At 31.6% G+C, this 141,589-nt stretch overlaps 16 protein-coding genes across 37 annotated transcripts; 11 read left to right on the top strand and 5 right to left on the bottom strand.

Moving 5' to 3' along the window:
• The first annotated feature begins 1,216 nt into the window (after positions 1-1,216).
• LOC137832030 (Intron maturase, type II family protein) lies at positions 1,217-4,807 on the top strand. Of its 2 annotated transcripts, XR_011084504.2 has the most exons (3): positions 1,220-3,501; positions 4,385-4,532; positions 4,614-4,807. XR_011084504.2 is itself a non-coding variant. In XM_068639996.2 (2 exons), the coding sequence occupies exon 1, from the start codon at positions 1,360-1,362 to the stop codon at positions 3,493-3,495; it is 2,136 nt and encodes a 711-aa protein (XP_068496097.2). In that variant the 5' UTR covers positions 1,217-1,359; the 3' UTR covers positions 3,496-3,501; positions 4,385-4,807. The 2 variants fall into 2 exon arrangements, 1 of the variants encoding a protein (XP_068496097.2); XM_068639996.2 differs by having other exon boundaries at positions 1,217-3,501; positions 4,385-4,807.
• Positions 4,808-6,752: 1,945 nt separating this feature from the next.
• Positions 6,753-14,435, bottom strand: LOC137832029 (uncharacterized). Of its 3 annotated transcripts, none has more exons than XM_068639994.2 (12): positions 13,932-14,435; positions 13,426-13,680; positions 12,078-12,282; positions 11,763-11,853; positions 11,493-11,638; positions 10,674-10,917; positions 9,516-9,620; positions 9,189-9,371; positions 8,406-8,610; positions 7,628-8,120; positions 7,212-7,291; positions 6,753-7,113 (listed from the first exon to the last, which is right to left on the bottom strand). In XM_068639994.2, exons 2-12 carry the CDS (start codon positions 13,652-13,654, stop codon positions 7,109-7,111), a joined length of 1,986 nt encoding a protein of 661 aa, XP_068496095.2. In that variant the 5' UTR covers positions 13,655-13,680; positions 13,932-14,435; the 3' UTR covers positions 6,753-7,108. The 3 variants fall into 3 exon arrangements, with proteins under 3 accessions (XP_068496095.2, XP_068496096.2, XP_090159413.1); XM_068639995.2 differs by having other exon boundaries at positions 14,058-14,353; XM_090303287.1 differs by having other exon boundaries at positions 14,168-14,294.
• Positions 14,436-23,081: 8,646 nt separating this feature from the next.
• On the bottom strand, positions 23,082-24,100 carry LOC137832028 (Plant self-incompatibility protein S1 family). The gene has a single exon (XM_068639992.2). It carries the CDS (start codon positions 23,879-23,881, stop codon positions 23,450-23,452), a length of 432 nt encoding a protein of 143 aa, XP_068496093.1. The 5' UTR covers positions 23,882-24,100; the 3' UTR covers positions 23,082-23,449.
• Positions 24,101-33,825: 9,725 nt separating this feature from the next.
• LOC137832027 (homeobox-leucine zipper protein ATHB-14) lies at positions 33,826-40,091 on the bottom strand. Its single transcript, XM_068639991.2, has 18 exons — positions 39,099-40,091; positions 38,740-38,899; positions 38,536-38,651; positions 38,351-38,441; positions 38,151-38,246; positions 37,950-38,063; positions 37,784-37,867; positions 37,224-37,379; positions 37,068-37,142; positions 36,878-36,984; positions 36,510-36,699; positions 36,213-36,401; positions 36,049-36,129; positions 35,805-35,939; positions 35,178-35,503; positions 34,800-34,914; positions 34,482-34,631; positions 33,826-34,134 (listed from the first exon to the last, which is right to left on the bottom strand). Exons 1-18 carry the CDS (start codon positions 39,308-39,310, stop codon positions 33,988-33,990), a joined length of 2,544 nt encoding a protein of 847 aa, XP_068496092.1. The 5' UTR covers positions 39,311-40,091; the 3' UTR covers positions 33,826-33,987.
• A 14,693-nt stretch (positions 40,092-54,784) lies between these two features.
• On the top strand, positions 54,785-56,514 carry LOC137832038 (large ribosomal subunit protein uL13w). Its single transcript, XM_068640011.1, has 4 exons — positions 54,785-55,183; positions 55,329-55,445; positions 55,673-55,760; positions 56,237-56,514. The coding sequence occupies exons 1-4, from the start codon at positions 54,912-54,914 to the stop codon at positions 56,378-56,380; spliced, it is 621 nt and encodes a 206-aa protein (XP_068496112.1). The 5' UTR covers positions 54,785-54,911; the 3' UTR covers positions 56,381-56,514.
• A 1,618-nt stretch (positions 56,515-58,132) lies between these two features.
• Positions 58,133-62,743, top strand: RFNR2 (root FNR 2). 2 transcript variants are annotated; one of them, XM_068640009.1, is made up of 5 exons: positions 58,133-58,430; positions 58,712-58,768; positions 59,431-59,763; positions 60,157-60,376; positions 62,034-62,743. In XM_068640009.1, exons 1-5 carry the CDS (start codon positions 58,407-58,409, stop codon positions 62,531-62,533), a joined length of 1,134 nt encoding a protein of 377 aa, XP_068496110.1. In that variant the 5' UTR covers positions 58,133-58,406; the 3' UTR covers positions 62,534-62,743. The 2 variants fall into 2 exon arrangements, with proteins under 2 accessions (XP_068496110.1, XP_068496109.1); XM_068640008.1 differs by having other exon boundaries at positions 58,156-58,430; positions 58,709-58,768.
• A 1,157-nt stretch (positions 62,744-63,900) lies between these two features.
• Positions 63,901-64,568, top strand: LOC137832037 (GATA zinc finger protein). Its single transcript, XM_068640010.2, has one exon. It carries the CDS (start codon positions 63,955-63,957, stop codon positions 64,441-64,443), a length of 489 nt encoding a protein of 162 aa, XP_068496111.2. The 5' UTR covers positions 63,901-63,954; the 3' UTR covers positions 64,444-64,568.
• An 859-nt stretch (positions 64,569-65,427) lies between these two features.
• On the bottom strand, positions 65,428-71,466 carry LOC137832025 (ADP-ribosylation factor GTPase-activating protein AGD12). 4 transcript variants are annotated; one of them, XM_068639986.2, is made up of 10 exons: positions 71,319-71,466; positions 71,059-71,137; positions 70,252-70,353; positions 69,836-69,917; positions 69,573-69,648; positions 68,021-68,184; positions 67,644-67,776; positions 67,237-67,353; positions 67,027-67,122; positions 65,428-65,876 (listed from the first exon to the last, which is right to left on the bottom strand). In XM_068639986.2, the coding sequence occupies exons 3-10, from the start codon at positions 70,274-70,276 to the stop codon at positions 65,595-65,597; spliced, it is 975 nt and encodes a 324-aa protein (XP_068496087.1). In that variant the 5' UTR covers positions 70,277-70,353; positions 71,059-71,137; positions 71,319-71,466; the 3' UTR covers positions 65,428-65,594. The 4 variants fall into 4 exon arrangements, with proteins under 4 accessions (XP_068496087.1, XP_090159681.1, XP_068496088.1 ...); XM_090303555.1 differs by having other exon boundaries at positions 70,741-71,137; positions 71,319-71,435; XM_068639987.2 differs by having other exon boundaries at positions 71,055-71,137; positions 71,319-71,435.
• Positions 71,467-73,308: 1,842 nt separating this feature from the next.
• On the top strand, positions 73,309-80,074 carry AAE14 (acyl-activating enzyme 14). Of its 6 annotated transcripts, XR_011084503.2 has the most exons (11): positions 73,438-73,714; positions 74,853-74,925; positions 75,121-75,286; positions 75,390-75,488; positions 75,978-76,075; positions 76,409-76,602; positions 77,083-77,210; positions 78,365-78,750; positions 79,193-79,274; positions 79,455-79,660; positions 79,750-80,074. XR_011084503.2 is itself a non-coding variant. In XM_090303773.1 (10 exons), exons 6-10 carry the CDS (start codon positions 76,460-76,462, stop codon positions 79,877-79,879), a joined length of 993 nt encoding a protein of 330 aa, XP_090159899.1. In that variant the 5' UTR covers positions 73,309-73,714; positions 74,853-74,925; positions 75,121-75,286; positions 75,390-75,488; positions 75,978-76,153; positions 76,409-76,459; the 3' UTR covers positions 79,880-80,074. The 6 variants fall into 6 exon arrangements, 5 of the variants coding, with proteins under 5 accessions (XP_090159899.1, XP_090159900.1, XP_068496085.2 ...); XM_090303773.1 differs by lacking the exon at positions 79,193-79,274 and having other exon boundaries at positions 73,309-73,714; positions 75,978-76,153; XM_068639984.2 differs by lacking the exon at positions 79,750-80,074 and having other exon boundaries at positions 79,452-79,581.
• A 3,193-nt stretch (positions 80,075-83,267) lies between these two features.
• On the top strand, positions 83,268-91,185 carry LOC137832023 (myosin heavy chain-like protein). The gene is made up of 5 exons (XM_068639982.2): positions 83,268-83,543; positions 84,217-86,598; positions 87,134-87,260; positions 88,276-88,377; positions 90,356-91,185. Exons 2-5 carry the CDS (start codon positions 84,302-84,304, stop codon positions 90,416-90,418), a joined length of 2,589 nt encoding a protein of 862 aa, XP_068496083.1. The 5' UTR covers positions 83,268-83,543; positions 84,217-84,301; the 3' UTR covers positions 90,419-91,185.
• A 2,767-nt stretch (positions 91,186-93,952) lies between these two features.
• On the top strand, positions 93,953-97,431 carry HERK2 (hercules receptor kinase 2). The gene has a single exon (XM_068639981.2). The coding sequence runs from the start codon at positions 94,565-94,567 to the stop codon at positions 97,109-97,111; it is 2,547 nt and encodes an 848-aa protein (XP_068496082.2). The 5' UTR covers positions 93,953-94,564; the 3' UTR covers positions 97,112-97,431.
• Positions 97,432-100,481: 3,050 nt separating this feature from the next.
• Positions 100,482-109,810, top strand: LOC137832021 (GTP binding protein). Its single transcript, XM_068639979.2, has 12 exons — positions 100,482-100,788; positions 101,093-101,260; positions 101,465-101,588; positions 101,699-101,790; positions 102,120-102,218; positions 103,057-103,170; positions 104,351-104,415; positions 105,309-105,425; positions 105,768-105,843; positions 107,196-107,288; positions 108,082-108,132; positions 109,475-109,810. Exons 1-12 carry the CDS (start codon positions 100,702-100,704, stop codon positions 109,571-109,573), a joined length of 1,185 nt encoding a protein of 394 aa, XP_068496080.1. The 5' UTR covers positions 100,482-100,701; the 3' UTR covers positions 109,574-109,810.
• Positions 109,811-116,978: 7,168 nt separating this feature from the next.
• On the top strand, positions 116,979-122,459 carry GHR1 (Leucine-rich receptor-like protein kinase family protein). Of its 3 annotated transcripts, none has more exons than XM_068639974.2 (6): positions 116,979-117,348; positions 117,472-117,534; positions 117,632-117,750; positions 117,854-119,228; positions 119,397-120,938; positions 121,642-122,459. In XM_068639974.2, exons 4-6 carry the CDS (start codon positions 118,169-118,171, stop codon positions 122,223-122,225), a joined length of 3,186 nt encoding a protein of 1,061 aa, XP_068496075.2. In that variant the 5' UTR covers positions 116,979-117,348; positions 117,472-117,534; positions 117,632-117,750; positions 117,854-118,168; the 3' UTR covers positions 122,226-122,459. The 3 variants fall into 3 exon arrangements, with proteins under 3 accessions (XP_068496075.2, XP_068496078.2, XP_068496077.2); XM_068639977.2 differs by having other exon boundaries at positions 117,212-117,348; positions 117,697-117,750; XM_068639976.2 differs by lacking the exon at positions 116,979-117,348 and having other exon boundaries at positions 117,380-117,534; positions 117,697-117,750.
• A 2,709-nt stretch (positions 122,460-125,168) lies between these two features.
• Positions 125,169-128,492, top strand: LOC137832033 (KRR1 family protein). Its single transcript, XM_068639999.2, has 3 exons — positions 125,169-125,271; positions 125,819-127,972; positions 128,208-128,492. The coding sequence occupies exon 2, from the start codon at positions 125,905-125,907 to the stop codon at positions 127,948-127,950; it is 2,046 nt and encodes a 681-aa protein (XP_068496100.1). The 5' UTR covers positions 125,169-125,271; positions 125,819-125,904; the 3' UTR covers positions 127,951-127,972; positions 128,208-128,492.
• On the bottom strand, positions 128,435-134,862 carry LOC137832035 (6-phosphogluconate dehydrogenase family protein). Of its 7 annotated transcripts, none has more exons than XM_068640006.2 (10): positions 134,534-134,862; positions 134,359-134,447; positions 133,539-133,653; positions 132,738-132,888; positions 131,451-131,533; positions 130,834-130,929; positions 130,610-130,752; positions 129,782-129,866; positions 129,327-129,406; positions 128,435-128,658 (listed from the first exon to the last, which is right to left on the bottom strand). In XM_068640006.2, exons 2-10 carry the CDS (start codon positions 134,418-134,420, stop codon positions 128,487-128,489), a joined length of 987 nt encoding a protein of 328 aa, XP_068496107.1. In that variant the 5' UTR covers positions 134,421-134,447; positions 134,534-134,862; the 3' UTR covers positions 128,435-128,486. The 7 variants fall into 7 exon arrangements, 6 of the variants coding, with proteins under 6 accessions (XP_068496107.1, XP_068496108.1, XP_068496102.1 ...); XM_068640007.2 differs by having other exon boundaries at positions 128,435-128,653; XM_068640001.2 differs by having other exon boundaries at positions 134,607-134,862.
• Positions 134,863-137,547: 2,685 nt separating this feature from the next.
• On the top strand, positions 137,548-140,548 carry LOC137832018 (uncharacterized). Of its 2 annotated transcripts, none has more exons than XM_068639972.2 (4): positions 137,548-137,803; positions 138,124-138,960; positions 139,688-139,846; positions 140,153-140,548. In XM_068639972.2, the coding sequence occupies exons 2-4, from the start codon at positions 138,133-138,135 to the stop codon at positions 140,378-140,380; spliced, it is 1,215 nt and encodes a 404-aa protein (XP_068496073.2). In that variant the 5' UTR covers positions 137,548-137,803; positions 138,124-138,132; the 3' UTR covers positions 140,381-140,548. The 2 variants fall into 2 exon arrangements, with proteins under 2 accessions (XP_068496073.2, XP_090160166.1); XM_090304040.1 differs by having other exon boundaries at positions 137,736-137,803; positions 138,107-138,960.
• The last annotated feature ends 1,041 nt before the right edge of the window (positions 140,549-141,589 follow it).

Genomic DNA, 141,589 nt, shown 5'->3' with positions numbered 1-141,589 from the left:
ATTTTGATTTAGTTACATAAAATTTTGAATAGTTTTATTGTTTGAATTTGAAGTTTCTCCGAAAGAAATTTTTACCAAGAAAAACTATTTATGTTTTTTCATTAAATCTTATGATAGATTATATAAATGTGAATGTGACTTGGTCACAATATTTTTGCTTCTATGCAATAATTGTATTTTGTATTGAGTATTATTTGAGTTTTGACTTAAGGAATTATTGTTGTATAACATTTTAGAGTTGTATTAATTAAATTGGTTTTGAGTAAAATTTTGAAAATAAAATTATTATATCCCATGAGGTTAATTTTATAATATTTTTTCTTATATAAATGATTTTTTTTCAAACAAAAATAAGATTACAACTCACTTGATATGTCAAGATTTTCACTTAAATGAGCCAATTTTTATTAAAAAAAAATAAGATTGCAACTCAATTTTTTATTTGGTCAAAATTTTATCTGAATTTTTTTTCACTAAAGTAGCTAATTTTCGTTTAAACTAAAAAAAATATTATTATTTTTATTATTTTATTTTTTAAATGAATTATATGTGAATGTTTATTACAAATTTAAAATGATGATTATTTTATATATTTAATTAATTGTAATTTGGTTTAAATAATGAATAATATCAAGTGGTGAGAAGTTTACTGAAGAATTCATATATAACATAACATCATAGATGCAAGCACAATTTGAATTATATTAAATTTATCTTAATCAATTATTATTGAATTCACTTATTAATTTAAATTTTTAATTAGATTAATTATTAGTATTTAGTATATGGTTGATGTATGTTGTTATTCTAGTAAAATTAAATTGTGGTTGCTTTTTAATTAAAAATGATTCTTTTGTTACTTTTTCATTATCTATCTAAACAAAACATTAGAGTTTATCTTTTGGTAAGTTTGTTTTCTTTTTTTTCAGTAGTGGTACAAGACACTCTCTTGGTAACTTATAAGTTTCTAAGCTTTATTTAGGACTCCAGAGAGTATATGTAACACAAAAATATAATGATTATATTGCATTTCATCTAGTTTTATACTATACTTCATGTCTAAAGTTGAGATTTGAAATTTCAACAAGAAACAAATATTTGTTATATTTTAATTTCATTGTCACGTTAAAATTTTAAATATTACAGATTTATTTTTTGGCTTGTTAAATTATTTGGAGTAATAACAATAATAATAAAAACTTAAATTGGAATGTGTGAGTGGTAGAAAGAATGGTTCATATTTTGAAGAAAGATGTAAGAAGGAAGAGAGGAGAGTAGCAGAAGGGTTTTTGGTGGGTTTTGTTTTGGTTCCCTCCCTCACTCCATCAACGCCCCATGCTCTGACAACACAACTCCCAAATGCGTCGCCGTCTCCCCCTCTTCTCCCACCGTCTCCGCCACCTCCTCCTCTCCAATCCCACCAATCCCCTGCGACCAATTTCATTATTCCCTATCCTGCACCCTCCTCATTCCTCCCCTCGCCCCTTCTCCTCCTCCACCCACTCCAGAGACGACGGCGTCTCTCTTTGCTGCCAGATGTGGATCGACAACTTCCGCCACCCCGACCGCGCCGTCACCTCCATCTCCCCCCTCCTTCGCCGCTTCGACCTCTGGGTCCTCGCCTACCAGAAGGTCGCTACCGACGACACCGGCTCCTACACCCCCCGCTCCTCCCTCTCCACTTCCACCCTCCAGGACCTCCTCGCCCTCCGCAACGCCGTCCTCGACGGAAAATTCAAGTGGGGCGCCAGACTCAAGTTCTTTCTCAAATCCCCCCGAGATAAAACCGACTACGATTCCCTTTCCAAGCGCAAGATCAAAACCATCCTCACCACAACGCAGCCCTCGCCCTTCCAGGACAAGATCGTTCAGGAGGTTCTATTGATGGTCCTCGAACCAATCTACGAGCCTCGCTTTTCCCCTAAGTCCTACGCTTTCAGACCAGGCAGAACACCCCACACTGTTTTAAGGGTCATCAGAAGGAGCTTTGCTGGTTATTTGTGGTATATAAAGGGTGATTTTAGTGTTTTGTTGGATGGGATGAAAGTGGGGATGGTGGTCAATGCTGTTATGAGGGATGTTAGGGATAAGTTGATTGTTGATTTGATAAAAGACGCGCTGGTTACGCCGGTGGTTGTTACTACTCTGGAGAAAAAAGAGAAGAAGAAGAAGAGGAAGTATCAGAAGAAGAGGGTGTTGGCCGAGGATGAGCCTAAGCCTGATCCTTATTGGTTGGATACCTTTTTTGGGTTTGCGCCGGAGGAGGCAAATTTGGTTCCCAATTGGGGTCATTGTGGTGTGCTTAGTCCACTTTTGGCCAATGTTTGTTTGGATGAGTTGGATAGGTGGATGGAGGGGAAGATTAAGGAGTTCTACGTTCCTTCCAAGAGTGATGTTATATGGAATAATCCTGAAGAGGAGCAGGGGAACACTTCATGGCCGGAGTTTGTGCCCACGAGTGGGCCGGATAAGACCAGGAAGATGGATTTCGTTCGGTATGGAGGGCATATCTTGATTGGTGTTAGAGGGCCTAGGGCGGATGCAGCTGCATTGAGGAAGCAGTTGATTGAGTTTTGTGATCAGAGGTTTATGCTCAAGCTTGATAATGAGAGTCTTCCTATAGAGCATATAACAAAAGGGATAATGTTTTTGGACCATGTGCTGTGTAGAAGGGTTGTGTATCCAACTCTTAGGTACACTGCAACTGGTGGCAAGATCATAAGTGAGAAGGGTGTGGGGACGCTGTTGTCAGTGACGGCCAGCTTGAAACAGTGTATTAAGCAGTTTAGGAAGTTAAGCTTTCTCAAGGGGGACAAGGATCCAGATCCTCAGCCTTGTTTTAGGATGTTTCATGCCACGCAGGCGCATACCAATGCTCAAATGAACAAGTTTTTGTCAACCATGGTTGAGTGGTACAGGTATGCTGACAATAGGAAGAAGATTGTGAACTTCTGTTCTTATATCATAAGAGGCTCCCTTGCTAAGTTGTATGCTGCAAAATACAAGCTTCGTTCGCGGGCAAAAGTGTACAAGATAGGTGCTCGTAACTTGAGCCGTCCATTGAAGGAGAAAAAAGGCCAGTCTCCTGAGTACCAGAATTTGTTAAGAATGGGCCTTGCCGAATCAATCGATGGTCTCCATTATACAAGGATGTCTCTTGTACCGGAGACAGATTACTCCCTATTCCCTAGTGACTGGAGGCCTGACCATGAAAAGTTGTTGCTAGAATACATAAAACTGGAAGATCCAAAGACTTTGGAGGAGCAACGGAGTTGCATCACTGAACAAGGTCTTGTTACACCTCAAGATTATATTTCAATGCTTGTGTGGAATTACAAAAGGAACTCTATTGCTATGGACCAACTTTCCTTACTAAGGAGCAATGAAAGTGTTACAGGACAACCGCATTTGCGAGTTGGCTCAAACCAGGATGACCAGGACCACATAGATAAGGTGGAAGAAAATGATGGAAGGAGGAATGCAGCACAGATGTAACAAAAGGTTTTGTATGTATGGTCTTTGAATAGGATCTTTCAGGATATTTTGAACTCATTGAGAGTATGAGATATAGGTTTTTCATTTAGTTTCTTGATTCCCTTCCCTTACCTGCACAAGCAGTGTTAACCTATTATACCTGATCTTCGGGTGGTAAACCACTTTGTCCCTTTTCTTTTGTTCTTGTGCTTTTCCTTTCTGGTTTTCTCACCTTCTAACATGAAGTGTAAATATTAAAATGTGTGAAGAATGATGGCTGTTGCATATATAAAAATAAAAACCATTGATGTACTTAAGCTTTTAGTAGAGTTCCTTGACTTGATATCGGAAACTTTGTAGCTGAAGATCAAGAGCTGGATCCTAACCACCTCATTCATTTAAATAAAGTTGAATTTCAGCATAAAATAAAAGGAGGTATGGCCATTGTCCTCTTAGCAAGCCAAGTGTGTCTTGCCCAAGGCAGTGTAGGAATATGGAAGCCGTTCATGTAGTTTCACTTATTAGTTTAACTTTTAGGAGAGTTGATGACCCTGTGAGAGATTATCATGATACAAGGTGTTTCTAAAGTTTACATAAAATGAGTTTCGAAAGATTTATCATGTATTTTTTGTCATACTTGAACTATTGGCATGAATTTGTGTCAGTGTTACTACTTTGTCTGCAGATAACTATTCATTAGCATCTCCTTCCTTGAATCAGCACTTCATAGCTCCCTCTATGTTCTCATTCTTTATTTTAATTTGACAGTTGGCTATTTCTGCTAACTACTTATACTCCTGTTGTCTGACTTTGTTCAGAATGTAAAGATTTGGAATTAATCAGAAATCTTACACTTGACATCTTTGAATCTGTCTCTGATGTTCCACAAACCTTTTTTTTCTCTTTGCAGGTTAATATTGTCTCACCTTCTCACCATGGATGCTTGCCAGAGAAAGGATGCTAAAACTGGAGTGGAGAGCCCATGCGTGCAGGCATCCAACTTGGGCAAAATATTAGCGTTGCCACTCTGGTTGTGAACACTGGGCAATGAGATGGAGGTAAAAGTTCAAGCACTTCAAAATATGGAAAGTAATTCCTTTTCTCATGCTGTTCGGGAGTGCTTATTTGTGAGTTCACAGGAAGGATGCAGATTTCTGTCGGAGGCTAATAAAGTGTGTTCCTGGTGAGTGCATAGGACAAAGCAAGGTGTGAATTGAACTTCAACTGGATAATTTCAAATATCATATTAATTTTGTAAATTAGCTATTTGTCCACATGTACTTGCCCCGATTATTTTTTAATAATTTGAATATATCTGCAATTCTTAGTTCTTTACCACACATTGATACATGTTTTTTTTTTTTCACTCTCTTTTCTGTTCGGGCCTTGAACTCGAGCTGCAAGAACACATTGAATTTTAGCAGTGTACTAGGAAGAAGGTCATTGTAACATTATGAGTTTCTCATTTTTTAAAACAAATCATAGTTTACTTCGTAAATTTCCTTTTCATTTCCAGTTAGTTTTTATGTCTGTTAATATTATGTTTTGTTTGTTTTTTATTATATCACAATTTATTTATGTATTATTTTTTCTAAATATTATGAGTTGCTCAGCATTTTTTCTAAATATTAGCGACTTTAGGGAATCCTTTGACTTGAATCTACTCTAGTCTTTAAAGTGGTACGTTTTGCAAAGATGTTGAAAGTATGAATTAAAGTATGAATTAGAGGAAGGATATCAGCTTCTATAAAGTGGCCTTGGGTTGTTCTTTTCGTTTTATCACTAAGCACACGTTGTTTTACGGCTATGAGCAGTAAAAACAGGCTATTTAGGTGCTCAAGAGAGATCAATTAGTTATCATGTTAATGTTCAATAGCTCAAATGTTAAAGAGAGAAACATTTGAATAGAATTTTCTGTAGTCTGCTTGAGCCAAATTCTGGCACTGCATTTGCAAGAAGAGATTCAATGTGTAAAAGTAGAAGGGACGTATTTATATGGCACTTCCTGGAGCCAGAGTGCAATGTTCTTTTGTGATAAAATGTGGGGTGCAATGTTTATTTATTTAGGAGTTCAACTTCCTACATATAATATTTGTTGGGATTGTTTTTTCATTTGCTTCAAAATATTTTTTTTGGAATAAAAGGAAAGTACTTTTTAGAAAGTCCATTACGAAACCAGTGAGAGATGATCTGGAAATGGCAATTTCTTCCTGCACCCTATTATTTTTTACTCAACTCGTCTATTTATAGCAATATAATCAAAATCTTCACCTATTTTTCCAAACATTATTATAAAGATACTAAATTAAAATTAAAAAGTTAACCTATATAATTGGACAAATAAATTAAATATCTAATTCATTCAAATATTATTGGACAGTATTCTTATATTTAAAAGATCAAATTATCAATCTACATAATTAGAAGTAGTAAACAATTATAAAAAAAAAGATTATTGTTATGGATCACGGATCAATTTATCTTTAATTTCAATCTATTTTTAATTCGACTCGAACTCGTTTATCCTATGGATTAAGTGAATTAAATTCAATTTGATATACATTTTAAAAAATAATATATTTTTCAATTCAACTCGAACGAGTGGTGAGCGAATTGACTCAATAGTTTAAACTTATTTTGACATATCTAGCTAGATCATCTTTCCACCATGTTTAAGTTCAATTTAATAGTAGAGTGAGAGTAGATGAGAAAGGAGTAAAAGTTTAAAAAAAACATTTGGTTGAAAAAAAAAGAAAAAGAAAATTAGTGAAAAATGAAGCCATTGCCAGATCTCTTGTAAAACCTTCCAATATAAAGGTACCCGGAATGAACTTCTTTTAAGTAATACTCCACTGCAAAATGATTGCATTTAAAAGGTTTTTTCAGTCTAAAATCAACAATACATATACAACTATTTGAAACATTTTTTTTCTGAAATAATGTTGCTTTTTTAATATGCATTAACTGAACTATAATAAAAAATTATTTAAATTAAGAATAACCTTTTAAAAATATATATTTAATTGAGATAAGTGAATTTGAAACTTTTTTATATGACACGTTCCTGATACTTCATGTTCTCCATTTAAGTGATGATACAGGAATGCTGTTTTGAATAATAATAAATAATTTACATGGAAAGTGACTTGCAAAATTTAAATTAAAATAATTTACATATAATTTTATTGAAGAACATGATGACAATAATGTAAAAAGCTTAAGTCTAAGCTTATTTCAAAAGTACTTAGAGCAAGAGAAACAGTGCACACAGGAAAAAGTAGTAGCAATCTTAAAGAACATTAATTTCCTAATAATTCTTCTGCATCTGGGCTTATATACAGACATGAAATTGAAGTTTTAAGGTCAAAGGTAGAAGTAGAGGAGGCAACAGGGGTGAAACCACTTCCCACTTTTCCCAACACAAATCAAAATCTAAGTACTCTTAAATACCTTCTTTAACGCCTAGTAGATCTCATACCTTATTTGTCTGATATTCCTTCCAACAAAGTTTTAAATTGTGAAAAAGAATGTGCTCAAATTACTAGTTCTAGAACAATAATAATGTCTCAAATACAATGAATTACATAAGTTAGTTCTCTAGCCGCCTGCTCCAATAACCTCCCATGAATTCTGCTTAACCTGTCAGAGTGAACAATCAAACATAAGTATTTACACACTGAGATGTTGAAAACAAAAAATCAACTTCATTATGTATAAAGTCACAATCACCAACATACCAGTTAAATATAAGCTGATGAATAGTGTCACCATGATAGTAAATATACAAGCCCTTACACTAATAGCGGCTGAAGTTGACCTGCACAATGGTGGCTCCATCAGTAAACAGGAGAAAATCTTGTGAAATGAAAAGTTGTTGCTCACTACTGCATTGGTCAAGGTCTTGTTTGAATAACCTTTTCTATAAGTATTTAGGGGACAAGAAAATAAGAAGATAAAATGAATCCAGGTCCTCTCTTCCCTAGTGCACTTAACTTACAAAAGTTTTTTCATCTTACTTCTCCAAAAGCTGAAGGGCATGCATTGATTTTGGTTTATGGAAAAAGTTCAAGTCATTTTAGCTTCTCATTTTCTTCTCAAACAAGTCTAATGCTTGAGTAAAATATAAAGCCTTCATGGTTTAAATGAAAATTACCTTGCTACCAGGTCCTTAACAGATTCGGTTGTTAGTCCAAAACCAAAAGGATAAAGAGGATCATAGTGAGGATCCCCAACATTCATTGGGAGTTGATCGACAGATTTGAACCATGTCCTCGCAAGCTTACCCGTGAAACCATAGTCACCAAAAAGGACATCTGTCACACCTTGGCCTTCGGTGCCTGGTAACCATGCGGCCACCAATGCATCTATGGTAGAAACGTATGGTTCAATAACAATAGGTCTGCCAGAGATGATGACAACCACACACCTAACCGTCCCACAGACATTGTTGATGACATTTGGGCCAGATTCCATCATTGTGAGTGCCAGGCTGTCCCCAGCAGTCTCGGCATAAGGAGGTTCACCAACAACAACAACGGCATATTCAAAGTTATTGGATTTAACAAACTCGTTGTCAGGGTTGTCACGAAAGACTACTTCTGTGCTTGGATCAACTGTTGATTTTATGGCACTGAGAATAGTTGTTCCTGTCCAAGGAAAAAAATATTAGTCTCCTCCTTTGACATGCATGCAAACTACCCACTATTGTTAGTTATTCAAAAATATGCATCACAAGCTTGGTGAATATTTATGACAGTGGATAGTTCCCTTGCATTGCTTCACAAATTATAATATTTTGGATAACTTCAAATAATGCTCATTAACAAGTCTCACTCGTCAAAGTACAAAAAGTCACAACATTTAGTGCTCAGAATCTCATGCTTCCATGGACCTAGACCTCAGCTTGTCATGAATACCAGAGAGTCACTTACCTCTTGTGTCACTGTTGCCACTGAATCCTTGCCATTTGATTGTCCACCCTCCACATTGGTAGCCCAAATTATCAGCATGGCTACCAGCAACTAGAATTTTTGGGACTTTCTTAGGAAGAGGCAGAAGTGGAGTGCTTTCATTTTTCCCATTCTTAAGCAGCACGAGAGATTTTCTGACAGCTTCCCTTGCTAGGTCCCTGTGTTCCTAGTGAAACAACAATCATGACTCTCAGCGTCTCAATTATGCTCAGATAAATTACAGTCAACGATAACTGCCATTAAAAACATATATAATAGTTTTGTTCATCAAAATCAGAGCAGGCATCAGATAAGTTCATTGTTGTGATATGGACTTGGGTATTATGGGATGTCTAAGTCCCAATCATGCTGTAAGATTAAGAATTAACAAAGAATGTAAATACATTCTGTTTAGTTTCTTAATAAAAGTCAGTTTTCAAGATTTTCATCTTTTTCTTAAAAGTGTTATCAACTGAATCTATTAGGAAGCTGGATCATCTATGATGGGTTGAACAACAAGAATCAATCCCAAATAGGAGATGTTTAATTCACACCAATAGGATATGGTCAGGTGGGTTTGGAAGCAAGGAAGATTATATTCCACATGGTTCATGTTCTAGATATCGCCTGTTGTGTTTCGAATATAACCATCATCTGAGACGTTATCAGGGAAGACAATTTCATGAATTTTTTTTTTTTCCATCAAAGGAAAGAGGATGTTGTTCTATATTATTATGATTGAAATAAATGGTTTGAATGACTCACCTGGCTTCCAAGTTCATTGACTAAGCTGGTATCAGCTAGAGGGTTCTCAAAAAGACCCATGGTGAACTTTACAAGCAAAATTCTCTCCACAGCATCATCAATACGCTCCATCGGAATGATATTGCTCTTGACCAAGAGTGTAAGATCCTGAATGAACTCATCATATTTGTATGGGACCATGACCTGCGATGATTGGTAACAAAAAGAAAGGCTGAGTTCTATAATACTTTATTTGAGCTCACATTACGTGGTTTCATGAGCTACTCTTGAGCACAAATTTTATTCACTCCAGTCCTGAAGGTAATTTCAGCATAAAGAGCAACTAACCATATCAACACCAGCTTCAATGGAAGCCTGCACAGAGTATGTGTAATTTGAATCCGGTGGTGCTGTGATTCTATCAATACCTTGCCAATCTGAGATGACAAATCCCTGATAAATAAATACACAAATTTGTTGTTAGCATCCAGAATATGAACCATGTTGCTTAAATCAGGATCTGACAATAGCATAAAGACAGGCTGTACAGTAATAGAACATCAGGCTGTACAGTACACTATTCTTGATAATATGGCTCAAACAACATTATCAAAAGTTTACATGGATTTCTCAAGACTGACACAACAGATTTTATAGTAGATTCAGTAACGGATAACATTAAACATAATAGTGCAAATATTGATTTCAAGGATATCCAAAGTGAGTTTCTTTGAAGAAGGATTTCAGAAAATCTTTATTTGCAAACCTCTCCTTAAACAATAACCCTATCCGGCAGTAACAATTAGCAAGTTAGAGAGCAATCAGCATGTGACAGAAATATCAAACACCAGTCAAATGTTGAGGGAAATGACTAATATTTGAATTAAAAATCGAATGACATTGACTCATAAAAGAAAAACACATAAATTAATGATGATCGACATGGAATGCCTTAATCAATTAAGTACAAAATGTACAGAACAAATATTATGGAATTGTGAAAATAAATGTAAGATATACTCTCAGTTGGAAAAGTGGCAAGGTGCTAAACAAAGTATGTTAGTTATTTCCTTAGGTCGTGAATTAGTAGTAAGTGTGGACACAACAATGACTACAGAAAAGTGAGGATAGACTATCTCCCTCTTCAGCTTTTTTTTCTAGTGGTGGTGGGGTACAGTGATGATATACCACAGATGGTTTTCATATATTGGCTGTTTTTCATGTTTACATTCAAATTTCTGTCCTATATAATTTTACATCTAAGCCTATGCCATGTCATATGACTCAAACCTCTATACAATTTTCTTGTGCTGCCATGTTAAAATCATCTTGTGCAGTGTTCCACCCATGCCTGGGTCTGTTTTTCTTATTAGACAGACAAGATAATATGATAGTCAAGCAAGTGAGAAGCATTACTGTAAAAGCATTTGGTAGTTGCTCCCATTGCGTAGAACAACTTTACCTGAACATTTATTATGAAAGAGAAAAAATACAAACAAGACAAACCTTAAACTTAAGGGTATTCTTGAGGAAGCCAGTAACTAGATCACGATTTGCATGCATCTTTGCACCATTCCAACTGGAGTAAGAAACCATGACAGTAGAGACCCCCTTAATAATGGAATCAGAATAGGCAGGCATGTGAATGCTTAACAATCCATGCCAATCAATCAATGTGTTGTTCTCATTTACTCCCTTCGCTGTACCACCATCTCCAACAAAGTGTTTAGCACAAGCTGCTACCTTTGTCCTACAAGAAATTCATAAGCCTAATAAGGGATAGAGATAAAAATAAGTACAAGTCCATCATGTAGACCTTTTTATTCATTTGGATTGCAGCTTAATAATATTGGTTGATGATAATAATAATTAATTGACTAGTATCACTAAATGGACTGCTGTTTGTTTGAAGTGAATTCTCCTAAGTCAAATTATGATATGGTAAGACAGTAAACAGACTGTATATCCAAATAAAATAATATGTAATAGTTACCAAGATAATATGAATCACAAGCATACATCATATCAACAACTTGCTGATTCAGAGGAATAGCATCTTTTTTTCACACTTAGTTAAAAATGCATAAGAATCCTTCAAATTATAAACTAGATTAAAGTTTAGATCTACTAAAATCACTAAAGATCCACGAATTTTATGTAAATTATATCATCTTTCTGGGCAAAAAAAACAGTAGATTGGGCATAAAAAGCCATACATCACTTCCTCTGGTGTAAATTATTGAAAATGAGTCCAAAAAAATTCTGAAAAAAATAATGAAATGCAATCTTATTTCAAAAAATGCTCTAAAATAATTAATTACATACTTGCCACCAACATATGGAAATCCCTTTCTGGAATTGACAGGGATACTTCCTTGTAGACCAGATATAATCTCTGTCATTTCTTGCACAATTTTGGCATCTTCACTATAGCTTTCATAACACCGACCCCATCTTGGATCTCTACAAACCTATAATGAATGTTTCAGGAGTAATCAGTAAAGTTATAAAAGAAAAAGGTAGACATCTGACAACCTCAAACCTGTTTAATAAGAAATTTTCTAAAAGCTTATCATTATACTCTTTCATATTTACCGCTATGCATGGAGCAAAAACATAAGGAATCCCTGTAGCTCTGACTTCAAGAGCAGTAGCAGCACCAATCCTTTGTGCCAGATCTGGATCCCTGTTCATCAAAGATTATTAGAATGGAACAAACTATGTTTTAAACCTACAGAATTGAAGACATGTTTCTTATAACCACTCGCTTCTCACCCAAGTATACTGCAGGTGAAATGGTTCAGGTGACTATGTAAATTATCAAATTAGATATGAAAGGTCTATTATTTATCAAATCTTGTTCATATGACCCATACCAACAAAATAAATGATAATAAATGTCAAACTTGCCTGGTACATCCAAGCCCAACATTATGGGGAAATATGGTGGCATTGTAGACATTATTGTGTCCATGAACAGCATCAATACCATATATCATTGGTATACCCAATCTACTCTCCAAAGCTCCTTTCTGAAATTCATTTATCATATTAACCCAATCTTCGGCGGTAGCCTTTGGAAGGGGCTCGCTACCACCACCACTCAATACACTCCCTGCACACAATTAAAATAACCAGTTAATTGATAATGCTTCTTAATGATGTCGTGATCTACTTTAATTTCCTATTCTTAATTAAATTTTTATCAATTACTCATTCATGGCTTCTTTCAGCTTCCTAATTTTAGCTAATTAAGATCTTATGAGATTATAAAACTAAGAAGATAAAAAAAAACCTATAGATTCGTAAGGAATTAGTAACATATTCAAATGAGCAAATACAAAGATGTTTGTAACAGATTGAGAGAAAAGGAAACTCAAATTGAAGCCAAGGAAAGAAATAGCACGAATATTGAAACTTTCCCACTTTCTTAAGGATTCCTTTCCAGTGCTCTAAGCTCTACTCTTCATATTTAGTGCATTAAATGTAGTGATAGTGAATGCAGTGAAGAATATGCTGACAAGGTAATCAGCACCTCAGTAGGGATTCAAACTATCTAAAGGAAACCCTTAGGAGTTGGTGCTGTTCAAGTAGTATGACAAATTTTAAATTTTGAGAGATCATAGGTTTTGAGCTACACTTGTCTCTCCATGGGGTAAAGTAAATGTAATGTAAGTCTTTCATAAGTTCTCTTTGAACCCAACTACTTTCCTTCCCTTGGAAAGAGGTATCATCCCCTACCCCCAAAATATCTTCTACCCAAAAAAATTGATGTCCTGGGACACACGCAATTATCAATGAAAACGAATTATATTTGCAAGGCATAACTACACGGAAGAAATCCTTCTTCATAAGTGAATAGCAATATGAGAAGCAATGTCAAACAAACATTGAATAACAGGAGACTCATCACGACTGAAACCTGTTTGAAAAATTAGTCAGACCTGCAAACAATCAAATGCAATGCAAATTAAAAGGAAAAACACAGCAAAAAACTGTAAGTTAGGTTAAAAGTAGTTAGTTTCCTATAAATGCTGATTTTTCTCAGTATTCTATATGCAGTCCGTTTCTTTTAAGGGAGATACCAGACAATCACATGTATGATTATTTTACCCTCTTTTTCTAAATAAAAAAGCTGCTAAACAAAGAAAGATAACTGCACAGAAAATTCGCTCCTAGACATGAAATTACATATTTAACTCAAACACTATCAACTGAAAAGAGAAAAAAGAAGCTACGAGTTCTCAGTTATCCTTACCAATGAAGCTGGTTTTCATAACCTTAGCATTGGCAACACTCCTATCAATCTGAACCATTTGACCAATCTTCTCCTCCAAAGTAATTCGACTCATCAAGTCCTTAATCCGAGTTGCAACTGGTTGTTTTGGATCTTTGTACCTCAGATACTCTATTTGAGCCTCTCCAGTTGATGCCAACCACCAACATACCCACAGAACACCCAACAAATGAACCAATGCCGAAGACATGTTGAGCTCCCCAGCTCAAGCTCCACCTGCAGAATTAGACAAGAACCAACACCCGACCCAATAAAGGTTTAGTTTTTGGAGTTATACCCCACTTGGTCTCTAAGGTAAAAAGATAGAACAGCAGCAAAAGAAAAGCATATCCAATGAAAAGGGATTCAAGAAAACTAAACCCCATTACTTGAAGAGCAGTTTTATTATTATTTTAAGTTCAAAAATATGAAAACTTGAAAAGGGGTCCAAACTATAAAGTATGCAAGTTAACCAAGATCAAACACACCTTTTTTTGCAGCAAGATTTTTTTTATTCAACCAAATAGATGGTGAAGTGAAGGAATAGATCAAAACAAAGGGACAGCTACACCCTTCGAGTGAAGGAGGATAGAGAGAGAGGGTGGGGCAGATACCTCAAAAGGGAAGCAAAAAATAGTGACTTTATGAGATGATATCAACAAAAGTTGGTAACTTTGGATCCAACGGACAATGGGGTTATAGAAATAATGGAAATGGCACTCACTGCACAGGGAGGAAGCATAGAGAAAACAGTGTTGGCATATGGATGGTAGTGGGAGACACCTATCACAGTTGTCGTCAGAGGTGGGCGGTTTTTTCTCTTTGAGAAGCGTGGAAGTTGATTAACAAAACACGGGGTGATGACAACCATGTGGATCAAAATTACTCACTCAAAAATTATTGCTTTCTTCAACAACCATATGAACTTAGACTTTGGTTATCCTACTTCATCAAGATTTAACTAATATTTGAAATCGCAGTACAGGATAAATAAATGTTTATTTTATATCATCAAAATTTATACTTAAATATGTTGTTATAATTTCTCTAAATTAATAAATTTTGATTTAGTCTCTAAAGAACCCTTTAGTTTTTATTCTTCAACAAGTTCAAACCCTAAAAATCAATCTCATATGATAAATTTTAAAAATTGAAACCATTGACACAATATAGAATAGGGTTACCAAAAAAAATCTAACTCAAAACTACTTTCTTCAAACAGATTTTATATTACATAATTATATAATTAAATTACATAATTATAAATATTTTATATTCTTTAATTCTATTAATTGAAAAAATTATTTTTAACATTAAACTATCTCCACACCCTCTAATCTAAACAAAAGTGTTATACTATTTTTCTTGTTTGATCATTCAACTAACTTATATTTAAGCATTTATGTTAACAAAAGTGTTAGACTATTTTTCTTGTTTGATCAACTAACTTATATTTAAGCATTTATGTTAACAAAAGTGTTAGAGTATTTTTCTTGTTTGATCATTCAACAAACTTATATTTAAGCATTTATGTTAACAAAAGTGTTAGACTATTTTTCTTGATCATTCAACTAACTTATATTTAAGCATTCATGTTGCAAGACTTCCAAAATATAAAAATTTGATTTATTCTCTCACTCTTTCAAATTGTAGATTGAACATTAAAACTTCTCACAGAAAGTATAGTAACTGATTTTATAAAATTAAATTAAACATAAATTTCACTTTCTTAATAATAAGATAAACAAAAAAAATCCAAACTTTTATTCCAATTAAATCAAAATAGATATTTTTAATTAAAATTTGTATTATTTGTATACTATTCTGTTTATACATGATCATAATATATAATTCTTCCATCATAACCAAATTAATAAAAATACAAAATTTAATCTAACATAACCACCATATTTAAGAGTTTACATAAATCATCAAATAGTTCCACATGTATCAATGTAAACAACTCGATAATATTATTGTTATGGCAAAATGCTTAATTAGATCACAAATAATCCTAATTTCAAAAAAATTACATAAACTTTATTAGTATTTATAAATCATATTCTATACTATACTACATTTTACCTTATACAAACAACTTGGTAAATTTAGAAAGAATGCAGTAGATTTTATATATAAAAAATAAAATATTTAAAACAAATGAAAAATAAATTATTAATAATTGTAACTTTTAAATAACAAAATATTGAATATCCATTTAACTTAGATTTTATGACAATTATAAGAGGTCCGTGACTGTGTACAATTGGTTATATCTCTTTAACTTTTACTATGCCAAGAGATTGTTTAACCTCTTAATAACATTTTCCCGCTCTTAATGCAAAATAAGTGAATTAAATAAGCAGCATTCAATTTCATAGCTACCTTCTAGCTAGCTACATGGGTATAAATGCCATTATCTTAGTTTATGTAATTTTGTCAGACTTTTATTCATGCTTTCATTTGAATTTTGGTTCTCCACTAGTAAATTTCAACTAACAACTAAATGTGCACTTGTTTTCATCTTCTCCCAATTAAATGTAGATTTGAATTCATCACCATATATTCCATGTTATTTTCTAAGTATGAAGAAAAGTTTTTGTTCTTGCCAACTATTTATACCACCAAATACTCATGAGTTTATGTTATGTCTAAAATATATATTGTTTTATTTTTTTTCAATGTTCTAAATCTTAGTGTATATATATAACAGAACCGTTATGGACGTAGGACGGTTACACGTCCATGGCTAATAGTGATATGTTTTTATTTAAGTCTTTTCGTACTTTTTGGTTTAAGGTTGGAAGACTGTAAATCGTCTTGGATGTGAGACGATGAGAAACGACTATTAGATAAACTTATTAATCGTACCGTAATTTATGGGTGACATTTTAGAATGATTAGTTACAATTATTTTAATATTAGAAAATAAATTACATATCATTACTAATCCGACATATTTTAAGAAATGTAAAATATAAAGTGAAAAATCCTCGATAATAAGGAAAAAAGAAAAACAAGGGAGATACTATTTTAAAATTAATGGAAGTCCTTTATAACAAAAACACATTAATAATTTAATTGTTGATAAAAAAATTAATCAAGTTTTATTTATTTTATGATTGAGTAAGACTGGAAAAAAACAATACCAAGGGAGAGTTATTTTGAATATACTATTGTTTCTTCTTTTTTTTTACAAAGTTAAAGTACAAGTTTGTTTGATTACAAAACAAAACAAATCTTAAGAATAGTTTTTTCAAAAGGGAAAAACAAATTGGAAAATTCTTAATTGCTCACATAATGATGGCTTCGCAACTATCCTTGAATTTTATTTTTCGTTTAATTATAAAGCTTATGTGAAGTAACAAGCAAATGTGTGTTCTTCATTTTACTGAATCACTATCAAAAAAGTTGTTGAAAGGTGGATTCCATGGCATAAAAAGTGTATATTTTGACAAACAAAGTTAAATGAAAGAAAAAAGGAGATAGGATTGTGTGGTAAAGACAAAGATGATTATTGTGGAGTGGTACTTTGTTCAAAAGTGTAGCACATGCAAAGAATAAGTTCATCAATGGAAAGCACTTTCCATATATCATACCAAATTCAATTATTATTTACTGTATATTTTCTCAATTCACAATAAATTATGAAATAGAAGAGAAGAAAAAAAATCTTTTAATTTTTATTAAATATTCACATTTGAGATTATATTTTATATTATAGAAATAAGAATAAATTTTACTTTATAAATTAATCTATAAAGTTGAGTTAACTTAAAATTTACTTTCTAATAATTATTTATAATTTCTTTATATTTTTTTACCGTAGGAGTCAAGTAGCTTTTGTAACAGCGTGCCTTTTTTTAAAAAGCCAACAGAAACATTCTTTCTACTACAGTACCATTTTTCTTTGATTTTTCTTCTTTCACTCTCTCTCTCCATATTCTCTTCTCTCCCTCTCTTTTAATTTCTCTCCCAATCTTCATATATTTTAGAATCTTATCATACCACGCTGTAGCTGAGGAGTTAAGAAACATTTCTACCCGATCAATTTTTCAAACAGAGTAAGTTCATTTTTACTCTAAATATCCTCTGTTCTCTGTTTTTCCTTAGGATTTAGTCATCAATCTTGGTGGGGTCAGTTGAGAAGTTTAATCCTCTCAACTTATTATATTATATACTGAATTTTTGTTCTGTTTGGATAATTTGCATTAGGCCCGTAAATCTTGAAGCTTATCCAAACGGTGGGGAATAAAATTTTAAAAGTTGCTTGGAAAGCAAGCAATTGAGGTAAGGGAAGTTAAATTTAATTTTTAATAGCACCCTAGGATAGAAGATCTGAATGCGGAAGGGACGTGGTTCCAATATTCAATTTTTCTTGCAGAGATGTTGTGTGTTTATATATTGGGTTGTTTGTTTGTATATTATTTAAATTTAAAAATATTATATTTTGATGATTTAGTATTAAAGTGTTATTTTTTCTTATGTCAAATAAACTTTTGAATATTGTGGATCACTTTTTGAATGATATTGTATGACGAAATGGTATGAAATTGAATTCATACATTTGGGATAATGTATGGACTGATGTTTGTTGTGTATTAAGTATTGATGCCTATGTGGTAACAAAGATCTCCGAGCTTCACTGATGATCTAAGTCACATAGACTAAGATATCAGGTGGTGAGAAGCTGATGGGGGAGTTCATGCACACCGTGACATATGAGATGCACGGCTTGGGTTGTATTGAACTTACCCTGATCCTTTCTGTTGGATTCGCTGGTAATCTTTGGATCAGGTGTTAGTCTCTGGTAGGACTTACTTAATACGGGTATTCCGGAAAATGTTGTTTGTTGAATGTTCTGGATGTGTAGATCCATGTGAGATCTATGTGATTGTTTATTGTTGAGATTTGAAGAAAATTGAATAATTTGATAAATTGATCATGTAATTTGGTTTTCTCTTTTGATTTAATTGTGTATATTATAAAATTCTATTTTCACTAGCTTACCCTTGTTTTTCTTGCTGTGTTTAAACTGCGGTGACTGTACTATGTACACGAGCAGATGACCATACATGTGCAGGAGAGCCTTAGAGGTTTCAGAGTTTTATTTTGAGTTGTGGATATGTAAATATTTGTATTTCTACAAATCCTAATCATGTATTAGGAATGTTTTGAAAAACTTCAAATGTGTATAGAAATGTGTAGAATCAGTATTGTAACAGTTAGATGTGATTTTCCGGGATGTTACAGCTTTGGTCTTTTTTTTTCCGTCTTTGTCGATCAAATCTAAAATTGCACAGTTAATATAATATAAACGATTATTACTGTCGACACACAAATTTATAAATGACAAAAAAAAATCTCTCGCACTAAATGGAGGACAAATCCATTTTTTAATAAATTTTACGTAATTCATCCCATAATGTGTGAGGTATCAATAAGAAAAATTCCCTAAGTTATAGACATTTTGGTTTTATCTTAATTTATTGTTTTCATTTTTTATAAATAACATTTAAAAAATTAAAAAATAGTAAATTTAGAAAACAAATGTAACTATTTCTTTAACAAGGCCAAAAAAGAAAAAAAAATAGCCTTATTTATTAAATACACTTGACGTAGTTGCATGCCCCATCATTACCCTAATACAAATCTCATTCTCAAATCTTCCTCAATATCCACTTGTGATTTTTTTTATTATCATACCAATGAGAAATAAAAAATAATAAACTTTATTTATAATTGTCTTCCTGTTTATTCAAATGAAAATACTGAAAAGTCGTTATCAGTATCAGTATCATGAAATGGATTTTGATTTTAGTTATTTTCAGTTTGTATCCACAGAAAGAGAATATAAAATATGATAATCAACAAAATTGTTTACATATCATTGAGTAGAAGACATTGATATCTGTTAGTCATTGATGATTTTAGAAGTTATGTATATCCATTTTGCTGATAAATAAAAAATAAAAAATAATAATAATGTATATCCATTTCACTTTAATTCATTTTTTCTAATAAAATAAATATTTCGACTTCAAATTTATTAAAATAATACAATTTAAAATTAGTTATAATATTCAACATTGAAAGTATGATATTTTTTTTATCATGAAATCTTGTTTTTTAACAAATATTATATAATATTGTGATTTTTTAAGAAATACTCATTTACATAATTTTTAAATAAAACTGCACTCCTTCTTAAAAAAATCCGTGAATCGATGATTCACCCTTAAAATAAATAAATAGAAAATATTTTTTTAAATAAAAAACAATTAATCATCATACTAATTTAATTAAATATTATTTTAAAAATTAAAGTATTATTAATATTTAAAATAATTTATATTACTAATAAATAATTTGTATCTAATTAATTATCAAAATAATATTTTTAATAACTATTTTATAAACGTTATTTTTTTTTTTCAATATGACTGTCTTCACAATTAGTCAAGGTCGATTAAGGCTATGAAAAACAATCCAACTTAACACTAAAAGTTGTTTTAAATTGTACAGAATCTAAAAAAAAAAAAAATGTAATTTAAATACGAATGTAATTGATACTTAATAACATAACTCTATCTCAATATATAACATAATATTGCAAACACAAGCATAATTAATTAGTTTTATATGAATGATCTAAATATTCATCAGTGTTATTATTGTACAGAGACTGAGATAATAAATTTTCTTTAATTAAGATGTCCTTTTCTTCAATTTCTAATTTTCTGTGTTTGGTTTTCGATCTTAGGTCTTAGATGGAGAATATATTGATAAAAGGTTATTTAAAGACTTAAGTATAGTAGTTGAATGTAATAAATATAATATATTTTTATTTTAATTGTTGTACATATTTATAAAATATTGTCTGGTTCTTTTACTATTGGACCATAATAATTAACATGTATATTGTGATTAATATTTGCATTATTTAATTTTTCATATAATTTATCTTATGTTAATCTGTGTTTATTTTATTTCGTTATTCTTATAATAAACGGTGAATTTCAGGTATGAGTAAGTTTTCGGATCCGTTCGGTCCTAACGATGAAATTAGAAGTAACTTACCTATTATATTAATCACTATAAAAAAAAACCCTCAATAAAAGTAATATTTGATTAAATATGCTACGTGTGTATGAAATAATAGTGTTCCTAATTAAGTTATGAATAAATTGCAGTGAACACACAAGTTTATTGGAGTTTATTCAGTGAAGACTAAAACGGACTAGTGTTATAAAATTTACAAGTGATGGTTATTTGTTTTAGTTTGATAGAAAAGTAGCAAGAACATTTTTTTTTCTGTAAGCTTTTAGGGAAATGTTAATAATCTGATTTGAAGAAACTAATACAAAACAATTTCCATAAATTTATTTATAAAAAACCAATTTTAATCTAGAAAAAAATTATTTCACATTTTTTTTTCTAATTTCTCTCTGTTTATGAATAAAAGGACCATTAAGTTTGTGAATAAAAGGACTCACCATCTACTATAACTTTTGATGTTTTCAGACGATTAAATAACGTTTAGACGAAAGGATTGGAATAAGTTTTGTTTTTATTTTTTAAATTACATAAACTAAAAAAAAGAAAATCCAAAGCACGTGTCTATTTTTATTCTTTGAGAGTTATGATTATAGTCACTTATAATTTGAAAAAGTGACTCCAGAGTGATAATATTGAGATGATTTTTGCTGACTTGAGAAAATTTCTATTACAATAAAAATCAAAAACAAAATTTTAATACATAAATTATTCGAACAACATAAACACAAAATATCTAATCATTGCATCAATCCATGAACTTAATATATAAAGTTTTGATAATAAAAAATGGTGATCTTATTATCCCAAACAAATAAGGATGTGAATGAGAGAATGTGTTTGATTATGAGAGTGCATAGTTTGTTGTTTAATTAGGAACATAAAAAGCTATGCAAGAATTGTGGGTGGTGATGGAGGCACTTGTCTTGTTGTTGTTGACAAGGCTATGTCCAAAGAGTCACTCACAACACCCATCATATACAACACTCAAACCCAATCTTGACCAACTCATACTTCAGATACACTTTTTTTTTTTTTAGAGAATATTACATTATTTACTTTTGGAATAATAAAAATAATAACCTAAAATTTTGTTAGAATAAACTCTAATATAATTTTAAAAAGTTGATTTTAAATCTAACTCAAACTTATAAAATTGATTTATAAAGTAAGATTTGTACGCATTTATTTATATATTTTTTAAATAAAAGCTTTAATGTTAGGTATCACTATACAACTTGACCTCGACCTCTGAAGTATGCTGACACCTCAATTAACAACCATCATTTGTCATCGCATAAAAAAATATTATTAAAAAAGAAAAAAAAGAAAAAAAATACAAAAATATGGGAGGGTTATATTAAAAATCATATGTTAAAAAAAACGATACATAAGTGGACTATATTTATTTATAAAGAATTTTAAGAACAAAATAAATGGTATCTTATTATACCAATGAAAATATTATTTATAAATAATTCTTAAATTAACCAACTTATCAACACACGCGTTCCCTGAAAAATATGAGTAATCTTAAATTTGATTTTCTCACACTAATTAAGACAAGTATTCCATCGAAACATCAAAGGAACATTGGTCCTATTAATAAACGCAACCCAAACAAAAGTAAAATTACATTCCAGTTAGACATTACGCACCCACTTATATATTATGAAATGTTCTTATTCTTGCTAAAGTGAGATTTCCAAAGTATATATTATCAATTTAACTTTTATTTGAGACAACAAACTAAAATCAGATAAACACTTTTAAATTATGTTTATTTTGCGTAGTGAAAGAGAAGAAAAAAAAAGTGTTAAATCTGGGAACGTGAAAAACAGTTTTGAATAATAATTTTGGTGAGGGAATCTATTGGAATTATTTGTTTATGTAAAGAGAAACATCCCCCACCTTATCATATCGGCAATGATGCATCTTATTGAGCTTTATCTCACGCGTTTAATATTTTAAAATAAGAAGAAGAAAAAAAAAGCAGATGATAAGATTGCATAGTAGTTGTTTTGGCAGTAATGTGTTGTGAAATTGACAACTTCATTGTGGCCACTTGTGTTAGTATTAACTATTTGTTGACCCTTCTATTGTACATGCTTCCATCCTCTTTTCTCTCTCTCTCATCTCTTTCATATTCTCTCACACTTTTCAACAACTGCTATAATTTCATCCCAACCCTGTCTTTCAAAACATCTTCTAACACAACATTCTTCTCTGTTTTCTTTAAATACAAACTTATCCCATGAATTCTCCATTCACAAAAATAATCACAATTCAAACTCTTAAATACCATATATTTTATTTATACTTCAAAAAAATGTCTACAAAATTAAGTTTCTCGTGCCGCCGCAAAAGCACAATTTCCTGCATTTATTATTATTATTTGGGACACAGCAGAACTTTTCAAAATTTTAATTTTGCTGGCTTTTGTGCTACATAAATCTTTCACCACTATCTTCTTCTTTTTGGTACAATCACTATATTCTACTTCTATCAGTTTATTAAGTTATTCTTTGAATAAAATTTTGATCATAAGTTCCTTCAAACTAAAAATATAATGAATGCAGAAGTTAGTTGAATGACACAGTAAAGTAACTGCAGAACCCTAAAGTGTCTGCAGATCATCCTACATTCAAAATCCAATGTGGTTTAACACATGTTTTTTCTTTTCTTTTATTTATTAAAAGAAAGGAAACCATAGCTGAATTCTAAAACCAAAAACATTTGGATTCTCGACCAATACATATAATGTTACGATGAAACAAAACAAAAACAAAACTCATCATCACCTTTTCTACACTTACAAAAAGGCCACAGACGTTTTTTTATTTATTTCTCACATAATTATACAAAACTGTTCTGTGCTCAGATCGAAGCAGGGTTGTGATGTAAATCCAAGATGAAGGGGAAAACCTTGGCATCATAGTTTATGACACATTCACCACAAAAAGTCCTTCCTCCAATTAACCTCATCATTGCTGAAATAGAACCCATCTTGAGTAACCATCCAGGAGCACATCCTATGAATCCCACATCGTTCGGTGTCTCGGGAAGCCTTAAACGCCTCGAAACTCTTCCTCGTAGTGTCCCATTTCATGGTACACTTCATGCGATTGCTGCTCCAGAAACTTGGCCTCATCACCCAACTAAAATCATCGTGCTCCTGAAGGGCACGCCCACCGAGATCTATCTCCTCGGAAGAACACCAAATCACCAACGGCACAGAGGAATTGTCAGTGAAACCATTGATCACTCTAACGTAGTAATCGTCGGTGCCCAACAAGAACCTTGCCCTTTGTATTGTGGCCATCACCATGATAATGGAAGAGGCAAAACACAGCGTAAGGTAAACACTCACAGCAAGTTTCATGGTAGAACGAAAATGAATCTGAATATGATATGATATCTCTGTTCTGCTAGCTTCTCAGCCTTTATATATGTGCCTTCCATAAACACTGTGTTTCACCATTATGTGTGTGCCGTTTTTAGTGTACTCTCAATCTTTTTCATTCTATATTCTTCCAAAATCGCACAATCTTATCATTATGTGCGATCTTTTCCTTTCTTGCCACTTTTTTTTTATGGCCTAGATTTGGCTTTTAAAAGCACACCCATGCGACACGAATCCTATTTATACGCCAAGATTTTTCTTCTTCCTTTTCTTTATAACTTCGTATTTTACACTTATGGCAGAAATCTGCATAGTACATAACAACCTCTTTTATGTGTTTCCAATAATAATCAAATTGAATTCTTATCAAACCTTTTTTTATGATTCGGATAGCGGAAATTCTATTCATTCTAGAAAGTTCATCATTGGTTATTTTGTGTCTATGGAAACTCTTTAATTTTATAGAAGTGGAAAAATCAATCTTGTTCATAGGCAGAGTACAAAAGACTAGTTTAACTCTTATGTAAACTTTACTCTTTACAATTTGTCATGTGATTTGCATACTAAGATGATAGCAGAACCAATTAGAAAATATCTTAACAAGAGTTTTTATAAGGCTGAATTACATATCTTAATGTGTAGTGTTTACCTAAAAAATGTTCATGCAACTAATTTTGTTAGACATTATCATGGTTTGAAATAATTAGCAAATAAATCAGTCCCACCATAACTTGACTTCTATATCAGTAAATCTTTATTAGACCAGTGTGTACTGTAACAACTTCTCCAAGAATGTCGAAAGAATTATGACTAATTCATCATATATAAATTAGATGAAATTTTTATTTTGTAAATTAATTTTATGATAGTGAGTTTTTTTTTTCTGATTTCACGCATGTAACTTTTATTTATAGGTATAAAGTTGTAAGAGAGATAACATATAGTTTTGTGCAAGAAGATAAATCCGAAATAGCCGTATATTTTTGGGCGGGGAAATGGACAGCCACTACATAACATTCATGTAAGACAAAAGAGCACAGTAAATAATTTTTAATAGTGATTCTTGGTAACTTGAGACTACTTGCAATCTTAGTTACTATATCAAAATTTTACTATTAGACAAGAATTTTGCAAGCATTTTTTTTAGGTAAAACTTCTTTGGTTTCCACAATAATAAGTATTCTTTGCATCTGTATCTTTTATAAACTACCCAAATATTATTTTTACACAGGCTTCTTCAACCTCAAACTCTCAAGTACTCTTTAAAACAAAACTATTTAGATTTCCATTGATTTTGATAAAAAGAAATGTTGATGAAAATAAAAAGTAAATATACAACTTAAAGTGTTTAGTCTTTCTTTTCAACTAGAAAAATTGACAACACATAATATTTCAAGCAATGGAAAAATAGTAAGAAATGTTTTTTTAAATTAATATTAATTTAATAATCAATATCTTAATTTGAAGAGTTTGGTTAAAAAAATGAAGAGACTAAATGTATCTATTATGAAATGAGAGGTCGAAATTACAGTGGGAGAAAATAGGAGACCAAAATTATATTTTGGCCAAAAATATAAAAAAGGGAAAGGAGTGTATAACAAGTAAAGAGGATGTTAAAAGTAAAGTCCATTCTACATAAATTTCATCACCCTTACGTCTTCTTTGTTTTCCTTTCTTTTTCTGTTGCTCGGGCCGAAGCTCTCCTTTTATTAATTGGGTCGAAGTAATCTTGAATTAACTTCATGCACTCTTATGATTTCTCTTTGCACCCCATAAATTTTCAAAATAGCTACTTTTTCTCATGTTTTCTCTTATAACAAAAGTTGGACTCCAGTGTTGGCCCTAATAGAAAGGGATTTATAAATTTTTGGGAAAGAGAAGAATCACCATAAAAAAAAAAAAAGTTTAATATTTTATATATAAAAATAGAAAGGTAAACTTTTAACACAAATAAGAGGATGCATACAGAAATTATGGGTGTAGGAAGCAAAATCCCCTTTCCTTTCCATATAAACTTAGTAAATGATAATTGGGTCAGATCTTAAGCCCATCACTGATTTAAAAATTAACATATTTATTTTAATAGTTGATGAATGTGATCATTGAATGTAAATATACATATAAGATATTAAGAGGATATTTCCTTTCAATTTCAAAATTTACAAACTGTGATTTGGATAGAATACTACCTGCACAGTTTTTATTCTACTTTAGATATTTTAGAGGAATTATTTTCATAAATAGGGACAGATAAAAAATTATATTCAAAACTAATACCTTAATTAAAAAAATGGATTTTAGAGAAGATAATAAAAAATAAATTCTACATACAAAGTCAATGATAATATGATTTTACTTTACAGAATTTTTTTTTTCCAATTTATCTAGGTAAATAAATTAGAAATGGTCTAATTTCATATGAGATTTTTGTTAAAAAACTTTTCAGATCATCTTAAAAGAAAATTAAATCGAAATAAGTTGGTTTTGGATTCTATTTGTAAAAGAAGATAAGAGACAATTTACGAGATTATTTTAATCATATAACTTTATTAAGATGGTGGTTGGATTTGAATTATGGCTATGAAAATGCTCTACTAGTTGGAGAAAAAGGTAAAAGTTAGCTCAAAAAGTAAAAGCCATTAACAATGGAAGTAGCAATAGCAAATGTCAACCCCTAAAAAGAAAGAGTTTTAATGGGCCCAGATCTTTTAAACCGTTCTTCACATCCTAAGTCAAAAGGCCCATCTCTGTTACCTTTTTCTTTTCTTTTCGACTTTCACTTTCCATTTTAAAACTATGTATCCTCTATCATTTTTCTTTACAAAGATTACTTTATTCACAAGTTCCACTCAATTATTATTATTATTATTTTATTTTATTTTGCTTTTAAAATTAACCTTGATTTATTGAATTTTTCTTATTATGTTGCCTTAAACTTTAACTCTTATTCACTACAAAAACTTAATTGTTTCATAAAAAGGTGAGAATACAACACTTTTAATATTTTAAAAAATAGTTTTGGTATAATTAAAAAAATATTATGACTTTTATTCCTGAGTTAAGTTAATATATTGTAATTTAATTTTTTTATTAAGAAACTTTAAAATACTCAAATATGAATAATCTTTCAAAATATTCAAATTGTGCACATGCATTGACAATTTTTGTTTTAGACCTTTATCCAAAGATCACTTATTTCAATAGCCTAGCCCAGTTTCATGCAGCATAAAACCAGTTCTTTCCATTTTTTAACAAATAACATATTTTTGTGATATAAACTTATAATTAATATAAGTGAATTCATTAATTTTAATTTCTTCAAAGGTCTAAGATTAATTTAAATCCTCTGAACCAAAGTTAACGGGAAAAATATTAGTCACAAATCTAATTTTTAAAACAAATGATCTCTCAAGTTCTTGCCTAGATTAGGAACTTCAATGTGTGAAATTTATGTGAGATGACCTTACTATAACACTTTTCATAACCTCTAATATAAAAAAAAATGACTATCATGCCAATGATATTTTAAAGAGGTAAATACAAAAATATTCGAAAAAAATCTTAAAATATGAAAATAGAAATACAATTTTTAGATATTTTAATTTTTTTTCAAGATATTGTTAATAACAACTATACATGAAAAATTAAACTAGATAATAGTATTGACATACAGTTTCTTATAAAGTTAACCAAAATTATTTTTGAATTTAACTTATTTATTGAGATGGTTATTCATATTAATTTTTTTGTCTTCTTTTATAACATTATACATAAAGAATATATATTATTTGATAACTTCTTTCAATGTTAATTTTTAATTGAAAATTTTTATCCAATAAAAATTAATTTTGTTTAATTATTCAATAAAATAAATATTTGAATAACTTCTCAAAATTGTTAAATAAAATTTTTTATTTTAAAATAGCAACTACGTATTTTTTTTCAATACAATTTTAAAAATATATATTTGAAATTGATTTCTTTTAATTAATTACTCATAAAAATAATAAAATTATATATTTTTTAATTAATGAAAATATTAATGTACGAAAATGGATGTGTTTGCTTAGTTATTACTAAAAATATCTAAATAATTTTGTTTTGTCATTACATATGTCTAAATAGTATTTTTTTAGAGAACCTAGTTAATATATTTAGAACATGATGCAATCATATTTTATCCTATAATCAAATAACTTTCAAGATTTTAAAAGAGGATAAACCATCCAGTTAATCATTGAATGTATGAGGTTTTGTGCATTTAATAGTTGATTATGTAAAAAAATTCTTATTGATGTGTGAATATAGTAAAACAATTTTATAACTCTGCATAAAATAAAATTCAATTAATATATATACTGCAGTTTTGTTTGAACTGTGATGAAAATTTTGTTTCACTTAGAATTACTTTCTAGTCAGGTGATGGTCCACAAAACTAGCATGATAGTACATTATCTCCTTCCATTAAAGAGCTTCTGGTTACAATTAATGTCAGTAAATGCATCAAAAAGCAATGATAATTTTTTTGAGATGATATCCAGAAGAGCCAATAATCAACATTTTCTCACTCAGACTTTAAAACTCCTCAAATTTTGAACTTCACAATACTAATAACCAAGCATCATTTGAAGGTTCAATAATACCCTTTTCTTTAGTTGTAAAATCTGTTGGGAAATTAATAAGCAGTGAATGAAAAACAGGAAACATAATTGATGAATTGGTTTTGAATAGTTATCTGCATTCTGCATAAATTTGTTGAACACTATTCGGGGCAAGTTGATAAATATTGCAGACAAATTGAGCTGTTATGCTGCAAGTCCAACGTAAAAACATTATTCAGTACTTCAGTCTTCTCCATTCATTCAATTAACACAGTTAAATTTCTGCCTAGATAGTGTAGCAGCACAGAGATCCCCTGAGGTAAATGAACCAAGTTATGTCATCAAATTTACTTCTTTCAACTTCCCACATAAATAACATGTAATAAAGAGATACATGTAAGTTAATTCTGATCATTTTAGAAGTTTTTCCCTAACAAGCAATTTGACACAAGACTACAGCATTTTTTTTTTCATACAAATAATTTTGGTGATTTTGATGAACACCAAAAATTCTAGCATTCTAACCCACCAAAATGGTAACAAAAAAAACCTGACCTCTCACTATGCACTTAGCAAAAGAAAGAAAAACCAAATCCCAAAGTGGCAGTCAACAACTTTCTCAAATTAACACTCTAAAATTTACAGACCATGATAGTCTAGGGGCCTATTATGCACTACTTGTTCACCCTCTTTAATTTGGTCTGCTAAAAATCTTAAAAACCCTGCAAGGCTGCAACGGAAAGATATGTTTATTTTCCCTCCCTCGGTCAGGCTCAGATACTCTCCAAGGCATCACAAAGCCTACCATATCCTATGTGACATAACAACCAACACTAGCTAGGTGTATGTATGTGTGTGTTTGAGACCACACTCACTCACTTTCCTTGGATTTTGAAAAGCTGAAGATCTTTGCACTTTAACATGTTGCTGAGGAACCAAACAGTGCCCCAAGGCACGCTTATTCAGAATCTTTAATTCAAACACAGATAAACAAGTAAATAAAAAAAGAAAAGAAAAAGAGAATTTTGCTTGGTGTAGTCCTAAAAGTGCATGTGAAGCGTGAGACACACATATGATAACTGCTATAAACAAAAGTGGAAAGCGAGGGGTCTCCACGCGGAACATAGAGAAACACACTCTCTTCTCTTTCATTCATCTTTCTGCTCTGTTCCTGCACTCACCATAACGCAACATTGACCCACCAATACAGACAACCCTTATGCTATTTAACCACATCTTCATTACTCTTTATGTAAAAAATACACAAACAAATTTCCCAGCAATGTGATTGTGACTTACCACCTCACACATTTTGGTTGCATCTACTGCATTAGATTCAATGATTCATCCTAATCAACCCAATTATTAGTTAAATTTGAAGTAAAAATGGGTAGCAGAGATCTTAGAATGAGATTGTATGCAAAGGAAAAAGAAAGTATAATAAGTATGAAATAATATAGATGTGATGAAGGGCAGGGAGAAAATAGAGAATAGGGCACGAGGCTCGAAACCACAGTGCCTTTCGCACTCAAACTTTAAAAGGCCTCGAATTTCAAACCCTGAAAAGGATATCATCCTAAAGCCACCCAAAACAAATTACACCCTTCATCAATACTATATTTATGTTCCAAATCACAAAACGTCTTATACATCATCATCATCACCTTCTATGAGTATCATCATCATCATATCTCTCTATGCAACTTGTGGGGACATGCATATACATACATACATACACATAACACATGCGTTACTGTTACTGTATGTACACTTTCTCAGTCAACTGGTGCAGGGTTTCATCAATTCAGAAATCTTTAGATGGCTTATGAATGAATTCAATTCTTCAACCTCTCTACTTGTGAATCAAAAGTTCTTTTCCCTTCCAACTTTAAATAAAAATGTTCAGCGTGTAGTTTCAAATTATAAATTTAGGTCTAATTAGTTTCAAGTTTTTTCAATTAGTTAGTGGTAGAATTAGGTTAGATTTGATTAAAAACAAAAACTTTGATTCTAGGAGATGTATTGTTTGTTTTGATTGAATGATGGAAACAAGGGCAAAGAAGAAGGAAGAGAAAGGTGAGACAGCAAGAAGAGGAAGATGATGAGCTTGAAATGGCAGATGGGAAGTGTGAAATGGTAAGCATTTGAATGAACAGAAATGGAATAAGAGACAAACATAGGTAGCACGTGTGGGGCCGTCGCTTACCTAATTCTCTTCTTTCTTGTCACTCAAATCACTCATGCAATGCAATGGACGTGTTATTAAATTCAAAACATAACTATATTAAACAAAAATCACACTCACTTCTTTTTTCTCAACAATGTCATATCTCAATTCATTAAAAAAATAAAAAATGTTAAATTTCTATTTTATTCCATTTTATTATTTTTAAAAGAAATTCATATTACATTGCATATTTTTACATATTTTTATATTATTTTAAATCTACTTAAAAATATGTTATTTTTACTTTATTTTGAATTTGAATAGAAATAGGTAATAAAACTTTAATAATAAATACACTTTATAGAAATGTATTAATTAAGAGTAAAATAAATGTAAAGAAATTTTGTATTTATAAATGAAGGATTACAAGAGTTTAAAATTAATGAAAAATAGAATTTGAAAAACCCTCAATATATATATTCTATCAATAAAAGTAATTTTTTGCAGTTAATTTAACTAAACATTTATAATTTAACAAGTAATTTAAAAAGCTTTCTTTGATGTCACCTTTTAGTTAGTTCTTAGTTGATTTTCTTTGGAGGAAGTTTTAAGAAACATATAATAATACCTAAAACATTAAATAGACAGAAGTGAGATTAGGTGGCTGAAATTACATTTTCTCTTATACACAGAGAACCTAATTTCTACAATTAAATTTAGGAAACTAAATTCAATTTTTTTAAAATTAATTGTTTAATTTGTTAGTTCAAATTTATACCAGTAAAAACGTATCTAATGGGTAATTATTAACATACAAATTTTGTTGACGTTATCAATTATGAGATAATGCGATGTTTAGATCTGGTGTTGAAAAACAAAATTATTACTTGAATTAACGTAAACTTGAGTTTGAAGGGTGATGAAGGAAAACAAACAAGATAATAAACCTGATGAGTATTGGAATTCCATGGTTGAAATTAGCAGTGACAGATAGTAGAAGGACGAGGTGAGAGAAAGGAACAGAATCCATGGGATAAGGTAGGGACATGACATGCACAGAGTTGTGTTGTGCTGTGTTGTGATGGATCAACAGAACCATGTCGTCATCCCTTGTTTTGACCATATATATTTACTCTAATTTGTAACCCAGATTCTGTGGGGCCCACACACACACACATATATATATATATATATATATTTCCCAATTCATTTCCTTTTTTGTTTCTTTAATTCTAAGTAAAATTAAAAACTAATATCAGAGCATTCATCTTTTGAAATGCTGCTATAAAGCAACTAATCATCCCTTTAGTACAATATGAAGAGGTGAACAAAAGGGTCACCTTAATCCTTTGGACCATTTAATGTTTAATGGAGTGAGATATTACTAGGTACACAAAGTATCATTAAGCTAATCTTTGTCTGAATTAAATCACAAAGCTTCATCATTATCACTAGAAAGCACTAAGTTTACAAACTTTATTCATGTCAAACTTCACAGCATACATGTTTGTCCTTAAGACATGCAACATGACCAACAAACAATACTATTCGCAATAAGCTCTTCCTTTGATCTCGCTATCAAAGTCCTTCTCCAACGGAAAGAAACATTCGGGCACAAAAACAAACATCATCACTTGTCACACAACTAACCCTTTTATGTTCAAGAATTTTTAACCACCACATCCCCTTCTCTCATACACTGCATAATGTTGGTTTGTGTTGCATAATAATGGTGTTACTTCTGTCGTGGTCAGCATCTTCACAAGACTCAAGCCCATCACAACAATGGGAAGTGTAGGTGACTAGGTGCATCTATTACTTGCGTGTCACTTTCATGTGCATCCTTGTCATGCAGAAAGTTCTCTTCCACTCTAATGCTTTGAGTTTTTTTTTTCTCACACAATAAGGTTGAATTTGGTATAGGTTTCTTCTGACACAATCTTTCACACTTACCCCATCTTGCACATAGTCATCATATCAAATCCTTGGACAAGATTAGAAGACTCTTCATACCCCTTTTCTTCTTTCGTCCACCCCCACATGCCCATAACGTTGAATGTTTGCCATGACGCAAAAATATCTTGTTGAATGACGAGGGAGAGGGCTACTACTGACTTTTGCAGCCTCAGCAGATTCCATGTTGGGAGAGCACTTTATGCAGCATAACAAACATTGGCCATACCAAGACATCAATTTCAAATTAAATGCAAGTTGAGATTCATATTACACTTTTGCTTCAAAATATATCACATAAAAGATTATTGCCCTACAACTTTGGCATGTACCATAATTTTTAAAACAAATCTGCTTTCCCTCAAGCACCGAAATAACAATAGCAAACTTTCAAACACTTCAACCTGCAATGACTCAAATCTGATACAGCTGGATGCATAACACTCTGCACGTCAGTTAGATTTGGATTTCTACTAATTAATCATATAATACTGTTCTGAATAGGCTGACTAGTGACAGACTGAGAACAAGGTCACTCATGGTCAAATTTCTTTTATATTCTCTTTAACAAGCATAAAAAAGAAACTCCTAGTACATTAATGATTTATTATTAAAACAGTTTTTATTTTAAAAAAACACAATAAAATAGTGACAAAATAATTTTATATACTTAATTTAATCGGAGGTAATTTATCTTTGTCAAACGTATATTTTTCTTTTCCTTTATTTTCTCCTCGATCGAACAATGGAAAGCATCTTTCTCTTTCTTCTCAATAAAAAGTCTTCAAATCTTCTCTTTATGCACTCTTTTTCATTCCTTTTATTTTCTCTTGAAAACCAAATAGAATGTTAAAGTGACAGATAAGAGTCCCGCAAAAAAGTTACTTTTTTACCTTTAAAGTAAAAGATACCATCATATATCTAAATTCTTCCCAAGTAATACTAGTTAAAAGATCAGAAAAAAAGCTTTTTGTTAGACTTAAGATGTTGGAAGTTGAAACCAAGGCACACTTTTGCTTTAGAAGCAAGCAAAACACCATAATGATAATCGTGGTTTGTGAAGATAAAGGAGAAAACATGCTACCCCCGATAATAATATCAAAATGACCCTAGATAAGTATAAAGCACGGACCATCAACACAAAGGTTCTCTACACAACGTGGCATTTCCAAGTAAACTCTAGAATGAGAACTGAGAAAGAATTTACCAAATTAACTAGAACTTTTATATAGCCATAAGAATACCATACATGTGGCATAAGTAAAGCTTACATTAGTACATTGGTCTGTGATAGTAGCATATGGTAATTAAGTACTGAATATAAATTAGTAGATGAAATAAGTAGAGTCTATATAGTTGGTCCGTCATACAAAAGACCAACTCATAAACATGAAGGCTAGGCAGTGATTAGAATCATCATCATTGAGGACTTTCCATGCAATGGCCTGCTCATAAGACACTGGCCGATTCATACTTGATACACATATCCCAGCTGGTAGATAAGCAAAACCCTGAAAAGAAACACAGAAAAGTAGAGAATAAGATATACCGTCCATCCAAGTAGAATGAAAATATAGTTAGATTCCAGGTTTCCATTTTTTATCTATAAGAAATGAACACATTCAACAGAATTTATAATAACTCACACCTCCTCACCTAACCGAGTTATAAAATCACAGAAAACTGTCAAGCTTATATTTATTTTTCACATAATGTAAAGTAAGGTTATAGGCGATACAGATAAACATGTTATTACTCAATAGACAAGTTTATGCAATTTACAACCATAACGCAGCAGTAACTACAAAACCTTAGAGCCAAAATTAACAAAAAAAAGTGTAGTTCACTTTTTAAGTACCTGTTGCATTATCTTGGAGAACTCAGAACAAAGAATCTTCCTTCCAGATTCATCAAGAACTTTATCAAGAATTATGTCTTGAAGTGCGACTAGAGTAGTTTCAAGCATATCTAACCCAGCTTGATTAGCAAAGGTGAACACTGGAGATGCCTGAAATGATTTTAGAAGTACAACACTCAATGAAAGATTATTGGACAAAAGAATTGCATATTCTTCCAAAACATACGGCATACTATATTATTATCAACGAAGTCCTCTGACATCAAATCATTTTTTCAAATTCCAATAAATAAAAATTAAAACAATGCAAGTGATTACATTTGTTTTCACAGAGCAGCACATGATTGCATCGGAATGGTGCCAAAGTTGCTTCAAGATTGCATCACCACCTGCTGTGGACTCAGATCTAAAAAGCTCTGTGGCAGTGTAGATCCTTAAAGGAAACACAATATACTGTCAGACTAAACAGAATAAGATCTGGCGAGTAAGTCGTGCAAAACTTTCAAAAATCACTCACGTTCAAACAGAATTTAACTTTCAGTTACCAACTAGTGAAATAGATAATGCTAACGATCTGTAGATCTAAGAGCACTTTAATAACTCCTAAACCCCCTAATACTACAAAACCAAACATGTAAAAAGCTAAATTCAGCACACTAAAATAATCGAGTTGCGGTCAATTTATAGAAAACAAACCTGTAGCTTCTACTGATCCATCGTGCTAAGGTAAGGGCCTCTGGGGAACCAGGAAGTGACTTTGGCCCCAGTTGAGTACTAAGCCTGGAAGGAGCAATTGCCATGGCAACTCTCTGAACGGATCCAACAACACTACGCACATACTGGCGAGCCATTGCAGCAACATTGTCCCGTGTATGATTTTCGAAGGTAAATTGGAAAGCAATAGTAAGGACCGACCTCAGGTTGTACCCATTCAAATCAGCTTCACCGGCTGGACGAGCATTAGCGGATCCTACTTCCATTGTTGATGCCAAATCTAATGTACGAGTTGCTGCTGGACCATCCTGGATGCACGAGAATTAGAAGCAAGATAATTAGTAACTTGACACCGCGCATGTATTGACATCTGAAAGTTGGCGTCAGTTCTAGCTAGCCTAGACAACATTCTAGATATTGTGATGATTAGCACATTAAAATAGGACTAAGATACATTATAACAGGTTCATATATGCTGATTGGGTTATATTATATCGGTAATTAAATGCAGATTATTTATAAGTAGTTTCATAACCAAGAGCTAGTGCTGATAAAAAAGTTCAAAGCTAGTAATAAAACCATACAAGTTGCAAACAAATGTCACTCAACTGATTTAGGATCTAATGGAATGACTCGAAAACCAGATGGCAGTAACAGAGCATCATCTGCAAAGGACTCGTCAATAGGTGCAAACACAAGTTGAGCACATGCCCCAATTGCATTTTCATCAACTCCACTGCATAGCTGCCACATCCAACAGTTGCAAAGCAAAAGGGTTATTAAATGTCATGCATAAATACTTAAAGCTTAATCAAATAAAATATGCAAACAACAAAAAATTCGACCTCATTACCTGCAATAGATACATATCACGTGCCAACGTGACATCTTCAGGAGAAAATGCATGACCCTCTATGCGAACCACCTCCAGAAACTGCACCATTGAGGCATGTCACAATTTAGCATAGAATATAAAATATATTGTCAAAATAGAAAATGAGTTAAGAAGATAAATACCTCTTCATGCTCAATAGTATGAGCAAGAGGTAAAATGACCTGGCTGCTGGGAAAGCCACCAGGCCTTGCACAGGGAACTGCATAGGAACTAGCTTTAAGGCATGCAGCAGAGTACGCATCAACCCCGTAATCAGCCCATTCTGATCGATGCTCTCTCAAAAAACGAACAAGTAAAGCAGGTGGAACATTCTGTAGGAAACATTGTTCAAGAGAGAAGATTATAATCAAAATTTAGCAGATGCGTAGAAAGTTAGGATAAAAAGGAATTGCATATATAACTGTTTGCTTCTAAAGTACCTGCAGGAGCATTGATGCCTTGGCACACAAAACCCCACCTCCGAATGATGGGAACATGGAAGCATTATAATTGGACCCCAAAAACTTGTTTGGAGAAGAGTTTATAGCTATAGTCACATCTTCCACCCCGTCAGTACCCATCAGCGACCACCCATCATCAACAAACCCATTCACAGCATCATTAAATCCCCTGAAGAATTAGGTCAAATAAATTCTTATTGATTATAAACAGGCTTGAATTTTAGCAAGAATATGAAATATTAATTATTCAACTGCTACTACCTCACATCAAGTGTAAATAGTACCCAGCAAATAATTCAAAATGCATAATGCACTAGTTCTATATAACAAGGAGAATCAAGCCTTACCTGCAAAGTCTCTGACTAAATGTTCTCAATACAGCAGGCTGGCGTCCACCACCATACTGAATTTCTCCACTCGATTCTTGTGCTATCTGTCTTATATGTTGTAAGGCCTACAGAGAAAAAAAATTTAAGTCCAACAGCGATTTTTGGTAACTTCCAAAGTCTATTCCAACAAACAAGAAATTAATCTTACAGCAATGGTCAATTTCTGGGCCAAGATTTTTGATGATTCATACAGGGGCCTCAGTACTTCAGGGACACTCCATATCTATGAGAAATAATAATGATAAAATACTGAGTAAAGGATCAGAGATTATAAAGTGATTTCACTTGTAGATCGTTTACTTACATCTAAATCAATATGATCCACTATGTGAATAATGGATCCACCACCCTCACAGGGTCTAATCAGATAACCGCTGGGAAGCATTTCAGCTCTAATGAAGGTTGTAGTAGGAGGGCCTGTGGGGCCACCAGTTGAGGATGTCAATGATCTCTCACATATCTGCCAGCCAGCACAATAATTTATATGAGCCAAATTTGTTGTAAAATCCCATGAGGAACAAGAAACAATCATTTTATATTCTGCAATAACACCTCCATAAGTAATACCACATAAGCAAAAGCTTCAAATGTTTCAGAACAGATCCAACAACAAACAAAGCCCAAATACACAATGGCGGGAAGGGGTTGGAACTTAAACAAAAAGAAGCCACGTCTTTCCAATGGAAGATAGGTTGTGATTAGTAAACTTAGTGGAAATTTGTTTTCTCCCCTTCTCTTCAAGAGAGAGGATACAGGGACCAGCTCAAGAAATGACTATTTTCAGCACAAGAACAATAAACAGCCATTTCGGCAGGACAAATGTTTGTTAAGAAAAAACACAGCACACTATATCCCTCTCCATACCACGAGACTTCCATCTTCCAAACTTGTCGTGTATCTCAGTGTCCAATAGTCCCGCGCTGCTGCCAGTGTTGTGGGCGCATATGTCTGGTAAAAAAATCGAATGTGAACAAAAAAGGCAAGAAATCAATCATGAAATCATTCCAAGTGCAGAAAACGTCTTTCAGACCTGCATGTACATGAGCTCTATGGTGCCCCCATTCCCTGTGGGAACTATACTCAATACTTCCACGCATCGGCAGTCACGATACCACGACTGTCGATCTTTAAGAATCTCAGCAACCTGACAAAAAACAGTCACAACCACTATTCAGAAAAAATACAGTTCAATTGTTCAACGACGAGGAACATGAGGGATACAACAACTCACCTTAGTGGGTTCAAGACTCACAAGGCCGCAGGCTCGTGCTGCCACACCACTACAGTTGCGGGAAACAGCAACGATTCCAATAGAATCCGGACCAGGCTACTCAATACAAATTACCACGAAAAATTAGACAACATAGTAATAATTGTTGCTTAGAAGCAGACATAGGAAACAAATAGTTATGTTTGTTAAAAAGAATATACCTTCATCCCAATCATCTGGACCCAGTCGACAGCAGTTCCAGTAGCCTTGGAAAGGAACTCTGCCAGGGTCTCCTCAGCTATGGCGAGAAGACTGATACATTAAAGAGTAATCATGTTACTACCATGAAAACATTGAAATGAACAATTATACAAATACTAAAAGTAGTACACAGTTGGTTACATACCCAGCTGGGTTGTTGGCATCCCTATTGGGATGCTGAGGTGTTGGGTTTTGCTGTTGATTCTGACCACTCATTACGACAGACTCACAGCTATTGTCTGTGGTGGTGCCAGCAGAGGCCTGTTCAAACCAAAGCATGGTTCAACCATTAACATTTAGAAATAAGAAAAGTTCACAGAAAATGACGGCGAGAGGGAGGTGTCCTCACAGTCTGTATCTGTTGCTTCATATATCCATTCTCGTAAACCAGATGAGAAACCTGCTTCTGCAAACGGTCATTCTCTTCCATCAACAGTTTGTTCATCGCAGTCAGCTTTCTGTTCACTGTCTGCAGCCGAGAAGCTTCCTTCCTCTGCTTCTCACGACACCTACACACCAAATTCACAAGTGTCTTGTAAGAAGAAAAGCATACAAAACTACAAGTTCCTATATTATAAATTGAGGCAGGCACAAGTTACTTTCTTTCACTCAGACAATATAGAAAAAAAAGTAGTGAAGGTGGTGGCCTTTATAAGAGAGAATAAGAAAGAGAAGACTTTGACATTTGGGTTATTTGAAAAGGGTCACCTTCTATTCTGAAACCAAACTTTGATTTGTTTGGGTTCAATATTGGAAAGGATGGGGCACTCTCTGATGAGCTGCTGCCTCCGCAAAGAACTTGGCTTGGGACATTCGGCATAGACCCTCTCCAAAGCCTCAACCTGCTCAGGTGTGTACCTAACATACTTGCTTGAATCCATCTGGTTGTTGGCTGAGTCCTTGTGCAAAGAAAGCGCCATAATCTCACACTGTCACACCCCAAAACACACTACTTTCTCTAATATACACACTAACACTAAAGTAGTCTTTGAGACTGAAAAAAGAAGAAGAAATGGGAATGGTGTGAGTGAGAAGGAAAGAAACTAGTTTGGCTCCTCTTCTTCAGTGCTCTTGTTGGTGTTAGTCTCGGGCAGGCTCTCTTCTACAAGAGAGCCTCCACTCTCCTTCATTAGATGCTGCTCAGTTCCTCAAATTCCAACTTAGGATAGAGCCTCAAGGGGCGCTACAGTAGTCTCTATCCCACACACACACCAATCTCGAGATTTTGAGAGAAAGAAAGAGAAAGAGATGGAAGAAGCAGTGAGGAAGAAAGAATGTGTTGTGTGTTTTTATGTGTTGTCTCTGTAATAATATAATACTAATATTGTTGTGTATAGCATAGCCATAAAATAAATGTGATACGTAGTGTAATAGTTGTTGTAAGAATGTGGCTGAAAAAAGCAAACAGAAGGAAGGAAACAACCAATGGGCAATTAAAGGGACTTTAATTTGTTACTGAGACATTTATTTTATTTCTTTTCCTTTTTTGGTTGTTCCTGCAGTACCAAACTGGTTTCCTCTTTACTCATGGTCACTGTGTGATGCTAAAATGAAAAGCAAATAAGTGAAAAAAAGAGAGATATAAATGAGAGGACAGCACAAGCGCATAACAGATACGATTTTTTGACGACTCAGTCTCCCTGTTATTTGTTAACCCTTTCTCTCTCTTCGTGCAGAAAAAAGATACTATATTGCAGGCACACCAATAGCGAACCTTCTCTCTCTTCATGAAGCCATGTTTCAAAAATGAAGGGTGATGATGATGTGATGTGCTATGCATGCATGTACATGTAATGATGCAGATGATATGGGTGAAAGAGAGAGAGAGAGAGGGTAGTAGCAGTACAGTGTGTGTACGTAAAGAGAGTGTATAAAAGGTAGAGAGTGGACAAAAAAGACGGACAAATATTTGGCTTCACATTTGGTTGCAGGGTGAAATGTTAGCAAGATCCCATAAAATTGGCTTCACTTTGATTTTCCTTTTACTTCTTTTCTCTATTATTTGTACTTCAAAAATTCTACACAACCCTCTTAGCCTCATAGAGTGTTTAGTATTTATTGTCCCTGACACTCTCCTATTTTTTTATTTATTTAATAATACTTTTTATTAATAATAATGTGAAACTATAATTTTCTATCATTTTTTCTTCACACTTATATTAAAAAAAAATCACATTTCAATTTAAACAGTATACCTCATGTATCTCATATTTTAAAACACTTTGAATTTGTTAAAGTATCATTATCAAATCTAATGGATAAATTAGTCCATAGTTGATACATTCTTGTTATATAAGTTTAAAGTGATAAACTAGTTAATTGAATTATAAATATTTAATAACTTGATTGATAAACAAATAAATATAAAAAGATATACCGACATAAATTTTATTACGGAAATAAAAATTGTCTTAATAAGTAAAATTATATTATTATATAATTATGATTTTATACTTTTTAAAATAATTAATTTTTTCTTACATTTTTAAATATTTTTTAATAAATTATATATCTTTTTTATTTGAATAAAAAAATTGTTTAAATGATTTTATCTAACTATTAGTTAATTTTTTTTATTTTTTAGAAAACTAAACTTTTATTCTTTTATTTAAACTACTTTTACATTGAAATTCCTTTTTGTAATTTTTACATAATATCATATAATAAAATATTTTTTCTTTAATTTGTAATACTAGTTTTTTAATTTAAATTGTATACAAAATAAAAATGGTGCAACAAATATTAATAGCGATATGTAAAATTGAAATAAGTCATGATAAATTAAACAAAATTAAGAAATAAGAAAATGTATTCAACTATAAAAGATTTACGAAAATAAAACTAAATAGTTTGTAATTTATAAATAAAAAGTTTTAAAATAAATTATTTTAAAATATTTATCAATCAAATTATAATTTTATTTTTTTAGTTTATAAGCTAGTCAAATAAACTATTAATTGTTTTTTTAATCTTATTAACACTTTCATAATAATATTTTATAGTCTTTTGCATTGAGTTATATTGTTACTTTGTAACTATCCACAATATCTCACTCATTCCAGTTAAAATATAATTAATTTAAGAAACTGCACTTTCTTACAAAAGATTAGAAAGAGTCATTTTTTTTTGTCTTCTTCTCTTGTCTGCTATCGATGGGTTTAGTTTCAGTATTTGTATTCTATCTTAGTTAAGGATGATGATACCTGAAAAAGGTCAATGAATTTACAAGAATGAATTTGACCTTCATGTTTATGAACCTTAAATTAACATAATTTTCATGGTTAAAGATTAAAAATGGAATCAAGCTTAAAAATAATATATAATTGCTAGACAGTGTAACATTTTCATTTTAATAAATTATATCTATTGAACTCCTTTTAATTTTTTTTGTTATATTTCTATAAACATGGTCTACCAGTTTATTAAATATAAATAGTGTATGCTATATTATGTGACTTCTATATTTATTTTTAAAAATATATTTTTATAATTTTTTATTTAAATTAAAAAATATTGATGTATTACCAGAAAAACTTACTAGCATATACTTGTGAATGACTAATTACTATGATTTATTTGCCTTGCTTTGATTATGGTATAAGTTGTTGTACACTACAAAAGCTTTCTCTTAGAAAGTAGTAAATTAAAGAATAATTTTACTTAATAATTAGCATATTCACTAACTTAGAAATGATGAATGAAAGTTCAAGTTGAGGCAAAATTGACAACCTAGTATGATTAGGAGTAAAAGTGGGTTTTTATCTTAAAGGGTTATTATATTATTATTTTTTTCAAATATGAAAGCTTATCTTAAATTTTTGGGCCATAACATAATAATCAAAATCAATTTGAATAGACATCCACTGGCCACTACCAACTATAAAGATAAGAGTAAAATATTTATGAAAAAAAGTTTTAGTAAGAAACTTTATAGCATATTCCTTTTAACACATATTTTGTTATTACTTGAAACTTATAAAAAAAAATAAAACGGTTATGAATAGACTTTTATTAACTTTTTAAAGGAGAATTAACTAGTGATAGAAATTATGGGTTACTCGTTAAACTAATAATTAATGAAACTTGAAAAATATTTAACTTCTATTAAATTTTAATCAATAATAAAAATATGTTGAAATTTGCATAGTTTAGCACAACAGTGTGCAGAATAATTAACATGATTGGATACAAAGAAAACCTTAAGTATGTGTTTACCTTTTCCAAGTTTTTTAATTTGAATATTTTGTGTGTGAGTTCTGTGATATGAGAGTCAGCTAAGAGCACTAAGAAATGTTATTCACATTATTTAAGACTATGTGATGGCTTCTCAATTGCATGCATGCACCCACTAATTGCCCATTTATAAGTCAACTTTGATTTCTAAGTTTCTAGGTGGGTTCGCGTTCCAAACACTTTTACAAACTTTTTATATAAATTAAAAGCTATTATTATGAACATCAATTTGTATGAGAAACCTTTTTATCATTTCAAGAAAAACAGGATAAATCTTAAGTTTAAAACTTAATTTGTAAAAATCCAATCCTCGTAATATATTTTTTAGATTTTTTCATCTTGTTATTATTTATAGTATTTTCATAAGGTTTAGTTTTTTTTCGGTAGTCTTTGTTTGTTTTTGATCTTTCATTTTTTTTTCTTCTTAACCTATGTCAATTTTGGGTTACAAGACGTGGATTGGATACTTATAAATACATTCTAACACTTAAGTTAATCCGAGTATAATATACAAATATTATAGATTAGATTTTCCACTACCTTTGGTTTTCGAATATTTTCCTATTTATACCTACCTTTGACTTGGATAGTTGATGGTACAAATGTACATGTTGGACCCATTAAGGGGTCAAATCAAGTTTTAATTATGTCTTATGGGTAATTGGTATATTGCTTTACTGACACTTGTATGGAACGTGCTGAGATGTCGAGGTCCCAACAAAGCGTCAGCTACTAATAACTCGACAATCAAGTAATACATTTGTCCTAGGCTCAAATTAAATAGAGAGTCTATTTGAAGGGTCTGAAAGAAAAATTCATTTATTTGCGTTAACCATAACGTGATTTACAGGATACCACATTGGGTGATCAAGATGTCGATTGTCCATCATTTCCTCCTCTTGGTATATATAAAAATGTTTTTACAAGGCTGAATTCCTCTACAGGTGTCTCTTCCTTTGGTTGTCTTCGGTCCTTCAGCTCTTTAGTCTTGGAATTGGGTTGCAACAAGTGGGTGGGGACTTACAAATATATTATGACGCTTAAGTTAGTCAAAGTATGATTTGCAAACATTAATTAGATTTTTCATTACTTTTGGCTTCTGTCCTTAATAATATGGATGTATATGTTGGACCCATATGATAAGTCAAACTATGTCTTAATCATATTTTTATGGATAATTTACTGTATTAACTGTATTAATGACTAATAATGTATTAACTGTATTAATGACTAATAACATTTTAACGTCTCTCACAAAACTAGTGTAGAACGTGTCAAAATGTCGAGATTTTGAGAAGGAGATTACAAGAGACTCGACAATCACTCTCTAAGACGATTAACTTTTGTAATTATTATTTTAAAAATTATAAGTAATATATTTCTAATTGATTTACAATTGGATCGTATTTTTTTAAAGATTAATTTAAATACATGTTAAACTTTTGAAGAGGAAGATATAATTTATATAAACGTGTAAACATTTAAATTAAAGAAAACTAATTTGACTAAAAAATATATATGAAAATTTAACAAGGTGAAAAGTATAACCGAAGGAATGCAAAGTTAAGATAGAGTTAAATGGAGACGAGTAAGATGAACTATATAAAAAAAGGAAAAATTTATAAATTTATTATTTTTTAAGTTTTGAGTTATGCTGATATTACATTTCTTGTATAAATTATTTCATGACTTATTGATTTTAAATTTTCTCAATAACATCACCATTAGAAGTGTTATATAAGTCAGAGACTTGCAGGTATAATCCTTTGTAGGTTATAAACCAAACATCTGATAAAAAGGTTGAATTGAAAAGTTACTTAAAAAAGCGTGATGAAAAAAAATTAGTGATGGACAAAAGTAAAAAAACTGCTACTTAATGACAAGTTTGCACGCAATCAACTGGGAAAATGATTTTTTTATTCCTTTGAAATGCATAAACCTTTAGCTTATTAAAAAATGGAAGAGCTAAGATAATAAGTATGTCTAAAAAATTGAATCTACACTTTAAGAAAAAAAAAATACGCGTAAATAATTATATATAAAAATATATTAATTTGACAATGATACTGTAAAAGACATTCCTTTAGAACTGTAATGTGATATAATGTAATTTTAAAATTATTTTATTTTTTCAGAAAAAAAAATCAGTGATATAATACAAATTGTCTATATATCAATACTTTTATAAAAATTAAAATGTAGAAAAACATAAAATTAGGTTAATTTATAATCAGTCTTATAGAGCAATCAATTTGTAGTAAGAAAGCAATGGGTGAAACTTTGTTGCCCATTCACAATGGAAATAAATAACTAACCGGTTATAGATTTGCATGAAAATCATTATTTATAACTATCCAAAAATTATTTACCCATAATTTAAAAAAAAATGTACAGTGAACAATTAATATAAGAGTGATGAAACTTTTTGACAGAGAAAAAATGGTATAGAATTGATAACTAGTGTATGGGTAATTATTTGATAAAACATGGTTTCCTAGTATACATAATGTACGCACATGTCTACTTTCATATGGACAATATCCAATGTTATAATTAATCTGAGGTTGAAATTATCGTCACGGTGAAGTCACCTATTACCCATGGTTATGTTGCGAAGTAGGCATGCAAGACAAATGATAATTTACATATGAATTGAATGAGTGTGTGTATATATATATATATATTTAGTGATTAAGAAGAAGTTAATGATGGGAAGTGGCTTAAAGAACACTAGTGTATCCCAGTGTAGAATCTAAATGCTTTAATTACGATTAAGTGTTGAATAAGTTTTAGACCTGCAAGCTAGGTAGCAAGCACATCTGAACCCTGAAACCCAACTTTGTGGTTGAGATCCACCAAGCACCAACCTCCTCCCCTTTTCTTCACAATTCATAGTGTTTCCCACCTCTTTCCCTTTACTCATAAGGATCCAAGAGCAAGAGAGATAATGCCTCACAAAAGCAATTGACTTTTGGATATTTACAAGGTTGACATTTCCCATAGCCCTTCAACTCTTCAGAGCATCCAATGATCCTTCCAATTTAATTAATAATGCTCACCAAAACTCACTCATGTGGCTTTTTGTAGTAGTGCCCACCACCACTGCTGCTTTCTCTCCTTCTCTCACTCCTCACGCACTCCAACTGTTTGATAAAAAAATTTATTAGGTCTAAGTCGAGATATGAGAAGGAGGAGTCAATACACAGACTCAGTTGTGTTTTTTTGTCTCCCTTTGCAATGTGTGATGATGATGGAGTCCCCCCTATGGCTATAGCTTTTGGTTCTGGAAGAGGAAGAGATTTGGGACAGGTTGATAAAAAAACAAACAAAGGTGGAGGTCCCTTTCAATTCCTTCCAGTCCCATGCGGGGACCCAAAACCCTTTGTTTTTTAATCCTTGGTTTTGAGCTCATGAACCTTTTTCCTTACATGCACCAAAAGAGTGTCATGGACTCACTCACAATACCCCACCACCTTCTCTCTCTCTCTAGAACTGTGTGCATGCCTTTGCTTCCATTTTACACCTCTCTCTCTCTTCCCTTGTGATGAGGGTCCATGCATAAAGAAAAGGAACCCCCTGGCCTCCATGATAGGATGCTCATGTGAGTGAAAATCTAATGTCTTGCAAACTAATTATGCCAACATATCATTTCTAATCGTTATCATTAGTAGTGCTATTTAAGTATATACTGTCAATTTAATCTCCTAATTATACTTTACAAAAGGAACCAAATATTCCAAACCATCATAACACTCTCCTCGATATACACTTATGCCTTCATACATTATTAACAACTCTCCAACTTCCCTATCATCTATATCACCCACCAACTCCCCATGCATGCATTCACTTTTCACTTCTATTTTAATCTAACCTAGCCTTACTCTAACTCAATTTTAATGTTTAACTTACATTTTAAAACAACTCATGTGATGAATGAGAACAAAATTGTATTCCTTACTTATATTTAAGGTTTTAAATAAATAGGGTTGAAGTAAAATTAAATCATGCATCTTTCTTTTCTACTTTCCCTCCTCCTTTACAATTTCACGCATTTTCTTGCTTATTATTGTGATAAAATAAAATTAGTGATTTCATTTTTTTCTTATATTATTCATTAATGAATGCATTTTTATTCCTTTTACTCGTAAATTGAAATAAAAAAAATTAGACAAAATTGGAATAGAACGAAATTGCATCGCATAGGACTGTATTATTCAAATTAACTAAATGAGTAAAATGGATAAAAGAAAAAGAGGAAAATATATTGACGTGGAAGAATGTGAAAAGAATGAGAATTGAATCATAGTTTTAAGTAAAATAATAAATTTGGATGGAAAGGAGATAAACAAAATAGCAAAACCGAATATTTTGTAATGTGTAGAATTATGATGTTGAAAATTGAATATCAGAATTGGCAAAATTGATAAAGTGGAGCAAAATAAAATTGCGGATGAATATGAAAAAAATAAAAATTGAATCATTGTTTTTTGCTTTGCTACCATAACCTAAAAACAAAAACAAGTATGTGAATTTAATACAATTTCAAAATTATATATATAATTTGTTTTAGTATGCATTTACTTTAGGTGACCATAGTTATTTAATTTTAGTTTACCTCAATGTATTACATTTGATTTCCTAATACAACGACTTAGCATCATATAAACTTTGAGCATCACTACTTAACCATTACGCATATACTATGTATCTAGTTCAACTATAACTATATTTATGTAGTTGTATTTTTCAGAATTGGAATAATTTTAATCTTTTATATAAATTAGGACGATGTAATGTATATTAAGTATTGATAATATTTAATAAATTTTATTTAAAAATACATTCATATTTTCATGGTGACGTTTTATCTCAATAATTTTATCTGAAACTAATAGTCTGATTTATTAAGTAATTTATTTTTCCGATTCAAATGAAACAACATCATTCGTTATTTCTTCAAAAAAAAAAAGTAAATTTATTTTTTGTTCAACATTATTATTATATTAAAACTGTTATTATATAAATTAATATATTTATTTATATTGTTTAATTATTTAGAATGTTGACCTAAATAAATAAATAAAACAAACTTATAACATTATTGAAAGACAATTTATATTTTATTTGATGATATTATTACAGAATATACTTGTATATATAATAATTATAACGTTTCTATATTTAAGTGATTGTGGTTCACAAATTTTAAAAAGCTTATTTATTCCCTCAAAATTGGAAATAATGAAATTAAAATGTGGGTTTATCGGGTTTGTCTTGTGTTTGAGTTTTTTTTTCAGTCCTTTTCATACCTTTTCTTCCGTGGGACTACATGGGTTTTGGTTTTGGAAAATTTTCAATTCTTTCAGTTACATGAACTTAGTCACTTTTTTTCTTAACTCGTGAAAGTTCAATGTTAGCTTAAAGGTTCAAATATGGTGAGAAAATGGTTTTGGTTTGAAAATCATAATCATATAATGAACTGCTACTTTAAGCTTCAAATATTCCTTATAGTTAAAGTCACTTTTTTAAATTTCTCCATAAATGTTTTGAGACACACATGTCTTATGAATTATTAATAATGAGGTGCTACAGTTTATAATATGACATCTCAAAAATTATAATAAAATATTTTTTAAACACAGTATTTCTGAATAATTTAAATATTTTATTATTTTTAAATATTAAGTGACCAACTATATAATTAATAAAAAATGAAATAATTTTAAAAAGATAAAATTAACTTATCTTTTGGCATGTAAATAATAAATATAAAAGAGATAAAGTTGTACTTAAGTAATTAATTTTGAAAATTTAAATAAGAAAATATTACTCAAAATAATAATCTTATATATAATATATATTAATTATGTAGAACTTATTTATCCCGACTAACTACAAAATTAATTCAAGTATTTATGACATAAAAAAATGAACTAGAATATATTGATAAAAAATATAAAATGATTAATACAAATATATTATTTTATTATTATTTACAATTAAACACAGATGTTAAAAGATAAGAATCATCATTTTTTAAATCTTTGATGATTTTACTACAATATTTTTTTTATAATAATAAATTAATTCTACGTGTCTCTAATATTTTCGTAAATCCTAACGTTATATATATATATATATATATATATATATATATATATATTATTTTGACTTAAAATTCCAATTCATATCTAAGTGGTTTGATAATATATCGATTTTCAACGAACCACCAAACTATACACAAAATGGATATGAATGGATTGACCAATTGACTTGGAAGTCAAGAAATCCTAAAGGAAATTTTCTTTTGTTCAAACCTAAATATTCTTAAAGAACTACTACAACTAATCTTTAATATTATTTTATTAGTAGTACTTGTTGGAGTTTAAAATAATTCATTGTTTATAAAGGTTTAATTGTAAATACCTTTAATCTCTCTAGCTACTATAATTAATTAGCCATTTTAGTCGGTTAATATTTTTTTTAACTTCTAAAAGAATTGAGCAAATTTCTCTTCATTTTTTCTAGTTCTTATAATTAAGTTACCTTATAATTTTCCTTTAATTCAAATTCTTGTTTCCTGTTGATAACTCTCACAAGTTGGAGTTATTAGATTGTTTAAAATTTAAGAAGAGTTTTAGTAATGAAAGGAATATGTACTAAATTATGTAAGTAAAGATAAATTATAATTAATAGACATCTTGAGACAACAAGAACTAGAACAAAGAATATTAAAAAAAATCATCATTACCAATATAATCTTGTTCTGGAACTTCATAATTCTAGAAACACAATCGTATTTAAAAAAAAAAATCTTGAAATAATCACATGATTAACAACAAATCTATAAAGTTTATAGAAGTTAATAACATGTTTAATTTGTTGCTTCCAATAAGATAATTGGAATTATCAAATTTTTTCACTATGTTAAGAAGTGAGCTTTAAATCTAACTCAATTTTATAAAATTGATCGGTCCGATAACAGGTGATACGATAGATCTAACAATAAAATGTCTTCATCTCTAGTCGTAGGATCTCTTCAACACTAAATATACAATAAAAATAAAAATAAAATGAGAAGGAATTTAATTTGATCTATGTGAATTAATCATTACTTTTTATATCGAAGATCCATATAAACTAGAATATTAAAAATCCATATAAAACTAGAATATTAAAATATTTATAGTATATAAATATATATAAACTTTATTTTATATTAAAAATAAAATTCATATACGAGTTTATAAGATGTTTGTATGAGAAAAAAAAAAAAAAAAGCAACAAAATCTAAAAACATTCTATTGAAACATCCAACCGAATGTGTACATTATATCATACCAATAGTCAATGACAGAATGATAATGTTCAATAAAATGGAGTAAAAAGGGTCATTCCTCTCCCAAGGTTTCAGAATGGCTTCTTCTGCTGGAAAAAAAAAAACACGGTTTCTTTTATTCGAAATTGTGAATGAAATTAAATATCGTTTTTATTATTAAATGTTTCAGAACAAAGTTTGTTGATTTTTTTCTCTGAATGTTATTACTATTATTAACTAGAGACAAACTTTGCTCTTCCTTTCGCAGTTGAACAATGCCAAATAATAAGTTTTTGGTGTCCAGAAAAGAACCTGTTGATGGCTTATAACCTTGACACATTCTAAATTAATCACAAAATTCCACCCCTTATCAGTTCTTACTGCAGAAAAAGAGTTATGAATGTAAACTTTTCAGCTGGTTCTTGGTAGTTCAAATTCTGGCCTGCGCATGATTGATTAGTTGCTGAGGTCAAAAGCATTATTGCATTTCAGAATAAGATTCCCAAACATGTTTTTATGTGTACTCACTTTTCCTAATTTCCTCCTAACTTTGTTCTTTCTCAACTTCCAAATTTTGTTATCCGCCGAAACTCTACTTTCATTTTATATTAAAAATCGCATTTGAAACCATTTCAAGGGTTCGACACACTCATACACTTGAAAAACCTATACAAGCTTGCTTTACTGGAAAAACTCGTTTGATCCGTAGAAAGCAATAGTTTTTCTTATTCCAATATCTAAAGTTTGAATTAGGAAAAAAAAAAATTTCAGATAAAGAAAAACATATTTAACTACAACAATTAAGGAAACCGATCTCATTAAAAAAAATAGTGATGTTAACTTTAAGCATCATTATTATTACTGAGATAACGAATAAAATGGCAGATAGAAAAGGACAAATAACAAGTTAGTGATTGAGAACAGTTCTGAACCCATTATCCAAAACCTTATGATAAATAAAAAGTAAAAAGGGTGAAAAAAAAATGAAGGAGTTTGGGTGCAATAAGACAAATCCCAAGAACGTTTAGCCAAAAATGATATGATTGGTTGGGTAGAATCGGTGAGAAGCAGATAATGTTAAAAAGAAGAAGCCAACAGTGTTCTTTTGATTTTTGACAACCCTCACTTGCCATTGAAGATATAGAATCATGTTCATCCAACGACACACACATATATAGCTCAAGAATCAAATCATTGAAAAATGTTTCTTCACCAATAATAGGAACCAATCACTTCTCCCACTTCATTCTTATTCTTCGCTAAAACCAAATCTATAAATAGATTCAATCATAATTATATACAACACCAAGAAAATGGTTGAAACTGTATATTTTAATATTTTTTATCTATTTATTATACCGGGAGATTAAGTTCTTCTCTAATGTTCATTGCTTATCATCAAGATTACCTGAGCTAACTGGGTTAGTGATTACTGATTTGATTAATGAAATTTTGAGTTAAACTCTTATGATTAAGGTCTGTTTTGTTTAAGTTGCCTCTGTTGAGAAACATTGTAATTCATGCAAACTGAAAACACAAATACATCTAACTGTGTAAGTAAAACTATTGCAATTAAATTTCATCTTACTTAATCTTTTATTTCATTAAATTTTTAATTTTTTATGTTTCAAAGCTTGCTTCAAATGTCATTTATAACTAAACATGTCTAAATGTTTTATTCAATTATTAAAAGTAGTAGATTTGTTCAGACAAAAAAAATCATAAAATTAAATGCAAAAAATTAGTTTTTAAAAATTAACTTATACTTAACTAATTTTAAGTTGTTTAGATACCAATTTTGATTTACTGGCTTGAAAGCTTAAGCCTTATAAGTATTTTGTATTGGTGTTATTTTAGTTACCACTATGTTTTAGTTGAGTAAATTAAGAATCAAACGACTAATAGTCTTACAAATATCTGTATAATTTTGATTTCTTTGTCAGATTTTTTTATTAAGAATTTAATATTTTTTTTAACATGATTATTATTCATGATGGGACGCTAGTAAATAATTACTTTACATTATAACATGGTAATAATGTAATACAAGTCGACGTGTATAATATCTTAATATGAAAAAAAATGCTATTAACAATAAAAGTATTATTAAAAAATAATTAAAGCCCCTCTCATCCTAATATATGAATGAATATATATATATATATATAATGATAATAATAATAATACTTAGAACTAAAATGACATTAATAAGAAAAACATTTATATTATATATATATATATTAATATTATTGAAAAATTAATACTAATAATAGTTGCCGATAAATAGTTTCACTAAAAGATTCATAGTGAAATTTAATTAATTTAATTTATAATCATACATAAGATTCCTTAATTTAAGATATACATTTCATATTTTTTATTTTGTTATTAAATAATTTAAAATTGTAAAAAAATGTGTAAACTATTTATGTACAACATTATGTATTGAAACTTTTCATTTTTGCACATATATATTTCATATTTTTATTTTATCTTTGATTGAAATTATAAAAAGATAAATATAAATTATTTATAGGTAATGATGTATAAAAAGGGTTTTCTCATGTACATATTTCATATTCACATTTATCCTTAATTATATTTTAAATTTTAGTTTTAGTTTTATTTTTCCTTTAATTATACTTTAAAATAAGCAGAAATAACCTATTTAAGTAATAAAAGCAGTTATACATATACTTCACTTTAAGTAAAACTATTCAGTGTTTAATTTATTTAACTACCATTATTAATATTGTTATTCTTCCTTACGAAAAATATATAAAAATTCCAAGCTCAAAATAAAATACGTGAGTGCCACGCGGTACAAGTTGAAATACGTAAGAAGATAAATGGGCCACAGCCCAAGGCCCAAATCAAATTGGAAAGAATCACTATGCAGCTCAAAAGACCTCGTTAAGGAAAAGAGAACCAGACTTGCAGGCTTCTTCTAGTCAGCAAATACCAAAGTCTCATGTTTAATCATCTCCGTAACAATACCATCTCATCTTCGAGTTTCTTCCTACCCCTACCAATTTTGAAATACCGAAATTAATCTGTCATTCCAGAATATGGGTTTTGTAAACAAAAAAGTGATTTTGGAATAAGGATTCCGTAAACAAAGGTGTTTCTGTTCTCGGAAATTCAGAAAATTCAGAAGATAAAAAATCATTACGAAATATCCTTTCTGAAATATATTTTTCTGATTTTCAGATTGGTGAATCTGGAATTAATAAAATATGTTCTGGAAATATTTAAAAAAAAAACAATTCGAAAATCATTTTCAAAAGGGGTAAACAGTTTTTTTTTTTTAAATGATGGGGGTGCAGGAAGACACAACCTCCCATCTTTTGTGTTCACTTTTCAAATTCCTTAATTTGGGTTTTACTTTCTACACTCTGAAAAAACTTACCTACCCTAATCTTTTAACTTTACAAAAAGGGGTATTTTAGAATGTACAAATTATTTCTTTATCTCCATATCTTCTTCTTGTACCTCTATAATAAATGTGAAAACTCAGTTTTTTTTAAATAATTATAAATGAAGTATAACATCATATTTTTAAATAATTTCAGTTGTAAATCTATACTTCCCTTTTAATTGCATAACTCTTTTTCAGTCGCAACATTTTCATTCTTCTCCAACTATAATTTGAGAGAGCAGTCTCATCATTTAACATGTTTTAATTTACTTCATAAGATAAATCCACACTTACATGAGGACTTAAATTTATTTTAGTCAAAAGTTTTTTCTTAGGCAACATCGCATAGATTTTTATCAAGAAAATAACCATTGTTATATTGTAATGGTTTCATAAAGTAAACGATTATTACAACCTGAAACAAATTATGAACCCTCAAAACCAAAGATTTTTCTAGAGAGCGAAGATATTTTTTTTTATATTTGTATTTCATTTTTGTACCTTATTTGTATTTTTTGGATTTTGTAGCTTTTAGATTGTAAAATAAGCGAAAAAAACACAACCATCACCACTTGAAAATGAAGAATAATATTTCATACTCTCCACCATAATCAAAAGAGTATTACTGAAATTAAAAAAAAGTATTGAGGTGCAGAAGGAAGGTATGGACGTGCAGAAAAAAAAAAACTCATTTGACAAAGGCCTCAGTTAACCGAGCCCAAAAGTTTAAACGGGCTTAAACGGTAGTTTGAGTGTAGACTTTTGATCCCATAAATATTATATGTACCCTAGATTTTATAAAATGATCCTTCTACTTTTTATAATCTATTTCAATGGTGATTTCTACGTTACTTACTCTGTGAATATCCGAAAACAAACTTTTTATCACAACCCCTGTAACTGATGTACTGTCACAATACAAGATTATAGGTTCTTTAGGTTCAAAACTCAACTTAAACAATGCATTTATCACTAACAAAACTCTACATAGTCCAATTGTTATGCTTTCAACCAAACCAATTCTTAAGTTATAAAAAAGCAAAGTTTAACGAACTTAAATGCAAAGAAGTTTTTATTTTTTTTACTTTATTTGATAATATCTTTCAAAAGAAAACTTTTGTATCAAGTTTCTATACAAAATATTTTAGAATAAAATTTATTCTATATACAATAAATAATATTAAATGTTATTAAGTACTTTCTCAATCATTGCTAAAAATAGTTATTTTTGTTTATATTTCATGTTTGAATATGAAGGAAATAAGTGTATGTTAATTACATAAATATGTAGGTGTGGTTGAACAAGATTTCTCACATTCCTAAACACTAAATATGAGAATTTGAAAGTTTTATGTTGAATGGGATTAAAAAACCTAAATGACAAATAGGTAAATATAAAGCTATGTTGTGTGATTTGGGCTTGGCCCAAAAACCAAGCCCAGAGGCAACTTCAAAAACCCTAATGTTCTCCCCCTTCTCCTCCTTAACCACCCAGCACCGTGAGAGAAGAGGGTTTGTGCCATTGTGCTGTGCAGTGTGGTAAGTGAAAATGGTGTCAGGTTCGGGAATCTGCGCGAAGAGGGTGGTGGTTGACGCGCGGCACCACATGCTGGGTCGACTCGCGTCCATCGTGGCGAAGGAGCTGCTCAATGGGCAGAAAGTGGTGGTGGTGCGGTGCGAAGAGATCTGCATCTCCGGCGGCCTCGTGAGGCAGAAGATGAAGTACATGAGATTCCTCCGTAAACGCATGAACACCAAACCTTCTCATGGCCCAATCCATTTCCGCGCCCCCGCTAAGATCTTCTGGCGTACCGTTCGTGGGTCTGCACTTTTATCTCTTCAAGTGTTTCTTCTTTCTTTCTTTTTACGTAAATGCTTGTTTATGTTCGGGGCTTTTAAGTTGTGTGTCTACTGTCTTTGTTTTAACTCCTTGTGTGATGTTTTTAAAGTTTGTTTTGTTTTGTAGAATGATACCGCACAAGACAAAGCGTGGCGAAGCTGCTCTTGATCGTTTGAAGGTTTACGAGGGAATCCCTCCTCCTTATGACAAGACCAAGAGAATGGTTGTTCCTGATGCTCTCAAGTATGTCTCTTTTCCTCCCGAACTTTTTGTGTTTTTTCTAAGAATGTACTATAAGTTAATTGTTCACGTGTTTGCAAGGAATCATAAATGGTTCTTTTATGATTTTAGAGGCTAGTTCTTTGTAATTGGATGTTATGTTAGGGGTTGCCTGTCGAACTATATTACATTCAATTAATGACGTTGTTTATCTTTGGAACATTGAGCTAATTGTTGGAAATTGGAATCAGGGTTTTGAGGCTCCAGAAAGGACACAAGTATTGTGTGCTTGGAAGGTTATCATCTGAAGTCGGATGGAGCTACTACGATACCATCAGGGTAAGTTTTTGCTTTGTTAGCTTATGATGCTCTAATTTCAATTTTATATTCACTGAAAGTGTTTGCCATACTTCCAATGTTATCTCTTTGCCCAGTGTGAAGAATATATGTTTGTTTGCTATTTAAATGTTATTAATTTACTCTTGTTATTGGGCAAAGATGGAATTTGAGACTGTAGGTTGCCATCATTACTATTTATGTAGTATGGATGTTCCCATTGGTAAAAAAAACATGTATTTGTGCTATTTATCCATTATTATTATAATTGTGCCAATATGGATTTTTGGAAAATAGGTAATTACAGTTGCTATTATTTAATATGATGTGCACATTTAGAAGAAAAGTTGTTCTTGTTCAATCTTGTAGGGAATGAAAAGTAGATTGTTGTAAATTTTATGCGTATGTGCTGTTAATGTTATGCTTTTTTCAAATTATTTGTTTGGTTATGTGATTAATTGTTTTATTATTGCTCACAGGAGTTGGAGAAGAAGAGAAAGGATAAGGCAGGGTTGGTTTACGAGAGAAAGAAGCAGCTCAACAAGTTGAGGGTGAAAGCCGAGAAGGTTGCTGATGAGAAACTCGGTTCTCAACTTGATATTCTTGCTCCTGTTAAGTACTAAGTAGTTTTTTTAGTGTAATTTTTTTGGTGCCACTTTATACCAAATTGAACTACCTTTCAATTTTGCTGGAGGAAATATTTGTTATTGGATCATAGCTTTGAAATCTGATAATGTGGAAGCTCTCTTTAATTTAATTGTCTCAATTTTAATATCATCCAGATAATTATCATTGCTATTGAAAAAAAGATAAGTAGTTCACGGGTACCCTTTCTCTTAGTAAACTATTAATTTTCAACGTCTTGTTTGTCATAATTGTTTGTTTGTGTAGGGTGTTTCTGTAAGGTAATATCCAATTCACAGATTATTCTACGAAGACTTATTTTACTTACTGGTAGGTTTTACTGTATTACGAGAATTTTATATGAAACTTACCATAATTTTTTGTTGTTATTTTATTTCCACTCCTATATTTGAATTTTTTTACATGCATTTAAGGATTATATGTTAATATTGACATGAAATTGAGAGTAATTGATTTATTTTTTTTATCAGCGTGTTATTTGACTTTTGTTGCAGTTGAACGTTTTTACTTTCACTCTGTAATCTTTCATCGATATTATATCTTTTAAGTAGAATTGTTTTAATGGTTCAATTCACCCCTCTTCAACTTGGTCGTATTTTATTAGCAACTACAACGTCTCGTTATTCAGAAATTGGTACTTGTGTGAGTGTTGTTCACTTATCTTAAAACCCTTATATTTTTTGTCAAAATATAAAATTCATCTTGTTCTCAAGTAATGATGTTATATGTAAGGTGTATAAGAATACTAACTTTGCTTCTATCAACCATATAACTACTGAATTTTGTGTTATGATCTTCCAAACATTGCCTACAAATCGAACTGTAATAATAATAGATTATAAATATATTTTAGTAAATAAAAAATAAACTAAAAATAACTCATTTTATAAATTATAGACAAATGATTTTTACATAATAAAATTACAATATTATCCCACATCCCTTCGTAATATGCATAAATAATTCTTTTTTTTACTACGTCAATTTTTAGTGGATGGTTATTAATCCAAAAATATTCATCCTTAAAATGTTTTTTAATGGATTAAAAAGTTTCTATATATGCTCTCTTTTAATTAAAGTGGTTTAGTTCCATTACTTGGCAGGTTAATGTTTCGATAATAGCAAATTTGTTAGATATTGCATCAATTATCACATTAAGAATTATCTGTTTTACAATTCAAATTCACTTTACTGTCGCTCTTATCTTTCGAAAATTTCCGAAATATTTTAGTAGGTTTTACTTTTATAAAACTTTTCGAGTATATAAAATCAAACAGTTAAATATTTGAAAAAAAGAATTTTATCACTTACAATAAATTTATTTAATTTAAACATATTTTTTTTATAGAATATAAAAATAATATTATAATAACTATTAATTCAATTTTAAACAATTATAAATCATATTAAAAAATAGAAAAAAACACAAGTTTTTTAGTTTATAGTACTTCATTTAATAATAAAAAATATCACTAATTACTCTCTTTATAATCATAGTTAGAAGATATAGATGCTCATTTTCATAATATTTTTCATTTTTGGATTTTACGAAATATTATAGGTATATTTGTTAATAAATAATGACAAAAATATTTTGAAAAGTATTTAATAATGACGACAATATTATATACTTGTAATATTTTTTAAATAGTAATCAATAAAGCTAATTTAATGAGTAATTAATAATTGTATTAATAGTATTTAATTTTGAAGTACTCGTAAATTGATATAAGTATAGCAGCAGCCTATTAGAGGAGAAGGTGGGTAGAAGAGATGGTGTAACAGTCCAGGAGCCAAACAAAACAAAACCCGACCTTTCCCTTTCGCCAAAGGATCATCGAAAAAACCAAAACCAAAACCAAGACCAGTTTCAACAGTCATTGGTGTGCTACCTTCCTTATATTAGACCCTCTTTAGAACTTCTCTCTTTTTCAAATCTACCCTTTTTCCAATCACATCTTCTTCTCAGATAGCCACTGCAGATTCTTTGTTCTTGATCTCAGGATGTTTCATTTGACTTTGTCTCAGGTACTTCCCTTTCTTTCACTCACTTCCTTTTCTCCACGTTCTCACTCTTTTTGGCTTCCAAGAATAAATGGGTCACTCCGATCGGAATCAAAATTCCAACTTTTCATTTTTACTTTCTTTTTGCTCTATTTTCCGTTTTTTTTTTGGTGCGTGGAGATGTGTTCGTAGAAAGTCAAAGCTGAGAAATTTAACCCGAGTGGAGTTTTAAAAGAGGGTTTATTTCTTCAGTTGGTGAATGAAATTTAATTAACCAGTACTAAGACTTTTATGGGGTTTAGCAGGTGGCTGTAACTGTTCCTGTTAGCAGTGATTTGTCTCTCAGAAGATCTGCGTTCAAGGTTTGATAGTACTCTTGTTTCGTTTTGTCTTCCTTTTGTCTTTGGAACTTATTTGATACTTCTGCTGGTTGTCTCTTGTTAAATAATCGATCCAACTATCTGAAGAATACGAGTTATGCTAGATTTTTATGAGTATGTTGATTTGGTATGACTGTTGGAATACCTCGAGGGATCAAGTTCAATTACAGAGATTAGTGGATGACATGTTTATTACTGAGTGAGTTTAAAAAGGGGCCAAAGAGCTATGTTTTACTATATATTTGATTTGCTTCATTTCTATACCAGCAAAACTGTAATGGAGTGGAACAAACATCGGTCAAAGGTGAAAGTTTTATCTTTTGGTACAAAAAAGCTGTTGGTTGTAGTTGGTTTACTTGGTATTATATATGATCTTCTACTTGTATGGTGCAACTGCGTATTTTTAATTCTATATTAGAAATGTAGGGCTTTAGCATTAATGTATTTTGGTTTTCCAAGAGCAGTAGTGTTTTAGTTAGAGCGTCTACTTAACACATGTATGTTAGGTTTGTACAATCTTGTTTCCATAGATACTTTTGTTATTATATATTAATTGATTTTCAAAGAACTAAGAACATAATACTGCAGTTGTTACTATAAGAGATTCTGTTTATTTTTAAAGAAAACTACACTTGACGTTGCAGGCCCCTAACTTAAACTTTTGGGATAAGTCATGGTCACCAGTATTAACTTTGGACTTGAAGGCTAACAGCTCTCGTTTAAGAAGTCAGAATGTGGTATGCATGTCAGTGCAACAAGCAAGTGTACCCAAAGTTTCTGTCTCACCTTTAGATCTGGAAGATGCTAAAGAAACTCCATTGAACTTGTACAAGCCTAAAGAACCCTATACAGCAACAATTGTTTCGGTTGACAGGCTTGTGGGACCGAAAGCTCCTGGGGAAACTTGTCATATTGTGATTGATCATGGTGGAAATGTCCCCTACTGGGAAGGACAGAGTTATGGTGTTATTCCTCCAGTGAGTGACTCATTACTGATTGTTATTCTATGCTTCCTCCTCATTCTTTCTGATAACTGCTGCTAATCCATGATGATTGATCTTTGTCTTCAGATTTTCTGAATAAATTAATCTTGATGAAAGGAATGGGTTTTAAATATTTACAATGTTCAATTATGTTTCATTTCCTATTATAGAACTCTATGATTAATAGTCATCTTCAGAATTTAAGCTGATTCTGTCTCCCCTCACCACCTTCCATCTCAAAACTAATGGTGCCTTTTGGGCTTATTAATTCATGTATAAAGCATTCTTTTTCTTTTTCTTTTGTCGGGTCAGATGTAAGTGTTAATGCAGTTAAAACTCTAAAATAATTTCACAACTTGTAATAATACCACTTTGCATGGGTGGCAGGGCGAAAATCCGAAGAAACCCGGGGCACCCCATAATGTTCGACTATATTCGATTGCTTCCACGAGGTATGGTGATTTTTTTGATGGTAAAACAGCCAGCTTGTGTGTGCGTCGTGCTGTTTATTATGATCCTGAGACAGGAAAGGAAGATCCGTCCAAGAATGGCATTTGTAGCAATTTTCTGTGTAACTCAAAGCCTGGAGACAAAATTAAAATCACAGGTAAGTAAGGGCTAACTCTTTTTACACCCGCAAAGGTTGACATAATCTCTAATTTCTTCTGTAACTTCCCAAAATTTGTATTCCAACAAAGTGATGCCTTGGTGCAACATGCTCAAGTTGTAATCTTTTATATATTTGTGCTGTTTTTCTCAGTTGTTTCTTGTTTTTCCTGTTACTATAGGTGTGTTCTACGCACCTTCCCAGAGTGTGTTTTCTAATATATATTTCCTCAATATAATGTTGGAAAATAGCTTGTTGACTGCGATTTGTTTTCTGATTAATCAATTGGAATTTATGCTGTGAGTGGTGATCTGTATGTGAAGGTAGCAACTTTCTTAAACGATAGATGTCGTGATTGAGAAAAAAAACTTCATTTTCGTGAACAATGATTTGAAATTGGACAGACAAGGTGATTTGATGTGCTTAAATTCTCTGAATGGTTTTCATTTCATGCAGTATACTAGTGAACCGGGTTTTCACAATTTAGCACCTCTTAAGTTTTAAGACTTGGTGTATTGGTTAACATCAAACTCTTACCGTACAGAGCATGGTAAAGAAATGTTATAAACCAAATAAGGAGAAAGTATATTGTACAATAGTTTACCGGTTAGTGCATGACTGCATTTCCATATTCTTCATGAGTATGAGTTAGAAAGTTTTGGTTGTTATTGTTCTACCCCTATTTGATTTTTGCAATGTGAAGTTTCCACATTCCATTAAATATAGTGGCCATTCATTCTTCCTTTTTTCTTTTATTTTGATTTGTCCATGTTGGAACGCCACCTTAATTGTGGCCACCCAAGCACATCTAAGTGGCAGTCTCTTTGGACTGCCTTCATTGCAGCCACCAGCAAGTTCATTGTGCTGGGTGGGAGGGGACATGTTTAGTTTCACATTGCCCAGATAATGGTTATATTATTGTGCAATCCTAACAATATATGTTGGTTTTGTGGGGTTGAGTTAGACTCTAAGCTCAAATTCAAGCTTAGATCCATCTTAAAGACATTTGTTTTGGCCATGCTCCAGTCTAACAGCCAAAGGCATGAGAGGTCCTAATTTAATTCCAGCCTGTTTGGATTGGCTTCATTTCCGTCTTCAATGCTTTCATTATGCTGGTTGTGAGGGGGTATGTTTTGTTCCACATCGCCTAGTGATACAGCCTAAGTAATGCTTGTAAGGTTTGATAAATTCTATATTGTCACCTAATCAATATTTGATGTCATAAAATTTAGAATAACTCCCCAAATTTGTCTTTGAAATTTGGTGGGGAGCACAACAGTCCCTGTAAAAGTAAAATATCTCCTGTTCCATAAAAATCACAAATAGCATTATATCAAGTCTTCAACACTAGACTTGTTAGCCCATAAACATGATCAATTCACATTTGTTGTTCTTAGGAACCAAGGTGTGTTATTCATTCCTAGTAATTATTGTGTCCAGTGCTAAATTTCTCATAATTGAAATGCTCATTGTATAATTTTGTGGTAATGATATAGAAGGATGCATAACAAAACCTACTCGAGTTTGGTGATTTCCTTGCCAACTTGCAATGGGTTAACTGGTCTTGGATGTCAACTGTCATGTACCATGCATTGTGAATGTTGGTGAACTTGCATCTCTCTGGGTAGGAATTGAGTCATCTACAATTTTTTGGCAGGCCCTTCAGGGAAGATAATGCTTTTGCCCGAGGAAGACCCTAATGCTACCCATATAATGATTGCCACTGGCACTGGTGTTGCTCCATTCAGAGGCTATCTACGTCGAATGTTCATGGAATCTGTCCCTACATACAAGTTCGGTGGACTAGCATGGCTTTTCCTTGGCGTTGCCAACTCTGACAGTCTTCTCTATGATGACGAATTCAGTAAATACCTCAAGGATTATCCAAACAATTTCCGCTTTGATCGAGCCCTTAGCAGAGAACAAAAGAACAAGAAAGGGGGGAAAATGTATGTTCAGGATAAGATTGAGGAGTATAGTGATGAAATCTTCAAACTCCTGGATAACGGGGCCCACATCTATTTCTGTGGTCTAAGAGGGATGATGCCTGGGATCCAAGACACACTGAAGAGGGTTGCTGAGCAAAGAGGAGAAAGTTGGGAAGAGAAGCTTTCTCAACTTAAGAAGAACAAACAATGGCATGTTGAAGTCTACTGAGATTCTCTAGTGCAGATTGCAGAGTAGTAGTTCCATTTGTCTGAAAAAATACAAAACATTTTCATTTGGTGCTTTTAATAATATTCATCCAGCAGCTTCAGTAGCTGTAGCTATTCTGTATTAGTAAATTGCAATGATACATTGTGTTCTTGATCTATACAGAATTGAACAACCAAGCAAGTGGCAATCTGGTAGAGTCCACTTTGTTGAGGGCAGCAGCATATTTTCTTTTGCCAAATTCTGAATTATGTGAATAAGGATTATCATCCTATAAAAAGATAAGCCAAACCTAGAATCATGAATGAAGAAACATATGTTAGCCCCTTTCAATTTTGTTATTTAATTGTGAAACTTCTAGGATTCACAAAGAAGAAACAATGATGTCTTGTAAAATATTCTAACAGCATTAGAGACTGAACTTTAATAGTACTTCATAAACTAAGAATTAAAGTAACAGAAAAAAAGGTGTAATTTTAACATGATAAAGGGAAAATTGAAAATGAAAGAAAGTAGAAAACAGTAACGTGGAGAAGACAATAGAGAAAGCGGCGAGAGTGACAGGTAAGAAAACGCTTAAAACCTAAGCAACCCAACAAGAAATACTAATACACAACACACTCTTTCAGTTTCAAACAACACAATTTATTTTTTCTTTTAAAAAATATAATTTAAAAAAATAAGATTCTTAAAAAATTATGAAATAATTGTGGAAAAGAGACACTGACATCTCTATTTTAAAAGAAATGAAAATAAAAGAAAGAGATGACTATAACTAAATAATGGTGAGTGATTTTAAAAATTGCAGTGTATGAATTAATCTGAAGCGTATAATTAAAACAGCAAGAGATTGAAGAAAAAGTAGATAAAAAATAAAATAGTAAAAGAAAACGGAATTTACTAAGTAGTTATAAGAACAAGATTTAGCTTAAAAATTGTATGTACTTGCTTAATTTTTACAGCAGTCATTGCTTTATTATTATTATTATTCTACAAATATATTTACCGTAAAGAAAAATAATAATTTTATAATCATTAATATAAAATGCTTTACTTTGATTCATGAAAGTATAATATATTAATATTAATAAAATGATGAGTATTTTTATACTAGTCTATAATTTTATTTTCTAATTAAATTATTAAACTAAAAAAATATTAAAACCTGATAATAAATATTTTAAAGTTACATAAAACATGTTTGATTAATATAAAAATGTACATTAATAATATATGTAAATTGAACTATTTGTTTTAAGTAGTAATTTAATATTTAAATAGTTATGCTTACTTACTTACATATATATATATATATATATATATATATATATATATATATATATATATATATATATATATATAGCGTTCATACCGGTCACTACCGCTCTCTTGTGTTTTCGCAAACGCTCAACCCGTTTCTTCTGATGTCGTCGGCACTCGCAACCGCGATCCTCGTCACGGTCGCGCTACTCCTCGCCGGAAGTTCGTCCGCCGGGCGCGATCTCCGGCCGTCGGAGCACGGCCTCTTCTTCCAGGCCTCGCCGCCGGTCAATTCCTCGCCGGAGATGAGGTCCTTCTTCAGCACCACCAAGGGCTCTTCCGACGCTCCGGTCCGGAACGCGACGGAGTCCCTTCCGCCACAGTGGTGGGGAGTCGGCGGCGGCGGCGGCGGCGGAAGACGCCACGTGGGACAGGCGCTGATGACGGCGAGTCTGGTGTGCGGAATCACAGGTGGCGTCCTGTTAGTGGCTTCGGCGCTACTTTATTTGTTCAAGTACAGGAAAAAGCCACCCCAAAACGAATCGTTTCGAGCTTCTAATAATTATAATAATAATAATAATAATAATTATTGTAATAATGTGAGTCACAATAATAATGAGAAGAAGCTTGAATTAGTTGTGCGTGATGGTTAAGTTGAAATGACTGTAAATGGATTTTGCTGTATTTGTATTATATATTTTATTTATTTATTTGTGGTAGAGATTGCTTATGTATGGCAAAAGTTGTGGCAATAAATATATTTTTATTTTTTTAGTTATTATGGACTCACCCACCTAACTTCTTTTCTCTCCAGTTAAGTGAAGTGACTTCTCAACAAATTTCTGTTTTTTTAGTAAAACCACTTTCTTTCGGTTTTCACCACACTTTACTACTAGTAAGTGGAATGTGAAAGGTCCCCACCTCTCATACGTAGTAGCAGCAGCAAAGCACATATTGAATCTTTGAGGAGACAATAAGGAATGGCTTACTGAAAAAGTAAGCTTGAATGAATCATAAGATTATTAGGAAGTAAGCTTGAATGAATCAGAAGATTATTAGTAAGCTTGGACTGATTCAGATTGGTCTAGTGATAAGGTGGAAAGGAAGAACATTTATAGACAATTTTTTAAATATCTGAAAGCATCAATTTGTTAATGTGTTTGGCTTGAATATATACTTGATGAGTTAAAGCTAGAACATGTGAAATCTATGCAACTTTGCATGACAACCAATGGTAAAGAATCTAATCTTACATGGAAAGAGTAAACACATAATTGGAGCATTGCAACACTAAGATGCAAGCAACGGTTATTTTCAGTAAACCACTTATACTAAACAGATTTGAAGAGTTAAGGGAATGATTTAGTTTTGTTAACTCTTAACCATCATATCCTATACTAGATATTTCTGTTATTAGAAATTTTTTATTCATTATGATTTAAACAGTTATAAATAGCAGTACCATTATTGTATTGATACAATTTTTGAATAAAAGGATTCAGTTTCAATTTAAATTGTCAAAATCAATTCCCAATGATCTACACCTTAGCTAAAAAGTGTACGTTTTCTGTCCTACTCCCTCTCCCCTCCAAGAAAAAGGTTCTCTTGTTTTTTTTTTTGTGAAGAAAAATTACTAATTATTTGGTCAAATGATTTAACATACATGAAATTAAATAGAAAAATTACAGATTTATTTGTTCCTCTATGATGATAGTGTTCCTCTATGATGATGGATCAAAAGGTGAAGAGAAAAAATTACAGACATTTCTTCAAGAGAATACATAGGCTAACAGCAATCAAGTCCTTATTGATCAAGAGGAATCCACTGGAGTTCAAGATCTAATTCTCCAGATTCAACATTCTGGAGCTTTAGTGACATCATTTGTTTAACCTTACCATCAACAATATTGACTGTGCTATCCTCAATAAGTGCATTGTCATCGGATTTTAACCATTTTCCTATCTGCATATCGTCAAACATTCCAGCATCTCCAAATGCCATAGCAGATGTTATCAGAGACTGAAGATCAATGTCTGCATCTCCCATAATATCATCGGCGGAAAATGTGTCATAGTCAAATACTTTCTGCAGCACAGCCAGTTGATAAGACAAATTGTCATGTTTTCAAACCAAAAATCAGTTATCTTCTTTCTCATGTACACATAGTGAGCGAGAGGAAGAGGCCGAAACAACAACACACAAAGCAAAATGCAATATACATAAACATCTGAACAGCAGTGAAATACAGGACATTCATCAACCACAAGAGAGATCTTTATTAATTGAAAGAGTTTTGAAGGGAAGAGGAAGAAAAACACTTCAAATTGGGCTTGAAGTAATAAATATCAACTTGAAGCGCAATGCAAGAAAATTCAACAAAACCAAATTTGCCACTTCATCTTCTCTACCATGCTTGTATTTGTGGATCCTACTTAGTTTTTTGGATTATACCTACACACATTGAAGCATGTCTTTATTGTCTCCCCGATTGCAGTGCCTTTCCTTTTCCCTCCCATTCCACTAAATACAGTTTTCAGATTGCATCACATTTCCAGTTCAATCTCAAGCTCATTAAACACGACGTTAACCAGTAGAAGACTGTAATTCTAAGTGAAAATGAAATAAGGCTATTTTCTAGGAGGTAGAATCTATATATTAATCATTTTTGCTACTAAATCCAAAAGACAAGGCAGTACAAAACCAGTTTTACCATGTTGAACATTGTAAGACATTAGAGTTTGTGGCGTTGAGATAAAAAAGAGTTGCTCACTATGAATTGACAAGAGAACAAAATAGCAAGAGATTGTGAATCCAAGTACAAAAAAGATTTCTATTTCTATCCTTAGATGAGATGTTCCAATCACTTACTAACTATTAAACCAAAATAGCAAAGCAGGTAAATGAAGAATGTCTGGACTAGGATAATGTTTATGTAACTTTTTAATTCATTTTCATCATAAATTCAAACTTTTGCTTCCAATAGGTATTATTAGTTACAACCAAATTACAAATTGTATTTGGATAGAACTGTTTAATTTCCAACAGAGAGAAAGGAAAGGATGCAAGAGAAGGTGACTTTGTTTGGGATCATGTTGCTAGCAATACAAGGACCTTGTTTTGTAAGGTAAAAGGTGTTGGACGTTGAGGGATGAGGAACTCATTTTATTTAAGTGATGTAGCTATATATACACAGAAAATAGTGTCTGCTTTTCAAAACATCAAAATTCTAATATACCAATTTCATCTGTCCATAATGCTCTGGAACAGACAGCATGTATTCCTCATTCCAGACTGGATTCAAGTTACTCCTCGCTACAGATGTCTGGACAGTCTGTATGCATTAAGACAAAGCACCAAATTAGTTTCAGAAAGAACACTCTGATTTTACAACTATAAATAGAAGATACAGAGCAACAGTATCCCAAAATCATATAGTTACAACAACCTGCTGGCCAAGGCTCAAAATGACATACGGATCACTTGACTTTATATCTCTGATAGCTAAATTTGTGCCTTTAATCACTTTCACCTTCAACATTCCAATAAATTCTACCATACCTTCCTGTTGTTGACACCAATATCAGTCACATTCCAAGGAAATCACTCGTGACGATAACTACATTGCCAGTGCTGTGAAACTAGTAAAGTTGGATAATGCAGCATGCTTCATCTGATCTATATTAACTATATTTTATTAGAAGACTTTTTATCTGGTCCAACAACACCTCAATTCAATAAAAAATATATTTTAAAACAAAAAAGATGCTTGCTCCGAAATTGGTCCCTATATTTCTTCCCTACACATAAAAGTAGTCAGATAATCAGAAGAACTAACACATAACATGAAGTTACCAGTCTCTGTGTATTGCTAGCACTTGTAAAACTATCGATGATAAGACTTTTGGAAGAATTTGATCCTGTACTGCTTTTTCCAGATACAATGCGCAAACTCGGTTTCAGAAATTCTTGAAATTCATATTTTGACCTGTAGTTCAAATAGGGTCACAAATAAAAAATGACGTGAGTTTATAGGGAATTCACTTACTAGACTCGTTGAAACAATGGCAGAAAGTCAAGAAAATAAATCGTGAAGCAAATGGGTCAAACAAATATCAGAGTGAGAATCAATAGCCTTTTTAGCATTACCTACTTCATGGTGACGATAAAACAAAATGAATCAAAGAAGCTAAGAACGACATATGCATTGTGTATATGAAAACAAATCTAACCTTATGAACTTTGAACGCTGCTCGTGACCAGCATCTGGTTCAGGTTTTGTAAGTCCTTCAGGAATATAAGCTTCATAAATTGAATTAGCAGAAGCATTTCCCCCAACCTCCATCATTGCGTCTATTTCATCCTCTGACCACTCATCCAATGTCACAGACAAAACCTGAGAATAAAAAACAATGCTGTCAAACAAATACTTTTAACTAGATTGGTATGAATCAACTTAAGATCGTCTTGAAAAAAAGTGAAAGATAAGAAAAGTTGGATCTCCATCATTGATAGACAGCCCACTGAAAAAACTAGGGTCACAACACAACTATAAGTCAATTCGCTGAAATGTGAAGATTTGATTGCTTGATTTCATGCCAGACTTTAAGGTTGTTTAGTGTTGGAAACTCACCCTGAAGATGTTAGGCCCCTGATCAGAATGATAAGCCCCACATTTGAAGTGTACATGAGAAAATATAGGAACAAGAAGCAGAAGAAAAAACCAGTTCAGGACGTGTCACCAAGGAGGATTAGTTAGGATAGGGTTGTTGCAATCATTAAGTTTGTTTTTTGGTTGTTATTCAGTTCTGTTACCATGTCAGCTTAGTTTCCAGACGTTGTTATTTCTTGTTATTTAGCACTGGCTAAGGGAGTTACTTATTGGGAACACCCAGTCATCTTTTTTGGGGAATTATTTTAATAGAAAATAAAGAGAGGATATTTCCTCTGCAGAAGCTTAGCTCTGGGGATTGGTGCCTATGGGTATGTGGGGTCACTATGTAAACCTTGAATCCATCTTCCAGAATAAAATAAAGTTACTCTTTATATACAGTATAGCTAAGGTTCCTTACAGAACACAAACCTTTCTGTCTAATCTTATTCATGCTTGTGTAGAAACAACCTTCAACCACAAAATGAAAACGAAGGTGAAACTGACGTGCAATTGATACAACTCATGAATTTTGTAATTTTCGCAAAAATGTTCACCACACTCTTGGTGTTGAATCCAATTCAACGACTTTGGCCAAACTGGTTAGTTTGCTTCTTTTTTAACTGAGACAGACTCAGAGAGTTTTAACTTGCTTCTTTCATGATGATTGAGAGCGGCATTAAGGATTTTCTAACGTGAGAAGAGTGAAGGAGGAATTATAGTAAGACAGTGAGGACGAAACTGAGAACAAAAGAGAAGTAGGAGCTTGTGAGCTCAATCGCTAGATGAACTGGCATTTCAAAAATCGCCACAAGTTAGTGCAATGAGCTAGCTTAGTAAACAAATTATTTTAGTCAAATAAGCTTTTAAGATGGTCAAATAAGTTAAAAGCTAGCTTATTTATCTTGCAAAACACTCCATATCACGTCAAATTTATTGCACACAGATTTTTGAAAAATAACAACCCAAAAATATGAATTGTCAATCTTTAAATTTGTTGAAGGCAAAAAGGAGAAGATACTCAATTCAAGCATCAAATTTAATATTTGGCACGAGAGGAAAAAGTAATTTTAAGATCCAGACATCAATTCCAGAACAATAACTCCACTTTAGAATGGTGGTGAATGGTTTACCTTTGATATATGAGTACCGAGGCTTCTGTGCACCCCACAACATTTTAAGCATATAAAAACTCCAATGTTGGCAGACCTGAAAAGCAGTTATCAAAAGTGAATTGACATATTGAAAGAGCAATATTCATGATGCATTCTTTAATCTATTTTACAAGCAGTTAGTTTCCTACAGGTTTATGTCATATTCACAATCGGTTTGCTGAAACAAGTATGATAATGCCAATTAACATAAACCACAATGAGGAAATAAAGGCAACACTTACGCCCATTTAGGATCTGGAGCATTACAATCAGCACAACAACGATTATCTTTTTGAAGCAATAAATCTTTCAATTTTCTTCTACCTGTAAAAGGCCTTCCAATCATTCAACTTCTCAAGAAAAACAAGTTAAAATAGCTCTGCAATGTCCCCCAAATACAATCTGTAGGTAGTCTAAAGAACCTTAAAGCTTTTACAGATATTTCAAATTTTTAAGCCCATGTTTGGATGGAGGAGTTGGGGACGAAGTCATTACAGGAACTGAAGATTAAAATATTTTGATAATAGACAGGACCAATCATTCACACATATTGGAATAGGTCAATGGAATGTCACCGCGTGTTCTGAGCCAACAATAATATTCTCAATTGTAAACACCTCATTAATATATAATGTAACATTAAATATCATAAGATTACTTGAGGCAGGTCTTCCAAGTTCCATTCGGTTGCTATTTATTGACAAGCCTAAAGCACACAATCATCAAGGCTGCAGCCTCTACAATAGTCAAGCAAACCAACCTGGAAAGGTAGAGAGAAATATCTGTTTTAAGTCTTTCAATTCCATATTGTGCCAACAAACTGAAAACTCAATTAAAACTGTAAGGACAAAGCTTGAATACAGTTCCCTAGGTGCTTTTGCCTTTTGGAACCGCTTTCTAATAAAATTGAAGTTTCATCTCAATAATCATGCAATAAACTCTATTTCTAATCGGAGAACATCACCAAAAGCACATTGATAGGAAAACAACACTAGAAGCACCTAAAGAACCAAATCTAAGTTTTATTCATCCTGTAACTACGGAACATGTCCTCTACATTCAATCTTAAACCACAGGAAGAAAAGAAGATTTAGTTAATCACATGCTGAATAGAATAATTCCAAAGAATAAAATAGTCCAGTTATACCCCGAAGAGAAGGAAACCAAAAGACTTATGCAACTGAAGAAGACAGAGGTGATCACACAATCAGAACTCAGTTTTTTGAAGTCATTTCCAGACATCCACATTTTTTTCTCACTGGTTATATACAGGGACCACATATAGTAGCATAATGCATGCATGTATATCCAAGCATCGCTCTTTGAAGTAGAAAATGAAAACTAGAATACCGAAAACACCAACTTCAATAATCGCTCCTCCTCACAAAACAGACACAGAAAAAAAAAGGGGTTTTGATGCGAAATCCCAAAATAATCAAAGGGGAAAAAATGAACTTTTACCTACCACAATTTCCCTTTTTTTTCTGTTCTCAGCAACGGTAAATTTCAGATTTCTTTACGATGCGATCGGTGCATGCAATAACCTAGGAGTTCAGTCAAATTGTGAATATGAGAATGGATTTCAGCAAGTATGAAAAAAAATCCTTGAGGCTCTACATTTGCAAGGAACAGATATCACGGGAAATCAATGACATCGAAGAAAAAGAAAAAGAAAAAGAATTGGTGAGCAGGGATTTGAGATCAGAATGAGAAAGTGAAGCTTACGAGTAAACAAAGGAAGGAATCGACAGAACAAGAGCGATGCGAGGAAGGTGGTGATGGTTTCGATGTCCGAATTGGACTGTTCGGCAACAACTACAAAATCTATATTATATATTTTATTCACAAATATTTATTTCTTTTATTTCCAAATACCTTTCAAAGTCCTAACATTCATTAATACTGTCTGCGTCGTATCTTATCTTACAATCACATTCTCACCTTTATCGTTTTGGAAAAGTTCTTTTTTTTTTTATCACTAAACAAATTGTCTTCTTTTAAAATACCTTTATTTCACTTCGATATATAATTATAATACTGTAATTAATATTTATTGTTGGAAATCCTATAAAGATTATGAGATTTTATAATATAAAAGTAGGTATAAATTTTATTTTATAAGATTTTGTTAGATTTAAAATTTATTTTTTTAATATGGTATCAAAATCATTTTGAGTCTATCTAATGAGTGTTTATTGGACTTATTAGACCACTTGTTATATGACCGTTATCGGATCATCCATAATATACCATCGCACGTATGAGTTGACAACCTCAACGTGAAAGATGTGTGTTAGAGAGTCCATATTAACTGCAAATTAGGACATTTCATGAGTGCAAATCTCATCTTATAAACTGACGATTTTATGAGATTGAGTTAGGTTTAAAGTTTTCTTCTTAATAAATATATATATATATATATATATATTATTGATATAATATATATATCTTTATTTGTTTAAGAAATTAAATTTTTTATTTTATTTAAGTAATTGGTGATGCTTTGATGTTATTATTTGTTGTTGGTGAGATGAAGATTTAATTTTAAATACTAACAGAGTTAAGTTTAAACTAAGGTAATAATTGTTTTGAACCACTCTAGAATCATACAAGATTACAGAGAATTTTATGAAAGATCAAACTAAATAAATATAATAAATAAATTACCATTTGTATAATTTAACTTATACAAGTAAAATATCTTTATAATTTATCATCCACATGCACAAATTATTTAAATGAGAGAAAGTCAAATAGATTTTTTAGTTCCCCCAAGTTTAATATTATTATCCTTTTATTCTTTGTAGGCCCATTTATATGGGCATGAAAGAAATGAAAATCGGGGCATCAACATAGATTTTTTTTTATCTATTTAGATAATTATATATAACCAAGTTTTACTTTTTATATTACATTAATTAAAAAATAAGATAAAAGATTTATACTAATTAATCACCAAGTCACCAAAATGTACTAAATCGTCTCATAAGTTGAGAAGAATTAAGATAAAACATTGACACTGTTTGGATAAAAAAAAATAGTACTGATGGAGAAGAAGGAAGATGCAAATCTAATTTATTTGGATTAGGATGAATTTGGACACTAGGATTCCATGAAGTTATACAAATGTCCATGTTTTTGGTCTGAACATAGTACATTGTATTTATTATGCCAACTTTTCTATGTATTCCATAATTCAATATCTTTATGTTTTTAGTTCCCAATCAATTATATTAATCTTTATATTCTTTTTTTTTATCAGCAATCTTTATATTCTTACATAATCAATTATTATTATATTATAAATTAATAATGATTATCTTTATATTTTGAGTTGATATTTTACGTGTTATATGATTAATTATGGGTGTATTTGTAATGGATATATACTACATATTTGGTATCTTTATGACTTTTGTGTAATAATTATTGTTGTATGACTCTAAACACACTTAGTATTGAAATATTTTAAAATTATAAAATTTTAATGCATTTCAAATTATTTTTAAACATTTTTTTCTAATTTTTAATATTAAAATTTAATTTATAACTGAAATATTTATTTGTATGACAATTTTTCATACGAAAAGAAAAGAAAGTATAATATATGAAAAGAAAGTATAATATATGTATACAAATAATTCTATTTAGTTTCAAATAAATGATATCAAATAATGTTTTAGTTATGGGAAATTCTGATACTAAAGAAAGCTCTACATGGAAAAGCTCTTAATCAAACAAAGAACAGATAATAGAGAAATTTAGAATTCACCAATAGAAAAGTGACAGATGGTGATGCTGGATATGCGTATGAGCAATTTTGGAAGAGATCTGAAAGAAAAGATGCATACATGTGAAACACACAGTTTTCTGAACTCAACTAACATACTTACATACATAATTCAAACATAACTCGCTTTCATGGCTAACTATTCTCATCCTCACATCTGCCAATGTCTGAGCCGCTTGTTTGGCTTCCGGCGACATTTTCTGGTCACTGTCACCGGAAACCGCCGCAAAACTGGCCAACAGTTGGTGGAGGAAGTGTTGTCTTTGGCCCAAGGCCTACTCCATCTTGGACTCGCACCTGGTCACGTGGTTGCCATCTCTGCACACAATAGGTGCCCTTTGCTTTGCTCCCTTACTCTTAATTTTTCTCTCCCATTTTTTCTTGTTACTACCTCAGAACTACAAAAGTGCATCAGTTTTGAATTTCTACTACTCTTTTAGGAGAATCTTTCTCCTTTTCCTTTGTATTAGTTTGATTTTGCGTTAGTGGTAGTATTATATCACCAACAATCATTAATCACGTTCAGTTTCCTTTAGCAAAGTTTCAAGTTGGAATGTTATAAATGAAAAAGATTATGTTTAGAAAGACTCTCTTGTCCAATGAACTTTAGTATATTATTTGACTTTCTTCTTCAACTTAAGTCATAACGCAATCCTTTAAACTTGGAGCATAATAATGAACATATTTGCATAGTCTGTAATGAAATTAAACTACTCTCTTTAAAAGGGTGTGATGAATTTGTTGTGTTACTTTTGAGGAAAAACACTACGGATATTCAGTAAACATAAATCACACTTGAATTTCTACCAGAATTTTATGCTTTCTTGTTTTGGACCAGGCACAGCACTGGTTGTGATTTTGTTTTGTTCTCGATTCAATTTGACTCTTCGCCCCCCTCCTTGTGATTTGTATTGAGAATTTGAGATGATGATGACATGGGCACGAGCTTGTCCTTCTTAAGGTCAAACAATGCAATAAATTTATATTGTGAAATGTCTACAGCTACAAATACATTTTTTCAAACTTCTGCGTTTACATTTTTTTCATCGTTATATTGTAAATTGCCATGTTGATCCTGGAAACAGATAGGAGCCCACTTATTTAATGAGACCGGTATAAGATTTTACTTAATAATAAAACTATATTAACAAATATTCGATGAGTGTGTTGCTTCTTTTTCTCGTTTACAACAGAATGAACTCGAGCAAGATAATACATATATGTTATGAACTGTTTTACTTGCAGTTTTTGCTTTGTTGATGCAAAGATTTTAGGTGGTTTAAAATATTATATTTTTTATTTATGTTGTTTCTTATGGCTTATGAGAGGCCTAGGAGGCTGTAATTCCCTTGCAACAACAAAGTATTGGTCATTGTTGTATAATCTATAAACACGTGATCCTATCCTATAAAATATCTAGTTAATGCATTTTACTTTTGTGGATGATGGATAGAGGTTTTCTTTTTCAGTGATAGGTATCTGGAATGGTTATTAGCCATTGCATTTGCTGGGGGAATAGCTGCTCCTCTGAACTATAGATGGGTGAGTAAAATTTCTGTTCTGTTGGAGAAATAGCCATTGCATCAATGTGAAAATAAGGAGACTGACCGCACTTGACTAAAAGTATAAGAACTAAAAATGTATTTTTCCCTTATTTTATCTGCACTTTCTTATATCACAATCTGTTTCATATACCAATCATAAAGTTATGCTTTAAAACAAATTTCTTTCCTGCAGAGTTTTGAAGAGGCAAGATTAGCATTGGCTGCAGTGAAGCCAGTGTTGTTAGTGACTGACGACAGCAGTTACACATGGTACTCAAATCTCCAGCAAAATGATGTTCCATCTCTGAAGTGGCATGTTTTGTTGGATTCCCCTTCCTTAAATTTTACTAAGTGGAACGGTAGGAACATCACTGGGTGCTTAGTCATCATTGTGGAAAATATACATGAAACCTTTTTTCACTTGAATGATCTTTATAACTTATTGATTTTACTGCCTTGCAGTGTTAACTCCAGAAATGATTAAAAGGCATCCTGTAAAGCTTGAACCATTTGATTATTCATGGGCACCTGAAGGCACTGTCATAATATGCTTTACTTCAGGTTCAAGATTCTCACTCAGTTACTTTTCCTCAGAACTCCAATTGATTGTGGTTTAGGGGTTAGTAGAGAAATAAGGCAGGCAGGGAATTTAGTGGTGACTGGAACGAAATACCAAGATTCTAAGACTATTTATGAAATTTTTTGGATGAAAACTATTGCTACTTAGATAGGAAGATTTTTGGTTGCAGAGGGAAGTTGCAAATGAAATCCGGGTTATTTGGAATAAATCATGTAGTTGTTAAGCTACATAAAAGGAAATAGAAAAAACCTTCCACAGAAGGCAATCATTTTTGTGTATATCAATATTTCCAAAATTGCTGTTTACATATATAAATCTTTTATTCCACTGAAGGAGGTCCCTTTCAACACCACTGACATGACCTTTTAGTAGTGTATGTGCTACTGCTTAAATATTATTCTAAGGGTGTTAATTTCTGATCAAATATATCTTCTTTTTGGTTCCTGAAATTGTTGTATTCTTGACTCTAGGAACTACGGGAAAGCCTAAGGGAGTCACTCTAAGCCATGGAGCTTTGCTCATACAGTCCTTAGCCAAGATTGCCATTGTTGGCTACAATGAGGATGATGTATGCCATTCCGTGTTACACTGAGGCTGTCAATATTAAGATTTTGAATATGGCTTCTCTTAAGTGAGAAAATATAAAGTAAGTAATTTCAATCATTGATGAGAAAATCAATGATTGATATCCCATAACATGAATAATTTGTTAAGTATGTGTAAACAATATTGATTGTTAATTTTCTCATCAACGACTGAGATTTCTCACTGTACACCCCAAAGCAAGTTGCTTATTTTAGAGGATCCGGATCCTAAGATTTTACATACGTGCAAGACACATGGTAAATCCAGCTGAAAGATGATTAAGTTTTCCATGTTAATGCCATTTGTTCTGTTACAGGTCTATCTGCATACTGCTCCGTTATGCCATATTGGTGCCTTGTCATCAGCCATGACCATGCTTATGGTTGGAGGTTGTCATGTCTTGATGCCAAAGTTTGATGCAGAATCAGCTATTGGTGCCATAGAGCAATATGCAGTGACATCTTTTATCACAGTTCCTGCAATAATGGCCAGTCTGATTTCTGTAATTAGGTATATTCCAGTCTCAATACAAACAAAACTTTGTCGATTTTTGAAAGAAAGATTATCACCGTTAGGTTTCAAGTATGAGTTTGGTCTCACATTGTGTAGGAATGAGCCTGAAAAGAAATGTAAGAAAAAATATTTATGGACCCATCTTCTTAAGGTTTTGGGTTAAAAATAGTGTCTTAACTTTTTATATGAAATGAATCTATCTGACATTTTTTCTATCCGACAATCAAAGTAAATATGCTAAATTAGCTTTGGGATCTTTTAACCTGCAGTAAAATGAAATTATATTTTAGCTGCTCAAGATAAATGTTCTAAATATGTCAGGTTTTATGGATCAAACTCTCTTTCATCCTTTTTGTTTCTAATATGCTAACAGTTCTTCTGCATAAATGTTTTGCTATCTTCTTACCTTAGAAACCAAGTATCAGAGTTCATGTTTACAACTTTCTCAATCTAGATTCGCTGTTTTGATAATTTTAGGCCCAAAGTGATATGGAAAGGAGCAGAAACTGTCAAGAAAATACTTAATGGGGGTGGAAGCCTCTCACATGAGCTCATCAAGGACACTGGCATATTCTTTCACAAAGCTAAACTTATTTCAGCTTATGGTAGGTCTTTCTTATCCCCATGTTGGCTAGAAGAAACTTTATTGTCTAATTTAAGATGGTAAAAACTTGCATATGAAATTTCACTTGTATTAACATACTTTTGCATGTAAGTGCTTTTAGGTTGATAGATTTTTTACTCTTGAAAATATGAATAAGAAAACCAATGAAACTAGGAGAAGAAATATATATAAATGAACAATCTAGAGAGAGAGGTGATACAAAATTAAGGGAGAAGAAGGAAAAGGAAACATAAGAACTTAGAATAAATTGCTAAATATTTAGCCAACAATCTATCATACAATTAGAACAAGTAATTTACAGCAGAACCTGTGAAACAAATTGGATACACACTTCAAGTAATCAACTTAACCGTGGAACAATCAAAAGAACCATATCGGAAGCCAAATCTATGACATGCTTAATTCCATATTAAAAGATTATAGCAAGGCACTGCTTATTGAAAGCCCCATTAATTTGAACCAATGTGCCAAGAAACCGAAATCCTTTGCTGCTGTTCCCAGTGCTTAATGTTTTCTTTTTATTAAGATCCCAGATTAGTATATGTAGCACTAAAAGCGTATGGTGAAACAGAAATCTGGTCCTGCCATTAAATAAATATATTTTATCAAAGAATTTCATTTAGAGCTATTTAAAGTTTATCTCCTACTTAGTTACCAGAAATATGGCCGTAGCCTAGTTTAATCATCTTCCTACTTCAAGCTGCTTTATGAGATATTGGAAAGCCATTGATTCATTTTTTACCTATTACTGGTAGTATTTGGTCTACTGCAATAACATGATGAAGGAATAGCATCTCCAAATCAGTATCTATGAAATCACTGGTTTGATTTAGTAGGCTGGAGAACATTGTCTTAACCAACGGAAAAAAAACAACCCAACAAACAGCTATGTCTACATTGAAGAACGTGTGCTTCTGTTTTTTCACTATGACAAGATCAAAAGTTTCACTTTTCTCCTTTTTTTATTTTATCAGTATATGTTTACTCAAGGCAACATACCAAATGACAAGAATTTATAATGTCTGATGGCGACTGAAATTGGACCATTTGAAAATTTCTCTACTTCTCTTGTGTGTAATAGATGGAAATTCACTGGTCTGGTCTTATAGCCTTTGTCTGTTTCATTTATCAAAGGGATGACAGAGACATGCTCTTCATTGACATTCCTGACACTGTATGATCCAATGGATGAAAAGACACACAGGTCCCTTCAAACATTTGCTCTGGCAGCATACAAGTTTATTCAGCAGCCACAAGGTGTTTGTGTTGGCAAGCCTGCACCCCATGTTGAACTGAAGATAAGTGCAGATGCTTCTGGTCAAATTGGGAGAATTCTAACTAGAGGACCACACATAATGCTTAGGTATTGGGAAACTCACACAAATCCATTAAGTCAGAACAATGAAGCTTGGCTTGACACAGGTGATATTGGATCAATTGATCATTATGGTAATTTGTGGCTTCTTGGTCGAACAAATGGTCGAATCAAGAGTGGTGGGGAGAACATTTACCCTGAAGAGGTAATAGAAGTGTCACTTAACTTGCTTGCCTTATCATAAAGAACTAATTTAAACCAAAAGAATGTGCTGCTTTATTACAAATTGTTATCCTTCAAAAGGATGAATTAGTTCTCATATCATGAATAATCAAAGTGGATCATAATTGCATGAATTAAGATACTAAAATAATAAGGTTAATGATACTTACCTTGTGATGCCATTGTTTCTTAGGTAATTCGAATCTATTTGAATGCTTCTATATAAATTTAATCGTAGTATGGAATCTTCCTCCTCCTCTTTCTTAAATTTTGACTATCAGAGCAAAAAGTCTCTTGTGTACACATAAAGAAAATGAAACTAAGACCTACCTTTCCATGAAGGGTTATAATAGTTTATTCATTTCCATTCATGAAAGTGTCGTGTTTATGCAAACTATATCCTTTCATGGTTTCACTCATCACAGATCCATTCAACTGAGGCTATAACTTTCCAACTACGTTCATTGTGAGAATATCCCAAGCAACCAATGTTTAAATAAACCAATGGTACGTCTAGAAATGAAATTTGTAAGAAAAATAACTAAATAATATTGAACATTTATGTTGTGCATGTTCAGAAGTTCATCAAGTCTTGCTTCTTTTGCTCAGTTAAATGCTTGCCTTCACTTTACTTATGGCATTTACAACTCCATGGAAGGGTGAACATATATTATTTGTTTGAAGTAGGTTGAGGCAATTCTACTACAACATCCAGGGATTGCAAGTGTTGTTGTTGTGGGAATCCCAGATGCTCAACTAACAGAGATGGTAGCAGCATGTATCCAACTTGGAGAAAATTGGCAATGGTCAGAGCAGTTGAGTGTTTCAAATGAAGAGTTTAATCTATCTAGAAAGAATCTCCAGCTACATTGTATAGAAAATCATTTAAGCAGGTATTTCTCCGAATCTATGTTTGTAAGAGAATACTTTAGTAGCTTGGTTGGGGGAAGCAAAAGATGATTTCTGTTTATTCTCTTTTCAGGTTCAAGATACCAAAAATGTTTATTGCATGGAAAAAGCCATTTCCACTCACTACCACAGGAAAAATAAGAAGAGATGAAGTCAGAAAGGAAGTTATGTCTCTGCTACAATCTTTACACAGTAATCTTTGAACATTCCATGGCTCCATCTGCTACCATCGCATGCTTCTCATGAGAATTTTGACCAATCCCTTTAGTTCACTCGTCAACTTAAGTACAATTTTGTATCTCTAAGAATTTAGTAACTGTTCATTATTGTATCACATATTTTTATTTGTTGAAAATATTCTCTTATTCGTTTATTAATAAGGAATCATTAAATAAAAGCCAACTATTTTAGATTATAAAATTCTTCGTTAAAACATCAATTTATACAGACTAAAACAAAACACTAAACAGTCCAAACAATTTAATAGACTAAAACAAAAAAAAAAAGGTCATTCAGAATAACATACAGTTTATCATAATTTTTAATAACAGCTTTACTCTTTCATAAAGGTTAATTTCAAATTATCTATTCTAAAAATCTTTTGAATTAAGCTTTATAAAATTTTTAAAACAGACTTTATGGAATAAACTCTTATATAGTATATAAAATGCATTACAAAACAATTTTTTTGAAAAAAATATTTTAAAATAATCTTTTTGAAAGATACTATATACTTTTCAAAATGAACTTTTTGAAATAAGTTTTTCAAAACATAGAAAACATATTCAGAAATAAGATTTCTAAAACAATATTTGTAGAACAAGTTTTACCTAACATATATAACACAATGATGTGGTGCAAAGGGAGTATATTTTAATCTTTTATGGAGTGCAGGTAATAATAATTGAAGAGTAGGAAGAAAAAGCCGTATCACCTTGTGCTTTTCTTCTCAGCCTTTTTCCTGCTTTTTATTCTCCTTTCCTTCGCCATTGAGGTTTGAGTAAACCTCAACTTAAAAAAATGACGTTTAATTCAATATATATATATATATATATATATATATTTATTTGATATTTGTACAACTAGGTGTCATTGATTGGGAGACCGATCATATTATCGTCAAATCACTCACAATCTAACCTACATGTCGGGTTTTTGACTTCTCGATTAGGTAGGACATGATTAAGCTTGACTATTAGGAAGAAAAACTTGATTACACACTAAAAAACATAATTAGACAAGTATTAGGTATGCACTAATCCCTCTACGGAGAAATGTCCATTAGAAAATTCTAAATAGGAGGAGACCCTTAAGGTAAAAGGTAATAATTGTTTTAATTGTAAACTTTCAAATCTGAGTATAACTACATCTAATTTATACGTTAGAGTGTATTTGCAAATATCTCCACACTATACAAAAGGAGTAGAGATCGAGACAAAGAATCAAATGACTTAAAAATCGAATAATTTAATAAAAAAAAATTCACCTAACAAGAACAATGTTCATTGGACGAAAACAATCTCTATTTCATCAAATTTAAAACTAACTCATTTTAGTCCTTTATATTTTGATGGTGTTAAAAGCATATTAATATTTAAGAATTAAGAATTTCATAGAAAACATTTAAAGACATAAAAAAAACTTCAAAATGAAAATTTAGATAAGTTATCCACCTATAAAGTAAAATTGAGTTCTAAACTATAATGTAATATATTTATTTACGTCAATTTCGAGAATCAAAATTTAAAATTAAAGCATTTTTTAAAATAAAATCTGACGACCAGTTTTTTCAAAAAAATAGAGTTTTTTTTTATCAAAATTGAAGAATAAAATAAAAAAAATACTATCTAATAAGTATTTGGGTGTATTTTGATTTTTAAATAATAGTTATAACACTCAACCTTTTCCCATTTGATGATACTATACGGAATTAATAACATGTGTGATACAATAAAAACAATAATAGTAATGTGATACACTTTTTAATGGATGATAATTATATCTTAAAATTTTGCAAAAGTCAAAGATGGTAAAATAAATTTTGTAAAAGTTGAAATTTGAAATTTGAAACATAAGCCAACAAGATAGAACAAGATAGAACATGATGATAATGATGTGACCATGATTGCTCAACAAATAATTTGTATGCATGTCTTGTGGGGACAATAAGTACGTTGAGATTTTTTTAAAATTATTTTTTTCTAGGTCAGACATAAAAATAATTGTTTTCCCGAAAAACAAAAATATAAAAAAACCCATAACTTTTCAAGTATAAGAGTTTAATTATCAAAGTAATAATTTTCTTACATTATATTAATACGGTAATTCAAATAAATTAGTCTCAAATCCCATAAATAGGTTTTTAAGTTCAAGTTTTACTACCATTAGAATAAAATACACATTAAATAATTTTGTTCAATAAAATATTATAGAGAAAACAAAAAAAAAAAAAACTATTTAAATACTAAGGGAAAAAGGTTAAACATGTGTTGGTTGACAGCTATATAATGTGTGGAATTTGTTGACCCACTAATCACTATCACTTTCATATTCAAATCCATCAATAAAATAAAATATAATTACAATTATAACTTTACTTAGTCTTAGCCATTTACAGACAAAGTGGGCAGCGCATATATTCTCTATCACTTTAACTTTCATTATCATAATCAGTATATAATTAAATTAATTAACAATTTATTCAATAACTGTAAAATCTTAACCAAACTACCTTCTTAAGTCGTATCAACATATAAACAAAATACTCATCGTTTTTATACAAATTTTTGAAAATATTTAATAAATTAAAAACTAAGTAGGAGGCAAATTTATGATTTATATGAAAACAGAAAAAAGGGAAGGAATTTGTTTTTTCTGTTTATTTAATTGGTTCAATTTAATCTTTCACTATTAATTTAAACTAAGTTAATATTTATGCCTGCTACATAATAAAAAAAAACACTGGTAATCATAGAATATACATTCATCATTAGTTTAAACCAAGTAAGAAAAATTACAACATTATAATAATTTTGAAAATTAATAAGGATAAAGTTACCATTTTTAGGTTTAACTGAATTCTATTTTCTTGACCACTTTCTATGTAGGATGTGAAAAATCACAAGTACAATTAAACAAACATTTTAATGATTTAAAAACACAATCAAATTAAATAATTACAAAAACCAAACTAGTAATATAACTTTATATAGTTGATTTTTTTTGGCTGATAATCTTTAACAAAATATTTTCTCTCAAACATTTGCTTTTTTTATTTTCTTTAATCTCTATATCTAATTTCAATTTCAATAAACTTTGAAAACAATTCATCAGTAATTAAAACAACTTTATTTCATAATTTAAAATATAATTTATATAACTATTTTCTTATCACAGTATCCATTTGTAATATTATTTATTTACCTATACAATTTATAATATTGGCATCAACAAAATAAATTTATTTATATAGATATGGATATAAATTTTCAAGTCAATTTAATAGCAATAAAGAACAGTTAATAATAATAACAACATTTTTCTGCTAAATAATTAATAGTAATAAATAGTGACGAATACATAGTGAAACGTGAGCTTGTAATTTGGAAGTGAAATAGGGTGTATTGTACTTACCCTTCTCCCGCTCGTACCAAATCTTTGCTTCTGCAACTTTTCCACCTTCTTCTCTTCTGCTGCTCCCTCTGCTCCTAAACCCTAGAAAAGGCCACTACCACATTTCAACTCTGCCCCCACCTCCACTCCTCCTCTCTCCAAACGTTTTCTGTCACCTCGGGATTCTCCACAACTTCCTCTTTTGTCTGCTAATTCACCCTCGTACGCCCCAAGATTCCTCTGTTATTATCCCCTGTAAGTTTCCACGCCTTTTTTTTTTCTTTCTTTCTTTCTCTCTGTTTTCGACTGCTTCGATGTCCTTCCATCTGCATTGGAGCTCCTGTTAATTGCCACTGAACGTTGGTTTTTTTAGTGTGACTTGAATTTCAGCTCATGGTCGTTTTTGTTTCAGAAAATTATGCTGGTGAAAGAATTTTGACTTTGTTTCACTGTATTGATTGTTGAATTTTGTCTCAATGATTTTGGAAGTGATCACAGTGAAAGGGTGTGATGGGAGTTTTGATTTTTTTTTGGAGGGGGCCTGGGGTCATAGCGGTTACCGAACTTTTGTTCAATTTGAATGATTGTTATTGTAAATAATTGAGTAAATTACATGACGGCCGTAGTCTTTTAAAGATTGCGCACTATTTCTTGGTTTTTAAAGATTTACAACAACCTCGTAGGATACCACGATATTTTTCAATTTTTAAGAAGAGAGTGTAACGGGTAAGAGGTGTCACTGTAATGTTTTACAATCAGTTAAGGGGATTCGTTTACGAGTTGAAAAAAGAGAGATAGCTAGAAATTAGAGGAAGACTTTGGGAATTTACTCTAAATAATTAATGTCGAGGTTTGTATTACTAACCTTTTTTATGGCTCTGTTTGTTAAGTTTATTAATTGTTATGTATGTGTTTCCTACTTTGGCAGGTGGTGTGTTAGATTTGAGGGTTTGCCTTGAGCTTGTGTTTCGAATGGCCCCAAATTGTTGATTCCTGTTTATAGAGGAGAAAAGATGGCAACGGAGAGCGTTGCTGTTATGAAGGGTGGTGTAAAGGTTTATGATTGTGGTAAAGAAAGGATGTATGATAATGGTAAAGAGGATGAGAGTGTGGACGATCACACTGATATAGTTGAGGAAATGGAGTCCCTTCTGGCGGATGTCGAGGAGCAGCTGATAATATCCAGGATGGTGAGTGACTCAGTCATAAAGGGCATGGTTAATGCTGTTGAGGAACAGGCAGCGGAGCGAATCACTGAGAAAGAATTGGAGGTGGTCGGGCTAAAGAAAATGCTACATGGGCTTCACGTGGGTTCAGAAGAAACTAAGACATTCTGGTCTTCATTGCATCATCATGAACCCCACGAAGCTGCCGCACATCAGTTTCCAGATAGTGTCGTAGAGCCCGATGGATATATAATGTCTGTAGACAGTCTTCAAATTGCAGCGCACGAGGAGTTAAGTCAGCTCAAGAAAGAAATAAATAAAATTAAGGGGGCTAGTTCCAGCAGAAGAATTAGTTCAGGTTCTGATTTGGTGGGTTTAAGTGGTATTCTGCAGGAGAATATGCCAGAAAAATGGATTTATGTTGATAAAGCTTTGGAAAGTCTAAAAGATGCCGTAGACAGTGTCTGCAGGAGAATGAAAGTCACGGATCGGTTATCAAAGGCATCACTTTCTGAATGGCAACAGGAGCAGGACTTTCAATCAGATATTGAACGGATGGTGATCAGTAATGGTGTCTGGGGTTTGCAACAGGAGTTTGAACAGAAACTGTGGGATCTTTATGATTCTGAAAGTAGAAATTGTTTTAACGAATATAAAGAGATCTCAAATTTGCGTGAGGAATTAGATTCAATTTTTAAAACACTCTCTGTTTCTGAAACCGGACACCTTCTTTCTCATGGATCCTTGGAGAATGCTGAGGAATGGTGTCATAATAAGAGGGTTGATCATTTCCATGTGAAGCTTTCCGCTGATGATTTGTCACCATTAACTATGGAAGAGAATGGCAAACAGGAGGAGTCAAAGATTAACAAGCCTGAGAATTTGGATTCAGCCTCACTAAAGCACATGTCTAAAGAAGATTTGGTTACTTATATTACTAAAATGAGAAGAAACCATGAATCTCAGGTGCAAGAGAAGACTGAAGAGAATTTTCGCCTGAGGCGCGAACTTTTGAAAGAAAGAGGTTCTTCTTTCCCACTAAAGAAGGACAAGGAGTTTGAGCTTTTGAAGAAAAAAATCCCTGATGTCATTGCAAAATTGAATGAAATCCTTGATGGAAATGAGAAAGTACAACAATTCAGTGAAAACATTGAATCTCTTGGCAGTTTAAAGGATAGATTGGATTTCTTAGAATCTGAGAATCATCAACTGAAGGAAACTCTATCAGATAAGAACAAGGAATTTTTGAGTCTTTCTTCCCAGCTTTCTGCTGCAGAGGAAAAATTGTCGCAGGAGCAATTAATAGAGAAAAATTTGTTACAAACCGTTCATAAGCTTGAGGATGATATAGGGGATGCACATTCTCAAGTTTCAGTTATTCAAGATGTATATAAATGTTTCTTTGAAGGTATTGTTAGTGAGTTTAGATGCTGCACTGAAGAATTACATCTGAAGAATAGTTTCATGCAAGAAATATATGAAGTATTATTCCAAGAAGCTTCCCTCAGTGCTCAAGCTTCTAGTGGATTGGGAATTGAGGAAGCAGAAATGGAGTCAACTATGATGCAAGGGATATTGGATATTAATCATATTATATTTAAAGAAACTTTGGTGAATGCAGATGAAGCGTTAAAATTGGAAGTTTCTGAAAAGGAGAAACTAAATTATGAAGTGCTTACATTGAAATCGGTTGTGGAAGAAAAGGAGAAGTTAATCAAAGGAGCAGCAGATGCTTTGGTTCAAGAGAAACAAAAAATGCAGTTTGCCTCCGAACAACTTAACAGTTTAAGAGCTGAGATTGCTCAACAACATAAATTATTTGAAGAGAAAAGTGAAGAATTGGATGCCACTAATGGTAACCTGGTTGCAGCTTTGAAGGAAAATAAACAATATGAGGAGCAAATGCATCAGCTGCATAAAAATATTGAACAACGAACAAACAAAGTTAGAGAGATTGAAGAAGAAAGAAGAGTACATTTTGCTCTTACACAAAAACAACAAGAAGCACTAAATTTGATTGAGGCAAAAGAAAGGAAAACTAGGAAGCAAATGGAATCTACCATTAATCTCATTCATAAATTGCTGACAATGATTACTGATTTTGAAGCTAGAGTAAATAAAGATATTTCAAGAAATTGTTTGAGGTATGCATTAATCGTGTCCAGGTTCTTCTTTTATTTATAACACATTAATTTATCAGAAACTTATGTTTCTATGACTGCTTCTATTGATTAAAGGAATAATTGGGAATTAACTTAGTTATTTTTGTTTTTAAACTTTAAACTTTTTTTAAGACAAATACAAAATACAAAGCTTTTTTAAGACAAATACAAAATACAAAGCTTTTTTAAGACAAATACAAAATACAAAGCTTTTATTTGTATCCATTCATGATTTCAGATTATTTACAAGCAGGAGGTGTTCTATATAAACAAGAAAAAAGTTCCCATTTGAGCAAAGATATTTGTCAGAAGTTTATATTTGATTTCAACTTGGTCTTTGTTAACTGGTAACAGCACAAATTGTTTGAAGAAACCAATATGTTTTAATTTCATATTTTTTATCCTTGTATTTAACAAGCAGTTTTTAATGTCAATTTTGCTATTATTTAAAATTCAATTTCAAATCCTTGTGGTGAATACCACTAGAACCAAGTCATATATGTAATAATCTTTTCAGGCTTGAAAACATAAGATCTGAGTTTCGGTGGATCAATAACCAAACCAACGTACTCAAAACCATGGGTTCGGTGTACAAGCAACAACTAGAAACAAGATCTTCTGATCTCGTAAAGGCTGAAACAGAGGTATCTATTCCAAAACATTCTGTGATCTTTTTCACTTTTGTCACGATGCTATTGGAAACATTGGATTAGGTATATGTGTTTCTGAATTTTACTTTATCTTTTAAGTGTAACCTCTATTGCTCCAATGCAGGATGATACCCTTGAATATCATTATTAGATAGTACTAGGGAACCCTACAAGGTACTGGTTTAGGTGGAAACTTGCCCTGATCACTTGGGATGAGAATGTGATTCAAATCTCAGGGAAGCACAATCAGCTGTTGGAGAGGTCAAGCAATCGTTGTGCTCTCATGGGCAAAAAAGTAGTGCCATGGGTGGTTCAAATGAGTTGTACATGTAGCTTGTGATGATACATAGTAGTACACAGTAAGAGAGAGAAATTTGGAAAACCAACTACATTGCAATCAAGTGAATAGCCTATAGGTTTATGCTGTAAAATACTGGTGAACCAAGATACAGCTAATTCTCAACTTGAAAAGATATAAAGTCATCTAGAAAACATTATTTTCTGAACTAGGGTTTAGGGTTTAGGGTTTAGGGTGAGATGCCTAAGTTCCACATTGAGTAAGTAGTATGAGATATTCAGTGGAATATTTAAGTGTCTTGGTTCTCTCCCCTTATAACTAGTTTTTAAGGAAGGTGTTTCCCAAGTACTCTGGTGTTATCAATTGGTAGCATAGTTGGTTGTTTGTGCCTCAAAGCAGGCTACTCACGAAGGGGCTGTCCAGAAAGGCTAGGTTAAGTGTCCTAGTCTGTTAGCCACCAAGATGCGGGTTCTTAGGAATGGTGCAATGGTAGGGATTTGGGTATTATGGGTTTTTAAGTCCCGCATCAAGTACAAGTAGTATGAGATACTTTGTGGAGTTTTTAAGTGGCTTGGTTTGGTTCTCTAAGCTAGCTTTTATGGAAGGTTTCCTAAGTGTTTGGGGTGCTTATTTTAACTTTCTATTTTAATCTTCATGTCTTGTAATTGGTCCACCCACCTATATTTGATGTAAAGTTACTTGTTGTTTCAGGTTGATCTTTTGGGGGATGAGGTAGATACTCTTCTTAGGCTCCTTGAAAAAATATACATTGCACTTGATCATTATTCACCCATACTGCAGCATTACCCTGGGGTAAGAACCTTTTGCTTTCTGCACATCTTTTTAATGTTTGTACTTCGTCATAGTGTGTATAATGCCAATATATGCGAGTCTATTTATCTTCCTGATTATTTCTCCTTATCATTTGTAACTATTTTAAGGATCTTAAAAGCAACTGTTCCATTCTGTGTTGAGTTGAGACAATAAATACTTAATGTTAACTGTTGAAGGAAAATCCCTGAAGTTTGTCTTTGGTTTTGAGAATAGAATATCTAGCAAATTTTGTGTGTTTAATATGATATTTTTGTCATATTTATCATTGTTGAGATGTTTTACATTTGTTAGAAAACTGGCCAAGAATAATCCTTACATGACTTGCCCGTCTCTTAAACTAGCTTTTGTGATTAAGTTAGGTATGTTCTAAAATGTTCAGTCCTAAACATAAAGGTTGGTTTATGACGACCTACATTGACTACGAGTACAATCAAATTAGTTCTGTAGGTCTCCATTTCTGATAACCGTCACTGGAACTCATGTTCTCTGGCTTGCTTTCTTTTCCCCACATAATATCACTCTTTTGCACTCCATGCTGCAGATAATAATTTTTTTATCTGTTTTTTCCCTCAACAGAAAAACAATTAAGGCCTTCATTAAACTAAGAAATTAAGGTAATTGCAGTGGGAAGGTAAAAAAGATGAGATATTATTTAAGAAATTAGGGCTCACCCAGAGGAGACCCTGGTGGTGGAAGTGAACAGAGTTGGAAATGGTACCATTGGGATAACCAGGGCTTGTTCTTCCTTGCATTTGGTAGTGCATTAAAAAGTAGAGAGGATCTGGAAATTTCTCTTATTTTGGGATGCTCACATTTGATTTACGAAATGGCATTTCCATAGCTTTAGAGTATACTATGAGTAAACTGAGATGCAATGGAATAGTCATTTTCTGTCTTAGTTTGGTAGATTTATGGATGGAGGAGTTACATACATTGAGGCAATCTAGATTCAAAATTACGTTAGTCATATAACCACTTAAAAAAGTCAAATGACTTTATGTTCTAATCTAGTACTCTTCTTGGCCATTCATGTACAATCTAATGGTCAAAATAGCTTCCTTTCATCACATTAAACTACTCCTTTCTCTTGTTATTAATTATGAACATCTGCATTAGACATTTTCAGGCGTAATGTTCAATTGAATTTTTCTACTTTATTTAAAAGACGAAGTGTTTGACGTTTTGCTAAAAAGTAACATCTTATTTGTGAGAACAATTTATGTTTGCATAAATTTAGTATATGGTATTAGTTATCATTTTTGTAAAATCGAGGGATATTAGGAAAGGAAAAACTAAATCTCATTAGGAAGGAATTCCAGGCTCCATGAGACTTGGGGTCTTCATTGATGCATGGATCCGGCACATAGCAGAGTGGACATGACTAGTGTAACCAATTGCCAGAATGGCAACCATGAAATTGGAAGGAAATTCTTTTGTGGTTTGTAATCGTAGACAAGGAAAGGGGAGTAGAGAGAGGAAGTGGAGGAATGTGAGTAAAAATTAGTGGAAGAGTACAAAACATCTCAATTGCCCTGGTATTCTGTTCTGAGACCACTTCTGTATTTTCAAAATAAACCTGTTAATGTACTATCACCGCCATAGGTGGATGAGCTTCCTTTTTAGCATTAGTAAACTGGAACTGTGTACAGCTGGCATACTAATTCAACCCCTTCATTCAGCTAAGAATTGTGTATTATTAGATAGATAGCTAATGATGAAGCTCCAAGCAGAAGTTTTTACTGGTTTTAGCGTTCAATTAGATTTGTGTACCTTCAAAGAAACATGGGCATATAATTTTCTTTTCAGTTTGTGTCTATCGTATCCAATAGTCTTTCTTTGTGAAGAAGGTTGAGATGATTTTACGTTCATATGAATAGAATAGTGTGTAGTGTGTCCAGCTTGGTCTTCAGAAGTCCCAACGTATAAACTTTTTAATAGTTATCCATTCATTTTGCAGATAATTGAGATTTTGGCGCTTGTGAGAAGAGAACTGAGTGGGGACTCTAGAAAACTTCTTTAATTGTACGTTTTGGCCAGGTAAATTGACAGACACCCTGTTGACACAAACTGCATCTTTCCACGCTCTGGATTTGTTAGACCCGGAATTGTGATAAGCAAATCATTATCTGCAAGCCCCCACATGATCATTGATCAACCACACTGGATGTGGATATTGCAAGTTTGCAAGTAACTTTTCAGGGAGCACCACCATAGTGTTAATTGGTTCATTTTTTCTTCTTTCTATTAGCTTCATCTATACAGAGATCAGAGAGGCTAGAGGTCTGGTAGTTCGATTTCTTTTTCATTTTTTTGGGTTCACTTCTCATGTCTATAACTGCAGAGCTATGGCGATGCTATTGCATAAATTATTTTAGTCCATGCTGTCTTCTGTTAAATTACTACATTGAGGAACTATGTGCAAATCTTCCAATGGATACAGGTTACAAGTTGTACAGTTGTTCACATAATATAGCAGCTGGCTGATGTGTAGCTGCTGGGTTTTTGTTCTCCTTAACACATTTTTGAGGAAAACAGCAACACAAAAGAACCAACAACTTGTGCAGTTGCTAACACCGATTTTGCCATACTCGAATTTTGTATCATACTAGGAGACATGCTTTGGTTGGTTGACACTAGTATATCACAAATTTGCCTCCTTGTAATTCTTACTTTGCCTTCCATATGAGCTAATTCATTAGCTTTTGTACATTTTGTTTTAATGAGTTTCTACATGGCTTATTGATACTTTTGGGTTATCACAAAGTGTATAATATTCTTTGGCATTCAGTGAATTGTGTTTAAAATGGTTATTACCATTATTGTCTATTGTTTATTCGCCTGAGACTTTTGAGATGCTTCTCTAGATGGGACATGTGAGTTAGGTAGTAGCTATCTGTTTCTATGTACAAAAATTCACTTGAATCTGTTTTGTAATGGGGGAACCGCTCATGTGCACTGACAGAGACATGTACCTTAGTGTTTAGTAGGGAGAAAAGAAATAGAGGCTGTGAAAATAGGTAGGTAGCAAAAGAAAAGGACAAAAATACATAAAAATATTGATTATTTAGTTTTAATAAAAAAGTGGAAATTGAAAAGGATGAAAGAAAAATTCGTGATTGTTTATATTTTAAGGATAATTGGCTGTGTTATAACGTGATTCATTATGTAAAAAAATCCGAAATGTTATCAGGTTTGCATTTTTTTGACAGTTTTGGAATCAATTTCTATTAAATGTTAAACACAATCGTGTAAGAGTTGTTTCAAGTGGTTTTGACTAATCTTCTCATAACATATGATTTATGTTTTTTTAATCTAATAAATTTTCATATTAGAGATAATATATTGTTAACAAATCAAATCAATTATTTTGTCTTTGAAATAGGCTATCCCTTATAATTATTATTGATGAAGAGACATTTTAGTGTATAGAAAAAGTCACCGACAAGTTTTATTATTGATTGAGATGTATCATTCAACATCAAACAAAGTTTATTATTCATTGATGAGTTAACCAGCATATTATGGATCCTTAAACCAGTCAAACCTTGTCTTTCTCAAACTCTTAATGTAGACTTTTTATTTTTAATTATCAAAGTTTTGTAATTAATGTCGCGTAACCAAAATATGTTACAACAATATTACATTGTCACAATGCTTTAACATTTCGCATACTAGGTTATCATTTAACAGTGGAAAGGAAAATAGTAAAATTTTATATTAAAAAACTAAAAGATCTATTTTTTTATAAAGACCAAGATGATATATATTTAATGTAAAAATATTTTTACTAGTTAATGTCTATTAATTTTATATATTTTTGAAATATTATGTTATTTATAAATATCTATTAATAGACTAATGAAGTGTTTATATGAATTACCTTCACGTCAACTCATAAGAAAGGTAAGACATTTAAACTTATGGGAACATTAACACCTACAATATTATGATTTTCTAACTCAAATGTTATACTAGTTTGGTTCTTAATGTATATATATAATATAATGCCATAAATAAAATATTAAAAATATATATGATTAAGAATATATACACAGTTTAATTAATAATAGTGTATCAGTCTCTGATTAATAATACTGTATCGGTATTTCTAGTACATAAGATTAAACTAAGGTGACATTTTTATTATAGGATAAAAATATTTCTAACAATGTCCGATTGTGTTATGTGAAAATGTTGAGAAAATTCAACACCAATAAACTATAAATATTTCATATAAAAAATTAAAATACGATATTTTCAATCTAAAACATTAATACAATACTGATCTTTTCTTATATAATATTTTCAGACCCATCTTTATTGCATATAAAATCCTATCAACAAAATAAAAATAAAAACAAAGAAGTGCTGGTAGAGTCAATGTACCTGGATAGCAATGATCAATTCGATGTAGGTTAAAAGAAGGAAAAGAAACACAAAACTGTGAATTTTTATTATTATTTTATTGGTATGAACTATTTATGAGCATAGTCTAAAACTATATTGGGAAATGTGAAATAATTGAAGTGGAGGGCAATATAAAATATGTAGGGTATAGTATATAGTACAAGGGTAATGTGGAAGCAAAATAGAAGGACCCTTCAAATGGTACTGCCAGTACGGAATAATAACATAAGACACAACATTGTTTTACATAACATTATTGAATTTATTCTTAAAATTATCTTCTGGTAAAAAAATTTGGTTGATTATCTACTAATATTATTAAGATTATGTTTATCCATACACAGAGTAAATAAAAGGATTATGAATGAGTGACAAAGATATCTTTTACAGTGTATTTAAATTCTTTATCTCTTTACTTATAAATCATTTATAAATATCTAATACTTATCTTTGAATAACAATTATTGAAAAAGGAAAGGATGAAGATGATAATAGGAGGACAATGGCATGTGACCCATCTCATCTCATTATCATCACAAATTATGGATTATGGAACCACTCTTCCCATCCATCATTGCCTCCCTCTCACCATTTTCTTCAAATTATCTTCTTTGCATTTTTAATTTAATATAACTTTTTAAATAAAGAAAAGAGGAAATAGTACTTTCATTTTTTTAATATTTTTGATATCTTACAGTTATAAAGTTTCATCAATGGTTTTCTTCAACTGCACTCTTTTTATTATCTTACCATGTGCATGAATTTAGGATATTGAGTATACACATTTTAGTTTAAATTTATACTTTATGATTTTTATGTAGAAAAGGTAAATATAATATCATGTATGGTGATAAGTTTATTAACTTTATATTTAATATCTTAAAAAATCATAACATTAGTTCATCATTAACTGAGTATAATTTTGTTGTCATTAATAATACAGCTCTGCACTCATACCATATGTGTATGTTAGGGCAATAAATATTTGAGAGAATAAAGTAATGTAATTTGATTCGTTACATAAAAGCTTACCCTAAACTTTTTTAGATGTCAAATCAAATAAAGGAAAAGTTTGCTACTGTTACCGATTATGACACATGAGTTAGAAGAAGAGAAAAAAGATAAAGTACCTATCCAATAGTGTCCGTTACTTGGCTTATTGTAAAAGATACAAAAACAGGCACAGATGAATTGCAACTTTTCCAATCTGTTTCCAACCACACCCATGTTCTGATTTTCCTTTTTTGTTTATTCAGGAAAGAGCCCATTTTGGGTGACATCTCTGTTTTTATAGTATTTTTTCTCTGGATTCCTTATCACAACTTAGCTAAGTTGTTGTCCTTTTTTGTCTTTCATAGTGCATTTCCACTCCTTGCATTGGTCCCTTGCCCTTTCAAGTTCAGATCTGTGAATTGCTGTTTCTGTTTGATGGAGGATTGATTGTGTTCAGCTGAAGGTGGAGGTGGGTTTTTTTTTCCACTCTTTGTATTGTAGTGTCTCCCATGGTGTGGAAAATAGACATTCATATGCCCCAGATGATTGTTTTGTCTAGTTTTCCATAAAGGCTTCAACTTTCGTGCTTCCTTATTCAAGATCTTGGGAACTACGAGATTGTTTCTGTGATTGGGCAGTGTTGGCTTTCTGGGTCTATATTGGTTTTTTTTTTTCTGTGTCTGGTTTGTTTTGTTAGCCTTGCCTTTCCAAATTTTGCTTCTTTTGCAAAAAATAATTAAAAGGTCTTGTTGGGGGAATTGTTATAATGGTGAGTGTCCTTGGGGAGGGACTCTATTTTGTTTTGATTCTTGTGGCAGTGTCTGTGACAGTGAGCACCGTGGATGCTCAATCAAAGACTATTCTCTTAAATTGTGGTTCAAACTCTTCTTTGAATGTGGATGGTAGAAGATGGGTGGGGGATTTGGCCACCGATAAAAATGTCACCCTGAGCACCCCCAGTGTTGTTGCTAACACTTCTACATTAAGTGGCAGTTCAGTTTATGATCCTCTCTATAAAACAGCCAGAATTTTCACTGTTCCTTTGAATTACACCATCAAAGATGTTCAGGGAAACTACTTTGTTAGGTTCCATTTTTGCCCCTTTGTGATTGACGACTTCAATGTGAACGAGTCCTCATTTGGTGTAGTGGTCAATGGTCTGAAACTGTTATCAGAGTTTGATGTTCCTGGTAAGATATCCCACAAGAATATGAACTTGCTGAATTCTGGAAGAAATGCTAGTTCATTCTTCTTGGTCAAAGAATATATTCTGGCCGTGAATGGGGATATGCTTGTGATTGAGTTTGTTCCAACCACAAGCTCCTTTGGCTTCATCAATGCCATTGAGATTGTCCCAGTTGTGGGTGAGCTTTTTGCTGGCTCAGTTAGTAGAGTTGGTGGAAGTGGTGGAAACTTGAATTTGCCCGGACATGGGATGGAGACCATGTATAGGCTGAATGTCGGTGGTCCTGAGGTTCAGTCCAATCAGGATGGTGATCTTTGGAGAACTTGGGAAGTGGATTCTGGATATATGATCATTGAAAATGCTGGTTCAGGAATTAAGAACAGTTCTAACATTACATATTCTTCCGTGAATGATACTTCGGTGGCTCCTCTCCTTGTATATGAAACTGCGAGGGCAATGTCCAACTCTGGAGTCTTGGACAAAAGGTTCAATATGTCATGGAAATTTGAAGTAGATCCTGACTTTGATTATTTGATCCGTTTGCATTTTTGTGAGCTGGTTTATGAGAAGGCAAATGAGAGAGTATTTAGGATCTACATAAACAATAGGACAGCTGCGGATAACGTTGATGTGTTTGTGCGAGCTGGAGGGATGAATAAAGCATATCACTTGGACTATTCTGATCCTGTGTCATCAAATATTGACACGGTTTGGGTTCAACTCGGTCCTGACACAGCAGCTGGTAGTGCAGGAACTGATGCTCTCTTGAATGGTCTGGAGGTTTTCAAGCTTAGTCGAAATGGAAATCTTGCCTATGTTGAGAGGTTTGACATAGGTGGCAATTCAGGAAGCAAATCAACAGCAATATTTGTTTGGGTGGGAGTTGGAGTAGGTGTAGCTTCTTTAGCTATAGTTGCAATTATAGTTCTTGTATTCTGTTTCTGTAAAAGCAGGAAGAAGGAATCGAGTGATACCAAAAACAACCCTCAGGGTTGGAGGCCATTGTTCTTCTATGGAGGGGCTGCTGTTAACAACTCTGTGGGTGGCAAGGGATCAGCAGGAACCCAAAAGCTATACGGATCTGTGGCCTCAGTTAGAGTTGGCAAGAGGTTTACATTGGCAGAAATCAATGCTGCAACAAACAACTTTGATGACAGTTTGGTAATTGGAGTTGGAGGCTTTGGTAAGGTGTACAAAGGGGAGATTGAAGAAGGCGTTCTGGCTGCAATTAAGCGCGCCAACCCCCAGTCTGATCAAGGCCTGGCTGAATTTGAGACAGAAATTGAGATGCTGTCCAAACTCAGACACAGACATCTGGTGTCCTTAATTGGTTTCTGCGAAGAGAAGAATGAAATGATCTTGGTTTATGAGTACATGGCCAATGGAACTCTCAGAAGCCACCTATTTGGGAGTGATCTCCCTCCCTTACCTTGGAAGCAGCGCCTAGAAGTGTGCATTGGTGCTGCAAGGGGACTGCACTACCTTCACACAGGTGCTGACCGCGGAATCATTCACAGGGATGTCAAAACAACCAATATTCTGCTAGATGAGAACTTTGTAGCCAAAATGTCTGATTTTGGATTGTCAAAAGATGGTCCAGCCTTTGAACACACCCATGTTAGCACAGCTGTGAAAGGAAGTTTTGGCTATCTAGACCCTGAGTACTTCAGAAGGCAGCAATTGACTGAGAAATCAGATGTATACTCCTTTGGAGTTGTGTTGTTTGAAGTTGTTTGTGCTAGAGCTGTGATAAACCCCACCTTGCCTAGAGATCAGATCAATCTTGCAGAATGGGCAATGAGATGGCAAAGGAAAGAATCACTTGAGACAATCATTGACCCTCGTCTTAGCGGAAACTATTGTCCTGAATCATTGTCCAAGTTTGGAGAGATAGCAGAAAAATGTCTTGCTGATGATGGAAAGAGCCGTCCCACCATGGGGGAGGTGTTGTGGCATTTGGAGTATGTCTTGCAACTACATGAAGCTTGGCTCAACATGGACACCACAGAAACTTCCTTCTCTGGTAGTAGTCATGCTTTGGGAGGTCCCAAAGATGGAGAACTTGAAATGGTACAAGAGTCTTCAAGTCAAGATGAAGTTGGTTTTGACCTCAAACACACAGCTTAATCTGATTACACAACATGAGACTGAGTAAGAGAAGTGAGTGCTGCAATTTGAGTTCAGTGATTTCTGAATTCTAGTGAGTAACTGCATTGGAGAACCATGAGTAAATGAATGACCTTATAGCAAATATATGCTTTACATATTCTTTCTATTTGTTTTATTGAATTCAACTACTCAAGTTTACTATTACTATTTCTCATCTTATTTTGGTATACCAAAGTTTGTTATATGCTCTCCTTTTTATTGAGTATGCAATGAAATTGTATTCTTGGGATCTTGCTCCTTCAAAACTTAACAGAATGTTATTATTTTGTCAATGCTGTAAATTATGTGTTTTTTTGTCTTCGAAATCAAAATGCAGAATTTCTTGTCTACATCAATTTAGTGCGTGCTTTCAAAGGAAAAAATAAAAAATAAGATTCTGGTAACTGATTTTGAAGTAAAATAATTTAGTGCATGATTTTGAAGTAAAATTGTTAATGTTATGGTTATTAATATTATTTTCTATTTATTAATATGGTTAATACTATAATTATTATTCTGTTAACATTATATGATTATTATTATTATTAAACTAAGAAATATCGTGAGTTGAGTTCATACTTTATTCATCTCATAAAAGTTCTCTTACACCTTTTTCAATTTAAAAAATAATAATAAATTCCAAAAACTATGCATATCTCATTCCATGATATATATTTTTTTATATTCTAGAATGTTAATATTAGAATATAAGTTTTACAGGTCGAAAGGATTATTTTGAAATGTAATTTTTTAATAATTCAAAATGGTAATTTTGAAATATACTTTTATATTTCAGAATGTCCTCTCTAAAATACATCTGCTAATTAGACTATATTTTAACACATAAATAGTATACTCTCTATTTCGGAATATAAAAAATCAATTTTACCATTCCAAAATATGAATAATATGCACCCAATTTTTCAAAATAACTATTCTAAAAAATATATCTTCTAGAATGTATTTCATTTTGAAATATAAACGATGTGCATCAATATCAAAGTGGTTTTATATAAATTTTTAAATAATAATTCTAAATGAAAGAACATGTATTTTGAATTTTGTAATTCGCAAATAACAATAAATAGAAGATATAATATTTTTTTATACTATATTTAGGGGTGGTAAAACGAGCTGAACCATCTCACATTTGACCTTTAAAATACAGGTTGAGTTGGCCCGTCCTGCATTAGAAGTGTAGACTCATTTCACTTGCCGTGCCCTCATAAGAAGTAACTCGTTAGAAAAAAACTTATTCCTACTGCTGAAAATTTCAAATTTTATCTGTGTTTCAATTCATTTAATTAAGATAAAAATATAAATTCATGTATGAAGTAAGAGGATCATTAGAATGCTTGATTAAAAATAATTAAAGTTTTGTTTTGCATACATTTTTTCCTATATATGTATGTAAATGTATAAGAGAGTATCTTATCAAAGTTTTGCTACAAAATATTTTAATAAAAATGACTAATTTTTTAACTATTCTATTGATATCTTTTTTTATATTATGTTTTATTAACAAAATTTGATATAAGATTTTACTTAATACTAGCTCCTTTAGATCTCCTTTAGATGATTAAAATAAAACATTTATTTGTTTAGTATAATTTTTTTAAAATAAAATAAAGGTCACACCACAATAATAAGTAAATGAAGTAAGTTTTTTTTTTTTTAAAAAAGTAATAATTATTTTTTTATTTATGCGGATACGGACCAACCTACTTCATTTCGCTATTGGCCCGTGCAGGCTGCTGATTATGCGGAGCGAACCAAAATAGGTCAACGACTGGATTAATGAATGACAGTTTCTTCCTGCACCCTTACATTTTTCTTCCTGCACCCCCACAAAATTGCGCAAAGACAAAACTGTCCCTATATAAACTGTACATTTATTTTTTTTTGTATTCCGGATTATGAAATCCAGTAAATTTTCGGATTGGTGCTTTCGGTAAATTTTCGGATTGGCGCATCCGGTAATCTCCCGAATTGATGCTTCTAGTAGTACATGAATGATAATGTTAATCCAAAATAAAAAAATGCAAAACATCAATTGAAAAAACCATTCCAGATCCGTCAATCCATAATTCAAAATATGTATTCTGGATTCAGAAATCCATAATTGAAAAAAATCATTCCGGATCCACCAATCGGTAATAGAAATTAGACTTCTGGATTCAGCAATCCAGAAATCAATAATTTATGCAAACTTTGCTTCTGGAACACCCCTTCATCCGGAAATCAACATGATTCACTTCCAGATTGATGAATCCGTAACACACTCCCAGATCCCAAAATTGTGGGGGTCAGTTTCGGAATTTACAAAATTGCGGGGATACAGGAAGAAATATGCAGGGGTGCAGGAAGAATCTGCCTTAAAATGAATTTGCCCCCACACTTTTTGGCACTTTTTGGTAGTGGGTCGTCAACCGGCCCACCATAACTATATTTAGAGAGTAGGAAAAAAAATTTAGGCAAATGCTCCCTATACCCCATCATTTTTAACCTGCACTCAACATATTTTTTTAATTTCTAAAAATACCCTTAATTCTGGAAATAAAAATCCGGAATTAAAAATAATATATTTCAGAAAAATAAATCCAGAAGTGGTTATTGAGTTTCGGAAATAAAAATCCAGAAACAAAAATTAAAATTCTATTTCGGACAAAAAATCCAGAATTGAAAATAATACATTCCAGAAAAAAATCCAAAAAAGAAATTATTCTGTTTCGGAAATAAAAATCCAGAAACAAAAATAAAAAACCCATTTTAGATAAAAAAAATCCATAATATAAAATTTCGTTCCGGATAAAAAAAATCCAGAACACATATTTTAGAATTTTTTTTAAAGACAATTTCGCCTTTTCTGCTAGAATCGGGTGCGTGCAGGAAAGGAAGCAATTGCCAAAATGTTAATAGGAGGAAGAATGGGCCATAGCTGCCCAGTGATGCCCAGAAAATCAACTTTGGATATTTGGATTTCAAATCAATAAAATAAGGCTTTACTTTTTGCACTTTATTTTGTTTCCTTTTCACCCATTACAGTGAAATAACAAAAATAACTTTTTAAATTGTTACATTTTTTTAAAATTATTTTAGTCTGGATTAAGTATTCCAAAATCAGAGAGAAAATCCTTTTACTATAATTTCCTCATATCCATTTGTATTTGTAGATACAGGCATTAGTTAAATGAATACTCATAAATTTTAAATTATTTATAAGTATTCATGCATGTTTATTAAAATAAAAATAAACTAAAAATATATTGGAAAAATATTATCTAAAAAGCAATATTGTGTATATATATATATATGTATGTGTGTGTGTGTGTGTTTTACAAGTATTTAATTATTAATTTTTTAATCTGTATGAGTGTCCCCAAATATTTGTTTTTATTTTTCATCCCTTTTCTCTCAATAAAAAAAAAAAAAAAACATAAAAGTGGGAAGAATAGTGACTCGCTTTCCCCTAGTACAAAACCCTACAAGCCACGAACTGGAGATTCGGAACGCTCTTCCTGTTCTTCACTTCATCGTTGGAATCGAACTAAAGCCCTTCGCCGCCAAAAATGCCTCCCAAATCTGCAAAGTCCAAGGAAGCCCCAGCTGAGCGACCCATCTTCGGTCGTTTCTCTTCTCACCTCAAAATTGGCATTGTATGCTTCTTACTTCTCTCTCCAAATCCACTAATTTTCGATTTTTGACACTATTCCCAGCTACCCTTTTCCAATTACAGAAAAGGGTCCTCCTCCTTTCAGCATCATATTCCCGCTTCATTGATTTTGTTTTCATCTTGCCAATTTTTATGTGGGAGATAGATAATAGTTGTTGTGCATCTGAACTGAACTGGTGAACTGTGAACTTTTAGTTGCTGTCTCTTTGTTTCTAAATGCTTAATGAGAACTTTGTATGACAAGACTTTCTACATTTTTTTTATGTTTGTTATTGTTCCTTGTTCAGGTTGGTTTGCCAAATGTTGGAAAATCTACTCTTTTTAATACTCTCACCAAGTTGGCAATACCTGCTGAGAACTTCCCCTTTTGCACCATTGAGCCTAATGAGGCGCGGGTCAATATACCGGACGAACGGTTTGAGTGGCTTTGTCAATTATACAAGCCAAAAAGTGAGGTATGTGAGTATCGCTATTACTGAATCAGTGATGGCCTTTTTAATTGTAGTTCACTTTTGTAAATAATCTGTGAGCTTACGTTCGAGCTGTATCCAACTTACAAGTCTATCTGTTGCTCCTGACATATTGTGTTAGTTGTTTATTATTGATAGATTGGTCTATTTTCTCTGTGTTATGACGTGTTTGTTGAACTTGAAACTCAGGTCTCAGCTTTCTTAGAAATCCATGACATAGCTGGATTGGTCCGAGGTGCTCATCAGGGGCAAGGATTGGGGAATAGTTTTTTATCCCACATTCGTGCTGTAGATGGAATTTTCCATGTTTTACGTAAGATGATGCCTAATTTTCTGAGGACCTCTTTTGTTAGTGCTGCATCACGAGTTTATGACTTTTTTATCTCAATTTGGTAGTTAACCTAGAGCCCTGCTTCTTGTTAGGTGCATTTGAGGATCCGGACATTATTCATGTAGATGATACTGTTGACCCAGTTAGGGATTTGGAGATCATTTCTGAAGAATTGAGGCTGAAGGTATGTATAATTAGCAACTTTCTTAATCGTAATTAACTGACTTTTGGACCATTAATTTTATTCACAGTTTGCAAAGTATATGCCTTTTTAAGGGGCTTTTCCATATACATATGTGGAGCAATTGGGTAGCTTTGCTCCATTGCATCTTTTTTCTTCTTTGTGTGATCCTTTTCTCTACCATCAAGGAGGATCCCTCATCCTCCATTTAGCTGTAATTTCTGCTTTTTCATCATTGTAAAGTCTTTTGTGTAAATATGAAGTTTATACCTCTGCTATATCTGTTTGTACGCTGTAATATATCTGCCTCCTCCCTTTGCACAACATTCTAGGATATTGAATTCATGGAAAGAAAGATTGAAGATGTTGAGAAAAGCATGAAGAGGAGCAATGACAAGCAGTTAAAAATCGAGCTTGAATGTTGTCAAAGGGTTTGATTTTATCTTCAGAGCATTTATATGATTTATTTTATTCCCCCAATGATGAAATGGCCATCTCTTATATTATATATCTTATATCGTATATAGTTTGCAGTTTGTTGCATACCTGCTGTATTTATTAAAATAAACTGGCACAATTTTCTTACTTGTAACTCGAATCTGTTTTTGTTTTGGTGGTAAGTGCAATTCTTTCTGTGACGTGGTTTTTTTTTGGGGTTCCATAGTATATTACTGCATCAAAACACAGTAGAGCCTTCTACCATATTTCTCAAACATAAGTGTTATACTATGGACTTATTTTGGTATTTATTTGCTGTTAATTTCTTGCAATTGCAGTGTAAAATGTTGCTTGTTTTTTATAAAGAGAAAATGTATTTCACGTTTGTGGTTTTTGTTGATTGAAAGACTTTCACCAAACGGTTTCATGTAACTAGTCCTATGATTTGGTGTTTGAAGATTTTTTTTTCATTTGGAGTTATGACACTTCCTGCTTATTTCACATTTCATTTGTTGTTCATGATTGGAATTGAATTTTTCTTAATATCCTCTGTTTATGAGCATTTCTCATGGTACTGTATGGAGGAGAATGTAAGTAGTCAAATGACTCTAATTATAGTTGGTCATCAATGTCTTAGCTCATGTCAAAGCACAGTTTTTGTGTGTCTGTAGATGCATATATCTTATGCCTTGCAAAATCTCATGTAATATTGAGGCTATCACTTAATTGTCACTGTCACATTTTGTACTTCTATTTGTTCGATTGTATACATACCAAAAATGTGTGGATACATAGTGGATGGAACTTATGATGGCAGTTTCATGTCTTCAGGTGAAAGCATTGCTTCTGGAGGGAAAAGATGTACGTCTAGGTGATTGGAAGGCTGCTGATATTGAGATTTTGAATTCCTTTCAGTTACTTACTGCCAAGCCTGTTGTATACTTGGTAACATTCTCTTCCAGTAGAAAAAGTGTTTGGCTTTGGAGTGCAAAAGTCCTTATTGTTTATTATGTATGTATGGGTTTGCAATGCCTGATCGAGACTATTTCAGATCAGATACAATACCTCGTCTTATATTAACTTTACTAGTATAGTTGTGCTTTGAGGTTCATATTAGTGGGAATGAAAATTTAATAATGAGACTAGGTAGCTGATGTTGATTTTTTTTGTAAACCTGGGCATCATTTCTCTACTTTTGTATTTTTTTCTTTGCACATATCCAGTACAATAGTATATAAAACCGTCTGTGCAATGTTACGAGACTAACAAAAAATATTTAATTAAGTTATTAGGTTGGTAAATCATCTATGTTTCTTATGAGAATATATAAGCTGTAATATGTATGTCTTTTGATACTGTATTTTATTACAAAAAAATTTCTAGGAATTAAAAATAGTTATTAATGATGTATTACTAGATATGTGTTGGAGATGTCTCCATTATGCTTGGATACAGTTTGACACCGTTTGACTATGTATGGCTCAACTATAGCCAGGTGGCTTGGATATTGCTTACTGTGATTTACTCCAAATTGTAGTTTGGTTAAAATTAAAATATGAATGTAACTGTTAATTATTATATATCCAAAGCCATTTTCAACCATACATGTTGGCAAATCATGCAATCAGGTCCCCTGTATCTCATGTCGGTTATGTACCTATTATTCAAAATTTATACATACCTTTTTTTTTGTGGAGACTGCCTTCCACGCATACTTGCATGTATACATATTCAAGTTATATTGCATATTTGGTCTCGGGTATCGCAATTGTGCAATTTTGGTCTCTCAGGTTTTGATTGTGCCAATTGGGTCTTCTGTATTGCAAATGTGCAATTTTGGTCTCCTAAATTTTAATTGCACCAATTCAGTCCTTTAGGTTATCACAATTATGTGATTTTAGTCTCTGTATTAGTTGAAATTTCCTAACGTGATATTAATTGATGCTTAATCACATTTTCTTTTTTGATTCATACCCATCGATTGCAACATTTCTATGTTTGTGCGTTCTTAAACTATTTCCCTAGCAAGTGACGTGTTACATCATAGACACTCATTCTTTAGTGTCATGTACTTCAAATCAATTTATATTACATTTCTAACTCTATACTTAAATTTCTTTCACAGGTTAATATGACTGAAAAAGATTACCAAAGAAAAAAAAATAAGTTTCTGCCCAAAATTCATGCTTGGTATGTATTTTTTATTTTTTTTAAATCACTTTTCTTTCATGAATAATTTAGGCTTTGTCTCTCTCCATAACTACCTCTGTATGAGTATGAAGGGTGTCAAAGTGGGTTCTAAGTATCCCACATATTTATGTGCAAGGTATATATTGTGCATTTTTAGTGGCCTTTCTTCTGAATTTTTGTGCTACTTAACTTAGATGTCGTTTCAAAGATCTGTGTAAAAATGTGGTTATGTTCTTAAGCATGGAAAATGAATCTATGTTTGATCTACAATTATGTCTCGATGCACAAAGGATGTAGATTTTCTTCCCTTACATTTCATTCCTGGCTTTGATTTAGGCTCATATCAGTGATACCCTAGGTAACAAGTGCAAAGAACAGGAGTGGGTGTAAGTGAGAGTACAACTGCAAATAGTGAAGGCATTCTCTTATAATTACAATGCAGGGGGTGCATCTCTAGTGCGCCGATGTAATTTATTTTAAAATTGTCTAAAAAATTTATTATTATTAGAAAAGTTGAACTTAAACTGTGACAGTGAAAACCTTTAACTGCCTGCTTCCTTCACCCATACAATTTGACCACATGACAGTGGTTTTCAATTCTTGTGGTTGTTAATTTGAAATGATATTAGAATGAAGATTATAGTGTTTTTTCTGTTTGAAATTGAATACTAACTTCATACCGGTTTTCCATGGAAGCAGTGTACCCACTCCACTCAGAAGGAAATCTTAACTAGTTATTCACATATTGTTTTCCTTAAGGAATATTATTTTCTCTTAATTTATATTCATATTGTGCCTTAATATTTTGTTTATCCTTATTATTCTCTCAGTGTTTGCTATTTTGTAATGTTGAAAAAGAATTTTAATAAACATTTGGCACCTGTGTTCTCCAGGGTCCAGGAGCATGGTGGTGAGCAAATTATTCCTTTCAGCTGCGCCTTCGAGAGGAATCTTTCAGATCTGCCTCCAGATGAAGCAGCTAAGTATTGTGAGGAGAACAAAATTCAAAGGTTTGTTCAATGTATTTGTTGTGCTGCTGTTAAATGTTTGATTGCAGAATTAGGAACACCTGTCTCTTTAATATTGTTGTTGTGCAATTTTTATCTCCTGAAATCTTTTTCCAAAAATTTAATCCCCCATTTTTTTTTAATTGTAATAAATTATAATAAAGATTTTGTTCTTCTCTACCTAAAACCTGTATATCCTCATTTTTTACTGAAAATACTTATAACTAAATTACTTAGAACCCCTTTCCCTGCAAAGCCTGCTGACCAAAGCATTAACAGTGAAGAGTTGGTAAGTAATTATAGTCTCTGTGCTTCGTACTAACGTTATATTCTTCATTTCAACAGTGCTCTTCCCAAAATAATAAAGACTGGGTTTTCAGCTATTAATCTCATTTACTTTTTCACAGCTGGACCTGATGAGGTAATATATCCACATACCTACTTTCATAGTGATAAAGGTTGTCTTAATTTTATAAATCTGCTGTGGGATTTGTGCATCAACTTCATCAAATTCTTAACTTTTAGTTTCTCTGCTGTTGACTGTTGAGATGATTGTGCTTGTGCCAAGTGTAAATCTCTTCCTGAGTCCTGACCATTGTGTGATATTCAAGTGCATCATTTATCATGCAAAAAGACAACTCATTATTGGAATATTTGGATTACATATGCATTTTTAGGAATGTTTTTATTTATTCCTTTATCATATCTTTATTATTAAAGGATGTCAAATTTCCTCTATTTACTGAATTGATTTCGTTTCCTCAACATAAATAAAGCTTCCGTACTGTCTCAGAAATACATTTTGAGCTTAATGTCTTTTCCTTTCCTATAGTTTAAACAATATTTATGCATCATATTCCACCCAACTCTTAGTTATGTTAAGCTAGGAAGAACTCATCTTAAATTATAAGTACGCCCAATGTATTGGAAACTTTTAACCACTTCATAAGAATTAACTAATTTAGTTAGTGGTATTAAAATTGTCAACAGTTTGTACAACTTTTCCAAAGTTATCCTTAAAATTGTTGCAACACTACTCTCTTAATCTCTTTCTACCTAATTAATTGTATTTTTCTTCACTTAATCCCTTTTCAGAATTTTCCTCTCCTAATTAATTTTTTTAATAGACTTTTTGAGTGAGGAGTGGGTTCAAGAAATTAGTTTACTGTACTTATTATTTTTTGAATAGATTGTTTTCAGTAGTTATGGGCATTTTTGTCACAAAACACACTGCAGTAGACAATTTCAAGGGATCTTATTAAAAGGACCAAGACAAATTTTCCAGAAAGTTCTTATAAAAAGTTGTAGAGGGAGTACTTAGCTTTTATTGTGCAGATGAAGTAAACTGATCTGCATAGATAATTTCGTTGATTGCGACTGATGCAGTAAGAAAGTAACTAAAATGCAGAATTGCTGTTATATTAACTTTGAACTAATGGAACTGACCTCAAATTTATTTTTTAAAAACTTTATGTTTCTCTGTTGGGTTACCTTGATGGTACTTCTTTTACTTATATGATAATTGCTATTTCTGTTGCTGTTTGTCTAACAATATAGCATCAGGTGTACCTAGGTTTCTTATGAAAACTTTTCACCAGCATTTTACTCCTGTGTCTGGGTGCGGTTTCTTTTCTGTGTATGATAACCATCGTTGGGATGTCTGCAATAATTCTGTTAAACACTTTTCCCAATAGTTTTTCCATGTCTAACACCACAGTATGTGTTGTCCTTCGATGTTAAATAATCCTTTTGGGTATAATTTATTTCTTGCAGGTTAAGTGTTGGCAAATTAGACGCCAAACAAAAGCTCCACAAGCTGCAGGGGCTATCCATACTGATTTTGAAAGGGGATTTATTTGTGCTGAGGTGAGTTGATTTCATGAATTTTGACATTTCTTAATTCTGATCAGGCTTATCATTCCTTTTATGTAACTGCAATTATTGGTTTGCCATTATAATTCTATAATTAAACATCATACAGTCAACTTATCTGTAAGGGCTCAATCGTATCACCCTGTATAACTAAAGATTATATATCGAACATAGCTAAACACGATTACTAAGCTACTTGGAAAAGTAATATTTCATTAAATGCTCCTGTTTCCAACATTGAAAATAGGATTCCATGAATATTTGGATGAGATCCAGAATAGGAGTGACATTCCTTTTTTGTAAATAAACACAGGAATCTTGGATTCCAATATTGAATACAAATAACACTATTCCTTCACACCAAGTTGACTTGCCCTATGAATTTACTGAAGGTTTAGAATCAAATTGAATCATGCTATTTGAAATATAGGGTCCATAGTGTAACCTACATTGTTCAGTTATATTATGCATTGAGATTTTTCAAAAACCATCTCAGGTTTTAATTTTCTAATTAGGAAGAGGTACCACATAATTCGGCTATTTGAAATTGCAAATTGAATAAATGACTTGCCACTATTTTCATGACCTATTGGGTATAACCATTCTACTTGAGAATTTATCTGTTTTCTTAACCGGTTAAGTAGTTTAACTTTTATTGATCCATTTAAGCTTTTCCATTTTTTGCTAGAGCTATTTTTGCTCTTACAGTGATTTCTAGATTTACAAATACGTTTAATCTTGCAACAACTGATCTGGGTGCTTGACTGCCTCGTGAATGTTGTTTCAGGTGATGAAGTTTGAAGATCTTAAGGAACATTCTAGTGAGTCAGCTGTGAAGGTATGAACTTATTTTGATACAATGTTTATTATATTGCTGGCTGTTTCTTCCTAGTGTTATGTATATTGTCCCCAGCATCAGATTTATAACTGGGTGATGAAACAAGAAAATTAACCTGTAATTTTTGAAGAATTTGCTGGAAAAATGAGGATAGATCCTTACATACATGGACAACTTGAGATGGCATTTCAGGTCTAGTAGCTTAGGTTATTTGAGGCTGGAAAAACTGATGTTATCTGCTCAAGTTGTCTCCTTTATTTAGTTTAGCCCCATCTAGGTTCACCTGCGTTTTAGCGTAGTCTAATTAAAAGGAAGAATTGCTATTTGGTTCCTTTTTTCAACAGATGGAAGTACTTTATCTAGCAGAACTAGAATTGATACAGCAGCTGCTTAGGATCTTTTACAGAAGAGTCCATATAAGTCCTATGTTAGATAGACCTGCCACTAAGACAATCTGTGAACATTGGAGTAGATAGTCTGTAAGTGGGGAGGTTTATTTATTTCTTGACTAAAGATGAACTATAAGAAATGAAAACCAAATTGTGATGTGAGAACTTGATTTGTTGTACTTGACTGGAGAAAAATTGTAGAATCTTTTGAGAATTTATTTGTTTCTATCTACACTTGTACAAGGGCAACTACTATGCAAATGTCTTGTTCTAAATTTTATTATGCTTGTGTTGAGTTGTGAGAGGACCATACTTTGTTCTACCTTTTCTTTCGATAATTTATTTGAAAGAAATAAAAAGAAAGTGATAAATGCCAGGGGATGTCATACAGTTGCATGAATCAATAAATAGTCGTATGAATCAAGATATAGCAACTGCTTTTTGCATGATGATTTAACTAGAATGTGTTTACCTTAGCAAAATTAAATAAACAAGAGCAGCTGGATATGCCCATTTATGCGTAAGATGAAAAGTATTTCTTAGCAATATACCTGTTTTCATAAACTTCATCATGAACATTTTACAAGAAAAAAAACAAGTTTTTTCAGAAACTAAAATTACATTACTTAATGAGATGCTAATATGAAAGAGAATCTATAAATTACGAAGAAGTTTGTTTTTCTTTTCTGAAATGTGTTTGGAAAGAAAGTTATATGTGCTCAATTTTTTTATTGTTGGGTTTGTGACTTTTGATACTGAATTGAGGTTAAGTGTATGCATGTGCATTGGTTGCTTTCAGCCTATAAAAGTTTTTCATGTGTTATGTGCTATACCATGTGGTACCAAAGATCTAGCACCTCTCTTACCCCTCTTTATTATATATGTATACATATTGCTGCTTTCTTATAGGGACCTAACCACTTCTCTGTCTCTTTTAATGGATTATCTATTAGGCTGCTGGAAAGTATAAACAGGAGGGTAAAACGTATGTGGTCCAAGATGGGGACATAATATTCTTCAAGTTTAATGTTTCTGGTGGAGGGAAGAAGTAAAACTATAGATTTTGCGTGGTTTGCATGGAGTTTGTGTTTTATGATAGGTGCCATCCATGTTGCACAATTTTTACAAGTTTTTTCAACATTATTTACTTATTTAGGATTAACATTTCTAGTGGATTTTTGAGTTCTCTGCCATTTCCACACTTTATTTATGCTATGCTACTACACCTTATAGCAGTTTTGAATATAAGAGTGTTCATGAGTTTATATTATTATTATTATTATTATTATATGCTGGGTCAATTGATTTAATATTAGATAGGTGCATTCTCTTAATCTAGTTAAATTAGGAATATGGATGCATTACATTTATTTGAAAATGCATTCAATTCAATGTAAAGAACTTTGTTCTTGGAAATATTAACTAATGTGATTTTAGACAAGTATTTACATATTTAGTCAAATATGAAGGAATTGATTATAAATTTAAAATCTTAGACTGTGTTTTCCCAACAATTTTAGATAGCTATTTTCTTATAAAATATGTAATACTCAATCATAGCATTACCACTTTGTGCTTAAAATATAAATATGTAAATAAATCATTACTTCAACATCTTAAACTTTACTTGAAACATATAAACATGCAAATAAATGCTGTATTTTTGGATAATTTTGAAAAAAAATGGTGATTTATTTTTAGATATTTGATTTTTTTTTTACTAAAAAGTAAGTATTGAGAGTGAAGCTAACTTATAACTATTATTTAAGTATGCATTCTCAATATTATTTTTCTTTTCTCTTTTAAGAGGTGTATTTCAAACTTAGTTAATTTTTTTCCCAACTATACCAATTGACTATTATTTGAAATTTCAATTTTTATCTTTAAATTAAATTTCAATATTATAAGACAATTATTACTAGTCAAATTATCTCAATTTGAATTAGTCATTGTAAATTCAAATATAAGTTATGTATTCAAAGAGATTTATTTATCATAATATAATGTATATATTAAAAAAATTATTTATTAAAAAAATTATTATCTTGTTTGATGCATAAGTTAAAATACTAATTAAAAAAATCTCAATCAAGTGGTTGTAAACTTGTAAGTTCTTTGTCCTAAAAAAATGGATTTCCAACAGTAACTTAGTAATTTTTTCGCATATTTTTTAACAGTAATAGACAAATTCATATTTCACTACGAAATTTTTCATGTTTGATACTCGTTTAGTTTATTAAATACTCTTCTGTAACTCTAGGCTTCACACTTCAACAGTGTGATTATTAACTCATTTGGTTTCTTTCATCTTCTGTTCATCCTTTTTTATCTCTTGTTTTCATCACAATCACATAATATATTTATTACTTTTCTCATGGAACATAAAATGGAAATACTTTCTTCATTTATAGGGACAACTTTACGGAGAACAAGGGTGAGTCTGACCACTTTTTAGAATTTCTAATATGATATATTCTAGTAAAAAATATCACCGACACATTATTTATAAAAATTTCTATTTTTTATTAAATTTTATTAAAAATCACGAAATTCTGGATATTCACCATAATTTAATTAGTTTATTATGATTTTACATTTTTCAATAAATTTTAATTAAAAGATAGTGAGTTAAAAGGATAACGTTATGTAATATATTATATTAACATTTGTCATATTGTAGTTATTTATATATGTTGACTATTGAGCTTTCTTTTCTATGTGATAAAATATTCAAATTGATAAGTTATTGATGTTTCACTTAATTAAATGGAAATAGGTCCGAAATCAGGGCTCAATTTCCTATCTAGCACCATTTACATTTTTATTTCCCTATCTAGCACCCTTTTGTTTTTATTTCCCTATCTAGCACTCTTTTATTTTTTATTTCCCTATCTAACACCATTTTAAAAATAATTAAATAAATAATAAATTATTATTTTTTTAATAATTTTAATTTTGAATGCATTAAAAAATAAATATTTTTAATGTTTAAAATAATTAGAAATATAATTAATGAATAAATAAATGAGTTTTTACAAAATAAAAATAAAAAAGTAATAAATTAAAAATGTTTAGTTTAAAATTATTTTTTTTTAAATGAAGAAAATAAAAAATTAAACTCTACAACAACATAAAAGTTGAATCTATAAACATAAATTAGTATTTATTTTTATTATTATTGATGATGTAATCATGTTAATTTCAAGTAAAAAAATACAGGACATATTTATATAAAAAAACAAAGTCAATTAGTATTAATTAATAGTGGACACAAATAATATTGAAGTATTTACCTAAATGCAAAATTCTAAAAAAAACTAATACAAATGTTACACTTAATGCTTAAAAATGAGACCAAAAAAATAAGTATAGAAAATAAAAACATCAACAATAAAATAAAAACAAAAAATAGATATAAATAAAGAATGACAGAAAAAAAAAATAACAACTAAAAACATAAAAGATATAAAATAAAGGCAAAACAAAATAAGTAAAGATAAAAGATATAAAAAAATTCGAACAAGATAAAGATAAGAGATATAAGACGATATTAAATAAATATATGTTGATCATAAAAAGGAAAATAAATAAAAGATGATCATTCATTTGATATTTTCTTCAGTGGTACATTAAATAGTTTGTGCAAAATGAAACATAATTAATGACGAGAATTGCACAATCCAGTAATTTTTTTTATAATTTTAATTTTAAATGCATTAAAAAAATATATTTTTAGTATTTAAAATAGTTAGAAATATAATTAATGAATAAAAACATAAATAGAAATAAATAAAGAATGACAGAAAAAATAATAATAACTAGAAACATATTAAATGAATGATCATCTCTCATTTATTTTCCTTTTTATGATCAACATATACTTATTTAGTATCGTCTTATATCTCTTATATTTATCTTGTTTTGATTTATTTGATTTTTTTTATATCTTTTATCTTTATCTTATTTTGTTTTTCCTTTATTTTATACCTTTTATGTTTTTAGTTATTATTATTTTTTCTGCAATCTTTATTTATTTATTTATGGTTTTTGTTTTTATTTTATTGTTGTTGTTTTTATTTTCTAGACTTGTTTATTTTTGCATTTTTTTCTTCTCATTTTTAAGCATTAAGTGTAACATTTGTATTATTTTTTTTAGAATTTTGCATTTAGGTAAACACTTCAATATTATTTATGTGTCCACTATTAATTAATACTAATTGACTTTGGTTTTTTTTTATAAATATGTCCTGTATTTTTTACTTGAAATTAACATGATTACATCATCAATAATAATAAAAATAAATACTAATGTATGTTTATAGATTCAACTTTTATGTTGTTGTAGAGTTTAATTTTTTATTTTCTTCATTTTAAAAAATAATAATTTTAAACTAAACATTTTTAATTTATTACTTTTTTGTTTTTATTTTGTAAAAACTCATTTATTTATTCATTAATTATATTTCTAATTATTTTAAACATTAAAAATATTTATTTTTTAATGCATTCAGTGTAGCATTAAGTGTAGCATTTGCATTAGCTTTTTTTTTAGAATTTTGCATTTAGGGTAGACACTTCAATATTATTTATGTGTTCACTATTAATTAATACTAATTGACTTTGGTTTTTTAATAATTATGTCCTGTATTTTTTACTTGAAATTAACATGATTATATCATCAATAATAATAAAAATAAATACTAATTTATGTTTATAGATTCAACTTTTATGTTGTTGTATAGTTTAATTTTTTATTTTCTTCATTTAAAAAAAAATAAAATTTTAAACTAAACATTTTTTAATTTATTACTTTTTTATTTTTATTTTGTAAAAACTCATTTATTTATTCATTAATTATATTTCTAATTATTTTAAACATTAAAAATATTTATTTTTTAATGCATTCAAAATTAAAATTATTAAAAAAATAATAATTTATTATTTATTTATTTATTTTTAAAATGGTACTAGATAGGGAAATAAAAAATAAAAGAGTGCTAGATAGGGAAATAAAAACAAAAGGGTGCTAGATAGGGAAATAAAAACAAAAGGGTGCTAGATAGGGAAATAAATATGTAAATGGTGCTAGATAGGGAATTGAGCCCCGAAGTCAGCAAGAAAATAAAATGAAAGTTCATTATTCACTAAAATGTGAGTAATCAAAATAGGTAATCAAATAAACTTATTCTCAAATTTTTAAGCATAGGTTTTTTTTTTAATTCTCCATATTTTTTATATTTTTTTATGATGTGTTACTAGAAGTGTTAGCCTAGTTGAGATATCAAGTTGCATAATAATATTTAACATGAAAGTATTTTTATAAAAAAAAATTACTTCATATTTGTTTATTTAGATCAAACCGAAAATTTGACACCTAATTTGAATACTTGGTTCATTCTAAATCATTAGACGAGATCTAAGTAAATAGATATTTGATTCACAAAATAGGCGTATATTTAATGTTTTTTCATTTTTCTCATTCTTTATTTGTAAGTTTTTTTTGTTTTTTTTTAACCCTCTTTTGTGTACTTAATCCAGACTTTATTGTAATATTGAAACTATTTATTTAGTTTTTAGTTTTGCTCGTGGAGATTTTTCATGTTAAATTTTTGGTTATTTACTATTGTTATTCAGTTACTGATATTCTTTATGGGATATTTTTATAAATTTATAAAATTTAATTCGGAGCTGCATTAATTATTGGAGTGTACTATATATTGTTATTGTGTTGTTGTTTTCTATTAATATATGATAATGAAAAAGTAAAATGTATATTTTGGATTGTTGTATTTAGAGTGTACCATATGTGAAAAATAAGGAAGATTCAAATAATTGCCCAACTAAAAAAGAAGAAATCGTTAGAAATTGGGCACAATTTTCATTATTGGCTATGGATTTCACAATTTTAAGGTGATAGTTTTTGGTTTTAATTTGATTGATATGGTTGACTTAATTGTGGTAGGTTGATTACTTTGGGAATGATTTTATGATACTAAAAAATATTTAAGCGAAAATGAGACAAAAATGAAAAAATAAAAAATAATTATATTTAAATTTAAAATTAAATTATTCAATCAAGTTTTTTAAATTTTTATTTTATATTAAAAAATAACTTTAAAACTTTTAATTCCAATGTAAAACTATATATTTATAGTGGTATGATAATGATTAGGATAACACGATAGATCTAACAAATTCTCGCTAAGACAGACTATATGTAAATGACTCTAATACTGTATTAAAAAATGAACTTTGAATCTAACTCAACATTATAAAAATAAGACAAAATTTTACTACACTTATAAATATACTATAAGATATCTTAATTTTTATGGTAGGATACTAATCTTTTATTAATCATATTATCATAATCCTTATCCCTTCTTTCAATAAGTGTTTTCTTTAGTAGAAATCAGAACAGTTGGATTTTTGTATAATAATTAATTAAGAGTTGTGATGACATAAGATGGTGAAAAAAGGATTGGGTCCAACGTTTTAATTTATCACATTTCTTGTCTTCCTGCAATTACTATGAGTTTGTACTTCTTTGTACTAACTTAATAAAAAATAATTACTATTAAGAAAATTATATACAATTGTAAAATTTAATATTATACAAGTTAAGATTGTATGCAATGTTCTCTACATGTTATAGCTGTGCTCATTCGGATAACCATTACTTAATATTATACAATTTAATTCAAATATATTAGATTGCTTTCTTTCTATGATTAGGTTAATATAATTCAATTTTAATCTTCTAAAAATTAGGTGATTGAGTTTGATATTTTAAATAAATATAACTTAACCAAAATAATAATAATATAACTGTTCATCCGACCCAAAGTTCTATAAAATCAATCATGTATTTTCTGTTTTTAAGTTTAAAATATTATTTTAATTTTGTTGTTAAAATATTCTAAAATATTAAGAAATTAAGTTATATATAATCCTACTTAATAATTAAATAATTAAGGGAAACAAAGATTTTATGTTCTTGTTATTGAATAGGAGTAAATCCTAACTTTATTATCTTAAAGTATTTGAAGTTGGAATAAATACAATTCATTTTATTTCACTGTCTTATTAACTAAATACATTTTTAAACATTAAATAATACAACATATTTTTTTAAAATATTATAAAAAATGGAATAAAAATGTCTGAAAATTATAAAGTTTACTAAAGTATAATTAAAAAATCTGGTTTACAATGGATTAAGTTTAAGACTTACAAAAATTGCATAAAAACAACACTCGTTCAAATGTTTTTTATTATGTTTTTTTATTCTTTTATTATTATAAATCAAATGGTTAAATATATATTTTTTGTCTTTGTAATTTGAAATTTATTATAAATTAAATTATTAAATATATATAATTTTCTTATAATTGAAATTTATCTTTGTTTATAATTCAAATTTTATATTATAATATGAAAATGATTCAAATTAATATTTTATAAAATTTAAATAAAACATATTTAATCATTGAATAAATTACAAACACATGAATTCCTAAACTGAAAAATGGCTTTAAACGCTAAACAAATGCACATTTCTTTTGGATATTAAACATTAATAGACTACAAAAATCATAAATTACACACTCTAACTTCTTTTTTTTTATATATTCAGACAATGTGGTTTAACCAGTATTCAACTATTAATCCATTATCTTAACCAGATTAATTAGTGCCCCAATTTTTAAAACACTGCTTATAAAATTAAACTGGGAAAAAAATAAAAATAGAAGGAAAGGATGTGATAATTGAAGATGTAAAATTATATAATCTTGTCTTGTGCCTTACTTTGGAAGGGAATACATGCACAAACTATTATTCAACCACAAACTATCATAATTTTTATAGTAACTATCTTTAAAAGTATATACTATATGGTTCATAATATGCTAATAGTGTAAAAAAAAATACATAATTTTTGAGTGATTGATAAATATAATGTTTTTTTAGTTGTAACTTTGAAAATGAATGAAAAGTGAAGGGTGCTTTATGTGGAACCATTTTTGTCTATGCAGTTGTGGGGTGATGGGTCACATTATTGGCATAGGGGTTTTTAATCCATGGCCCATCCCTTAACATATCTCCATTATTCTCTCACCAACTTCACCTCTTCTGTGCTGTTCCTGTAACTCTGTCTTAATTGAATTGTGTTGGAAACATTGATCAAAACAAAGAAACCCTAGTCAAAGGGGCATTGGTGGGTCACCCCTCACTCCTACTTGGCACTGTTGACACACCCTCCAACATCCTAACCCAGCAATCTTAAACTCTATTTCATAAAATCTTTTGACGTCCACTAGGAAAGCAGTGAGAGAGAGTGAGATTCCCTGTTTTTTTTTTGGCGGGTAATCTTAATTTCTTATTCATAAATTTTTAGCACCCCAAAACAGGGGCAAAAGTAGAAATTATAAAGACCCTAACTTTTGTTCCCGCTTTGCCTTTTCCCCTTGCCTCCATGTTAAATTGCAATGCTGAGTGCAGACACTGAAAAAAAACCTCAAAAGGATGAAATCTATAAGCTGGTTTATCTTTAGGCCTTTCATAAACTAACAATTAGGGTTCCATTTTTAAGTTGCATTGCACCTATCCTCTGTGTCACATGCATGCCAAAGGACACATGTTAAAAAGGACAAAGACACTCTCTTTTTTATTTTTTTGTTGTCACTTTGGGGTCATTTACTGCTCATAAAATTTTAATACTTTTTTATTAGGTTTTAAAAAGATTTCTACCCATCAGTTAAAGCTTTTAGCACCAAAAGGAATTTCTGGGTCCCTTCATCTTTATTGCTGCATGGAGTGTCAACCGGTACTCATTCCCCCTTTTCTCTTTACTCGGTTGTGGCTACAATGCTGTTATACTGTACTTAATTTATGAGTTTTAAATTAAAGGTTTAATCTTTGTGTTAACCTCTCCTGTCTGCTTCAAAAGATTGATACTTGAGGGGAGGGATTTCTACTGCAGTCCACATCTTGCTCAAAGGAGGTGCTTTTGGTAAGAAACATCGTGTTTTATGTGTCAGATCTCTCAACATTAGCACATTTTGTTTGGCTCATTTCAGTGCATTTTATGTTTTCCTTACTTTATGCAGCTTATGGTGGTCTCTGGTGAAGAAGTTGCTCTGCAGTTGTAATTTTTTTATTTTTTTTGTTGAAGGGCAATGCATCTCTTGGAGCTTCTGGTTTTCATCTTTTGGTGGTCTTTTAGCAAGTAAAGTTGACGACTTTGTGTAGCATTTTTCTTTTCTGTTTTAGTATTTTTGTTCTGGGTTTATCGTTTATTATTAAATGCTATCTATCTTTGCTCGCTGAAGGTAAGGTAAGGACACTTGAAGTATTGAAGAATCCCTCCTTTGGGTTTGTCGGTAAGTAAGCCCTTCACACAGTGTGGATTGAGAAGCTTAAGGATCCACTCTCTGTCTGCAGACTGTGCTTGTGTGGTTCTTTATAAAGTGGTGTTTTCTTTCTTCAAGTGCTGAAGAAGGGTATCTTGGAGCTCTATTTGTACCTTTTGTTGGTGCGGTGAAAGAAAGTTGCATATCCTGTTAAGCTAGAAGGGTGAACACTCTCTTTCTGTGTTCACTCGAGTGTGAGTTACACAAAAGTAAATGTTCTGGTGTCTATAGACTATGAAGCTATTTAGCCTTTTAGTGTTATCTTTGTATTTTTTCTCCGTGGTGGGGCAGCTTCCTTCTCAGGACATTTTAGCATTGCTGGAGTTTAAGAAAGGAGTCAAGCATGACCCCAGCGGCTATGTGCTCAATTCCTGGAATGAGGAATCCATTGATTTTGATGGATGCCCATCTTCATGGAATGGAGTTTTGTGCAATGGTGGTAATGTTGCTGGGGTTGTCCTTGATAACTTGGGTCTCTCTGCTGACACAGACTTGAGTATGTTTTCAAATCTCACTAAGCTTGTAAAACTCTCCATGGCCAACAATTCCATAACAGGAAGTCTACATGGCAGCATTGCTGAGTTCAAAAGCCTTGAGTTCCTGGATATTTCCAATAACCTCTTTTCCTCATCTTTGCCACTGAATATTGGTAAATTAAGCAGTCTGCAAAATCTGTCTTTAGCTGGAAACAATTTCTCTGGTCCAATTCCCGACTCTATTTCAGAAATGGCTTCCATCAAGTCCCTGGATTTGAGCCGCAACTCTTTCTCTGGAGAACTGCCAGTGTTGTTGACAAAGGTGACTAGCCTTGTATCTCTTAACTTGTCTCATAATGGCTTCACTGGAAAAATTCCCAAAGGTTTTGAGATGATTACTGTTCTTGAAAAACTTGACTTGCATGGGAATATGCTTGAAGGTAATTTGGATGTTGAATTTTTGCTTTTATCGAGTGCCAGCTATGTTGATTTAAGTGAGAACAGGCTGTCTAGTTCTGATTCCAAGCAGAAGTTTCTACCACGACTATCTGAAAGTATTAAGCATCTGAATTTAAGTCACAACCAGCTTACGGGATCATTGGCCAGTGGAGTTGCAGAACCTGTTTTTGAAAACTTGAAAGTGTTAGACCTCAGCTACAATCAGTTGGATGGAGAATTGCCTGGATTTGATTTTGTTTATGATCTCCAGGTCCTCCGGCTTAGCAACAACATGTTTTCAGGATTTATTCCGAATGGCCTATTGAAAGGAGACTCTTTGGTTTTAACTGAACTGGATTTGAGTGCCAACAATCTCTCGGGTAAATTGGCTGTTCCAATTTTTTTTTTCTGTCATATTTTGCTAATGAAATTGGTTGCTTGCGATGTTTCACTTATCATATTTTACTTGTGGAATTGGTTGTTCGTGGTGTTGCATGAGAGTCCTTAGCTTTCATTGTTATTAATCTAATGTTCAAATTGTTTTCCAGGACCACTAAGTATAATTACATCAACAACACTTCACTCTCTTAACCTCTCATCAAATCAGTTCACTGGTGAACTGCCACCCCTTACGGGAAGCTGTGCTGTACTTGATCTGTCAACCAACAAATTAGAAGGAAATTTAACCAGGATGTTGAAATGGGGGAATATAGAATTTCTTGACCTCAGTGGTAATCATTTGATGGGGACCATTCCAGAGGAAACTCCTCAATTTTTGCGACTAAATTATTTGAATCTATCCCATAATTCTCTTAGTAGCTCCCTTCCAAAAGTCTTGACTCAGTATCCAAAGCTGAGAGTGCTTGACATTAGTTTCAACCAACTAGATGGACCACTTCTATCTGGTCTACTCACAATGTCCACATTGCGAGAGCTGCATCTTGAAAATAATGTGATCTCTGGTGGCATCAATTTCTCATCTCCTGACCAATCTGATCTTCAGATTCTTGATCTTTCTCACAACCAGCTTAATGGCTATTTTCCTGATAAGTTTGGGTCATTAACTGGCCTTAAAGTGCTAAATATTGCTGGAAATAATTTTTCTGGCTCTCTTCCAACCACCATTGCTGACATGAATTCACTTGACTCCATGGATATATCAGAGAATCATTTTACTGGACCTCTACCAGATAACATGCCACAGGGGCTCCAAAATTTCAATGCTTCTGAAAATGATCTATCTGGACTCGTCCCTGAAGTTCTTAGGAAGTTCCCTAGTTCTTCTTTCTTTCCTGGGAATTCCAAGTTACATTTTCCAAATGGTCCTCCAGGATCAACTGCTTCACCTGCTGAAAGTTCCAAGAGGAAGCATTTGAACACCATTGTTAAAGTAATAATCATAGTGTCATGTGTGGTTGCTCTCTTCATTTTAATCCTGCTTGCAGTCTTCATACACTATATACGTATATCAAGATCTCCACCAGAATATGATACAAGTAAGGATATCCACAGGCATCCTCAACCTATTATCTCGGCTCCTGTTCGAACTACTGATAGGGGTGGTGCTTTGGTTGTTTCAGCCGAGGACCTTGTGACCACACGTAAAGAGTCGCCATCAGAGGTAATAAGCTCTGATGAAAAAATTGCAGCTGTAACAGGGTTCTCTCCATCAAAACAAAGCCACTTTTCATGGTCACCGGAATCTGGCGATTCATTCACTGGTGAAAATCTTGCAAGACTAGATACAAGGTCACCAGATCAGTTGATTGGAGAGCTGCATTTTCTTGATGATTCGATAACATTGACACCTGAGGAGCTCTCAAGGGCCCCAGCTGAAGTTTTGGGAAGAAGTAGTCATGGTACTTCTTATAAGGCCACTTTGGAGAATGGTTTGTTGTTGAGAGTGAAGTGGTTGAGAGAAGGAGTAGCAAAACAGAGAAAAGAATTTGTCAAGGAAACCAAAAAATTTGCTAACATCAGACATCCAAATGTTGTGGGATTGAGAGGATACTATTGGGGCCCTACACAGCACGAGAAGCTCATCCTTTCAGATTACATCTCTCCGGGAAGTCTTGCAAGCTTTCTTTATGGTAATATGTTGGCTTTACTTCTAATTTGACCAAACTTTTTCTTTTATAAACATGATATATAGTGGGTTGGAAGGATGGAATACATGATAGATTAAAAATAGTTATAATATGACATAATTGGCCAGGAAGATGATACTTGATGTCCAGATGGTTAGTCTATCTAAGTGCTCTTATGAAATGTGTGGAAGAGCTTTTCATGGTAACTTCTAGTATTAGATCTGCTTGTTTACCAAACATTTATTCTTAGATCTATGTTCAAGGCCTTCTATAATTTTTATTACCTAATTTGTTATTTTTAGTCTGATTCCTTCCAATTGCTCACTCTTTGGAGAAATGCAACAAAGAAAGATCATGTTTCATAAGAAATTCCATTTTTAAAGGGCAAAAGCCCGGTCTCTTTGAACTGATTGGGTTTACTTATTATAATGTCTTGGCTCCATGTAAGAATCATAAGTTGCACGAGTTCTACTCTGCATTGGCTGCTAGAATAAATTTTGGTTGCCAGTAGCTTTTTAACACAAGATTGTCACTCAAGTACATTATTTGTCTTCCTTTTGTGCCTGTATATGCTCTAATTCTACTGCCTATCATATTTTGCTGCAACTGATCAAAGTTTCTAATACTCATCTATTTGACTTCTTTGTGTTGTCTATCATTCCTAAATATCTCGAGTTTGAACTTAATTATAAATTTCAATTGTCAGATCGACCAGGAAGAAAAGGTCCACCATTAACTTGGATCCAGAGACTCAAAATAGCAGTTGATGTAGCACGTGGCCTGAACTATCTCCATTTTGATCGTGCCATCCCTCATGGGAACCTCAAAGCCACAAATGTGTTGTTAGACACAACTGATATGAATGCACGAGTTGCTGATTACTGCCTTCACCGGCTCATGACTCAAGCAGGTACTATTGAGCAGATTCTTGATGCTGGGGTCTTAGGTTATCGAGCACCTGAGTTAGCTTCCTCCAAGAAGCCAATGCCCTCCTTCAAGTCAGACGTTTATGCTTTTGGAGTGATACTTTTGGAACTTCTAACTGGAAGGTGTGCTGGTGATGTGATATCTAGTGAGGAGGGAGGTGTTGATCTGACAGATTGGGTGAGGGTGCGTGTGGCAGAAGGCAGAGGCTCAGAATGTTTTGATGCTACCTTGATGCCAGAAATGAGCAATCCTATTGTTGAAAAGGGAATGAAGGAGGTCCTGGGAATAGCCATGCGATGCATTCGATCAGTTTCTGAAAGGCCTGGCATCAAAACTATATATGAAGATCTCTCTTCTATATAGTCTGCTCATGCTAACTGTTTCAACTTTGGCATGTTGTGGGGATTAATGTCTCATTAGTGTCCCATATTTGTTCAAAGCTTGGCCTTTTAACATGTTTGTATTAACCATTTTTTAGTTGTAAAAATGGGGCATGTGCCAAATGCATATACATGGATTTTACTTGATGGTTGTACCATCTAATTTTGTCTTGAAATGGTTTGTGTTATCAATCATCATTTGTCTTGAAATGGTTAATTCTGTGTAGTTAGTTTGTACAAACGATTCACATTTTAGTTGATTGCCAAAGATGTTGGCATAGTTCTCAGCAAATTCTACTGCTTTTCGCTTTCAGGAGTGCCACACCAATGCGTAACAGTAACAAAGCACGATGTTGATAACTCTACAGTGAAGCTGTATTGTCATGTAATCACCATGGTTGTGGAAGCCGTAGTTTGTCAAATTCAAGCTTTGCTTGTGTTGATTATAAGCAACAGTTATTTACTATTATGCAATAATCTGAAGACAAGTCGTTGTTCAAATAAAAAAAAATTCAAACACATTAGATTTTATGTCGTTTTAGAAACTTGTTTACAAGACACTGTTTAGTTATCTGTGTACTGTCTAGGATGAAAGATTAGCAGTATGATGAAAACTCAAGTTAAAATGAATAAATAAGAAAATACTTTATCAAAGCCTAATAAATAAGTGGAAATGTACATGTTTAATAATTACAAAGTGCGGAGAGTAAAAGTTTAAGTCAAAAGTTCAACAAATGAGTAAGTTTAAGAGGGAAATAGAGTTATTTTTATTTGATAAACTGATTCTAACTTTCTCTTCGGAATACTTTGCAGGTACACACCCACTCGAGAGTTAACCTTGGTGTACTCACTCGAGAGTCAACCTTGAGTCACGAAGTCGAAAATTCAACCTAACAAAAACGAACAAGTGAGAGCTCATATTTCGCAAAAATTCAACCTAATCAAGATATACAAGTGAGAACCCATATTTTGCACTCAAAAACCAGCCCAAACCCAAATCAATGGACATTGTAGCCGAAAGCCCAAGTCAACACGAGAAATTAAGAAGAGTAGAAGTCAATTCTTTTTAGATCCCGTAAAAACAATTTGTATTGAAAATTTGAAGCTGAAATTTAAGCAAATCGATGTTTGAAATTTTATTTTCGTAAATTTGGTTTACAATGTGAAATTAACTATTTTGAATGTTACTAATTTGGTTCTACTATTTTAAAATATAAAAAAGTCATTATATATAAAAAATTGATTCCAAAATTTAAATTATATTCGTGTTTTTATTCAACGTTTCATTTTTTTTTAAAATTTATCTATTCTTGAAATATTTTTCCAAATTACTCCTGATATATATATATATATATATATAAACACCTATGTGACGAGTTAGGGCACAAGTATTCTGTTAAGAGGAAATTGTTAGTATGATTAGTTGATAAACATAGCACATACAATAACACGGATACTGATATAACACAAACATGGATATGAAAATACATATAATTTCTAAAATGTAGGACATGAGACATTGATTTATATATTATATAATTACGAATTATATAAATTGATAATAAAGATTGACATACACAAGTATGTTTCAGTTTTTTTTAGAGTAGAAACAAGTTTCTTATTTTTATAATCGTAATAAAAATTTATATAATAAATTATAATTTTTTGAGAAAATTAATGTATTTTTTATTTTAAAAATTGTGTTAAGGTCGTACTAAAATTATAAAAAATTTAATAAATTTTTTTTGAATTGAACATTTCAATTATAAACGTGTCGGACACGAACACGTTGTTTGAAAATTTGAAAAAAGTGAAGAAGCCTCATACAACTTAATTCCTTAATCATTTATTTATTTTATAAATATTGTATAATTTTCTTAATTAAAATATACTCTATCTGCTTTAAAAAAATTCTAAAGATAGCTTAAGAGGATATTGTTGATTTGATGGATGTTGGATAAGAAGATGGAAATAAGGGTTCTATCTTTAGATGACCATATAAAAAAAATATGAAAAAGAAAAATAATTATAAATAGGCAGATTGAGAAAAAGAAGATTGAAGATTTTTTTGTTTGTTGGATCTCTTAGTAATCAAAGTAAGTTTCTCTCACTGTTACAATTTAAGTGAAAATTATAGTTTCTAAAATCTTTATGATGTGCTGTAATTTTATTGATATATATATATATATATATATATATATAAATAAACTATCACCTACATTTGAATCTACATGAAAACTCATTAAAGAAAAAGAATGGATTTTTTTTTTCAGAATAATAAATAACTATGCAAAAAACACGAAAAAAAATAAGTTTCATAAATTTAATTATTTTTATTCATTTATATAGATCTGGACGCGATTTTTTTTATTAAGTGTATTTTTTTAATATTAACAATAAACTCTTACGTTTTTTTAAAAAAAAAACTCTTATCACGTGCGTACAATAATCTGTATTGTCTCGCATATAAATGTTGAACTTAAATATATATTTTACAGTTTGTTTAATGATTTTATCGTTTGTTTTTTTTTTCACATATTTTTTTAATTTCATGTAATCAACCAAATGTATTAAATGTAATAAAAGAAGTCGTTTATATTTTTAATTTTTTCAACTTTTATTTATGACATTTTAACATGCGTTACAATTTAATAAATAGGTAAAATGTATATAAATTAAAAAAGATATAACAATTTGATAATAAAATTCATAAAATATAAGGAAATAATAAAATGTGAAATTATTTAATGGTATATTTTGTATTGTTGTAGAATATTTGCAGAATAAGATTGATTTAATTTAAGTAAGGAAAATTGGCGTAGTTTAGTAAATTGAATTGTGTTTCAGAAACAAATTATTGGATCGGGTGGGTGAGTGGTTTCGGGTCGGGTCATACCAGTTAGATTAAAAAAATAAAAAACAAATTAGGGTTGGGTGGGGCATGAGAAATTCAGAAGCGAGTCTCTCTTTAGAATCCCTCTCCGCAGTGTTCGCTCAATTTCTTTCCGGCGTCAAGTTAGCCATCTACGGTGCGTCCATTGTCAACGCACAGTTAGCTTTTTTTCTTATTAGGATTATGTTAATCGGATTAACGTTTATTGCAATTCAAATTTTTAATGCCTTTTCCCTATGCTGTTCTTTGTATTGCATTCCCTGTCATGTGACTTCGATTACAATAACTTTCCAACCTTTTTCCTGTGTTCTGTACTTAATTATTTAGTTTCCAAACCACACTGCAAGTGCCCTTGTGTTTGTTATGTTGGTACTCTGTATTTTATCTCTCTGGGTGATTTATCTCTTCTTGTCCCTGTTCTGTATTCTAGCTGTTTGATGATGTTCCTTACACCTAACAGGTTAATTGTGTTTAATATTTACAAAAATGAAAAATAAAAGCAAATATTTATGTTAAAAAGTGTTATGTTCCTGCAAATTTGAAACAATGTGTTACTGTATGAGAGGATTATAGTTATATTTCTTTCGGGTTCTTGTTTGACCCCCTACAAGTTCTGTTGTATGCTTTTTCCAAATTTCCTGTATTAACGCAATGCTCGGTATATGTATGTATGGAAATTTCAGATTATATGCTGAGCGTATCTTTGGAGGATCTGGAATTTTGGCAAGATTAATTTTGTAGTGATTAGCGTTGTCACACTGTGTAGAGAATGCCTCTTCAACTTTTTGATGGCAGTGATTCTGAAAATGATGACATTTCAAAAATCAAGATAGATGAGGGGTATGCTCGCAAGTTTGAGCACAACAAGAAGCGGGAGGACCTCCAGCGGTTTGAGGAATTAAAAAAGAAGGGTGTTATTGACTCATCTTCACCCTCGCATTCTAGAGGCGAGGAAGACTCTGAGTCTGAGGCATCGGATGATGATGACTATGAGAAACTTGTTAATTCTAGAAAGAGTGACAGGGAGTTCTTCGATGCCTTAATTAAGGTGAAGAAACAAGATCCTATTCTTAAGCAAAAGGATGTTAGGCTTTTTGGTACGGATGATAACAGTGATGATGAGGAGGAGAATTTTAAATCAGAAGACAAAAGGGGTGAAAAGCCAATGTATTTGAAGGATGTGAACGCAAAGCATTTGATTGAGGAGGGGGCAGATTTTGGCCATGAAGAAGAGGAAATGGAGGAAAAGGGAAAGCGAAAGGGCAAGAAGGTAATGTCTTCCAAAGATGAGCATTTTGTTAATAAAGATGGGAAGAAGACTTATGGTGATGAGCTAGAGGAATTGAAAAGGGATTTTCGGAGAGCTGTAGAAAAGGAGGGTTTGGAGGATGGTGAAGAAGAGTTTTTCACTGTAAAGGGGGAGGTGGGTGAAGAGGATAAAGTAGATAGTGATGACAAGGAACTTGAGGATAAGTTGGATGAATATTTTGGTGGAGATGTAGAATCAAATGAAAATTCTAAGTTTCTGAGAAGCTATTTCATGAACAAAATGTGGATTGACAAGAATGGAAAGAATTTGAATGCTGGAGAGGATGAGTTGCAAGAGATTTCTGAGGATGAGATGGAGCTCGAAAGACAAGAAGAATATGAGTATAGATTTCAGGAAAATCCAGGAGATAGGGTGTTGGGTCATGCTCGAAAAGTGGAGGAATCAGTGAGGAAGAAGACAAATACAAGGAGAGAGCAGAGAAAGAGCAAGGAGGAGAGAATGGCTATAGCACAAAAGGAGAGGGAGGAGGAGTTGAAGCATTTAAAAAATTTGAAGAAGCAGGAGATACAGGAGAAGGTTAAAAAGATAATGAAGACCGCAGGGATCAATGATGATGATCTCATCCCGTTGTCTATGGCAGAAATTGAAGAGGAATTTAACCCAGAGGAGTATGATAGAATGATGAAGGCGGCATTTGATGATAAATATTATAATGCAGAGGATGCTGACCCTGACTTTTGTAGTGACAACGATGACATTGAGAAGCCAGATTTTGAAAAGGAGGATGAATTACTTGGGCTTCCTAAAGGCTGGGATGCATGCGGATCTAATGGTGGGTTTTTAGCTGCAAGGGAAAAAGTGTTGAAAGAAAAGATTGAGAATACCAGTGATGATGATCTCCCAGATGGAGGAGAGGAAGAAGGAGTAGAGGAAGAAGGAGATGAGGAAGAAGAGAAGATTCCCGAGGAAGGTAGTCGGAAGAGGAAGCGCAAAACAGCACTTTTGGAGAAAGCAAGACAGGCAATGATGGATGAGTACTATAAATTAGATTACGAGGACACAATAGGGGACCTGAAGACTAGATTCAAGTATGCTAAAACAAAACCAAGTAGATTTGGCATGAGTGCCTCAGAGATACTATTAATGGAAGACAAGGAATTGAATCAATATGTATCCTTGAAAAAGCTTGCTCCCTACCGGGACGAAGAATGGAAACTAAGCCGACAAAAAAGATACGCGCTGAAGATGAGGGCTAAGGAGCTTCTACGTGCAGCAAGTTTGGATAAGAAGAAAAAGCTTCTACGTGCAGCAAGTTTGGACAAGAAGAAAAGGAAGAAGTCAAATGTTGATTCTGGCAAGAAAACTTCATCAAAAAGTGTTGTGGAGAAAGAAGAAGCAAGCCCGGAAGAATCAAATATTAATACGGATAATTTATCAAGGAAAGCCAAGAGAAGGCTACAAGGGGCTAAGTTGAAGTCATCACAATCGAGGCTGGAGTTATATGGCAAAATCCCCTCAAAATCCAAGCATGGAGGAAAGCACTGAAAGTTGTCAATAATTTTTGCAGGTAATAATTACTTTAACGCGTGGTTAATTTGAACTAGCTATATTAGAATTCAATGGTTTAATGAAACATTTTCTTCTGCTTACTTAACAAGAAGATTTATTTTAAACTAGTGTGATTAATTATATTCAGTTACAATTGAAGTAGTACCGTATCAAGTTTATTTATTTTTTGAAAAAGATTTGTCTCCCCCGCCACAACCTCGTCCGCAAGTAACTTACTTTTGGGTGTTTTGCAGAAGGAACCTACTAACCGAGGAACTTAATATTTAGAAGAGGATTGGAGCTTCATGTTGCAAAATACTGAGTGGTGGATGTGTTGTCCAAAGTGTTTTCTCCGAATTAGATTAAATGGAATTTGTCAGTAAACTGTCAGTTGGACCTGCAATTCGTTTTGACCAAAAGTTGGTGCTCGTTTTTGTATTTTTTTAATATAGCATTTAGAATTTGTGCTTTACTATTTGTCTGTCTCGTGGATTCACTAGTTCTTTCTGATTGAATTCAAGTTGCAACTGTTTCTACAACTTAATTGAGCCCAATTGGACTTCGTGGCAAATATGTATACAAGTATACAACCAACTTATTAATTTACTGATCGTTGGGCTCGTCCAGGCCTGAGTAATAATGACGAAAAGCACAGGAAAAGTCTTTGGCTTCATGGCCATCGCTGCAGAGCTCAGTATATCTGCACTAAACAAAGTTCATTAGTAAATAAACTGCTTGTACTTCATATTCTCAGGACAAACAGAATTTGCACTTAAAGCTATTAATAGAGTTCATGTAGGAAATTATTTACTTCGGTTCCTCTGCCAAATCCAAATTATATTATACATCAACACCAGCATAACGTGTGTGCGTTTCTTTTGTAGTGTGGTAATGTGTTTTTTTGGATATTAATTTGCCAGTAAGATAGTAATTGATATAACTTCGTTGCAATGGCAAAGGCATGTCATTGCATAACGCCAAAGTGTTAGTTCAAGCTCAACTAATATATAAAGCACATTGGATAAATTTTCCCATTCATTCCTGATAAACTATTGAATTATGGGACCGAACATTCATGAATTTGGGAAATACAAACAGAATGTCATCCAACAATTTTGTGACCAATTATTTACCAAAATAATTAGTTAAAAAATGCACACTGATAGAGCCAAAATGAATTGATTTTTCTATATAAAAAAACACAATTTATTTTGCTTTAGTAAAAAAAAAAACACTGTTTGCACCTTAATGCTTAACCAACAGATTCATATTATGTTTTAAGCTCCAGAACCACAAGAATTTTAACCAGTGGATTTAACAGCTAGAGTTGTGCATGAAATGCCAATGCTATGCATGCAAAAAGAGGGACTTACATATTTTGAGCTTGTGATGTTAGTGGGAATTTGCATCCAGCCAGTTTAGCTGATTCTACTGCCAGGTTCAAGTCTTTAGCCTGGAGCACACACACAATTACTTTGACTTATTTTTAAGAACCTAAAATTCAAACTTCAGCAAACACTTACACACTTGTGTATAAAACTTAAAGTAAATAAATAATCCAATTGATCACAGAAAGAAAAAAAAAATCACAATAGACTTTACATTCAGTCTAGAAACATTTTTTTTTTATAAAAGTCTTTACTGGCAACTTATACATATTTTTGAATATGGAATCCAACATCAGATTTCACAAAACAAAAATGTAAGAAAGGATCCTGAGAAATGTATAAATGATCGCTTTGTAATGACTATTCATACTATAGATTTCCAAATGGTACAATTATCCAAATTAAACATGTGCAAGTAGAGTTAAGGGTCAGTTACTTACCATAAGCTTGGATGCAAACCCTCCTATATAATCCCGTGACGAGGGCACCCCTTCCATTAGCCCAGGAACTGGGTTGTAAGCATCACTGTAATTCATGCAACTACAACATATTAATTTGATACTCTAAAAACCAAAACTTTAACCTTCTAAAAAATTCCTTAAAGGTTATGTGAAAAATTTATTGCTAAAAAAGGAAGCATATTTTTGTTTTCAGGAGAAAACTACAAGTAAAAGGTCTCAATGAATATAACAAGACAACAGATACGTGGACTATCTTTTTGATGTAGTTAATTCTAGGAGCTTAAGGTCACTCCAAGAATTTAGGAAACGAAGGGAGGGAATTCCATTGGAAGAATGGATTTCAATTTGTATTGAGTTAAGAGGAAGAATTCAAGAATTACAATAGAAGTTTTTTCTATTTCCTTCTCATAGCAGCCTTATATAGCTATCTATACAGCTTCCTACCAACAGAGAAACAGAACCGTGTAACTGCCAAACTAACTTTGTCCTGTAACACTTTTCTAGGAAAAAAATACCAATAACGAGTTTGGAATATGTCCTTTGTAGTGAAGCTAAGTAAAATCAACTAGTTATGTGTCTCTCAGACTATGTACTTCAACATTATGGCCTATTGAATTTCATGGTACTTTCATTTGTATTAAGGGAACAATACTCCTTACCGATTCCTTTATACCTAGAATATGACAGCTACTAACTCTAAGGCCTTTAAGAATCCTTTCTACCACATTTTATTAATGATGGCGATGAAACCCATATAGTTCAGCAGATAATTGTCTCATTGAGTCAAGGGAAAAAAGAACCACATACCTACTCCAACAGCGAGCACTGGAGCAGTTAAATATATTTGTCAACGTGGTAGCAGAAACACCTAGAGATTGGCCTAGAGCAAGAGCTTCTGATATTCCCAGCATGCTCACAGCCAAAGCCAAATTATTGCAGATTTTTGCTGCCTAATAACAAAATCCAAGACTAATACGTGACTTACAGCTAAACAGGCATTTGGGAGTACCAATAAGTAATGTGTAACTTACGGAACCACTTCCTGCTCCACCACAATATATTGCACTTTTACCCATTGAAAAGAGTATGGGTTTTGCAGCAAGAAATGCTTCCTCAGAACCACCAACCTGGGGAAGTTCCATTACATGTTCATTACTCAATTTATTGCCAAAAACTAACAACTTTTTCTGTGACTGTTTTAGCAGTGTTACCCCATTCCCAGGGGCAATTCATGACAGTACAGCCTTTTTAAATTAGCCAATAGTACCTTTGATGCATTATACATAATATTGAGGCATGATTATAATCAAAATTTAACATCAAATTGAGAACGAACACACTAAACTATAGTGAACTCCTAGTTTGGTCATCAGATCATTAATTTGGTTGAATGATACTTTTTTGACACCAGAATAGTCTAACAGTTACTGCAAACTTGGAACAGATTGAGACTATAATTAATGTCTCTATTTTTTCAAACACCAAAATGGGAGTCTACTCTAAAAATTAACATCTTCAATGGGAATTGGAAAAATTAGTGATACAATGTTCGTTTGGTTTCTGGCAACAAACACATGGCCATTAAGCTACAATTATATCATAGTTTTATGTAAACTTTCTGCATGTTAAAATAAAACAGTAACAATACCATAAAAGTAAGAGTCCCAGCTTCAGCTGCAGTTACACTTCCGGATACTGGAGCATCTAACTTGAAAGGTCTTTCCCAATCACCTACACAACATATAATAATCATTGAGTAGTACCACCACATTAAAGGAGTAAATTGTTCTTTTCTTTTTTTCTTTATAAAAGCTTTCATGTTAGACATTACTATGAAACTTGACATCTCAGCTAGGCTGACACCTCAAGTAATAACAATCATCTGCCAAAATGAGTAAATTGTTCGACAACCTACTGATTGCTTGAAAAAATAGACAAGGAGGATGTTATGACAGCCCCTCTATACATTCATAAAGAAGAATATAACAAGACAACTTATACTCTACAAGACTTTATCTAACACCTACACATTTTCATTTCAGACCCATCCTCAAAATGAATACAGATTTGAATTCTATTTGCGAAGCAATGCCTGATGATATAATGTGAAAATCTACTCATTCTAAAAGCTAGACTACTGAACAAAGAAAGTGGTGGGCAATTTTCAGTTTGGAATCAGTTTGGTTGTAGTAGTAGTTCTACACTAATTTTACACATTCCTTAACTAGAGATCTGTTATTAACTTCAAAATCAATTAAAATGTTGAAGGAACATCATGCAACACAATGACTGAAATTAGATTCATCCTTATGAGAAGGACAGGTGGACTAATAGAAATAACATTAGAAACATTTGCCACATATGATTGATAAAAGAAACAAACTCTGAAGTAGCAATGGTTTAAGAGCTTCAGAAAATAAATTACAGAATCTTTATTAAATATTTGAATGGCAAGATAACATTAGAAACATTTGCAACATATGAGTGACAAAGAAAATAAACTCAAAGGTAGAAAATGTTAAGAGCTTCAGAAAATAAATTAAAGGATCTTTATAAAATATTTAAAATGGAAAGATAAATAAAATGCAGAACCCCAGCTTTGTGATTTCAACAATAGACATGATAATACTCGGGTTTCTGTGCGAGACCAAAATAAACAGACACATAACGAGACAAGTGTTAAACATATTCCATGAAGAGGATAAAAGTTCCACTCAAGTTTTATACAAATACCAGAATTTTGTGAATTGGATAGCATAACCATATACAAAAGTGAAAGACATTTTCATAAAATGGTCAAGGATTTTCCATTAGAACAAATTATCACGAATGAGTATGATAAAACTAATTCTATGGTGCTAAAAGGACTAAGAAATTCATACATGAAAATTCAAGTTACAATAATATACTAGGTTGACATTTCACTTCATGTTACCTTTCTTTTCTTTTAGAATGTGATTAGAAACTGTAGCAGAAAGATTTCTTGATGTTTCTGGATCAATAGTGGATGAATCTAACAACAACCATGGCCTTAGGAGTTTTCCACCATGAAGCAAACCATTTGTTCCAGTGTAAACATCAATCACCTACTTAAATTAAATATGGATGTTATTTTGGTGTCAGAACAAAGTCATATAATAATATTGGGAGCATTATGACAAATCATTGAAACCTGAAATATCCTAAATGAGATATTCAGGTGCACACCTTAGAAAACTGTTCAGCTAAATAACAATTTATAATTCAAGGAAGTCTGCAATTGACGCTACCATTTATATAAAGCTAAAGCTAAAAATGGCAGAACGAATACAATCAGACTATACAATAATTTGACACAAGGATTGACTATTAAATAAGTTCATTTATATGCCTACAAATATATATTACAAATCCTATGTTATTTCAGTTAATGTGCTACACTAGGTTAAATAGGGAACAATTGATGAAAAAAATGAGAAAATATTAGGTTTTATCATGTTACAGGATCAGAAGCCATCACTTTTTTTTGCATATATGACAGCATTACAGGTTACATAAAACATTTTCCAAATTCTTTTTACCAAAGAAACTATATGGAGAAGTTGACAATCTTATAATCTGAGCCAGTTTACAGAAAAGTTGAAATCATAATTCAAATATTAAGTTGTTGAAGAACTATCCAAGAAACTGAAGCCATGAAAGATGTAATGTATTCACATGTAAGGGAATGACTTTTGAAACTAATGATCGTACTCACGTGGGCAGAAGTAGGTAACATTGTGATTACAATATCACTTGCTTCTGAAACTTCATAAGGTGTTTTCTTTGTGGGGATTCCCATCTGAGAGAACATCTCTAGAACATCAGAGTTTCTGCCAATTTTTAACAAATTCAATTAAAAACACCACAAGCATTCTGCTTAAAAGAGTAAAATTTGAAACAACTGAAAGGCTGGGATGGAGGCCCAAATAAAAACAGAGTAAGCAAACAGCTTAAGGATTCTAGGATGATCTTAGAATATTAGAATGTATTTTTACTTTATATTTTTAATTTCCCTTCGGAGAGTGACACACTTGTGGCTCATTTTTCAGTTGTTGACATCTTTTAGGTTTAAGGGTATTCCTAGTATACCAATAATAAAAAATATCAATCTTTACTTTTATCTTTTCAATACTTCTTTAATGGCAGATGAGTTTAGTCTTACAGTAGTGTAGCTTTCAGCTTTCCTACCAAAAACCCAATTATATTAACAGTGCAATTAACTCAGACTCCCCTTATGAATCATACTCTCAAATATCTATATTTTATGAAGAAAAATGATTTTTTGACACCCCATTTTTCTTTTGCTCCAAATTACACTTTTGGATTACTTATGTGATAGGGGTATTTTGGTAAAATAATAGACATAAATGAGATATAATTTGGAGCATTGGTGTCAAATTATCACTACTCATGACTTGTAATTTGGATTACTTTTATGAATTGCCCCTACAAATGAAATGAAAAAATACAGTACTGTCAGAGGACAGATTTAAGAACAAAGGCATGATAAGATCAGGAAATGCTTAAAAGATTACAAGTCATGAACTGTAAGACTGAATCCAGCTTTGATCAGATTATTTGCCATTCGGGACCCCATATTTCCAAGTCCAATGAATCCAATATTCTGCAGTGCATCAGCGAGGAGAAAGTGAAAATTTACAAAGCATGCATCAACTTAACAAGTAACAAGTCAAACAAAAGGGTGCATACTCATTGCCACATTCCAGTGTAACTCAATTTCAGCTTAGGAAGGCAAAAATCAATGATAAAATTAGACAGAGACCTGCAACTGACGAGGGGAAGCCTGTGCCGAAGAGAAAGTGCGTATTGAAAAACATTTCGAAAGAGAAAGCAAAGATTTCACCCTGCAAATCGCCATAGATACCTTTTCTATCTGTGTTTCTTTTTTCAGTTCAATTTCTTATCGTGACACCTTCTTTTGTTGCAAAATAAGATGAGACATTCACAGTGGAACCACGTAACCACGTGCTTTTATAGAAGATCAATTTAAATACGAAACAAACTTCAGTGTCAGCATGTTAGTCTCAGGTAACCCTTGTATATGAAAACTTGTTTACTGTTACAGTCAAAACGTAATATCGTTGCATGCTAAATTGGTGTTCATTTCTATTTCTTTACCTGACAAAAGTTAGGGTTCCTGCACCCCATCAATTTTCAAAAAGAATGTTTTACCCTTTTTTAAATGATTTCCCGATTTTTTTTTCAAAAACTTTTTGCAACATACATTTTAAAATTCAACAAATATATTTTCAGAAAACATTTTCCAAAAAAAAAAATTGGAATAAACTTTCCAGAACATATATAATACATTTTAGAAAGAACTTTTTGAAAATTTTGAAATTATATGCATTCAAAGATAATATATATATATATGCAACAAGACGGAAAAAATTAAGGCTCTGCTTCAATGGTTTTACTGTTCAAAAGGAAGGATGTGAATGAATATCCATGGTTGGATCAAGGGATGTGCAGGAAAAGGAGAGAGTGAATATAAACACGACACGGATACGCCCATTTAAGAGAAGTGTCCGAGCCTCATAGATGAACAATGATAACCCCATAAAACCGGTTCATAGGGTTGAGGTTTGCACCAACTTATATACTATGAAAGGCTTTAATCTCTAGTCGATGTGGGATCTTCAACAATATGTTTCGATAATATTAAATAACTCGTATTTTTTTTAAATAATTATTTAATAGTATCGAAATAAATTATTTAATTGTACAAAAAATAATTTAAAATATTTTAACCAACTCAAATTTACACAAAAATACATCATATTTCATTATTTAAATATTTATAAATACAAGGGTAAATTTATAAACTTATATTTTACACTTTAAAAAAAATAAAAAAATCTCATTATATCACTCACAAACTTGTATAAACTTTCCTCACACATCCACTCTAACATACAACAATCCAAACAATCTCACTTTCTTCGCACTTTCCTCTCACATCCTCACACATCCACTCTCTCAAATCTTCACACATTCACTCCCCATCCAAACTATCGGTTAAAGATAAGAATATATGATATAGTATGTGTTGATAAAATAAGTCGGAAAAGTATAAAAGATCTGGTGACAGAGTATACAATATTCGGCCTGAAATAGCAATTTAATCAAAAAATGTATATAATTATAAATTGGCAGTGAGCTTGGTGGTTGCTTCGGTAGTCTGTCAAAATTCACTTTTCTCATGTTGGCATACCAAATGATTGTGGTCCACTTTTTTTTTAAAACTAAAAATTAAAATAATGAATAATATTGTAGTTTAAATAATTAGTACTAATTTAATTAACAACTTAAATATTTATACGATTAAGTGTGTTTTTAATATATATATTAATTAAAAGTTTAAAAATTAAGAATTAAAAGTATCAATGTTTTTCAATAATTTAATACAAAGTTTATGTGAAAAAAAAGAATACAAATATTCTCTTGAGATGCAATCTCGTGTAAGGCAATATTTGGCAGAAGTTAATCTATGATATATGGTGATGTGTTGTTCAGAAAATATAACAAATATGTATAAAAGATAGAACAAGTCCATATTCAGAGCCTTTGCAATTGAATTCACAGAAAGCATATTTATGGGATGTTTACTACAAATACAATATTTGTGGTTGAAGAGTCAAAACAAAAATTTAAGTAAAGAAAATGACAATGGAAAAACCGAGTAAAAAAAAAGATTTAATTACTTAATTTGTCTTTATATTTGAGGTCAATATTCAATTTAGTACTGTAGTTTTACAAAAAATCAATTTGGTCCCTATGTTTTTTAAAATATATTTAAATTAATCTTTTCCGTTAAGTTTCTCCTACCAGCGTCAGGTGTTGCTTACTTAACAAAAGAATGTCTATGTGACAAAGAGAGTGTTTAGGTGGGAGAAAGAGAAAAGTGAGATTGAGAGTTATTATTATTATTATCATCATTATTATTATTACTGTTATTATTATTATTATAATTATAATTATTATTACTATTATTATTATAGGGACAAAAACATAATAAAATTTTAATAATATTCATGATGTTTAATAAATAATTATAAATATTAATTAATATTCACAATCAAATAAATATTTAATAAGTTGAAATTAACGGCAATATTATATGATTGTAATTTTCTTTATTATAAATAATGTATTTTCATCCATATAAAATTGCAATCAGATTAAAATATATTAAAGAAGTTTATTGAATATGATGGATGAGTTACAATAAATAAATCTCTTGTATTGATGTTGGATCACTACTTTTGAAAAGAAAGAAATGGTTGTAACTACGAGACTCAGACACTTCTCTTAAATGGGCGTATCCGTGTCGACATTCGTAGGACATTTATCGGTGAAGTGTTCAATTCAAAAAATATTTGTTGGATTTTTGAAAATTCTAATACGGTTCTAACATAATTTTAAAAGGTATAAATACAATAATTTTCTAAAAACTCAAATTTATTGTATAAATTTTTATTATGACTATAAAAATAAGGAATAAATTCTTTTGAACCAGTCATGAAAAATATCTTTCTGCTCCCAAAAAAATCTGAAACATACTTTTGCACATAAATATTTATTTTTAATTTATATAATTCAAAATTATATAATATATAGATCCGTGTCCCAGTGTCCTACATTTTAGAAATTATACGTATCTTTGTGTCCGTATCCGTGTGTCGTGTGTCTGTGCTAAGTAGATATGTAAACTTTCTGTATTATTAGTAAATTCTCACTCAACAACTTTCTTACTTTATGTAAAGCATTTAAACATAAACTCTTCAAATTCATTATCCATGCTTTTGTCAAACGTCCTTAGAGAGCATACCATAGCACAAGACTCCATCTATTGCTATATAAATCTTTGTTCATGGTTAACAATTGAACCATTGTGACTGAACAATCATTTCCTAGTTACTCCTCTCTCTTCTCAAACAACTTACCCTATTGTTTGAGGTATGTTCCTTCAACTTCCACTGCCACTATTTTCCACTTCTTGCAACATACTTTACAATCACATCTGTCATAAAAAGTTCTCAGAAACTTGAATATCACTATCCATTTGTCTCTTATGCACCGTCAAAATCAGCTAACATGCTTTGTTTCTGTTTGTTCATTAATTTTGTCATTTTATTACTTTGTTCTAAGCTTTAGTACAGAAGAAATATAATTTTTAAATTATACTGGTATGCATATCTTTGTTTTAGTTTTCTACTTTGGTTAGTGACTTGCTGAAGATGACACACTTTCCTTATAAAGATTATGCATACTAACAGATATTCCACATGAGATTTGCAACTCAAAATTGGGTGGTTTCATGGGCACTCTTACTTTTGGTGTCATGCACAATATACTCATCAACTGCTATGGGGAAACCTGAGAACAACATAAAAACATCAGTTTTTTTATCACCCAAGTTTGAGCTAGGCCCAGGGTCAGTTGCAAACAAATTTTATTATGATGTTGACTTTCCAAGAGGCCATATTGCACTCAAGAGTTTCAATGCGGAAGTGGTTGATGAGGCAGGGAAATCAGTATCTCTCCAAGAAACATATCTCCACCACTGGATTGTAATAAAATATCACCAACCTAAAAATGTGTCACACAATAACAACCAAACAGGTATTGTTTACCTGAGAAACAGTGGCTTGTGCCAGGAAAATGTTCTTGGCCAGTATTTTGGGCTTGGATCTGAAACAAGAGGAACTGCCAGTGATATTCCAGACCCATATGGGATAGAAATTGGAAACCCTTCAGAAATTCCAGATGGTTATGAGGAAAAGTGGTTTATCAATGTGCATGCTATTGACACAAGGGGTGTGGAAGATAGGGTGGGGTGCTTTGAGTGCAGTTGTGACCTATATAATGTTACAAAGGATGAGGATGGAAACCCTTTGAGTCCATCTTACAAAGGAGGTTTGGCCTGTTGCCCTGATAATTCTCAGTGCAGGTTGGAGAAAGGCTTCAAGGGTCCAAAGAGAAGCCTATATATGAGATACACTGTGAAGTGGATCAACTGGGATAACCATGTGGTGCCCCTTAAGATTTATATGCTTGATGTGACTGATGTTTTGAAGGTGTCCAAAGGAATGAGTCCAGAGCATACTTGCAAGGTAAGTGAAGTATTTCTCTATAAACTTATACTAAAAGATTACTTTACTCTGCAAGTTATGTTCAATAATTATATTAACACCTCGTGTGTTGCTTTTGTGAAGTACACCTATTTCTATACTAAGATTACACATTGACTTTATTATTAAATACTCATTCCAAAGCATTTTAAGATTGCAATACAACTTGATATAAAATTTCATCTTTTCTTGACTAAAACTGCATTGTTACTTTATCTCATCTATAGTTTTATTTTAGTTAAGATAGTTTCATAACAATCCTCCATACAATTATTAAACAAGGATGAGATTTCTGAAAAACAATAGTTTTAAAATAAAAATATAGAATGTGAATAAGGTGGAATGAGGGGTATCTTTAACTTTTATACATGGACTTTGAACCTTGTAGAAACTATTCTCAAAAAGTTTTTTCTTTTATATTTAAAGGGTAATATGTGAATTTAAAATCAACATTCAAGGTCCTTTTTTCTATCCTCTTAAATTCAAAGACCAAAAATTAGTTAACTCGCTTGCCATTCCAGATAAAAATACACTAGAATGATATCCTGTTATATTTGTTCACAAAATAAGTCCTAAAAATATGCACAAATCTGCTTCCAGAGGAGTATAGAATAGTTAGTTCACTTGTATATGTCTGAATAGCAATTTAATCAAAAAATGTATAATTTTATTAGATGTAAGTAACAAAGGATTTATATATTTGTTTCAGATTGAGTATCAGGTTGAATCTTGCAGCAAAGGCTACAACAGTAGTAGTGATTGCATTGATGTAAGGAAAACAAGCCTCTCAATGCAAACTGGTGGTTATGTCATATATAGTGTTGGTCATGTACACGCAGCTGCAACTGCTTCAACCCTATTCGCACAGGTGCTGTTCAATAATTATTTTCATTCTCAACAGATCAATATTCTTGCTGATTTAGTTCATTTTCTAGTAATTCTCTTTTCAATCTTTTTATTGCTATATACTTCTCTTCCTTCTCCTAATGAACTCTTCCAACATTCAACAGAAAATGTACAAGGAAAAAAGTTTTCCATGTAGTTTGTCGGGAATAGGATATCTGTGCTTCTTTTACTACTTTCAATGTCATTGTTACTTGATTTATACCTCCAATGGAAAAAACTTTTGAGATGTTAACTAAGTCTTTGAAATTTTTCTGTGAAAATAATTCAGGATGGAGGAGTTATTTGTTCTTCAATACCAAAATATGGAAATGGAAATGAAGCAGGAAATGAGAAAGGATATATTGTAGGAATGTCCACTTGTTATCCTAAACCAGGTACTATCAAAATAAAGGATGGTGAAACCATAACTCTAGAGATTAAATACAACAACAGCCAAATGCACAGTGGAGTGATGGGGCTTTTCTATATCTTGGTGGCTGAACAACTTCCACATTAACACAACCTTTCAAATTTCTGTGTCTTCATCATATCTGTGCTATCATTTTGGAAGTGGATCCAAGACACTATTCTATGATATCTATATGAATGTCAAATAAAATAAAGCCAGCACTGTGATTTGTAATATAATATTCCAGAATTTCAAGTGACCCATACTTGTCTATAACTATCCTTATGTCACCATCAATTTTTTAAAACCCGATCGATAATTGAATCAGTCAAAACATTGTTTCAAAATATAAAAGTTTAATCAGATTCAAATTAAGGTTGATTTAATATTAATAAATTATAACTACAAAAAATTATATTAAAAAATATAATATAATATTTTTATAATGTTAAAAATTAAAATAAAGGATATATTTATAGGTTCTTAACATTTATAATATATAATAAAAATTTAAATAAATAGTTTATCACACTTAAACTGAAATTTGAATAATACACATCAATATGTATTAATAGTAACAAGTTTATATTTGAAAATAACCAATATTTTCGATTGATTTTTATTTTTTTAAAGTTAAAATAATAAATTTTTTTATTCACCCTTTTTTTTTTACTAATTTTATCAATTTGATATCAATCTTATGTTTCATTTGGACAAAAAGGCATGTTAGTCAAGTAACTCTTGTATATGAAAACTTGTTTACTGTTACAGTAAAAACTTAATAGTGTTGCATGCTAAATTGGTGTTCATTTCTATTTCTTTACCTGACTAATGTTAGGGTTCTGCAACTCATCAATTTTCAAAAAGAATGTTTTACCCTTTTTTAAATGATTTCCCGATTATTTTTTCCAAAAATTTGTTGAAACATACTTTTTGAAATTCAACAAATATATTTTCAGAAAACATTTTCCAAAAAAAATTCTGGAATAAACTTTCCAGAACATGTATAATACATTTTAGAATGTATTTTTCAGCATAGTGTGTTCCAGAAAAAGCATATAATACATTTCAGAAAGAATTTTTTGGAATAAACTTTTCAGAACGAATATAATACATTTCAAATGTACTTTTTGGCATAGTGTGTTCAAGAAAAAGCATATAATACATTTCAGAAAGAACTTTTTGGAATGAGGGTGACTTAAATGAAAGATTTGATCATTTCACCTATTTGATGGACTCAGGAAGAACTTTGATAGGGTGTTGGAAGAAACACCCCAAATGTTATGAATGATTAATTATTGAGTTCGTAGAAGCTGA

This window comes from Phaseolus vulgaris, chromosome 6 (genome assembly GCF_051622355.1).
Source record: "Phaseolus vulgaris cultivar YP4 chromosome 6, ASM5162235v1, whole genome shotgun sequence".
Lineage (NCBI taxonomy): Eukaryota > Viridiplantae > Streptophyta > Magnoliopsida > Fabales > Fabaceae > Phaseolus > Phaseolus vulgaris.
This window is presented reverse-complemented; position numbering and strand designations above follow the sequence as displayed.

Bases quoted from the DNA above. Each gene is read 5' to 3' on its own strand.
- LOC137832027 (XM_068639991.2), bottom strand. From the start codon at position 39,310: ATGGCGCTTTCTTTGCACAAGGACTCAGCCAACAACCAGATGGATTCA. The intron at 37,868-37,949 runs GTCTGAAAGACG...TTTTTTTACCAG, and splicing joins TAGAGCTCATGTACATGCAG to ACATATGCGCCCACAACACT. The intron at 37,380-37,783 runs GTATGGAGAGGG...GCTGGCTGGCAG, and splicing joins TGGAAGATGGAAGTCTCGTG to ATATGTGAGAGATCATTGAC.
- HERK2 (XM_068639981.2), top strand. From the start codon at position 94,565: ATGGTGAGTGTCCTTGGGGAGGGACTCTATTTTGTTTTGATTCTTGTG.
- RFNR2 (XM_068640008.1), top strand. From the start codon at position 58,407: ATGTTTCATTTGACTTTGTCTCAG. The intron at 58,769-59,430 runs GTTTGATAGTAC...TTGACGTTGCAG, and splicing joins TCAGAAGATCTGCGTTCAAG to GCCCCTAACTTAAACTTTTG. The intron at 60,377-62,033 runs GTAAGTAAGGGC...ATTTTTTGGCAG, and splicing joins AGACAAAATTAAAATCACAG to GCCCTTCAGGGAAGATAATG.
- LOC137832023 (XM_068639982.2), top strand. From the start codon at position 84,302: ATGGCAACGGAGAGCGTTGCTGTTATGAAGGGTGGTGTAAAGGTTTAT. The intron at 86,599-87,133 runs GTATGCATTAAT...TAATCTTTTCAG, and splicing joins ATTTCAAGAAATTGTTTGAG to GCTTGAAAACATAAGATCTG. The intron at 87,261-88,275 runs GTATCTATTCCA...TTGTTGTTTCAG, and splicing joins TCGTAAAGGCTGAAACAGAG to GTTGATCTTTTGGGGGATGA.
- LOC137832029 (XM_068639994.2), bottom strand. From the start codon at position 13,654: ATGTCTTCGGCATTGGTTCATTTGTTGGGTGTTCTGTGGGTATGTTGG. The intron at 11,854-12,077 runs GCAAGTTTGACA...TTTGATGAACAG, and splicing joins GTTGGGCTTGGATGTACCAG to GGATCCAGATCTGGCACAAA. The intron at 11,639-11,762 runs GTAAATATGAAA...CATTCATTATAG, and splicing joins TTTTTGCTCCATGCATAGCG to GTTTGTAGAGATCCAAGATG.
- LOC137832030 (XM_068639996.2), top strand. From the start codon at position 1,360: ATGCGTCGCCGTCTCCCCCTCTTCTCCCACCGTCTCCGCCACCTCCTC.
- AAE14 (XM_068639983.2), top strand. From the start codon at position 73,515: ATGGCTAACTATTCTCATCCTCACATCTGCCAATGTCTGAGCCGCTTG. The intron at 74,926-75,120 runs GTGAGTAAAATT...TCTTTCCTGCAG, and splicing joins CTCCTCTGAACTATAGATGG to AGTTTTGAAGAGGCAAGATT. The intron at 75,489-75,977 runs GTTCAAGATTCT...TCTTGACTCTAG, and splicing joins CATAATATGCTTTACTTCAG to GAACTACGGGAAAGCCTAAG.
- LOC137832028 (XM_068639992.2), bottom strand. From the start codon at position 23,881: ATGAAACTTGCTGTGAGTGTTTACCTTACGCTGTGTTTTGCCTCTTCC.
- LOC137832035 (XM_068640001.2), bottom strand. From the start codon at position 134,702: ATGGCGATTTGCAGGGTGAAATCTTTGCTTTCTCTTTCGAAATGTTTT. The intron at 131,534-132,737 runs GTAACATGAAGT...TATGTTGTGTAG, and splicing joins CATTCTAAAAGAAAAGAAAG to GTGATTGGGAAAGACCTTTC. The intron at 130,930-131,450 runs GTATTGTTACTG...GAACTTCCCCAG, and splicing joins CTGGGACTCTTACTTTTATG to GTTGGTGGTTCTGAGGAAGC.
- LOC137832037 (XM_068640010.2), top strand. From the start codon at position 63,955: ATGTCGTCGGCACTCGCAACCGCGATCCTCGTCACGGTCGCGCTACTC.
- LOC137832025 (XM_068639986.2), bottom strand. From the start codon at position 70,276: ATGGAACTTGGAAGACCTGCCTCAA. The intron at 69,649-69,835 runs GTAAGTGTTGCC...ACTGCTTTTCAG, and splicing joins GCTCCAGATCCTAAATGGGC to GTCTGCCAACATTGGAGTTT. The intron at 68,185-69,572 runs GTAAACCATTCA...TTTTATTCTCAG, and splicing joins TCGGTACTCATATATCAAAG to GTTTTGTCTGTGACATTGGA.
- LOC137832038 (XM_068640011.1), top strand. From the start codon at position 54,912: ATGGTGTCAGGTTCGGGAATCTGCGCGAAGAGGGTGGTGGTTGACGCG. The intron at 55,184-55,328 runs GTCTGCACTTTT...TTTGTTTTGTAG, and splicing joins TTCTGGCGTACCGTTCGTGG to AATGATACCGCACAAGACAA. The intron at 55,446-55,672 runs GTATGTCTCTTT...AATTGGAATCAG, and splicing joins GTTGTTCCTGATGCTCTCAA to GGTTTTGAGGCTCCAGAAAG.
- LOC137832018 (XM_068639972.2), top strand. From the start codon at position 138,133: ATGAGATTTGCAACTCAAAATTGGGTGGTTTCATGGGCACTCTTACTT. The intron at 138,961-139,687 runs GTAAGTGAAGTA...TATTTGTTTCAG, and splicing joins GTCCAGAGCATACTTGCAAG to ATTGAGTATCAGGTTGAATC. The intron at 139,847-140,152 runs GTGCTGTTCAAT...AAAATAATTCAG, and splicing joins CTTCAACCCTATTCGCACAG to GATGGAGGAGTTATTTGTTC.
- GHR1 (XM_068639974.2), top strand. From the start codon at position 118,169: ATGAAGCTATTTAGCCTTTTAGTGTTATCTTTGTATTTTTTCTCCGTG. The intron at 119,229-119,396 runs GTAAATTGGCTG...ATTGTTTTCCAG, and splicing joins GAGTGCCAACAATCTCTCGG to GACCACTAAGTATAATTACA. The intron at 120,939-121,641 runs GTAATATGTTGG...TTCAATTGTCAG, and splicing joins TCTTGCAAGCTTTCTTTATG to ATCGACCAGGAAGAAAAGGT.
- LOC137832033 (XM_068639999.2), top strand. From the start codon at position 125,905: ATGCCTCTTCAACTTTTTGATGGCAGTGATTCTGAAAATGATGACATT.
- LOC137832021 (XM_068639979.2), top strand. From the start codon at position 100,702: ATGCCTCCCAAATCTGCAAAGTCCAAGGAAGCCCCAGCTGAGCGACCC. The intron at 100,789-101,092 runs GTATGCTTCTTA...TTCCTTGTTCAG, and splicing joins CTCACCTCAAAATTGGCATT to GTTGGTTTGCCAAATGTTGG. The intron at 103,171-104,350 runs GTAACATTCTCT...TTTCTTTCACAG, and splicing joins CCAAGCCTGTTGTATACTTG to GTTAATATGACTGAAAAAGA.